Source organism: Rattus norvegicus, chromosome 20, assembly GCF_021556685.1.
Source record: "Rattus norvegicus strain SHRSP/BbbUtx chromosome 20, alternate assembly SHRSP_T2T, whole genome shotgun sequence".
Taxonomy (NCBI): domain Eukaryota; kingdom Metazoa; phylum Chordata; class Mammalia; order Rodentia; family Muridae; genus Rattus; species Rattus norvegicus.
Genome location: NC_141553.1, coordinates 37,610,692 through 37,754,870, shown reverse-complemented (window position 1 = coordinate 37,754,870; position 144,179 = coordinate 37,610,692). Strand labels below are relative to the sequence as shown.

General features: G+C 38.6%; 1 long non-coding RNA gene across 1 annotated transcript; it reads right to left on the bottom strand.

Annotated features, from left to right (window-relative positions):
* Positions 1–77,260: 77,260 nt before the first annotated feature.
* On the bottom strand, positions 77,261–139,970 carry LOC147998661 (uncharacterized). The gene is made up of 4 exons (XR_015645230.1): positions 139,820–139,970; positions 84,823–84,938; positions 84,554–84,650; positions 77,261–81,928 (listed from the first exon to the last, which is right to left on the bottom strand). It is a non-coding gene; the product is annotated as an uncharacterized LOC147998661 (long non-coding RNA).
* Positions 139,971–144,179: the final 4,209 nt, after the last annotated feature.

Below are 144,179 nucleotides of genomic sequence, written 5' to 3'. Positions count from 1 at the left end.
CTTGCTGACAGGCGCCTGATATAGCTGTCTCCAGAGAGATTCTGCCAGAGCCTGACACATATAGAGGTGGATGTTCGAGCCAACATTGGACTGAGAACATAGGAGTTAGGGAAAAGACTGAAGGAGCTTGCAACTCCATAGGAAGAACAACAATATCAACCAATCCCCCACCCCCAGAGCTCCCAGGGATTAAACCACCAACCAAAGTGCACACATAGAGGGACTCATGGCTCCAGCTGCATTTGTAGCAGAGAATGGCCTTATCTGGCTTCAATGGGAAGAGAGGCCCTTGGTCCTGTGAAGGCTCAATGCCCCAGTGTAGCGGAATGCCAGGGCAGTGAGGTGGGAGTGGGTGGGTGGGTGGGAGAGCATCCTTATAGAAGTAGGGGGAGGGAGAACAGGATAGGGAGTTTGTGGAGGGAAACCGGGAAGGGGGATAACATTTGAAATGTAAATAAATAAAATGTCTAATTAAGAAAAAAGAAGCATGCTAGTTTATTCACATAGCAGTACAAAACAGAGGGTTCTCTAATATAACTGAAATTAAATAATTAAAAGATGCTCTTGAATCAGGGAAAGAACTGGAAAGCTTGAAGGGGCTCGAGACCCCATATGAACAACAATGTCAAGCAACCAGAGCTTCCAGGGACTAAGCCACTACCTAAAGACTATACATGGACTGACCCTGGACTCTGACCTCATAGGTAGCATTGAATATCCTAGTAAGATCACCAGTGTAAGGGGAAGCCCTGGGTCCTGCTAAGACTGAATCCCCAGTGAACGTGATTGTTGGGGGGAGGGTGGCAATGGGGGGAAGATGGGGAGGGGAACACCCATAAAGAAGGGGAGGGGGAGGGGCTAGGGGGATGTTGCTCCGTATACCAGGAAAGGGAATAACACTTGAAATGTAAATAAGAAATACTCAAGTTAATAAAAAAAAAAACAAAAAAACCCCAAACAAAACAAAACAAAACAAAACAAAAAAAAGCTGCTCTTGAACAGCATTTGCTATTAGTATCTTGAGAACATCAAATGCTTATTATCCTTTTGCTGATTTTTTTTAAAAATAACCTTTTCTTCCTACTTTGTATTCTAGATACTTTTTTTTAAGTCTGTGGTTTGATTGGTTAACTGGTATTCTTCTACACAGGCCTTCCCATATGGAATTATACATTTCTTGACTTTATTTGGCAAGAATCTTTCTAGGCTATCTATACAGTCATCTATTTATAATAAATATTCTAAATTTATAATAAATATTCTAGGCATTCTTCTTTATATAATGTTGAAAGACAGAGATAAATTAATGTGTATTTTGTTCATGTTAGAGATTTTTTTCCCTGACAAAGAAGAGAAAATACATAGAATTAGAGGGTTATAACAGACTGTTTAAGAACAATAGTTTAGGACAAAGACTGCTTCAAGCTAATGACTACCAGGCTGGAAGAATGTCCACTGAGAGTGTTTGACAGCATGAGAGATAGTGCTAAGTGAGTGGCATATTATAACCACATACACAAAGCTGCAATGTGAAGGCAGGCATTATCACAGTGGGTATGACTGCCATAGCTGAAATGATTAGAAGGGATTATGGGCAGTCTAGAGAAATAAAATTAAATGAAAGGACTATAAACATTAGAGTTTAATCCTGTGGTTCTGAGAATAAGCCAAAATAGGAATTAGGCAAGATTGGGAAACTATTGTGGGAAAGAGCGATTTTTCTACAATGTGCTTTGCTTCATATAACCTAGAAAAATCATTTGCTCCCTTCAAATGGAGAAGGTGTACCTTCTAAATACAGGACTACTATAAATAACATGCATTTATAAATTAATAGTTGACATCCATTAGCTTTGGAAATGTTCTGTTACAGGCTATATTTCTGTAACAGAAATATTGCTATAGTTCAGATTTTTAAAAGGGGCAGAGAAGAGGAAGATCCTCCATGCCTAATTTTAAGGTTGTCAATTTTGAAAAGGAATCTGTTAGGCTGAATTGAACAGCATACATCTGTAATCCCATGATTTGGGAAGCGAAAGCAGGAGGATCCTGGATTTGAGAACAGTTTCAACTGTCTAGGAAGACTGGCTCTCTCAGAACAAACAAAAAGCTGTTAATCATTAAATGAGTGTAAAAGCAAGTTTTTAAAAAATGTTTATTTTGATTTTATGTGGATGAGTGTTTTGCTTACATATATATATATATGTGTGTGTGTGTGTGTGTGTGTGTGTGTGTGTGTGTGTATCACACACATGCTTGGTGCCCATAGAAGCCAGAAGAGGGTGTGAGGGTGTTCGGTTGCCTGGACTTGGAGCTACAGACGGTTGTGAAACACCATGTTAGCGCTGCAAGCCAAACCCTGGTCCTCTGCAAGAATAACTGCTCTAGACTGAAGAGCTACAGAGAGAAACCCTATCTCAAAAACAACAAAGCAAAGCAAAACAAAACAAAACAAAATTGTTGTTGTTATTGGTGGTGGTGGTGAGGTGTGTGTGTGTGTGTGTGTGTGTGTGTATGTGTGTGTGTGTGTGTGTGTGTGTGAGAGAGAGAGAGAGAGAGAGAGAGAGAGAGAGAGAGAGAGAACACTGATGTATGTCTATGTTGTGTATAATCACACATGTGTTTTAGTGAGCTTGACATGTATGGAGGTTGTAAGATGATATCAAGTGCTCTACTCTATCACTGCCCCCATTTAGGAATAAATTTAACAAAACATTAAGAATTGTAAACTGGAAACTTCAAAGCATCATTGAAAAAAATCTAAAAGAGTTTTTATTAAATCTATTCAGAGGTCCCTTCTAGGTTCATAGGACAGATTTCATATTATTAAAATGGTAAAATATCCATTATGTCTTATGCCAAATTGAAACCGCTTCCCTTCACAAATTAATGAGCTGTCAGTGCAAGGGAATCAGGATAGCCGTAGCAGAATGTGAAGCCCATCTGGCTGTGACATCTGTTGCTTGACAAGGCTGAATCAGTTGATCTGGCTAGATAGGCTAGTGGCCCACTCCTCACTCACTGTTCCATGTGTATCCTTGAAGCTGCTTGTTCGGTGGAAGATGACTGAACAGCTTTTTCCAAATACTAAGGCATTGTTCCGTGAAGAGCATGTAAGTTTATGCCTTCCTCCACTAGAACTTCCAAACCAGCTTCGAGGTCCAGAATAGCAAAAGCACTTTTGGAAACCTGGACAAGTTGGAATATTCACTTCTAATTTCAGACCTTGCTACATAGACTCGTACACATGTACATATATTCAGGAACACATACATAAATGCAGAATGCACATGCATACACACATATAATAAATACACATACACACATACAAACACTACATACATATACACATACATACAAATGCATACACAGGGATACATAATTACACCCCCCCCACACACACACATTCTCTTCAGTTTTATAAAGTGTAGATTTGAAGTTTGCATTGGGAAAAGGAAAACACATGTGTCTTAGTAAGAATAGATTTTATTCCGAAGTAAAACGAAGTTCTTCAAGTTTGACATTTCATTAATTTTGATAGTTTTTTAAACAAGAAATTAGTTGATTAAAATTGGAAAAATGTCAAAGCACTATTTTGTGGTAATTATCTTATGTCCAATTAAGTTAATAAAGCATGAAAGATTGAAATATAATGATCTCACCATTTAGCTGGAATCTTAAAGGAACTTTTTAAAGAAAATTGGCCACAAACTAGTTTACACTATGATTATACATTGACATCAGAGTGCTTATTATAAATGTTATATCATTATTTTCAGAAGATATCAAAATAAATTAACATCAAAGTAGGAGTGTTATTTCATGAATTAAAAATTTGTCTAATCAATCTTATAAGACATAACAAGCTTAGATAATAAAGGTCTTTATTTCATTGTTAGTAAATCTTACAGATTTTACTGTGCAATTGCAATAACGTGAAACAGTAATTCCAAAACATTCTTGACAATTATTAATCACTCAGTTATCATGAAATTTGATTATCTTAGCCTTTGAAATTAACTGGGTTGATTTTAAGCATAAAATAACAAGTAATTAAAGATCTCTTAATTTCCTCAATGGCGCACCACGTCTGACAAATCTTTGTGTCTGTATATTCTCTAAGACTGATTTCAGCCTTGATTTCACTCATTACATTGCACATCATTGGTTTGATGTGATTACAAATTATCTGAATTACTAAGTACTTAGTGGAGTTTTGGTTACTAACCGGTACACATGAAAGGCTTGGATATTTGCTTTAGACAAAACTTGATTAGTTTGGATAACCCTTTAGATTTTTACCAAAATGTCTGAGGGCCCTCTCCCAGCCCTTCCCTATCTGAATATTTCATTCTTACTCCTTCTTCTGAGAAACTGAGAAGTCCCATGGCTTTGGACTGCTGTTTCCAGCCGAGTATTCTGGACCCTCACCAGTCTGACTGACTCAGTATCAATTAAAGTGTTTGTACAGACTTCAAATTCTAGCTTTAGTTTCACAGAAAACTTTTTGTTTTCTGTATTTAATGAGTAATCCATACTATGTGGAAAGAGAAGAGCAGCTCATGATGATAATTATGGGTGCATATGCTAGAAGCCATGTGTTAAGTGATCATGTAAATAGCTTCAGTATAAAAAAGAATAAGTCAGAATATGCTCAACATATCTGAGTGCTTAGGATGTAGACACACATCTGTTTTCCTCTTGGATGTTTAATTTATTCACTTATTTGTTTATGTGTGCTCAGTGTATTCTGTGTGTGCATGTGTTACAGTGAAGGTCAGAGAACAGTTGTGTGTAGTCTGTTTCCTTTTCACTCTCGCATAGGTTCTAGTGATCAATATTAGGTTGCCAGTCTGCCTCCCAATTGCCTCTACCAGCTGAACCATCTGGTTGGCCCCTATGTTTTCTTCCAGAGCCTATTAGATACACTAGGACTAGATTCTGAAAGAATAAAAAATGCAGCTAAGAAGTCAGAAGTTTAAAAAAGCCCCAAATACCTCAAATTCCAGACCCTGCCCTCTACCTGTACTAGCTGACCATAAAGTTAGATTAAAATCTTAGAGAATAATCTTGAGAAACAGGAAGCTCCTCCCAGGAACTGGTGGACCATAAAGTTTAACAATCTTGAGAAACAGGAAGTTCCTCCTTGTGATTTTTCATTAGTATTCTCGACACTTTCCAATGACACCATCCTTGCCCCCTCGGGTTGTGGTTTCTCCCTTTAAATACCCTTTCTCCCAGCCTTTCGGGGTCGAACTCCACTGCCCCTGCGTGGGATATGAATCTCGACCCCAGTGCACTGGTTCCTATCAATAAACCTCATGTTTATTACAGCAAGGACGGTCTCTAGTGAGTTCTTGGGGGGTCGCATCATCCCGAGACTTGAGTGAGGGTCTCCCCGCTCTGGGGGTCTTTCAATTCTGCCTCACAAGACCTTCTTTCATCTCAGTGCCTAAAAACATCACCCCTGATTTAAAAGCATTTCCCCATTTCTCCCAATATTTTTTTCTTGGTCTACTTACTTATTCTTTTTGTTTTCTATCATATTGAATTTTACCCATGCACTGTATATTTAAAGTCATCTTTTTATGGTAGTTGTTAATACAATATTCCACATTCCTTAAAAGTTTGTCATAAAAAGATGAGCATTGTGAATATGAAATATCCTTATTTTTACATATAGGAATTGTGTATATTAAAAATATCATGGACAGGCAAGCATTTGATTGGTGTTACTTATGTTTCTTTGATGATTAGCCTCTATGAAATTAAGGGCATTTGCAATACTTCCTTAGCCCGCTAACGGAATACCCATTTCTTGTATCTGGACCTTTCTGCCTTATGATCTTCAGTAAGAGGCTTTTCCTCTTATTATATTTCGAGTAGCTCCGCTGTGGGGAATATTCCACAATAACTTATTTCATAGAAGCTGCCCAGCTTGCTCCTCCCCCATCTGCTTTTTCACAATGTCTAAATCCACACTTTCTAGCCTTTACAATGGTAATTACTACCATGCTTAGCTGGAGGAATGTCTCACAGGTACCAAATGATTGAATGTTATTTCCATTAAGTCAATTCTAGTGATGTTGACAAACTGTGGGACTTATGGGGGTCAAAACTGGAATCCTTGCTCCTCACAAGGACCTTTGCATGCCTTCAGATCATTTTTAGATTTTCCTTAAAAAAGAAAAATATCATCCCATTCATACTTTTGTCTATTCAAAGCCATACACTTTCACATAGTTTAGACATGATGTTACTGTAACTACAATGATTATGCACATTACTAAGGTTCTTGGATTTATTATTAATATTACAATTTTGTCATCACTGCAAAAGAAGAAAAGGACACTAATCCCTCAGATTATTAGGAAACCTCGAGATCATTTGGATTCTTTTAGATCATGACCTACAGATGTGACCAACTTTGGGATAACATTATCTTATTCACTAAGTATTTACGTGTGAAAGATTTGAGCTCGTATGTTGGAAAACACATATCTTCTTTTATTAAAACAAGCTGAAGATACCTCGCTACTAGAAAAAGCTACTTGTTTACAAAATAAATGCAATATAATCTAATGCAATTTTCCTTCAAATCTTTCACAAATAATGCATGGGCTTACAGATTATTTGAGATACAGGTTATTAAGCTATTGATCTCAGCTGCTGCCCTTAAGCTGAAAAGCACATATTGCTACCTGCTACTGTGAAAATATAAAAAACATGGCCTTTAGACTTTCCACTCAGTGCTGAACACACACACAAACACACACACACACACACACACACACAGAGAGAGAGAGAGAGAGAGAGAGAGAGAGAGAGAGAGAGAGAGAGAGAGAGAGAGAGAGTTCTCTATTATAACACTGATATTTGGCGATTAGTTGTCAGTACTTTGGAAGTTCTCTTAAATCTAAATGTGAATTGGAACAACAGAACGCATTAAGTTACTGCTTTTAAGTTGAATCACTCCAAGGATTTGGTTCATTTAATTGGTAGAACAGAAACATATCCTCAGAAATCTACAAAGATTTCATTGAAATTCAACAAAGCTTTTCTGTTCCAAGGAGTTTTTATAAATTAGCAGGATAAAACAATACTGTATCCTCTATCTTCATTTGAGTCTATACATAACGAATGTTCAATGGAAATAAAGAAGTTACCTAAGCATCAGAATGGACTATTACATTCAGTAATGCAGAAAAATGCTTCTTGCAACAGTGATTCTTAAAAGGTAGGGGATACTTTATTAAAGCTTCCGAAACACACACACACACACACACACACACACACACACACACACACACACACAACCCCAAAACTTCTGATGGAAGTTTTCTCTGTTTAAAAATTTTTACTCAAGGGCTATAAATATGGAGATGATCTTTACAGGAGGAAGACAGTACTTTAAATTTTAACTTGAATCTTCTTAGGAACATAACCTTGGGCAACTTGCTCTAACTGGGCATCTAGTGGTCCAGAGAAAGGGAAATCAATAAGGTGCTGGTGGTGTAGTTTGGAGATGTGTTGGAGGATGAATATGTTTAATTTATGCTGCGTGAAGTTCTCAAAGAACTAATAAAAGAAAGTAAAGATTTCCTTAGAGAAACTACCAATGACGATGTATAATACTATCAGTGAACGTGGCATGTGTGTAATCTCTGTATAAGAGACTATACAATTATTTAATTTCCAGGGAAATGCCACAACAATCTGCTTTGAAATCGCAGGCGTTACATGAAGTCTGTAAAATTGGAAAGTGAAATGCTCATTCTCAGGTACAAACTTTCTTTAAAAGTGGCCTGCAGTGGGAATAAATAAAGTAGTTCTGGTGTGACTTTTATCCATGAAAATATGGCACTTTCTTATTATGATGTCTTTTCTATGGGAACAACAGTGCAAACTAAACATCGCCTAGGTAACTAGACATGTAAGTTAGTCAGTTTGGGAAAATTAACATGTATGAAATTTCATAATATTTTTGAATAATCTTTTTTACCATAGATTTTATTTTAGCAATGGAGTTCTATAAGAGTGAGGGGGGAAGGCTACTTAATCTTAAGGTATTTATTTAATAAATTCTAAGACCTGTGAAGCATGCATTCACTAGGCTATTAAGAATAATTACCAATAAGAATTTCCAATCGCAATTTATAGGTCTTATTTTAGCTTCTAAACATACTTATTATTACAAAATACCGATCATGCAGCAAGTTTTATGACTCACTTGAATCTAAATTAATAAAATAAGTCAAGGTTTGACATACCTTATTACTGGAAAATAATTTAATATTAATTAAAAGTCAACCTTATTTAAATATTTGGGCATTTAGAATTGACTAATTCCAGTTAGAATAATTTTTTTCTCTCAGAGTTAACCCAATGGACGTGACACCAATACTATGGGCATTGAGACTAACAATAAATAAATAAGATTTCATGGAACTAAACCACTCTTACAGCAAAGGATACTGTCTTTTGAGTAGAGATGTCCTACCCAATTAAAAAAAATCTTTTTAGAAGCTACACATCTAACCAAGAGGTAGTATCTAAAATGTATAATATGAGCCTTCAAAGTCTAGTCTAAATTTATTTAGTCTAAAATGTTATGACTCCACCTCTGACTGCCAGAGACACTGTTTTGCAGTCCTTTGCCCAGTGTGCGCATTAGTCTGGTGTACAATGCCCACGAAAAAGGAAGGAGAAATTGGCATTGGATTGCCAAATGTTGAGAAGCTCGCATTCTTCTTGGTATGAACCAAGAGTCAGGCTTCTTAGTGCAGGTTCTTGTCATACACAGTCATATTCTGTGTGACAAGATGGAGAGGAAGCTGGGACTGATTTCTCAGTGTGTCTTTGTGTGATTGCTGTTAGATTTCGTTGAACTTTGAGCTTAAATATCTTTGTTAAGCGGAGTCTGGTGAGAAAAAAGTCAAATGTTCATAAGAAAAGTCCAAATTCCTCTCTTTTGCTTTTAAATGCAGACAGGGTAAATAAGTTATTTTAAAGGTATCTAACATAACGTATAATATACTGTGCATTCCGAAATGGTTGTGGTAGCCACCTTGGTTAACATTTCTACTTACTGCTATGTGAGAAGGGGTGATATCCATAAAATCTGCTCAGGAAAATTTCAGTACTACAGCATTATTAGCCAAAATTTCCATATCATACCTTAGAGCACTAGACTTAGCTATTACATGCATGTACAAGCCTGCTCTTGGATGTCTTAGTTACTTTATTGGAAAATTTGGCTTCTTTCAGGCAAAAGCATTCCAACAGCCGCAATTATACTTCTTAGAATAACATTAGCTGAGATGCAACCTTGTTTTTAACGTCTGAGAACAGCACTTGTCAAATGGATTGTATGCATTTCTGAATATGCATAGCCAGGAAAGGCATGTGTGTACCTGTATACATTTACAAGTGCATACACACACATTATACACATGCGTGCATGCGTACACACACACACAGACACACACACACACACACACACACAGACACACACAGACACACACACACACACACACACACACACACACACACCTACCTTCTACATACACACACATACACACATGCAGGCATAGGCCCAAGTAGACAGTCCAGATAGAGGAAGGGGATCCAATGAGAGGGAAAAGAGTCATACACAGACCTGTTCCAGACTGCTCCTGGGATCCCGGGTCCTGAGGGCTCCAGGTGGGTTGCTTGGAGCAGAAGTGGTGTTCTCCCTTGTGTTTTCAGGATAGTCCACACTTTTGAGAATTATAATATTATTAAATATTAATTATTATGATATATTAATTTATTATTTAATATTAAACACTAAAATTAACTTTCCAGTAAATAAAAAATAACCTTAGCAATATTTAGAATCTTTTTTTTTTATATTTTTTTTATTAACTTGAGTATTTCTTATATACATTTCGAGTGTTATTCCCTTTCCCGGTATCCGGGCAAACATCACCCTCCCCCCTCCCCTTCCTTATGGGTGTCCCCCTCCTAAACCTCCCCCCATTGCCGCCCTCCCCCCAACAGTCTAGTTCACTGGGGGTTCAGTCTTAGCAGGACCCAGGGCTTCCCCTTCCACTGGTGCTCTTACTAGGATATTCATTGCTACCTACGAGGTCAGAGTCCAGGGTCAGTCCATGTATAGTCTTTAGGTAGTGACTTAGTCCCTGGAAGCTCTGGTTGCTTGGCATTGTTGTACATATGGGGTCTCAAACCCCTTCAAGCTCTTCCAGTTCTTTCTCTGATTCCTTCAACGGGGGTCCTATTATCAGTTCAGTGGTTTGCTGCTGGCATTCGCCTCTGTATTTGCTGTATTCTGGCTGTGTCTCTCAGGAGCGATCTACATCCGGCTCCTGTCGGGCTGCACTTCTTTTCTTCATCCATCTTGTTTAATTGGGTGGCTGTACATGTATGGGCCACATGTGGGGCAGGCTCTGAATGGGTGTTCCTTCAGTCTCTGATTTAATCTTTGCCTCTCTCTTCCCTGCCAAGGGTATTCTTGTTCCCCTTTTAAAGAAGGAGTGAAGCATTCACATTTTGATCATTCGTCTTGAGTTTCATTTGTTCTAGGCATCTAGGGTAATTCAAGCATTTGGGCTAATAGCCACTTATCAATGAGTGCATACCATGTATGTCTTTCTGTGTTTGGGTTAGCTCACTCAGGATGATGTTTTCCAGTTCCAACCATTTGCCTACGAATTTCATAAAGTCGTTGTTTTTGATAGCTGAGTAATATTCCATTGTGTAGATGTACCACATTTTCTGTATCCATTCCTCTGTTGAAGGGCATCTGGGTTCTTTCCAGCTTCTGGCTATTATAAATAAGGCTGCAATGAACATAGTGGAGCACGTGTCTTTTTTATATGTTGGGGCATCTTTTGGGTATATGCCCAAGAGAGGTATAGCTGGATCCTCAGGCAGTTCAATGTCCAATTTTCTGAGGAACCTCCAGACTGATTTCCAGAATGGTTGTACCAGTCTGCAATCCCACCAACAATGGAGGAGTGTTCCTCTTTCTCTGCATCCTCGCCAGCATTTGCTGTCACCTGAGTTTTTGATCTTAGCCATTCTCACTGGTGTGAGGTGAAATCTCAGGGTTGTTTTGATTTGCATTTCCCTTATGACTAAAGATGTTGAACATTTCTTTAGGTGTTTCTCAGCCATTCGGCATTCCTCAGCTGTGAATTGTTTGTTTAGCTCTGAACCCCATTTTTTAATAGGGTTATTTGTCTCCCTGCGGTCTAACTTCTTGAGTTCTTTGTATATTTTGGATATAAGGCCTCTATCTGTTGTAGGATTGGTAAAGATCTTTTCCCAATCTGTTGGTTGACGTTTTGTCCTAACCACAGTGTCCTCTGCCTTACAGAAGCTTTGCAGTTTTATGAGATCCCACTTGTCGATTCTTGATCTTAGAGCATAAGCCATTGGTGTTTTGTTCAGGAAATTTTTTCCAGTGCCCATATGTTCCAGATGCTTCCCTAGTTTTTCTTCTATTAGTTTGAGTGTATCTGGTTTGATGTGGAGGTCCTTGATCCACTTGGACTTAAGCTTTGTACAGGGTGATAAGCATGGATCGATCTGCATTCTTCTACATGTTGACCTCCAGTTGAACCAGCACCATTTGCTGAAAATGCTATCTTTTTTCCATTTGATGGTTTTGGCTCCTTTGTGAAAAATCAAGTGCCCATAGGTGTGTGGGTTCATTTCTGGGTCTTCAATTCTATTCCATTGGTCTATCTGTCTATCTCTGTACCAATACCATGCAGTTTTTATCACTATTGCTCTGTAATATTGCTTGAGTTCAGGGATAGTGATTCCCCCTGAAGTCCTTTTATTGTTGAGGATAGTTTTAGCTATCCTGGGTTTTTTGTTATTCCAGATGAATTTGCAAATTGTTCTGTCTAACTCTTTGAAGAATTGGATTGGTATTTTGATGGGGATTGCATTGTATCTGTAGATCGCTTTTGGTAAAATGGTCATTTTTACTATATTAATCCTGCCAATCCATGAGCATGGGAGATCTTTCCATCTTCTGAGGTCTTCTTCAATTTCTTTCTTCAGTGTCTTGAAGTTCTTATTGTACAAATCTTTTACTTGCTTGTTTAACTCACCCCGAGGTACTTTATATTATTTGGGTCTATTATGAAGGGTGTCATTTCCCTAATTTCTTTCTCGGCTTGTTTCTCTTTTGTGTAGAGGAAGGCTACTGATTTATTTGAGTTAATTTTATACCCAGCTACTTTGCTGAAGTTGTTTATCAGCTTTAGTAGTTCTCTGGTGGAACTTTTGGGATCACTTAAATATACTATCATATCATCTGCAAATAGTGATATTTTGACTTCTTCTTTTCCGATCTGTATCCCCTTGACCTCCTTTTGTTGTCTGATTGCTCTGGCTAGAACTTCAAGAACTGTATTGAATAAGTAGGGAGAGAGTGGGCAGCCTTGTCTAGTCCCTGATTTTAGTGGGATTGCTTCAAGTTTCTCTCCATTTAGTTTAATGTTAGCAACTGGTTTGCTGTATATGGCTTTTACTATGTTTAGGTATGGGCCTTGAATTCCTATTCTTTCCAGGACTTTTATCATGAAGGGGCATTGAATTTTGTCAAATGCTTTCTCAGCATCTAATGAAATGATCATGTGGTTTTGTTCTTTCAGTTGGTTTATATAATGGATCACGTTGATGGTTTTCCGTATATTAAACCATCCCTGCATGCCTGGGATGAAGCCTACTTGATCATGGTGGATGAGTGTTTTGATGTGCTCTTGGATTCGGTTTGCCAGAATTTTATTGAGTATTTTTACGTCGATATTCATAAGGGAAATTGGTCTGAAGTTCTCTTTCTTTGTTGGGTCTTTGTGTGGTTTAGGTGTAAGATTAATTGTGGCTTCATAGAAGGAATTCGGGAGTGATCCATCTGTTTCAATTTTGTGGAATACTTTGGATAATATTGGTATGAGGTCTTCTATGAAGGTCTGATAGAATTCTGCACTAAACCCGTCTGGACCTGGGCACTTTTTGGTTGGGAGACCTTTAATGACTGCTTCTATTTCCTTAGGAGTTATGGGGTTGTTTAACTGGTTTATCTGTTCCTGATTTAACTTCGGTACCTGGTATCTGTCTAGGAAATTGTCCATTTCCTGTAGATTTTCAAGTTTTGTTGAATATAGGCTTTTATAGTAAGATCTGACGATTTTTTGAATTTCCTCTGAATCTGTAGTAATGTCTCCCTTTTCCTTTCTGATTTTGTTAATTTGCACACACTCTCCGTGTCTTCTCATTAGTCTGGCTAAGGGTTTATCTATCTTGTTGATTTTCTCAAAGAACCAACTTTTGGTTCTGTTGATTCTTTCTATGGTCCTTTTTGTTTCTACTTGGTTGATTTCAGCTCTGAGTTTGATTATTTCCTGCCTTCTACTCCTCCTGGGTGTATTTGCTTCTTTTTGTTCTAGAGCTTTTAGGTGTGCTGTCAAGCTGCTGACATATGCTCTTTCCTGTTTCTTTCTGCAGGCACTCAGCGCTATGAGTTTTCCTCTTAGCACAGCTTTCATTGTGTCCCATAAGTTTGGGTATGTTTTACCTTCATTTTCATTAAATTCTAAAAAGTTTTTAATTTCTTTCTTATTTCTTCCTTGACCAGGTTATCATTGAGTAGAGCATTGTTCAATTTCCACGTGTATGTGGGCATTCTTCCCTTATTGTTATTGATGACCAGTTTTAGGCCGTGGTGGTCTGATATCACGCATGGGATTATTTCTATCTTTCTGTACCTGTTGAGGCCCGTTTTTTGACCAATTATATGGTCAATTTTGGAGAAAGTACCATGAGGAGCTGAGAAGAATGTATATCCTTTTGCTTTAGGATAGAATGTTCTATAACTATCCGTTAAGTCTATTTGGCTCATGACTTCTCTTAGTCTGTCTAACATCTCTGTTTAATTTCTGTTTCCATCATCTGTCCATTGATGAGAGTGGGGTGTTGAAATCTCCCACTATTATTGTGTGAGGTGCAATGTGTGTTTTGAGCTTTAGTAAGGTTTCTTTTACGTATGTAGGTGCCCTTTTATTTGGGGCATAGATATTTAGGATTGAGAGTTCATCTTGGTGGATTTTTCCTTTGATGAATATGAAGTGTCCTTCCTTATCTTTTTTGATGACTTTTAGTTGAAAATTGATTTTATTTGATATTAGAATGGCTACTCCAGCTTGCTTCTTCCGACCATTTACTTAGAAAGTTGTTTTCCAGCCTTTCACTCTGAGGTAGTGTCTGTCTTTGTCTCTGAGGTGTGTTTCCTGTAGGCAGCAGAATGCAGGGTCCTCGTTGTGTATCCAGTTTGTTAATCTATGTCTTTTTATTGGGGAGTTGAGGCCATTGATGTTGAGAGATATTAAGGAATAGTGATTATTGCTTCCTGTTATATTCATATTTGGATGTGAGGTTATGTTTGTGTGCTTTTCTTCTCTTTGTTTTGTTGCCAAGACGATTAGTTTCTTGCTTCTTCTAGGGTATAGCTTGCCTCCTTATGTTGGGCTTTACCATTTATTATCCTTTGTAGTGCTGGATTTGTGGAAAGATATTGTGTAAATTTGGTTTTGTCATGGAATATCTTGGTTTCTCCATCTATGTTAATTGAGAGTTTTGCAGGATACAGTAACCTGGGCTGGCATTTGTGTTCTCTTAGGGTCTGTATGACATCAGTCCAGTATCTTCTGGCCTTCATAGTTTCTGGCGAAAAGTCTGGTGTGATTCTGATAGGTCTGCCTTTATATGTTACTTGACCTTTTTCCCTTACTGCTTTTAATATTCTTTCTTTATTTTGTGCGTTTGGTGTTTTGACTATCATGTGACGGGAGGTGTTTCTTTTCTGGTCCAATCTATTTGGAGTTCTGTAGGCTTCTTGTATGTCTATGGGTATCTCTTTTTTTAGGTTAGGGAAGTTTTCTTCTATGATTTTGTTGAAGATATTTACTGGTCCTTTGAGCTGGGAGTCTTCACTGTCTTCTATACCTATTATCCTTAGGTTTGATCTCCTCATTGAGTCCTGGATTTCCTGTATGTTTTGGACCAGTAGCTTTTTCCGCTTTACATTATCTTTGACAGTTGAGTCAATGATTTCTATGGAATCTTCTGCTCCTGAGATTCTCTCTTCCATCTCTTGTATTGTGTTGGTGAAGCTCGTATCTACAGCTCCTTGTCTCTTCTTTTGGTTTTCTATATCCAGGGTTGTTTCCATGTGTTCTTTCTTGATTGCTTCTATTTCCATTTTTAATTCCTTCAATTGTTTGATTGTGTTTTCCTGGAATTCTTTCAGGGATTTTTGTGTCTCCTCTCTATGGGCTTCTACTTGTTTATTTATGTTTTCCTTGAATTCTTTCAGGCATTTTTGCGATTCCTTTCTGTAGGCTTCTACTTGTTTATTAATGTTTTCCTGTGTTTCTCTAAGGGAGTTCTTCACGTCTTTGTTGAAGTCCTCCAGCATCATGATCAAATATGATTTTGAAAGTAGATCTTGCTTTTCTGGTGTGTTTGGATATTCCATGTTTGTTTTGATGGGAGCATTGGGCTCCGATGGTGCCCTGTAGTCTTGGTTTCTGTTGCTTGGGTTCTTGCGCTTGCCTCTTGCCATCAGATTATCTCTAGTGTTACTGTGTTCTGCTATTTCTGACAGTGGCTAGACTGTCCTATAAGCCTGTGTGTCAGGAGTGCTGTAGACCTGTTTTCCTGTTTTCTTTCAGCCAGTTATGGGGACAGAGTGTTCTGCTTTCGGGCGTGTATTTTTTCCTCTCTACAGGTCTTCAGCTGTTCCTGTGGGCCTGTGTCTTGAGTTCACCAGGCAGGTCACTTGCAGCAGAAAGTTGGTCTTACCTGTGGTCCCGAGGCTCAAGTTTGCTCGCGGGGTGCTGCTTATGAGCTCTCTGCGGAGGCAGCAACCAGGAAGATCTGCGCCGCCATTTCCGGGAGCTTCAGTGCACCAGGGTTCCAGATGGCGTTTGGTGTTTTCCTCTGGCGTCCGAGATGTGTGCAGAGTGCAGTCTCTTCTAGTTTCCCAGGCGTGTCTGCCTCTCTGAAGGTTTAGCTCTCCCTCCCACGGGATTTGGGTGCAGAGAACTGTTTATCTGGTCTGTTTCCTTCAGGTTCCGGCGGTGTCTCAGGTGCAGGGGTCCTGCCGCTCCTGGGCCCTCCCCCACGGGAACTCAGAGGCCTTATACAGTTTCCTCTTGGGCCAGGGATGTGGGCAGGGGTGGGCAGTGTTGGTGGTCTCTTCCGCTCTGTAGCCTCAGGAGTGCCCACCTGACCAGGCGGTGAGGTCTCTCTCCCACGGGGTCTGGGAGAATATTTAGAATCTTTAAGACAAAAGTGAAGGCACACCACTCTCCCAAAATATATGTTAGCATTTTGAGCATTTACCTATTTTGGGCACATTTCGGTTTCTTAGAAAATCTGCTAAAAATGATAAGAGTTTGATCATTAAGTTTTGACTTTTCCTGTAAAACACAAAGTAATATCCATAGGAAAGGTTAGCTCAGTTAACAGGTCTTGCAGGCTGTCACTGACTCTGTGTGTGGACTAAACACTAGATTGCATTTTTTCTACATGAATTCAGGATGCTTGAAGAAAATCACATGGGGATTATGTCGAGATTCTGTCTTTTTTTTACTAGTTTCAGTCAGAGATTAGTATGTTTTATTTCCCAGGAAGGAGGAATAGGCCTCTCCTTTTTCTTGCCTGTAGCAGATATTAAAAGGCATTTGTGGGTACCTTTTCAGTCGTTTTGGGTTGATTGCTAAGCACATTCTGGTCCAGTTCCATTTTATATTCAAGAAATTCCTGTCCAGTGGCTCACATAACCAATGCATCATAAAACCATCAAGTCTTATTTTCTTCCTCTCTTTTGATTTAAACCAGTTCCCGGCACTTCAAATCATAACCCCATCCCTGTCCCATTATTCCTGGGAAAGAGCTTTGATTTTTTTTCCCCTGAGGCCGAGGGCAAACTAATGATTATGTTGTTCGTATTAGAATTTAGAGATTTTATTTTTATCAAAGGATTTCTACCACTTGGTAAAGATTGGATACATACACAGGCATATACTCTCTCACACACATAGACACACACACAAACTCACAGAGACAACAGTCACACACATACACGTTTGTTTCTTTGATTTGATTTTCATAAGCTATCTGAAGAACTGTCACAACTGTGATTTTCAGAGATGGGCCTTCATGTGTAGATGGCTGATTAGACCTAGATTTGAAATTTCAAAGTGTTTTAAAAACATTTGGAGTCCCTGGATGACCTCAATATGGGCTGCATGTGTTCATGGTTTAGTTTCATAGACACTTGGCGTGTTAGAGAAATTTGATCTCTTTGAATGCTTATTCTCAAATCATTTAAGGAGTACACACACATTTTAGCTTTCTTTAAGGACTCACATTTTCAGAACTCTTAATGTGTTCTAGGACACATAAAGAACACAGACATGTGAAAATGAATTATTTATGGTGGAACCCAAGTATGAAAACTTTTGGAGATATAAATTAAAATTTTTCTTTTGTTCATTAAGTGGTGTTAGGTTTCTTTATATTTCAAAAATAAAATAAAGTACATAGTTTAACATATTTTTAAAGAAGCAAAAGAATGTTCATGAATACAAATGCTTTGAAAATATATTTTTTCTTATAAAATATTTAAAATAATCCTTAGTCTCATTCTCCAAATCTGAACGAGTAGTCAGAAAACCCTTGAGTTTTCACTTGTAGAAAGGACTAGTGACTAATCAATTTACTGTGTAATGTGTGAATGACCATTAAAAACATCTATAGAATAGACACTGACAAAAGTTTGCCTATCTAGCTGATCTTAAATTGTTATTCTTTTGATCTTTTGTCATTTATCTGCATCAGTTTCAAATGAGAGAATAAAGTTTGTGAATTTCTTTTGTGACTACATATAATATATGGCTATATATTATATGTGTCATATGTATATATATGCATGTATGTATGATAATATATGTGTATGTGCATTTATATATCGCAGCGTTTCTAGTTTTGTAGAATTTTTGTATTTAGAAGAGAGGTGTCATTATTTTGAAATTTAATTTCTCTTATTTTTTTCCCACAAGGATAAGCTTTTTATTGTAAGTGAATCTGGGAATTCCTAAGAACAATTAAAAATAAAAATTCAAAAAATTCACTTTTTGTGAATAATAAAAAACAACTTGAAAGTGTCACTGAAGCTTATATCATTTAAACTTTGCTATCAATTATAAAATGCTGAACCTTGTCCACCATCAATGGGGAAAATACCCAAGGAACTGCAAGAATATACTCATCAATTTTACTGAAATAGATCTGAACATTATGGTGAATATACAAACAAAAGTAAACATGTAGATAAAAACATAAATTTAGACTTAATACTCTTTAATTACCTCAACTTTGAAATTATTCTTTTTTTTTAAACAATATCACAAACGCATTTTAGGTGTCTTAAGCAATCATTTCCTGGAGAGAACAACAACGTCATCTAATATGTCTACACTTACCTCAACATTAGGCAGAAAGAGAACTAATTTTCCTTTTTTGTCTTCCTAGTATATTTTCAAACTTTGTTGAAAAATTAGGCAAAATTCTTTGGATTCATACAGAAGGAAAACACTAACTTTTCTTATCATGTTTGATTAAAGTCTTATTTTCATAGTAAGTTAAAATAGTTAGGTAGTAGATTTTGTGGTACTAATTTCCTCAGAGAAACACGTTTCTGTAAAATATTTTCATTTCTACAAGCACAAAAGGGCTAACAATGAATGTAGTTTTAAATTTCATATTTATCTATTTGAATGCTTTTCGTGAGAAAATGATTAAGCTAAGAAATTACAAATGAGCTCACATTCAAAAACCCTTTTTCAAGTATGCTGCTCCCCCCCCCCCCCCCGAGAAACAACCTGTAGTCTGTATTACCCCAAACACCCTCTCTCTAGCTCTACTGCCTGGCCCTGTCCTAGACTCACACCATTGATAAGAAGTGGAGAAAGGAAGGGATTGTTGTCGTCTCAATAAAAATTTATCACAACTAAGGGGAAATGAATCTATACATTGCTGCAATGCTTGTACCACTCAGCTACATATATTTTTTTCTCAGGTACTTTTAAACAGTTATAGAAAGTGATCACTCAAATTCTAATGAAAATTATTACCTAGTAAATCGATTATTATAAACCTTTCAAAGTTACATTTTTAGGGTCCACATATATAGTTACTCCTTGCAAATTATTAGTGTCTATTAATAAGAGGAAATAAGTGTGTTTGTGTGCGTGTCCACATTTGTATATTTGCAGCAATGTTATTAAAATAACCTGTCACATATCACATGACTTTTGAAAATAGCTTTATTCATTAACTTCTTGCTTCCCATTAACCATCCAACATATTATTTTGAGGTATTTATAATTTTTAAAAACATGGGGAAATTTTTCTTTACATTTCCCTCATGTTTGTGGAAAGAAACTTCTATACTATCCTATAGATTATCTATTTGAAATGATCTTGTTTTAATGCATGTTTATTTAAATTCTGAATTCTGCTTAAAATTGCTAGAGGGTTCATGAATTGAATTTAAAGAAATTTGACAAAATAGAGTTTTGATAGCATTATGCAGAATGTAATTTATTCTACTAAATAGAATTCTGATGGTAATAAAAGACTTTCCTGATGATTCTTCCTTTTTTTTCCTTTTTTAAATTGGATACTTTTTATTTACATTTCAAATGTTATTCCCTTTTCTGGTTTCCTGGCTGTAAGACCCCTATCTCCTCCCCCTCCCCTTCTTCTATAAGGGTATTCCCCCTCCTCAATCACCCCCTCCCCTGCCTCTCCCCACCTGACATTCTGCTACAATGGGGGATCTAGTCTTGGCAGGACCAAGGGCTTTTCCTCCCATTGGTGCCCAACAAGGCCATCCTCTGCTACATATGCAGCTGAAGCGAAAGGTTGGTCCATGTAGTGTATTTGGGTAGTGGTTTAGTCCCTGGAAGGTCTGGTGAGTGACTGGTATTGTTCTCATGGTTTGCAATCCCCTTCAGCTGCTACAATCCTTTCTCTAATTCCTCCAACAGGACCCCTTTCTTAGTTCTATGCTTTGCTGCTAGCATTCACCTCTGTATTTGTAACACACTGGCTGAGCCTCTTAGGAGACAGCTATATCAGGCTCTTGTTAGCATGCACTTCTTGGCTTCATCAATATTGTCTAGTTTTGGTATATGAATTTCATGAAGTCATTGTTTTTGATAGCTAAGTAGTACTCCATTGTGTAGATGTACCACATTTTCTGTATCCATTCCTCTGTTGAAGGGCATCTGGGTTCTTTCAAGCTTTTGACTATTATAAATAAGGCTGCTATGAACATAGTGGAGCATGTGTCCTTGTTAAATGTTGTAGCATCTTTGGGTATATGCCCAGGAGTGGTATAGCTGGGTCCTCAAGTGGTGCAATGTCCAATTTTCTGAGGAACCTCGAGACTGATTTCCAGAGTGGTTTTACCAGTTTTTCCTGGTTTTCTCTTGAGGTAAGCTGAGGGGAAAGAGTGTCAACAGGGATAAGACTTGGTCTTGCAAGATACTTAGGGTTGTTGTTTAATAGTAAAACGTTTATCTATCTTAAATCTAAGATATCTTTGCTGCTGTACCCAATCTGTCTGAGTTCCTCTGACTCCAAACACTGTTTAGCACCTCATAGTAGAATTACCTAAATTAGGCTTTCTTCTGTTTTCACAGGAATTGTGCAACTCTAATTTTCTTCCTGCTAGTTGAAGTCACAGGAAGAAAAATGGACACTGAAAAATGATTTTAATCTTTAGTTCTAAGTTCACTCTAAAAAGTTTTCTATGGACGTTCTCTAAGAAAGTTCTTTAAAACTCCTCTCGCAAAGGTTCTTTCTTGAGTTCTGTTTTAAAAGTTCTCTCTTTGTCCTCAGCACTTATACATCTTTAAGAATATATGATCACATGGTAAAACGTTCACCAAAAGTTTACACATAAATAAAAAAGAAGTTTACAACCGAGAATGTTTGCATGCATATTCACTAAATATTCATTATCTGTCACAAACTAATCAGGAAAGTTAAAAACTGTAATTTTTGTGGCTAAGATATTAATGACTGTTGTATAGATAAATCTGACCAATACTTTATATCCTGTCCTGGCATCTATGGTAAACCTTTGCTTTCCTTTTTATGACCTTTGTTTAATTGTTGTACAACTTTTTGGAATGTGCTGTAAATTATAGCTGCCTGCTTACTATCTCAGAAGCAGTTAACTAGTGACTTTGAAGACTGGAATAGTTCTCATCACAGTTTTGACATAGGAAATGACTTGTTAGCAGTCCTATTATTAGAATCTTAATAATTACTAATATAATTTTAGGATTTCATATATGATAATCATTAAGAATTAAGAAATCATCTATTTGTCTATATAGCTTCACTACAAGACAATATAGCTTTCTTGTTCTGCAGAGATCTGCTCAAAAGTGTATTCTAACACCTAGTAATTGTCATGTATTTAATAATGACAGGAAAAGCATATTAATAGAAGGAATATTTCCTCAAACATAATCTCCTTGGTCTTGCCTAAAAAAAGCAAATCTGTCATTAACTTTACAGTCCATGGTGGAATCATCTCAGGAAGATCACCTGGATAGTTTTTAGCTTCTCCTAGATGATCCTTGACACAATTCATCTTGCATTAAGTGACAATTTGATCTTTTTCATCCATTTTTAAATTAAAGTCTATATTTTTCTACCATATTTTATGAAAATACAGCAAACATTACCATACACATAATAAGTTAAAGCCCAAATGTGTTTTTTGTACTAATTTAGTGAACCAAATACTCAAAACCAAGTTTCAACTTTGCCTTTCTTTTTGCAGGGCAATGTTTAAATTATATGTATTCATAGAAAACTCAGCAGAGTACTTTTAGCCCAATTTGGCTCTTACCTTTCCTATCCTGGCAATGCAGTTACATGTTTTGTTCACAGGACTTTATCTCCCTAGTGAGGGTGGATCTTCTCATGTCTTACATTGTAGTTCGTATTGATATCTACCACCTGCTTAGCCATCTGTGTTAAGCTGTGTGGAGATAATATTAGTGTGTTTCATAGCTCGTTTCATGGACTCGTTTTCATAGCTTATCCTTCCTCTTGATGTAGCACGTGACTCCAATCTTACAATCTCAGAAGGCAGGAAGACTACAAATTTGATGGCATCTGTCAGAGCCTCCTGGGTCCCCTGCAGTGTTTCACCCCACCTTGTCAGACCCTTCTGGGTGTCTTGCAGGGTTTGACTCCTGCTGAGCCCTGCTGATGCATGTGGAAGCCTTTTGTTCCTAACAAAGGAGCAGTGTGGCCCGGTAGCTACACACCTGGGCATTCCTGTCTTTTGTCTTCCCAGTCTTTTGTTTTTGAGATTTAGGCTGGTCTTCCTGGATTTCTCCCTAGCAAATTCAAGGCATGTAGTCGGTCTTTTGTTCCCGAAATCTTGAGCCGTGGTTTTCCACTGTGCTTCTCAGATTTTTTCCGCCTGATCAACTTGGGGTATGAAAGACCCACCCCATGAGTCTTAACTCAGAGTTGCAACAGGCTTGAACGAGCCCAGGCACGCCCAGATACCTAGGGCCGAGTCACCGTTAAAACTAACAGACCATAAAAGGAAAGGAATACAGAACAGACTAGGAGTACCGGATCTGGCAGGAAGGGATAAGTCCCTAGCCCCCCCCCCCCCCCCCCCCGACATTCAGGACGTCCCAGCCCGCACGTACTCTTACCATGTTACAACCTCATTCGAATATGATTCAAACCTGCCAATGTGTGTAGCTATACCTTATTACCTCATCTTGTGAAATAACCAATCATATGTGAACATGTCTATATGCCTCGTTTAAATCCACCAATCCCCGTAACTATGCATCTGCTTCTGTACGCCCGCTTCTGCTTCCCCAAACCCTATAAAAGCCCCGTGCTGGAGCTGCTGGGCGCGCAAGTCCTCCGAAGAGACTGTGTGCCCGCAGGTACCTGTGTTTTCCAATAAACCCTCTTGCTGATTGCATCCGAGTGGCCTCGGCTTGGTCATTGGGCGCTTGGGGGTCTCCTCCTGAGGGAAAGGTCCTCTCCGGAGGTCTTTTCAGGGTATATATTCAATGAATAAAGCTACAGGAGCTCCTTTCCTTTTCTTTCTTAACATGAATAACCTGTGTGTGTGTGTGTGTGTGTGTGTGTGTGTGTGTGTGTGTGTGTGTTTTACGTCCGATTCTCGGTGCCAGGTGTGGGCATCCACAGGCATCTATGCCATGGGCAATCATCACCAGTAAGCCTTTTTGTTCTTCCCTGAGGTGAAAGACCCCCAGAGTGGGGAGACCCTCACTCAAGTCTCGGGATGATGCGACCCCCCCCAAGAACTCACACAAGACCATCCTTGCTGTAATCACATGAGGTTTATCAATAGGAACCAGTGCACTGGGGTCGAGACTCATATCCCATGCAGGGGCAGTGGAGTTTGACCCCGAGAGGCTGGGAGAAAGGGTATTTAAAGGGAGAAACCACAACCCGAAGGGGCAGGGATGGCGTCATTGGAAAGTGTGAAGAATACCAGTGAAAAATCACAAGGAGAAATTCCCTGTTTCTCAAGATTGTTTAACTTTATGGTCTGCTAGCTCCTGGGAGAAGCTGCTTCCTGCTTCTCAAGATTGTTCTCTAAGATTCTAATCTAACTTCATGGTCAGCTAGTTCCTGGGAGAAAGCTATTGAACCGGCCGATGTTATTACCTATTCTGTAGCCCTAGGAGGGGCTTCCTGAAACATACAATTCTGGGGCCTAACCTGTTTCTTTCTTCTGCTCTAAACTTTGTGTCTAGGGGGGCAACTTTAAAACTTTTACCTTTCAGAGGTAGTCATAATGCTGAAGGATAGATTGTTTCTCAGTAGGTTGTCTCTTTTACCGTCATTTTATTTTTTATGGCACAAGTCAAGATCCTCAACTTCTCATGCTCTGTCTCTGGACTGTATTTGTAGGCATGCTGGATAGATGTTGGATGGCCCAAGATCCTGTGAACTTGTCAGTTAGAAGAGGTACTTTTACCAGGTACAGAGCATAAAAATAACCTTCTGCCCCTTGAGACAGATGTAGCAGGGTGGCTTGATGAAGAAGGTAGGTCTCCTTTGAGCTATATAGCTTATCTAATATCGGAGATCTTAGCTTTTTTCTCAAATGGAAGCCTTAAACCTTATTGGCCTCTTCTTAACAGGTGCAGAGACAATGTTCTTCTTTGGACTTATCTTTTGAAATCTTGCTCAGTTAGAGGGAAAGGGAAGAAATGGAAAATTTTATACTTCTCATAAAATTTCTTCAAATTCCTTAAATAACTGTTAGATTTCTCTATTGACTTTGTAATATTTAATTAATTTACTCATATACATTTTTCTTTTTCTTGCTTAAATGGAATCTATCATCACCAAACTAAAAATTCAAAAATATGCCCCTTTGAAACAATAGCTTTTATTCTTCATTTACAAATGTGTACTTAAACTTTCTCTTTGTTAAACAAATAATTTTGAGTGTTTTATGTGAGACAAGTAATACATTAGACACATGGGGAATTCTTATATATCAGTTTATAAAGCATGTAAATGAAACATATAAATAACTCATTTGCACATCCAAAACTTTGAACACAGAAATCTAAAGAAATAACACAATTAAATAGTAAAATACTAGATTTTCTGATTTCAGATTATCTTAGTTAAGGATTCATTGCTGTAAAGAGACACCGTGACCAAGACAATTCTTATAAGAGACAACGTTTAATAAGGGGTGGCTTGCAGGCTCACAGGTTCAGTCCATTACCGTCAAGGCATGGCAGCATCTAGGCAGGGATGGCACTGGATGAGCTGAAAGTTCATCTTTTTCTGAAGGCAAACAGGAGAAGACTGACTCCTCAGGCAGCTCGCAAGAGTATCTCAAAGACCACCCAAGTGACACCGTTTCTCTAATATGACCACACCTACTCAAACAAGGCCATGCCTACTAATAGTGCCACTCCCTGGGCCAAGCATATTCAAACAATACACAGAACAATTTCTGGAAATTATCAGATAAAACGACGGCTACTATGTAAAAGCTGACGTATTACCTATTTATCAGAATAATTAATATAAGAATGCATTTTATTTACAATGCTGTTATTGAGTGCTATATTTACGTGTGAAAACCACAGGCCACCTTATAAAAAGTACATCTGTATAATAAGATTTTATTTAGAAAATTAGATTATATAATTAAACACCAGTTAGAAGCTCATACTGTGATTTTCTTAATTATCTTTTAATTAGTACCAAATGGTACTATTTAACGAAAAGTCACTGTTTATTAAAACTGAATTGATTAAAGTAATTAACTTACTTACTAAATTAAGCTTTACTATATCTATTTGGGAAATCTTATCTTAATACATTTTGCTAATGGTGACTACGAATCATTGCAATTAGAATTTTTGTGTGATATTGTTTATATGTTATTATTTGTATTCAGGTTTATAAAAACACATTTTCAGAGCTATGCACCACTGCACTCACCTTATAAGAGAAATTAATTATCTAAGGAGAATTACTTTATCAGTAAAAGAAAGAGTCAGGGCTTACATTCAGGACTTCCCCACTCTGCCATCTGTGCTGTTAATGATCATAAGATTTCACTTCTCACTTGGGAAATTATCTCACAATTGCTTATTGAGCTCTTACCACATTCCTAGACATTTAAGACACTGGTTCTATGGGAGCAAAGAAACCATACAAAGCCTCACACCCTGTCAGAGATTGCAAGTGAGAAAGTACACAGTGTGGTGGTACAGATTATGATGTCAAAGAGAAAACAGGGATGAAAGGAGCAGGGTAAGGGGGTTTCAGTTTTATGAAAGGTACTCGGAGAAACAATTTTGAGAAGGTAACATATTGAGTTGAAACTGCAAGGGGCCAAAGATTATTTGTTATGGCTAGCGAGTGAATGAGCATTGTAGGAAACAGAAGGAAAGTACCAAGATCCTGAGGTGGAACGGCTTACCCCCTCTCTTTCTCTTTGTCTTTGTCTGTGTGTGTGTGTGTGTGTGTGTGTGTGTGTGTGTGTGTGTGTGTGTGTAGTCCAGGCACCCATGTTGTGAGCTGTTTAATGTGTATGTTGATAATCAAACTCCAGACCTCTTCAAGAGCAATACACATTCTTAGCCAAATGAGCCACCTCTGGTTTTATGAAAGTCATTTTTTATGTTGATGGAATAACGTCGAAGAATTAGGAAAAAATGATGTTGTGGGAGATAATGCTTCAGTGTTGGAGAGAACAGGTAAGATTGGAGTTTTAATGCTGGGCTTGCTGGGAGCAATGGATGAAGAGAGGAGCAGTTTTTGTTTTAACCCAAGATCAAAAATAGTAGGTAGAAAAGGGGTGTGTGTGTGTGTGTGTCTGTGTCTGTGTATGTGTGATATCTGAATGTTTGTGGATGTTTTCTCTGATGTTCTCCCTCACAGAAAGTGAATGATTTATGTATCACTATATGAAACTATAAATATTTAAAGTAGGCGGGAAACCACAGATATTTCGTCTTGTTCAATTAATGCTTGGAATATGACATAATGAGGCAACAGCCTTTTAGGGGTTGCAGTAGGCTGACATCTTTGTTAATTAGCTTCATTGCTGATGTACAAGGAAAATATTTTTCTACTTTTATTTCTGAGAAATAAAGAAAAATTTGATCACAATTAGCTGCCTGTTTGAAAATAAGTTATTCTACCTTATGTACTATTATTTGAGTGTGAGTCAAAACATCATGAGCTAGATCGGTAGGGGTGCTCTTTGACAACACCAGAGACTTCTTCAGCGACACGGTTGAGGGAAAAAAATGTGAAACACATACTTAGGCTTTCAAATAACACATTTCAAGCATCTGATAACATTTCTTGTTGAATTATTTTAATATCTTCCATTGCCTTAGAGAATACTTACAAAATATATTGAAAAATAAACAAGAAAAGAAAGGAAGAAAGAAGCTTCCTCATTTCTCTCTCCATTTTGCTAAAAGACAACAGCTTTTGTTCTTCTCTGTTGCAGTCACTGAAAGCAGTGCAGGGTGAGATTTATTCAAGAGAAACAGTCTCAAATGCCTCTAAAATGGAGATGGTTTAGAAAGTTGTACATTTATGCTGCATTTAGAGTGTTCTGTGAATATAAAAGGATGTTTGGGGTTAGGTTTAAAAACAGTGGGATTTAGTGTAATAGATTTGGCAAAGGACTCCAAGCAGTTCATACAGCTGACACACTGATGTGGGCCCAGCTGACTAATACAGACCATGTGTTTGCTCTGGCAGAGGATTTGGAAAAATAATTTGGGGAAAGGATTCTGCTATTCAATGGATTTCACTTTTGTTGCCTTTTTTGTGGGATCGTTGAAAATTTTCTAATCAAACTTGCAAAGGTAGAGCTCATAAAGCTCTTCCAAGTGACTGGGACCATTTTTGAACCTTTCATAGGGGAAAAAAAAGAACATGGGAGAGTACACTTTTACTTAGTTCAAGGGTTTTTTTTAATACTCACTTCTTAGAAATAGATTTATGACTAGTCATGCCCTAGGTGACAGCACATCTATAATTCTTCCTGTTTAAAAACAATATAACATCCCCCTTATCAATAATTATAATTCAATCATAAAATAGAAATTTAGATAAACTTCAATGTCAATAACAGAACCAGCATTTCAATAATGTTTAAGTGTGCCACCTTAGGCCACTGCGTTTGAATGTTTAGTCACACTTTTATTTTGTTTATTCAGATATAAGATTAAAGCTTGCATCTTGTCTGTAAACAAATTTCTTGAGCATTGCCGCACAGTTTCAAAAGGCATCTTTGACCTATTAAAGTCTCAGAAGTATAAGTGTTTACTAAATTTGGACACATCTATGACAGGATGGAGTCAGGTCTGGAAAAAGCTCTGATTCCATTTTATGGGCTTGAAAATTGCTTCAAAGTCTATGCTGACCACGATGACATGGACTCCTAAACTGAGTCTAGGAGCCAGGCACACTGTTTTCTTCTCTGGATTATCTTGACTTTGTATTTAAAACAGTTTTATGAGTGTGTGTGTGTGTGTGTGTGTGTGTGTGTGTATGCACGCACCTGTGTGTGTACACAAGTCTGTTATTTGAGCTGCATAGAGGTCAAAGGAGTTGGGTCTTACCTTCTGCCTTGCTGTGGTAGGGTCTCCTGTTTCTGTCACTGTAAAGTATTCTTCAGGCTGACTGGCTCATAACTCTACAACCAGTTCTCCTATCTTCATCCCCTCTCCATCTTTCTGGATGAGTACTGGAATTATAGACCCATACCACTGTATCCAGTTTCTTACATAGGTTTTCAGGCTTCTGTGTCTAGCACTTTTCTGCACTGAGCCCTCTCTCAGCTGACTGAATCCTGCTGCTAAGTCATGGCATTCAGTAGACTTTACTTTCTTCAAAGTAGTAAGGCCAATTCTTAAAGCTATAGGCACTTCAGTACAGCATTTAGCAAAGCATTGCACAGCGGGGGCTTTTTAGCATTCCTGGGATTAAACTGCATGTGAGATCTCAGCTGAAGTTTGAGCCTGCTTCTTGGGATGCTGTTTGGTTTGGGATCTTAGCTTTATGCACTCCAAATTAGCACATATTTTAGCCCTTGTTCCAATCCCCACAAGGTAGGGGGGGGGGAATTGGGGGGGATCAGGACAGAAGGGTTTGGGAAAAAACCAACTTTGCTAAGAAACTAATTCTCCAGGGCTCCTAATGTTAAAGGGACAGCATATATCTTTTATTCAGGAATCTGAAATAACTTTTTTAAAAAAGTGAGTTTTTTGCCAGATGTTGAAGCACCAATATATTCTAGAAAATTTTAATCTCATTCCCAGTTTTCTACTAGCCTTCTCAGATAAGAGACACATGCAATGTTTTGTATTTCCAATAAGCTTTAATCAGCACTAGAACTGAGCAGATATCTATCTTTTATGCTCTTAGAATCTACTTTTCTATTGATAACCCTGAGTTATTACTTAACTATGTTATCTTAGCAGCTCTTAATTCTAGTTGGCCAGCCCTCAGGGTCATGTTCTCTTGACTCCTAACTGGCATAATATAGATCATAGGTATGACACTATATCTTGATAATCACAAAATTATTTAAAGATGACTCCACATCTATCTTTTGATGGTGCTGGATATCTTTTGAGGCACTGTAAGACACAGTTACATTTCTTTAAGAATGGGTATGTTTGGGGCTGGAGGGATGGCTCAGTGCTTTTGCAGCAGATCTGAGTTCAGTACCCAGCATCCACATGGTGGATCACAGCCAGTTGTAATTCTAGTTCCATGGGGTTTGCTGGCTTCTTTGAGTCTCTGAGGGTGGTGCACCTTTATATATGGAAGTAAAACATTCATAAAGATAAGAACTTAAAACAAGAATATGCTTCTAGCTAGCTAATAGCCAAGGTTGTTAAAGCTATGTGATATGGATTATGCTAGGTATATGAGGTGCTTTTCATCCCCAGGACTTTTAACCTGGATATGGATATTCAAATAATTAATTCATCATATGCCCTTAATTGATGTCAAAAGAGATGGGAAATTATTACTTATTCTCATGCATTATAATATAAGTGAATTTTTGTAACCTAGTGAACAAGAACAAGAGTTGCAAATTTCTTAATTTTTTTTATTTGTTACTCGTCTTTTGGAACATTGTTGTGCCTTAACAATTCCTAAAATGGTAAGAATTAGGAATTGACGGTATCTTAATAGACAAGTAGGGTATTGAGCCCAAGTTGAAGATGTGATGCTGTTTTTCACAGTGAGTGGGATTGTTCAGGATTGGAGTGAAGGTTAAGTCCCAATGTCAGCTCTCAGAGGTGTAGAGAGAACATTCCAGTTTAGGAAATTACCGTTGACAGACAACAGGAGAGGTGCTTGTCCAATCCACAAAGCTTTCTGAGGCTGATTGTATTATCTCCATTTTACTAATAAAAACCAGAAGACTGGAGTCTGAAGCCCAAAAAGATAAAGCTAGCATGTATAAAGGTTGGAGTTCACATCAGGACAGTCTTCTTTTAAAAAGATTTGTGTTCTTTGTTCTAGAGCTTTTTCATAGTGGTGGACGAGGAGATGTTTTTTTTTTTATTAACTTGAGTATTTCTTATATACATTTCGAGTGTTATTCCCTTTCCCGGTTTCCGGGCAAACATCCCCCTCCCCCCTCCCCTTCCTTATGGGTGTTCCCCTCCCAAACCTCCCCCCATTGCCACCCTCCCCCCATAGTCTAGTTCACTGGGGTTCAGTCTTAGCAGGACCCAGGGCTTCCCCTTCCACTGGTGCTCTTACTAGGATATTCATTGCTACCTACGAGGTCAGAGTCCAGGGTCAGTCCATGTATAGTCTTTGGGTAGTGGCTTAGTCCCTGGAAGCTCTGGTTGCTTGGCATTGTTGTACATATGGAGTCTCGAGCCCCTTCAAGCTCTTCCAGTTCTTTCTCTGATTCCTTCAATGGGGGTCCTATTCTCAGTTCAGTGGTTTGCTGCTGGCATTCGCCTCTGTATTTGCTGTATTCTGGCTGTGTCTCTCAGGAGCGATCTACATCCGGCTCCTGTTGGTCTGCACTTCTTTGCTTCATCCATCTTGTCTAATTGGGTGGCTGTATATGTATGGGCCACATGTGGGGCAGGCTCTGAATGGGTGTTCCTTCAGTCTCTGTTTTAATCTTTGCCTCTCCCTTCCCTGCCAAGGGTATTCTTTTTCGAGGAGATGTTTTTATGTTTATTATCCTTCTTTCCTTCCTTCCTTCCTTCCTTTCTTTCTTTCTTTCTTTCTTTCTTTCTTTCTTTCTTTCTTTCTTTCTTTCTTTCTTTCTTTCCACATATGCTTTGTTTTCTCAGGAGATATTCATTATTTAACTTATGACTATCACTTGCCTTTCCTATTTTGTAGGAACTGGATCACACTGGCCAGACTTGAGCATATGAGACCTCAAAGGCCCACCTTCACTGTGACACCTTTCCTCTAACAAGGCTCCATCTCCTCCAGTAAAAACAGAACTCCTAATAGTGCCGTTTACCACGGGCCAAACATATTCAAACCACCACACACCCTATAATTTTTCTTGAGTTTACCAAATATTTCCTTACTCGATTCATGCATTCATTGCAGCTTTCCCAGGTGGTTCTGATTAGAGAACTCTATTTGCAATCAGCGTGACTATCTGCTTTAGTAGGTTGACCCATTTGTTTGGAAAAACACACAGTTAATAAAGTGGATAAAATTCAAAGAGAAGGAAGGAGGGAGAGAGTGGTTAGGATAGAAGGAGAAAGGAGAGAAGGAAGGGGAGGAAGGAAGGGGCAAAGAAAGGAAGGAAGAAAGGATGAAAGGAAGGAAGGGATGAGGGAGCAAGGTAGACAAAGGTAGATTTGGGAAATGTGATCAATTGTCCATGTAAGAAGAGAATGTAGAAACTGAGACTACAAATTCACAGAGTCATTTTTCATTCTATAATTTTGAGTCTTTCTCCAAGTTTCTACTCCTCTGAGAGTGTATTTTCTTCCATCTGCAATGTCCACTCATTTTTGCTCTGGAAAATGTTCATTTCAGTTTGACAATGCAATTTAATTTCTTTCTATTCCTCATCTAACCAGTGTAGAATTGGATATTTTCTGTTGAAACCTTTAGTCCACTATTTTCTTACACATTTATCACAGAAGCTAATGGACGTGAGGATTTGTTTTAGCCTTGTATCTAAGTGTGAATTTAGTAATCTTATAATGTTACTCTGAATTCGTTTGACCTCAGGATGGAGAAAACAAAAGACCTTACATTAACACAAACAAATGGTTGAGAAAATTCTTAAACTCTCCTCCATGTTTCCTCTCCACCACAGAAGCTATTTCCACTGCAATCTCAGCTCAGGTTTCCAAAGACCTCCACCTGACCATCAGATTGGCCAGCTCATGATTCTTAATATGTTTACCTGATATCTTCTACATCTTTAGTATATGATAAACATTGCAATAAGCAACTAAATTTCCGAAGATTATTAGCAACATTACATGAATTATGAAGTCTGATGCACCCTGGAAAAAACTAGTCCTTTGCAGTATGTGGCCTTTTACTGGGAAAGAATGGTTATGCTGGATTGTATTTAAGCACAACATCCTGCTTCTGATGAAACCTATCAACACCCAATTGTTTTCAATTGAAGAATTAGTATAGTTTCAAAAGTTCCCTTTTGGCAATAAAATTTTGATTCAGCAATGAAGCTAGATTTATTGACTTAGAGGTCATTTTCCCCCGTTTCATGCCAAGTATAGAGTGTGTAGGGCAGTAAATGCTTTTCAAAAATCATTATTTTTTCCATTCCCACATCCATTGGGGGCTGTAGATTTATCACTGGTAAAAAAGATACAGTGATAATTTCCTTAACAACTGTTTTATCTTCTCATTCATTCACCGAGCTTCCCATATGCATACTCAGAGTAATTAAATACCAAAAAAAAAAATCCCCACAAATATTAATGGTAACTCTAAAGCAGTAGTTCTTAACCTTCCTAATGCTGGTGACACCCAACCGTAACAATGGCTTTTGTGGCTACTTCATAGTTGTAATTTTGCTATTGCTATGACTCATAATGTAAACATATGTGTTTTCTGATGGGCTTAGGTGACCCCTGTGAAAGGGTCATTTCGCTTCCATATGGATCACAGCTTACAGGCTAAGAACCACTGCTCTAGAGTTTCCATGTGAGGCTAAAGGCTTGCTTGTCTGTGCTTATTAATCATATTTTCAGATAATTGCTGGGTCTTCAGATTATATAAATCAAAGATAAATGTGAAACAGAGATCCTTACTGTGATTTAATCCTTGATGTTTGTCTTTGACATAGAATTCAGGTCATAGTTTTGTAGATGGTAATGCCAACTCTGCAAATTCAAGACTTGATTTCTTAGCTCTTGTCTGTCATTCATACTTGGCCTGTACCTTGAAAATTGTTAAGGGATCTTCAAGTAACAGATACTTTCAAGGTGGATGAATAGAAACTTATAGAAAGAAGTTTTAATCCAGCAACATGGCTACTCCAGCAAGGGATAACATCCAAAGATCTTCTAGGTCCATGTGATCAAGCTGTAATACAGACACCTCCTGGATTGCAATATTATCTGGCTGGAATATAGACATGCACTTCGTATAGACCTTTAATCCCAAACAATGAAAGTAAGGATAGTTTATAGAAGTAAGCAGCCATATGTGAAAGTGACATCTAATGGAAAGAGTCAGAAAATTAGAACAGATTGCCAGAATTTCTTTGTGCCAAGCAGAGCAAATCAGTGAGAAGCCAAGAGAAGCCAGATTGAATCAGTTAACTTGGAGAGGAGTGTGAGTCAGAGCATCTAAGTTGAGTCAGCCACCCAGAGTTCAGAAAGACTGGAAAAGGTGAGCATATTCAGCAGTAAGCCTCTGACATGACAACTACATCTAGTGAATAAAGGTTACTTTTATATCTGGCAGTACTCAGCTTGGAAGGTTTGTACGGAGCCCAGAAGCTTCCAGACCTAGGCCTAGGGATAACTAGAACAAAGAAGGAAATACACTGGGCTCAGCCTACGCTGTGTATTCGAACAGCTTAGATACAGTTCTCCTCTCATTAGTTCATCTCAGGAAATAAAAGTTACATTTATAGAAACTCTCACAATGTTTTCCTAGTCTGGTATTTCTGTATTATCATTAGCTTCTAATCAGTCATTGGCAGATGCTTTAGGAAATGCTTTTTCTGTTTTCGTTTGTTTTGTTTTGTTTTCCAAAATGAGGGCTGCGTGATAGCTGTTGATTCAGCATAGAAATACCTTCACAAATGTAGCTTGCCGATATCACTCTTTGTATATACTCTATGGCATTTATGATCCCTTCCAAAGTTCTTAGAATAATTTTTCTTTTGTGGAATATTAAAGCATAGACTTAATTAAGTTAGTCTATGGTCCTTGAAGCCATAATGAAAGTATTATATTTTAAATAGTCTCAGCACGCTATCACTCAGCACTGAGAGAGGGAAAATGTGAATTTGAGAATTTTTTCCTTTTCGTTAATTCCCTAGATTCTTTTTTCAAAATCCACTTGGCTACCCTTAAATGAACATCATATAATGAACTGAGGGTTTTTATTTGAGTCTATTTACTCTTTTCAGAATCAAAATTAATGAAAATTTCATTCTGGCCAATGAAAGAAATTTTAATTACTTGTCTAGTAGTTGAGTTTAAGTACAGACACTTGCCTCTGGATTGACAAAACAAATGTGAATTCATTGCCAGCTGCTGCAGCCAAGTGAATGAGGAAATCCTTCGTTTTTCAAAATACCAAGCATATTGGGAGACTGAATTCTTCCCTTAAAGTGAATTTTCACTTGAATACTCCAAAGTTACTTTCTACAATTGAAATCAGTACATGCATGGTGGTGTCTTCCTGAAAACTGTTCAATGAAGTCTCCTTGTCTATCAACCACTGTGTGGCTTTGTATCTTACTATTACAGCTTGGTTTCTATTTCATTTACCTGTCACCCGAGCTACCATTCTCTGTGCTTACTATTCCCATACAGTTTTGAATTCCTAGATGTCAGGAATGATACAGAACATTCTACTCTTAAGCACTGGATCTGAAATTGGCAGCCAGCAGGCCCCAGTCATCCTCCTGTCTCCACGCTCAAGAAATTCTAGTCCTACACCCTTGCCTGTCTCTTTCTGTGGGTACTGAAAGTTTCAACCGAAGTCCAAAGCCTCCTTATGCAGCAGCAAATACTCTTACCTGTTAAGCCATCTTCCCAGTCTCTACTTTCCCTTCTTGACAAGCTGAATAATCTTTAAGTGTAACAATATTTAAGTTACCTTGTCTGATGACTTAATAGACTCCATACTAAATTGTTAGATCCTACATCGTACAGTCTCATTACTAAAGTATTTGTTTTTAGGATAGAATCCTGTCTTTGCTACGTTTTAGATTTTTCTTTATTGTTCTTTCCTAGCAATATTGGGAGCTAAGAGTGCTCAAGGAATGTACACGAATTGTCCTACTCCAGTAGACCAAACACAAAACTAAGGTTAGCTATTAAAAGAGTGGAAATTGGATTTAGAAATCTGAAATTACAGGATTATCTTCATGGCTGAGCTCTTTCTGGGAACTCAGGGAAGGAGTGACTCTTTTTCATGTTATTTCCACTTTTTAAGGGCCTATTAGCATCATTGACACTCCTTGGCCTTGTAGTCACATCATTCTGACCCCTGCTTCCATTTTCTCATGGCTTTCTCCCATGTGGTTTGCCTCTAACTCCATCATTTTTCTCTTCTGAGGATTTATTTATAGGACTGTACTTATAGACGCCCCCCTTATCATGCAGATTAGGTTCCCCTTCTCAAGACCCTTAAATAAAACACATTGGTTTGACATATGAATGTAAAAGTTACAGGTTCTAGGCATTAGAACATGAAGTATGGTTGACAACTATTATCGGTGAAATAGTGACATATATATTAATATATTTTAAAATAAAATTTAGCCATGTGAATATTAAACATTTAAAATATTGAATTATATATGCTAAAGAGATTATAAGATTTTATCTTATACTTCTTCCTTAATAAGATAGTGGTTTTTGAATTACAATTTCATCTTTTACTATTTTTAATTCTTTTGAGAATTACATGCATTAGTTCTATATTTATATTATTTTTATCCCATTCTCTTCCCCAACTCTATTGTAGAACTAGAGTTTCATAAAGGTTGCTCATTGTCAGAGTCCGGATGTGCAGGGCCGGACGTGCCTGAGGGAGAGCCAGAGATAGGACTTGCCAAACCAGCTATCAGCCCCAAGGACACTGACCATCCTTCCTTCCCCAAGGACACCCTCCCCTTCCTTCACCCCCCTGAGTGAGATGAGCCACCCTACCTGCCTGCCGAGCTGCTAGATAACACATACTCCTTGCTGATGTCATTTCGCACCGAAAGTAACCGTGCACCTTTTGAATTGACCAATCATGTGTAACTGCGCGAATGCCCCTTACCTCCCCTGTATAAACCCCCGAGTTTGGAAGCTCGGGGTCGATTCCTCTGTCTCCTGTGTGAGATACGCGTCGACCCGGGATCCCGCTAAGACCTGGGATCTTGTTAATAAAGCTACCTCTTGCTGTTACATCAAGAATGGCTACTCGTGATTTCTGGGGGCACCCCACCCCGCGATCAGAGTGAGAGACGTGGCTCCCCGTTTAGGGGTACGCTCTTTCACTATCTTAGTGAGCATTCTATTGCTGCAAGGATACATCATGAACAAGACAACTCTTATGAAGTAAAGCAGTTAATTAGGGGTTTGCTTAGAGTTTCAAAGGTTTAGTCCATTATCATCATGACAGGGAACATGGTATTGGAATTGAAAGCAGTATCCTGATCTACAAGTAGGAAAACACACACACACACACACACACACAAATACACACACACACACACACACACAAACACACACACACAGAGACAGAGAGAAAGAGAGAAAGAGAGACAGAGACAGAGACAGAGAGACAGAGAAAGAGACAGAGAGACAGAGAAAGAGACAGAGAGTCTGGGCTTGACATGGACATTTGAAACCCCAAAGACCACTCCCAGTAATATCCTTCCTTCAACAAAGGTATACCTCCTATTCTTCTAATACTTTCAAATAGTGTCACACCCTGGTGGCTAAGCATCCAGATATATGAGCCTATGGGAAGCCATTTCTTTTTTATACAGATAATTTATTTATCTTTATCTTTATTTATTTATTTTTTGTGCATTGGTGTTTTTGCCTGTGTAAGGGTGTTGTGTCTGTGTAAGGGTGTCATATTGTTGAGTTATAGACAGTTGTGAACTGCCATGTGGTTGCTAGGATTTGAACTGTGGTCCTGTGGAAGGGTAGTCAGTGCTCTTAACTGCTGAGCCATCTCTCCAGCTATGGTTGGTCATTCTTATTCAGTCTACCATATTTCTCTCCCTGGATCCCTTAGGTTTATAACCATATCATAATGCCATAATTTAGTGTCTGACTTCAAAGTTTCCCATAGTCTGTTATAGTTTTAGCTCTGTTTAAAAGTCCAATGTTGAATGTCTCCTTTGAGACTCATGACAATCTCTTAACCCATGTTAAAATCAATGTTAAAAAGCAGATCACATACTTCCAGCACGCATTGGCACAAGATTTTCCTTGCCATTCCAAAAGAAAAGAAAGAGAGCACAGTGAAGAAATACTGGTCCAAAGCAAGAATCAAATCCAACAGGCCAAATTTCAAATTCTGTGCTACCACATCTGATGTCAAAGTGCTTTTCAGATCTCCAACTCCGTATAGCTTTGTTGACTGCAAGTTTTCTCTCTTGGGCTGCCTCAACATCCTGTTAGCAATTTTCCTTAACAGGTATCCTACAACTCTGTTATCCAACTTCTTGGAGTTTCCAACAAAAGCAAGACATCACCTTTACAGATTCACACAATGGCCTCTCTGGGCCTCTATGAGGGTGACTCCTGACACACAACTGGCTTCAGTGGCTTCCTCAGCTATGGAAATTGAGTCTATAATATTTTTCTCTATTCTTGATTCTAAATCCAGAACCATGTGGCCATTGCCAAAGTTACCAAGTTCTGTTGTATAATGGGGCCTGAGCTTGACCTCCTCCATCAATTACATTTGCTGCAGTTTTCTGTTGGTAGTTTCTTTCACTGCTTAAACTTTCTTTTAATTTCTCTTCATACATTGAAAGTTCAGCTGAGTGAGTTCTTCCCCTGAGGTCCTCACTCTCTTTATTCTGTTAGCATTAGGTTTTTCTTTAAAAACATTTTGTCTCTCGAACACTAGACATTAAATTTTCTGGTGTTCCTTAGCTGTACATTTCAAGTTTTTCCTTGTTCACCTTTATCATTTTGATTATCGATCTGCATAAGTCTCCACTAATAACCACACAACATAGTCATTACAAGGATGCCTTGAGATACCCCCATTAATGCCTTTAATCCAAAATTCTTCAATTTAGCCTGGAGCAAATTTTTAGGGCAAGGGCAAAATAAAGCCACTCTGTTTTTAAAATTTTTATTTGTTGCCAGAATATCATAAGGATGATCTCTAGACCACTTGCATTTACTATTATTATTTCTTTCTGAGACTTCATGAGCTGGGCCCACACACTTGATATTACACTGAGCACCACTGCCTTCTATGGTTCCACTAAGATGGGTCATTAAGGTCTACTTTGATCTTCCAACAGTTTTTCTAAACCAAAGGCCCAAAGTCTTCCATATCATTCCAATAAACATGGTCTGTTACAACAATTCTCACTCCTTGGTACAAGTTCTATGTTAATCACTCTTCTATTTGCTATGAAGAGACACCATGATCAAGACAATTCTTAAAATCATTTAATTGGGGACTTATAGTTTCATAGGTTTTGTCTATTATCATCATGGTAGGGCACATGGCACTGTAGCTATAGCTGAGAGCTATTTGCTGCTCCTGAAGCAGAGAGAGAGAGAGAGAGAGAGAGAGAGAGAGAGAGAGAGAGAGAGAAAAGAGAGAGAGAGAAACTGGTTTGGCCTTTTTGAAACCCCAAAGGCCACCCCCAGTGACATACTTCCTGTAAGAAGGCCATACTTGCTAATCCTTCTAATCCTTTCAAATAGTGACACTCTCTGGTGACTAAGCATTCACATGTATGAGCCTATGTGGCTATTCTCATTCAAACTGCCACACATTCCTTTAGTGTCTGGCCCTACTCCATCTTAAATTCATGACATCTTTTTTAATTGTTGTTTCTTATACATGTGATGTGAATACAAACAACTTACTTAGACTTTTTAGTTATGTGTCTGTATAGAAACAGACAGGATGATTGATGGAACCAAATCAAAGACCCAGAAATAAACCCACACACTTACAGACATTTGATATTTGACAATGACCTCAAAACTACAGAGTGGAAAAAAGAAAACTTCTCCGTCAAATAGTGCTGTTCTAACTGGATTCCTGCATGTACAAGAATTCAAATAGATCCGTATTTATCAGCGTGTACAAAACTCAAGTCCAAGTGGATCTAAGACCTCAACAGGTCTTAGACCAGATATAATAAATCTAATAAAAGTAAAAGTAGGCAATAGCCTTGAGTACATTGGTACAGGAGAAATATTCTTTTAACAGAACACCATTAGCTCAGGCACTAAGATCCACAATAAGTGGGACCCCATGGAACAGAAAAACCCATGTAAGGCAAAGGATACACTGTCAATAGGACAAAACAGCAGCCTATAGAATGGGAAAAGATCTTCATTAACTCTACATCCTACAGAGGGCTAACATCAAAGATAAAGAACTCAAGAAGTTAGACATCAACAATTCAAAATCCCAATTAAAAATGGGATAGAAAGCTAAACATAATTCTTATCAGAGGAATATCTAAGAGCCAAGAAACACTTGAAGAAATGTTCAATGTCCTTAGTCATCAGGATGCTTAAATCCCATTCATATTTCTTAAACTATGGTTTTCTAATTTTCAAAATTAAACTGGGCAATTGGTGGTTGATTTATTTTAAATACCTGAATGCTTAGGAGGGGCCTCTTACTTCTCTCTAAGTCTTTTGACTCTACGTTCATATAACACGGAGCCATGCACACAAATTACTTGCGACTCTTTTTCAGATACAAAATAGACCTAAACCAAACTTCAGTCAGAGAAACTAAGTGTTTCATGGCTTAATGGTTATTAATATCTTTAGCTTTCTGCATGAGAAGTTTGGTTAACGTTCTCTGTTCCCCTGGAAGCTGTTAAATATGGTAGAGAAATGGTATTTTCAGCAATATTAGTTATGATTAGTAAAAAAGTTTATTGGCCAAAGACATGGCTCAGTGGGTAACGGTACTGCTGTCATGTCTAAGGGTAATGAATTCGGACCTTGAACATATAGAACAGAAAGAAGGAACCAATTTATAAACACATTCTTTGACTTCTGTATGGACATTGTAACACCTATGCACACAGGCACATATTCCCACACTAAAAAAATGAAACATGATTTAAAAAATAATTCAGGACAAGAGAGATTGCTTGATGTGTAAATATTGTTGCTGTTCATGCAGAGGACAGGTGTTTGGCTTCCAGTACCCATATTAGGTGACTTTAGGGCAGTGATTCTCAATGATCCTGATGCTGTGATCCTTTATGAGACTTTAGGAGATCTGAGGAGTTCACTGTGGGGTCTTCAGCCCCAAATAACCAGAAGGCTGCCAAAGATTCACAGGAAAAGATCTGGCTCAGAGATTATGCTCTCTCAAGCTCTGAGATAGTTGCTGGGTGAAGAGATGCCCACTAGATGTAATGGTTTTGTGAAACAGGAGTCTCATGACAGTACAGTAGGGATGCATGTTCAGAAGTGAGGACTGGATGCTCACAATGGCCCACAAAGGCATTTGTTGATTGAATTAGGATGGCAATGGAGCTGAGATAGGGAAACAAACTGTAAAGAAATCTGCCAGCATTAGGTGATGCAAATAGAAGTCTGGGAAAGAATGGTGGGAAGGCATTGAAAAACCTCAAAGATGCAGGACAGGGCATAGCTAACTCTGATGTGGCTTTGGTTAAGGGTCTTCCCAGCAACTGATCTGTTTTTAGCAGTGGCAGATGAACAGGGAATTAAGGGCTGGAGAGATGGCTTAGTGGTTAAGAGTACTGGCTGCTCTTCCAGATCAACTGGTTTCCCAACACTCACATGCCAACTCACAACTGCCTGTGTCTAACAACTCCAGTTACAGAGGATGTGGCATTATTACAGAGACATACATGCAGGCAAACATGAATGCGTTAATAATAATAATAATAATACAATAACAAAATAACCTTTTATGATTAAATAATGATTTAATATCAATTATTAAATTAATATTTAATTTAATAAGTTATTAAAATGGTCTTCCATAATTCATGCTCTGTAGTTGAACAAGATCAGCTTGCTGGACATGCTGAAAATCATGTAGCTTCTTTGTCTATAATGCTGTGTGCCTAAGCAGCCCCAGACAGGTGACTGGGATTCCAGGAAAGGTGCAGTTTTAATCTGTACTAGGGGGCCCAAGAAACTGAGTCCTCTTGTCACTGCAAGACAGAAGATGAATACACCATGAATGGTTGAGAAGGCAGGCAGCCCTGCCCAAAGCATCAACTTCTTCTTTGGACCTTAATAGCTCAATTGCCTTGCACATGTTAGGGGAAGGTCTTCCTCCCTCAGTTAATCCTTCCAGAAAATATTCTCACAGACCTACCCAGAAGTGTGTTTTTCTCTTTATTTTTGATATAATTAGATTAAAAACAAATACCTCATTGAAGCTGAAGGTAGGCAATAAATTGTCACCTCAAAGTCTATTGCTTTTAATTTGTTTAGAGCTAGAATTGAATGAAAAATTTGGCAAAGTAAAATCCTATTAAAATTCGACTTCTTTACGTCTGAATTTTCTAGTCATTTCTTAACCTAGATTTAAAGTTGACTAGATGATTTGTTTCCAGAGCAATTTTTTTTAGAATATAAAAAACCGAGTTTCCTACTCTTTTTTAAAACATTTTTTTCTTGGATTTTAAATTTACACTCCAAATGTTAGCCACTTTCCTCGTGTCCCATCCATAACCCCCATCCCATCCTCCCTCCCCCTTCTTCTATGCTAGTGTTCCCCCACCCAACCACCCACCCCTTCCTGACTTCCCACCATGATATTCCCCTACACTGGGGGATCCAGCTTTGACATGACCAAGGGCTTCTCCTCCCATTGGTACTTAACAAGATCATCCTCTGCTGCAAATGCAGCTGAAGCCATGGGTTTGTCCATGTGTACTCTTTGGATGGTGGTTTAGTCCCTGGGAGCTCTGGTTGGTTGGCATTGTTGTTCTTATGAGGCTGCAAACCCTTTCACCTCCTTCGATCCTTTCTCTAACTCCTCCAATGGGGACCCCATTCTCGGTTGAATGGTTGGCTGTGAACTTTCACCTCTGTATTTTTCATGCTTTGACAGAGCCTCTCAGAAGACAGCTATATCAGGTTCCTCTCAGCCTGCACCTCTTGGCATCATCAATATTGTCTGGGTTTGGTGGGATATGAATACGGGTTGTATCCTTAGGTGGGGCAGTCTCTGAATGGCCATTCCTTCAATTTCTGCTTCAAACTTTGTCTCCATTTCTCCTCCTATGAATATTTTTGTTCCCCCTTCTAAGAAAGACTGAAGCATCCACACTTTGAGCTTCACATGGTCTGTGTATTATATCTTGGGTAATTTGAGATTTGAGGTTATATATATATTTATCAGGGAGTTTGTGTTTTTTATGATTGGATTATCTCACTCAGAATTATATTTTCTAGTCCCATCTATTTGCCTATGAATTTCATGAAGTCATTGTTTTTAATAGCTGAGTACTACTCCATTTTGTAAATGTACCATGTTTTCTGTATCCATCCCTCTGTTGAAGGACATCTGGTTTCTTTCCAGCATTGGGCTATTAGAAATAAGGCTGCTATGAATATAGTGGAGCATGCGTCCTTGTTATATGTTGGAGCATCATTTGGGTATATGCCCAGGAATGGTATAGCTGGGTCCTCATGTCCAATTTTCTGAGGAACTACCAGATTGATTTCCAGAGTCATCGTACCAGCTTGCAATCCTACCAACAATGGAGGATTGTTCCTCTTTCTCCACCTAATCGCCAGGATCTCTTGTCACTTGAGTTTTTTATCTTAGTCATTCTTACTGGTATGAGGTGGAATCTCAGGTTTGGGTTGATTTGCATGTCCCAGATGACTAAGGATGTCGAACATTTCTATAGGTACTTACCAGCCATTCTTCAGCTGAGTCAGCAAGACCAGCTAACACCAGAGATAAACAGATGGTTGAGAGGCAAGCTCAGGAACCTAAACAACAGAAACCAAGACTACTTGACATCAGAACCCAGTTCTCCCACCAAAGAAAATACTGGATATCCCCAAATACTGGAAAAGCAAGATTTGGATTTAAATCACACCTATTGAAATGATAGAAGACTTTAAGGACATAAATAACTCCCTTAAAGAAATACAGGACCTTACATGTAAACAAGTAGAAGCCCTTAAAGAGGAAACAAAAAAAATCCCTTAAAGAATTACAAGGGAATACAACCAAACAGGTGAAAGAATTGAACAAAACCATGCACGATCTAAAAATGGAAATAGGAATAATAAAAAAAACCACAAAGGGAAACAACTCTGGAGAATAATAGGAGATAAAAATCCTAGAAAAGAGATCAGGAGTCATAGACACAATCATAACCAACAGAATACAAGAGGTAGAAAAAGAGAATGTCATGGGCAGAAGATACCATAGAAAACATTGCCACAAACATCAAAGAAAATGGAAAATGCAAAAGCTCCTAACCTCCCAAATCCAGGACAGAGTGAGAAGATCAAACCTAAGAATAATAGATAAAGAAAAGAGTGAAGACTTCCAAAGTAAAGGGCCAGTAAAAATCTTCAACAAAATTATAGAAGAAAACGTTCCCAACCTAAAGAAAGAGATGCCCATGAACATACAAGAAGCCTACAAAATTTCAAATAAATTGAACCAGAAAAAAATTTGTCTTGTCACATAATAGTCAAAACACTAAATGCACAAAACAAAGAATATTAAAAGCAATAAGGGAAAAAGGTCAAGTAACATATAAAGACAGACCTATCAGAATTGCACCAGACTCCTCACCTGAGAGTATGAAAGCCAGAAGATCCTGGGAAGATGCCATACAAACCCCAAGAGAACACAAATGCCAGCCTAGGCTACTATATCCAGCAAAACTCATTTAACATAGATGGAGAAACCAATATATTCCATGACAAAACCAAATTTACACAATATCTTTCCACACATCTAGCCCTACAAAGGATAATAGATGAAAAACTCCAACACAAGTTAGGAAACTACACCCTAGAAAAATCAGGAAAGTAATTTTCTTGTAACAAACCCCAAATAGGAGAGCAACAGAAACATAATTCCATATATAACAAAAAAATTAGAGGAAAAAAATAATCACTATTCTTTAATGTCTCCTAATATCAATGGACTCAATTCCCTAATAAAAAGACATAGACTAACAGATTGGATACATAAACAGGATCCAGCATTTTGCTGCATGCAGGACACACACCTCAGTGACAATGACAGACACTACCTCAAAGTAAAAGACTGGAAAAAGTTTTCCAAGCAAATAATCCCAAGAAACAAACTAGAGTAGCCACTCTAATGTTAAGTAAAGTCAACTTTCAATCAAAAGTTATCAAAAAAGATAAGGAAGGACACTTCATATTCATCAAAGGAAAAATTCACAAAGATGAACTCTCCATCTTGAATATCTAAAAGGGCACCTACATTCTTAAAAGAAACCTTACTGAAGCTCAAAGCACACATTGCACCTCACACAATAATAGTGGGAGACTTCAACACCCTACTGTCAGCAATGGACAGATCATGGAAACAGACACTAAACAGAGACATAGAGAAAGTAACAGAAGTTATGAACCAAATGGATTTAACAGATAGCTATAGAACATTTTTTCCTAAAACAAAAGAATACACATACTTCTCAGCACCCCATGATACCTTCTCCAAACTTGACCATATAGTCAGTCACAAAACAGGCCTCAAGAGATACAGGAAGACTGAAATTATCCCAGGCATCCTATGAGATCACCACGAACTAAGTCTTGGCTTCAATAACAACAAAAACAACAGAAAGTCCAGAAGCCCATGGAAGTTGAACAACACTGTACTCTATGATATCTTGGTCAAGGAAGAAATAAAGAAAGAAATTAAAGATTTACCCAAACTTATGCAACTCAGTGAAAGCAGTGCTAAGAGGAAAACTGAGAACTCTGAGTGCCTCCAAAAAGAAACTCGAGAGAGCAGACATTAGCTGCTTTGCAGGTCACCTAAAAGCTCTAGAACAAAAAGAAGCAAATGTACCCAGGAGGAGTAGACAGCCAGAAATAATCAAACTCAGGGATGAAATCAGTCAAGTAGAAACAAACAAACAAACAAAAACTATACCAAGAATCAACAAAACCAGGAGCTGGTTCTTTGAGATATTCAACAAGATTGATAAATTGTCAACAGAGTAACCAGAGAGCACAGTGAGAGTATCCAAATCAACAAAATCAGCAATTAAAAGAGAGACATAGCAACAGAAACTGAGTAAATACATAAAAACCCATCAGATCTTACTACAAAAGCCTATATTTGAAAAACTAGAAAATCTAGATGAAATGGAAAAATTTTTACATACCAGGTACTGAAGTTAAATCAGGATCAGATAAACTGTCCAAATAATCCCATAACTCCTAAAGAAATAGAAGCAGTCAGTAAAACTCTCACAGACCAAAAAAATCCAGAAGGGTTTATGCAGAATTCTATCAGACCTTCATGGAAAATCTAATACCAACACTGTCCAATCTATTACACAGAATAGAAACAGAAGGAACACTACCCAATTCCTTCTATGAAGCCAAAATTCTGCTTATACTTAGAGTGAACAAAAACCCAACAAAAAAGAGAACTTCAGACCAATTTCCCTTATGAATATCGAATCAAAAATACTCAATAAAATTCTTGCAAGCTGAATCCAAGAACACATTAAAATGATCATCCATCATGATTAAGTAGGTTTCATCCCAGGGATGCATGAATGGTTTAATATCCTTCAATATAATCTTCTGTGTAAACAAACTCAAAGAAAAAACCCACATCATCATCTCATTAGATGCTGAGAAAGCATTTGACAAAATTGAATACCCCTTAATGTTAAAAGTTTTGGAAAGATCAGGAATTTCAAGTCCATACCTAAACATAATAAAAGCAATATACAGCAAACCAGCAGCCAACATCAATCTAAAAGGAGAGAAATTTATAACAATCCCACTAAAATCAGGGACTAGACAAGGCTGCCCACTCTCTCTCTACTTATTCAATAGAGTACTAGAAGTCCTAGCCAGAGCAATCAGACAACAAAAGGAAGTCAAAGGAATACAAATTGGAAAGGAAGCAGTCAAAATATCACTATTCACAGATGATATGATAGTATACTTAAGTGACCCCAAAAGTACCACCTGAGAACTACTAAGCCTGAAAAACAACTTCAGCAAAGTGGCTGGATATAAAATTATCTCAAACAAACCAGTAGCCTTCCTCTACTCCAAGGATAAACAATCTGAGAAAGTAATTAGGGAAATAACACCCTTTACAATAGTCCCAAATAATATAAAATATATTACATATTATATATTATATATAATTATATTATTTATATACATTATACACATAACTATATATTATACATGTATATACTATATAAAATATAGCGTGTGACTCTAACCAAGCAAATGTATGGCAAGAACTTCAAGTCTCTGAAGAAAGAAATTGAAGAAGATCTCAGAAAATGGAAAGATCTTGATGCTCATGGGTTGGCAGGATTAATATTGTACAAATGGCCATCTTGCCAAAAGCAATCTATAGATTCAATGCAGTCCCCATCAAAATTCCAACTCAGTTCTTCATAGAGTTAGAAAGAGTAATTTGCAAATTCATTTGTAATAACAAAAAACCCAGGATAATGAAAACTATCCTCAACAAAAAAAGAACTTCTGGGGGAATCACCATCCTTAATCTCAAGGGATGTTGCAGAGCAATAGTGATAAGAAAATGTATTGTTACAGAGACAGGCATGTAGATCAATGGAATAGAATTGAAGACCTAGAAATGAACTCACACACCTATAGTCACTTGATCATTGGCAAAGGAGCTATGACCTTCTAGTTAGCTAAAGATAGCATTTTCAACAAATGATGCTGGTTCAACTGGGAGTCACCATGTAGAAAAATGCAAATTGATCCGTTCTTATTGACCTATACAAAGCTCAAGTCCAAGTGGCTTAAGTCCACATAAAATCAGGTACACTAAAACTAATATAAGAAAAAGTGGGGAAGAGCTTTGAACACACAGCCACTGGGGGAATTTTCCTGAACAGAACAACAATGACTCATGCTCTAAGATCAAGAATTGACAAATGGAACCTCATAAAATTTCAAAGTTTCTGTAAGGCAAAGGACACTGTCATTAGGACAAAATGGCAACCAATAGGTTGATAAAAGATCTTTACCAATCATACATCTGATAGAGAGTAATGTCCAATATATACAAAGAACTCAAGAAGTTAGACTCAAATAAGTTAGAGAATCAAATAACACTATTAAAAATGTGGTACAGAGCTAAACAAAAAATTCTCAGCTGAGTTTCCTACTCTTGATGACATTAATACAGGAGACAATTTCCTGAGCAGACACCAATAGCTCATTCTTTGAAATCAATCACTGATAAATGGAACTTCATGAAACTGCAAAGCTTCTGTATGACTAAGGACACTGTCAATAGGGCAAAACTTCAGCCTACATATTGACAGAGGATCTTTATCAACCCTATATCTGACAGAGGGCTGGTATCCAAAATTTATAAATAAATCAAGACATTAGACACCAACAACCCGTATAACCTGATTAAAAAATGGGGTACAAAACTCAACAGAGGGATCTCAAATGGCCAAGAAGCACTTAAAGAAATACTCAAAGTCCATAGTCACCAGGGAAATGCAAATCATTATATCTCTGAGGTTGCGTCTGATACCCATCAAAATGGTTAAGATCAAAAAACTCAAGAGGTAGAACATGCTAGGGATGCTGTTGCTGCTAGGAGTACAAACTTGCACAACCACTTTGGAAAACAATTTGGTTTTTTTTTCCTGAGAAAATTGGGAATGATTTTACCTCAAGACCTAGGTATACCACTCCTGGGCATATACTCAAAAGATGTTCCAATATCCCTCAAAGACACTTGCTCAACTATGTCTATAGCAGCTGTTTTCATAATAGTCAGAAACTTGGAACAACCTAGATGTTCTTCAACTGAAGAATGGATAAAGAAAATATGGTACATCTACACAAAGGAATACTATTCAGCTATTAAAAACAAAGACATCATATATTTTGCAAGCAAATGGAAGAACTTGAGAATATCTTCCTGACTGAAGTGACCTGGTCTCCAAAGGAATGCATAGTATGTACTCACTTTTGATATTAGACATAAAATGCAGGATACCCATGATACGCTTCACAGACTCAAGGAAGCTAAACAATGAAGAAGGAATAAGTGAGAATGGGTGAATCTCACTAAGAAGAGGGGAATAAAATACTCATAAGAGACAGATTGAGAAAGGAACCTGGGAGATGGGGAGGGGATTTGGTGTATGCTCAGGATCAGGTGTGGAGAGGGACAAGAGAGATGCTCAGATAGTCATGAGAATGAATGGGAAATTTGAAGCTGACAGGAGTGCAGAGGTTGGGGGGGGCATCTCCAGGATGAGACTGAGACCTGGGATAAGGGAGGTTTTCAAGAACCAATGGGGATGTCCTTAGCTGTGACTCACAACATTGGAGATATGAAACTTGAAGAGCCACCTTCTGTAGCTAAGCAGAAACCCCAGTGGAGTGATAGGGATACCAACCGACCATCAAAACTTTTGGTCCAGAATGTTTTCTGCCTACAAGAAATGCAGGGACAGAGAATGGAGCAGAAACTGAGGGAATGGCCAACTAATGACCAGTACAACTTGAGACCTATCCCATGGGCAGTCACAAATCTTGGGAGACTATTAATGACATTCTTTTAGCCTAGCATGGCTGTCTTCTGAGAGACTCTACCCGGAAGCTGTCTCATTCAGATGTAGACACCCACAGCCAAATGTAGCTCAGGGACTCTTATAGAAAAACAGGAGGAAAGAATGTGGCCTCTAAGGGGATGGGGACTCCACAGGAAGATCTACAGAATCAACTATCCTAGACCCTTGTGGATTTCAGAGTCTGAACCACCAACTAAAGATCATACATTGTCTGGACCTAGGCCTCCCACACATATGTAGCAGATTTATAGCTTAGTTTTCATGTAGGTCCCAAATATCTGGAGTGGGGACGATTCCAAAAGCTGTTACCAGTCTGTGGGATATGTTCTTCTATCTGGGCTGTCTTGTCTGGCGTCAGTGAAAGAGAATGTGCATAGACTCACAAAGACTTGATGTGCCGGAGTTGGGGGATACTGAGGGGCCTCCTATCTGCTCAGAGGAAAAAGGGAGAGGGGATGAGGGAAGGATTATGGGAGAGGGTGAATGGGAGGGGGACAATGAGCAAGATGTAAAGTGAATAAGTAAAATAAATAAATAAATAAATAAATAAATAAATAAATAAATGAAAAAGAAAAACAGAAAAAAACCCACAAAGATATAATTTGGAACATTAAAAAACCAACAAACGAAATGCCTAATTTCTTTTCTACCAAACTGTTTAATTTATTAACAGTTTAATTATTCTATATTGAGAGTAAACTTTATTAAATGTCTGGCTAAAATTAATATTTTGAGGATAATAGACTAAAAATCAATCACTTGCTCAAAGTAAATTCTGTATTGTGAGTAGAAATATGTCAAACACTCATTTTACAGATTAAGAACTATTGACCTTATGTCATCTACATAGTGCTGAGACTGGAACCCAGATTTTTGCACAGGTAAGAAAATGAGTCTCCCTCTGAGTCAACCCAGGCTCTTTCTTTAAAAACTTTGTTTTTGATTGGGCAGGCAATATGCTTTAGTGTAAAATGCTGGCTGTGCAGGCGTGAGGGCCTGAGTTCAGATCCTTAGCAGTCACATAAAAAATCTGGGTGACGTGGTGCAACACAGCCAGAATACCAGCTTGAATGCTCACAAGAAGTGAGGAGGAGCAGGAAGATCTCAGAGGCTCGCTGGACATGTAGACCAGAAGAAACACCCGGCCTCAGGTTCTGTGAGAAACTATGTTTTTTCAAAAAAAAAATACATCAGAAAGCAACATTTGTGGATCTCCGATATCACATGGGCATGTGTACCCTATCCTCACACCCAACACAAATGCATCAATCATATGTGCACCAAAGGAAAACAAAAAAAATATATTTTGAGACAGAGCCAGACTTGCTCTCCTTCTCTCTCTGCTTCCTGAGGAGCTGTGACTCTAGGTGTATACCACTTTCCTGGGCTTATTTGTTGGTGTTTTATTATTTATTTTTCTTTTATTGGATATATTTTTATTTACATTTCAAATGTTATTCCCTTTCCTGGTTTCCTGTTCATAAAACCCCTCCCCACTTCCCTTTCCCAAAAGGGTGTTCCTCACATCCACCTCCCCCTTAACACTCCCAATATTCCCCTGCCCTGGGGGTCCAATCTTGGCAGGAACAAGGGCTTCCCCTTCCACTGGTGCCCCAACAAGGCTATTCACTGCTTCATATGCAGTTGGAGCCCTGGGTCAGACCATGTATAGTCTTTGGGTAGTGGTTTAGTCCCTGGAAGCTCTGGTTAGATGGCATTGTTGTTCTTATGGGGTTGCAAGCCCCTTCAGCTCTTTCAATTCTTCCTCTAACTTCCCCAAAGGGGGTCCTGTTCTCAGTTCAGTGGTTTGCTGCTAGCACTGACTTCTGTATTTGACATGCTCTGGATGTGTCTCTCAGGAGAGATCTATATCCGGTCCCTTTCAGCATGCACTTCTTAGCTTCATCAATCTTAGCTTGCCTTGAAAATTTTGCTTCTTTTAAAACTATTTTCAACCAACAAATCATGTGTGTGCTTCCAGCTGCTCGATTTGAGCATTGTAACTCAAATGTGCAAGCACGTATCTCTCCTCAACATATTTATATTCCCATTGTTGGAAAAAGAGTGATCACTTCCAGGTCCACGATTTCCAAAACTTCGAGATTCAGTGGTTGAGAACATTTTGTTTAGAACTAAGCACCTTTCCGAGTTGGAGAGAAATTCTCTCCCCTGTATATCATTAGAAACATTTGGAGAGAGAATATCTTGTGTTTGCATGTATGTATGTATCACCTGTCAATCAAAATGACTATGGTCAATGGCTTAGGCAGGAAATACAGGTGGGACATCCTGGGAAGAGAATGGATTTGGGGAGAGGGAGACAATAGACTCTCCAGGAAAATGTTAAAAGATGGGCTCATGGTATCTGAGCTCAGGTAACCAGCCACGTGACAGAATGTAGGTTAAAATTAATGTATTATCTTAGTTATGTTCTAGTCAGAGAGAGCCTACCTGTATGGCCAAAGGTATTTATAAATATATTTTGAGTCTCAGTCTTATTTCTGGGAGCATGGGACTGGGAGGAAGAACTGGGACATAACTTCTGCAAATATTTATCTTGCTCTACCAGGAAATCTAGTAGCCTCACCAGGTTGGAGCTCACATAGGAAATCCTCACTTTCCTTTGTGCTCTCTGATAAAGTCTCTCCAGTCCCACTCTCAGCCCTGAAGCAGCCTGACCTCTCATTCTGCCTCCGTTCCCTGGGAGCTCTGTGGAACCTTGTAGTGCACTCAGATCACCTGCTTCTTTTTATTTTTATTTTTTGGATATTATATGTATTTACAATTCAAATGTTATCCCCTTTCCCCCTCTCCAATGCTCCCCTCCCACTACCCCTTCTTCTATGAAGATGCTCCCACTCCCACCCACCCACTCCTGCCTCAATGCCCTGGCATTCCCCTACACTGGGAAAATGAGTCTTCACAGGGCCAAGGGGTTTTCCTCCTACTTGTGCTAGATAATGCCATCCTCTGCTACATATGTGGCTAGAGCCATGGATTCCTCCATGTGTACTCATTGGTTGGTGGGTCGGTACCTTGAAGCACGTGGGGGGGGGTCTAGTTGGTTGATATTGTTGTTCTTCCTATGGGGTTGCAAACCCCTTCAGCTCCTTCAGTCTTTTCTCTAACTCCTCTACTGGGATCCCTTTGTTCAGTCAATGGTTAGCTGCAATCATCTTCATGTGTATCAGGAGGGCTCTGACAGAGCGTCTCAGAAGACACCCATATCTGGCTCCTGTCAGCAAGTACTTCTTGGCATCAGTTTTAGTGACTGGGTTTGGGGGCTGCATATGGGATGGAACCCTAGGTGGTGCAGTCTCTGAATGACCTCTTCTTTAGTCCCTGCTCCACTCTTTGTCCCTGTATTTCCTCCTGTGAGCATTTTGTTCTCCCTTCTAAGAAGGAATGAAGCATCCACATTTTGGTTTTCCTTCTTCTTGGGTTTCATATGATCTGTGAATTTTTTCTTAGGTATTCCAAGCTTTTGGGCTAATATCCACTTAACAGTGAGTGTATGCCATATGTGTTCTTTTGTGACTAGGTTAAATCACTCAGGATGATATTTTCTAGTTCCATCCATTTGCCTATAAATTTTATGAAGTCTTTGTTTTTAATAGTTGAATAGTACTCCATTGTGTAAATGTAGCACATTTTCTGTATCCATTCCTCTCTTAAAGGGCATCTGGGTTGTTTCCAGTTTCTGGCTATTATAAATAAGGCTGCTATGAACATAGAGGAACATGTGTCCTTGTTATATGTTGGAGCATCTTTTGGTTGTATGTCCAGGAGTAGTAAAGCTGGGGAAAAGACAGCATTTTCAGCAAATGGTGCTGGTTCAACTGGAGGTCAGCGTGTAGAAGAATGCAAATTGACCCATTCTTAACTTCTTGAGCAAAGCTCAAGTCCAAGTAGATCAAAGATCTCCACATAAAACCAGATACACTGAAACTAATAGAAGAGAAAATAGGGAAGAGCTTTGAACACATAGGCACAGGGGGAAATTTCCTGACCAGAACATCAATGGCTTACGCTCTAAGATCAAGAATTCACAAATAGCACTTCATAAAATTGCAAAGCTCCTGTAAGGCAAAGGACACTGTCAATAGGACAAAACAACACACAACATATTGGGAAAAGATCTTTATCAATCCTACATCTGATAGAGGACTAACATCTAATGTATACAAAGAACTCAGGACACCAGAGAATCAAATAATCCTAATTAAAAATGGGGTACAGAGCTAAACAATGAATTCTCAAATGAGGAATACCAAATGACTGAGAAATACATAAAGAAATGTTCAACATCCTTAGACATCAGGGAAAAGCAAATCAAAACAACCCTAAGATTCCACCTCACACCAGTTAGAATGGCTAAGATCAAAATCTCAGGTAACAACAGATGCTGGTGAGGATGTGGAGAAATAGGAACACTCCTCTGTTGTTGGTGGGATTGCGAGCTGCTACAACCATTCTAGAAATCAGTCTGGTGGTTCCTCAGATTACCAGCTTCATGTGGACTATTTCACCTTCCCCCACAGCCATTACTTAGAAATACTTTCTACCTGGGATTCCCAGTAACTATACCGGATTGGTTCTCAGGTAGGTAATTTACATACTCCTTCTTATCCCTCAATATAATCTCTTGAGTTTCATCCTCAGACCTGTAGTATACTGCATTTAGGGACTTCTCATCCTTTTCTATCTTTATTCTCAGGGGACTCAATTCCCCTTCTAGCCCAACTACATTCCTCTGTGTCAGATATAGATAACTTGAAACACAATCTGACACAGGCAGTGGCCACACCAGCTGGAACTCAAGTAGGTGATTCATACTATCCTTCATGTTCTTCATTACCATCTCCAATCTCACCCTCAGCCAGTAAAAACCTGCTTATGTTATGATATTGGCATAAAAACAGACATGTTGAATAATGGAATATAATTGAAGAACTAGACATAATTCTACATACTGATGGACATCTGCTCTTTGATAAAGAAGCAAGAAGTACACACTGGAACAAAATATAGCATCTTCAACAAGTTTTGCTTATTTAACTGGATACTTGCATGCTGCCATGCTCTTCACCATGGTGATAATGGACTACATCTCTAAAACTGTAAGCCAGCCACAACTAAGTTTTTTTCCTTTATAAGAGTTGCCTTGGTCATGGTTTCTCTCCACAGAAATAAAACCCTAAAACAATAAGCATGCATATAAACATATACATACACATACACAGCCAAAGACTTTAGGTATATATGACTGGGGTCAAGGCTCACAAGAAAGGAGAAATAGAATATATAGTTATGGAGTGACACAGCATAGACTGGGAAGGAAGGATTAAAGAAGAGGGTAAGGGGAGGTGGTATAAGAAAGGAAATACACAGAGGGATAGATTACACTTTAAACCATTTGAAGTTCATGTATTATCCCACTACAGTAGAAGCTCCTCTAAATATGTATATATAAGAATGCTAATAGTAGTCGCCAAATAAATGGAGAGACAAAGCCCCAACTATACATTTCTCACCATCAGATGAAAACTTTAGTGCCAGAAATTGGTTATATCAATTGAGTTGTTGGCCAAAGGGGCCTCCATCAAAATTCCCCTAAAACACTACTGGTTGCTCTCCACAAACTGATGGAAAGGGATTGTTGCTGAAGACAATACTTATATAATTCATTGAACATGGAGAAGTCAAGTTGCTGCCTAACTAGAGCCTTTCCTACTTATTAACTAATGCTCATTGTACTGTAAGATATTCTGGAACATGCCATAGGGGAAAGGTAAGCACCGAGCCAGCTAGAAACCCTTTGATTTATAATGGTGTTTTGGGAGGAACTAACCACTATCTGACTGAATGTAACACTCAAACGTAAGATGCAACTCATGCCTGATGCTGGCGTCCTAAGACTAGATAACCTGGAGGAAAACTAAATAATAATATTCTGCTTAAGTCTTTCTCAACAATTATCAAAGAAACATCTGTCTTCAGTAGATGAGATCTAAGACAGTCATACTTGAACAGAATGCAAAAAGTAAGAGATGCTGGAACACTCAATACTAAATGGAATGTGTCTGGCAAATCCTTCCTCTCAGAGCTCAGGAAACTATGGCAAAGAGGAGGCAGAAATATTGTGAGAAGAGGCAATAGATGACACCAAGGCAACAGTGTCTTCTAGATACAACAGAACTGATGCACAATGAACTCATAGAGACCAACAGCGTGCCCAGGGCCTGCACTGGTCCAAGCCAGATGGAGTCTCAATGCTGAGTGTAGTAAACGGCCAGGAGTTAAAATCAATAACTCTCATTGACAACTGCCTGTAAATGTCTTTAAAAAAATGGAAGGTCACTTATTAGATACATAAACCACACTTAAATGCAGGCCTCATGCTGAACAGTAGATGTCCAACACAAAATGTCAATGATATTTTTGGAGAATCTTTGTCTTATATTTTTGGACATTTAAAAAATTCTTACTAGTCTTTTGATTATATATTATTATTTTTGAATTTGTATTTCTATGGGTTTTGTTTTTGTATGTGTATATGTATCTTTCTATGTATATGTAAAAATTATTTTTTGTGTCATAAGTTTCTTTGTTTAGAAAATTTAATACCATTCTTGTCACCATCAATTTGTAATTGTACATTGAAATCAGCAACACAGCAATGTTCTCAATAGGCCAATGACTTTTATATCTTCTATCTGGTACATTAACTTTCTCACCTTAACTATATTATGAATGAATAATAGATACCAAATTCTATGAGTACTTTTTAGCCTCTCAAGATTTTCAAGAAATAGTTTTGAAAGCAATGATCCCATTTTACTGTATATATACTATTAGTGACTATATATACTACCTTTAAATGGCCCTATATAAATGATTAAAGCTTTCTTTTCTTCAGTGCTTAGGATTTTATAAAGAGAAGGAAAAAACTGTGGTAATCAGTCTTGTGAAGTCGTAGAGTAATAATTTTGCTAGGCTGCCATCATGGTGCTGAGTACTCTGAGAATCTAATACAGGAGTTTGCCATAAATTCAAGGCCAGCCTGGATTAGAGCATGTGACTGAGGCTTGCCTATGCTACTTAGTGAGAACCTGTCACAAAACAAACAAAAAGAAATTATTTTCAGTATCTGGCAAGTTTTGAAAAAAATTTAAGATTTGCATTAGTGATCTATAGCATTGTGTATTTTAAGCAGTATCTTTAATATCCTAAAATCTTAGTAATAAACAGTGAATAATTTTAAAGTTCTTTCCCATTCTTTATTATTAGTGTATTTAATTGAAATAACTTCAGAATTTTTTCCTTAGGCCAAAAAAGTGATAGCTAAGAAGCAAAGCAGATTTTTATCACCTTCACACTTTTTATAAATGTTTCCTATGTGAGAAATATTATTAAACATGATGAAATAACTTTTTTAAATAAAAATTGTTCCCTTCATTGCACTGGTCAATTCCATGAAACTAAGGTGAAAATTGTCCTTTACATAATGCAGATGTGAAGATAAGCTATCATTAGTCCCTCTCCCTTAGCACAGAGAAAAGTTTATTGTACTCTAAGATTTGAATTAAAGAATGAGAATATTGCTGCCCAATAGCTTACTCGTGCATTTATTCTAGAAAGTTATTAGAGCTAAAAATATCTGTCCCAACCTTTTAATTAGTGATATTATCTGCATTAAACTAGCTCTTACCATGGAAATGCCTACAATGCAATCTGATGAATGAGGTCATTATTTTCTATTTCTAAAAATGGACATTATTACACCTTTATACGAAACAATTTCAGATCTTGCCTAGGACCAAATCTCAGATAAATCATCACAGTAAATATTGAGGAACAATGATGTCTGTCCAACAGCTTTTCTGAAACCCTACATTGTTGAGTTAGACAGTGAGGAGGCATTTAACCAAATTGATGCCTTGGTTGTAAACTGGTTTCAGTTTTATTTAATCAAATTGTTTAATAATATTTTATTTTCAAACTGAAAGGGAACAGTTTCTCTGTGACATCTAGAAACTTATAACCCAATATTCCTTTTTTTCTATTCTCTTTTCTTTGGATGTGTATCTAATTAGTTCTGCTATAGAGGTGACCTGGCATTTAGCTTCCAATGCCTGAGTTAAGATTGCCGTGGTTTCAGCAAGAATACAGCAAATACATAGGCGAATGCCAGCAGCAAACCACTGAACTGAGAACGGGACCCCCGTTGAAGGAATCAGAGAAAGGACTGAAAGAGCTTGAAGGGGTTCAAGACCCCATATGAACAACAATGCCAACCAACCAGAGCTTCCAGGGACTAAGCCACTACCCAAAGACTATACATGGACTGACCCTGGGCTCCAACCTCATAGGTAGCAATGAATATCCTAGTAAGAGCACCAGTGGAAGGGGAAGCCCTTGGTCCTACCAAGACTGAACCCTGAGTGAACGTAATTCTTGGGGGGAGGGCGGTAGTGGGGGGAGGATGGGAAGGGGAACACCCATATAAAGAGGGAGGGGGAGGGGTTAAGGGGATGTTTGCCCGGAAACCTGGAAAAGGAATAACATTCGAAATGTAAATAAGAAATACTCAAGTTAATAAAAAAAAAAGAAAAAAATTAAAAAAAAAAGATTGCCGTGGTTCAGCTCTCATAGAATGCCAAAACATTTTATTATTTTGTTTATTTTTGACATTTCACCTGCATTATCATCTAACTCTTTAAAAGATAGCCTATCTATCTTTGCTCTTTATCTCCCATTGTCTTAGTATTCTGTTGCTGTGAAAAGACACTATGACCATGGCAACTCTCATAAAAAGAGTTGGGGCTGGCTTAGAGTTTTAGAGATTTGATCTATTACTGTCATGGTAGAAGCATGAAGGCATACAGGCAGACATGGTGCTGGAGAAGGAGCTTAAAGCTCTACATCCAGATCTGTTGGCAGCAGTGAGAGAGCAAAGGATAAGGTGTCTAGCTTGAGCATTTGAAACTCCAAAGCCCACCCCCAGTGACACATTTCATCCACCAAGACCACACCTCCTGATATTGCCACTTCCTGGTGACCAAGAATTCAAGTCTATGAACCTATGGGGGTCCATTCTTATTCTAATCACCATACCCATTTTTGACCAGTCTTTCTCTCCCCATATGCTCACTGAAACTGCCTTTGTCTTCTACCAACTATCGCATCGCAAGAAAATAAGAGATTGAACATTGATCCTTTAATGGCATAACTATATTAAACTCTCCATTCACCAAGGCTCAGAGATACTGTACAAGAGAAGGCAGAGAATATAAGATCTGGAGAATATTGAGAAGCTCTGTGTTTTCTGGTCACAACGTTGAGTATTGAAATCAGAATTCTCAGCAGCTGTGGTACTAGCACACATCAGTCCTGCCAAAATCCCCATGTAAATGGGGCAGACGATCCTCAAGCTTGACCCTTTCCTGTGGACCTATTGGCAGCGAACAGTTGGATGAAGGAAAATCATCCTTTTATAGGATATGGTCACTGGAAGGTTTTCCATTCGCCAGTGTTTGTCTGAATATCCACGCACATGGGGCAGTATTAATTAGATTTAATGGGGAAAAAGACCTGAAGTTGGTGTAAGAGTATGAAAGTGAATGTGGCGGAGTGGGATGTGGAAAGTTTGGGTGTACATGATTACATTTCATTATATACATGCATGAAATTCTCAGAAACAAAGAAAAATTGTTTTTAAAGAGACAAACAGTAAATGTACTATTTAGCTGGTTCCAGTCTATGCAAGAAATGTATTAACTACGTCTAAATCCACTGTGTCTAGCATTGCTCTTGGCTCGCAATCTGAATTTGGAGACATTGATAGCTAAACTTCACAAGCTCAGCCCCAAAAGAAAACTTTGTCATTAGTCTCCTGATTGGAAAGCAAATCAGCCACTGGCAAGGAATAATAACTTAACTTCATGAGTTCTCAGTCAGTGGAATGAAGTTTATCTTTCCACGTACATTTAGTTCACAAATTAGTTTTCTGCTTATGTTTATCAATCTATTCTAAATTTCTGTCCCAAGCATAATCAGCTTGACCAGAGTCTTACATGTCATTTTTCCTAAATCCCTTCATCAAAGTCCTGGGCTCATTTCTGCCTTGTATTTTACTTGCAACTGGCTGATTAATAGACACTTGACCCCAAGTACCTGATATTTAATTATATTGCATATCAATGTATATGCAAGCACATGAGTCTGGACACACCCATATATACTGGGTCCAACTGAGTCACAGGTTTTTGGACTCATTGTTAATATTAGAGTCTGATTCATGCTTTGCCTGAGGTTAGACTGATGTTTAGGGCAGTTCTTTGTGACATTTTTATATAACAGTCATAGTTGTTTTCCAACTAAATATGTAAGGGTGTCTGCAGGCCAGTCAGTTTGAACAGTTTGATATGGAGTATGCCAGTGGTAGAGGCCAGTTTTGTTTCTTAACAGGAAAATAAAATGGTAGTTTCTTTGGCTTACTGATGGTCATGTTATCTACCGTCATCTTTTGTAAGTTTAGAGATTGCCTTGGGGCTTATGAGCTGTGTGGTGCAATCTATTACATCTACCATCTCTGCAGGTCCATCTACTATGATTTCCCCCAGAAATTAGTAGGCATGAGCACCATGGTGCTGGTACAGTTCTGGGAGTGATGGAATACTGGCTGTATCTCTGATTCAGGACATGTGTGGCTTTTGGTAATGTCTAAGACTGGCGCAATGAAGTATTAGGCCCTGTCAGAGTCTTTTAATTATCCCACCAAATTTGTCAAGTGGAAAGAATGCAGAATTTGGAGTGAACTGAATCTGGATTCTGATAATGATGATCTGTGCTTTATCATGTCATACCTAAAATTAACACGCTGTCTAGCTTCTCATTTACGTGTTTTCAAGTGTGGGAAATATCAACTACATTATGCTTTTCCTGGACCTGTGAGGTGAGGACTGAAATGGAGTATCTAGTTCTCAAAGCTGTGTTCTCTGTTTTGTCTCACATGGATCTGAGGGAAAACTATTCTCAATCTACATAAACTCTCTCCTTTTTCCTGTATGATTAGTTTTGCATGCATTAATGAGTATAAATAAGCCTTTAACATCTCTGGTTATCACTAGACAGTTTCAGAAACAGGACTTGCATATATCAATTTGGAGAATTTTCCTGAATGGAGTATCTTGCTTTCCAGAAAATGTGTGACACTTTGTGCATTTACCCTTGAAATAGGAAGAACTCCTCTAACAGCTAGCTTCCTTTCTCTCTCCTCTTTGCACTTTACAAGACTTTCAAGCAGGTTTTGCATGTAACTCTTGCAGCCTAAAACTGTTGAAACAGTTCTTGCCAAGACATCTCCACTCTACAATTAGTCTCTCAGCACTAAAAATTTTTTTCACCTCTACACAGAAAAATGACTAGGGACACAGATCTGAGTAATCTACCCTCTTAAGAAATAGCTGCGGATGCTTTCAAAGAAAAACATTGTTCAGTGTTCAGGAAGCTGCACGGTCTTAAGCGGTGCTATTTTTAGAGGTATGTGCAAGTCTTACCGCATTATTCATTCTGCGCTGAGGCCCACCATGTCTTTGATGAAGTCCACATTGTAAAGTGCTGTTATTGTCTGCTTGATTTAACATGAACATCTCTAGAACTCTGTTCAGCAGTTGCCATCCCTGCCTCTCAGTCTTTTCCTGTGAGCACTCTGCGAACAATGCTGTCTACCTTAAATCGTCAATCATTCTTTATCTATTCAAGCAGCTTTGGGAATCCACTTTCATTATTTGTCTGACATGGGAAAGTAAGTATATATTTTTGATTTATTCTAAAGCAAATGCATAATTTTTACATATTAATTATTCTACCATATACATCTATTTGTAAAGAAAAATAAGGGTCTGGTTCAATCATTTTTATCTTACTTGGTTCTATGTTGTTGCTATTTTGTTTTATTTTTAAAATGACACCTCTCTCACTCTCGTGTGTGTGTGTGTGCGTGTGTGTGCGTGTGTGTACGTGAACATGCATGTGTACAGTGTTACACATGTGAAAGTTGGAGGACAACTAGCAGAAACCGTTTTTTTCTCATTCTAACATGTGTGTCCTAGAGATTCAGCTTGGGAACAACTGCTTTAACTTGAAAGTCATCTTTTCATCGCCTCTACTCTGTTTCTCAGAATTGCTCTTTATTCATAGTTTTGTTTATTGAGATAGAATCTCATATAACCCAGGCTAGCATGACATTGAACTCACTGTGTAGCTGATGATGAGCTTGGGTTTCTGATCCTCCTCTAACCTCCTCGCAAGTGCTGGATTTGCTGGTGTGGACCATTACTCCTGGCCTGCTTTCTATAGTTCTTTTAAAGTGACCTAAATAATGTTTATTTAATTCATCTTTTTCATTCACTTTTGTACAAATTGTCTTCTTTGCTCCAAAAGGACTAGCTTTATTTATAAAGTTGGACATGCTATAATTGCATATTAAATAAATAATCAATCAAGAAGTTGGGACAGAGAGTAAGAACCACATTTTTGCCTGGAAGATTTCAACCCCACAAAGCCAAAAGAGCCTTCTGGATAATTTATGGTTTTACATGACCATGAGAACATCAAAACAATATTTTCCTTCTTATTTCAAGAATAGATTTGACTCTGAAATATAAGCTGTGCAACAACATTCAGAGAAGCCTCAATCAAAGCCATGGCAAAGTATAGAAAATCTTTCCTAAGACTCTTTCTTATATTCTTCTTCAGGGTAGTTTCTGTTGTTTGCATGGGTGTCTAAAAATGTCTGTGTGACGAAGATTTGGTTCTGTAGGAACCAATGAGATATTTGGAACTTTAAGAAGTGAAGCCATGGGGGGTTATTGGGGTCATAGCATCAAAGGAAATGGTTAAATTCCAATATCACTGTTTCCTAGCTCATGACTAATTTGTTTGCTTCATAACACTCCTACGATGATACCATGTCTAACCCCCTAACAGCAGGCTCCTTGATCTTCGAACTGTGCTTCAAAATACCTCCCTCCTTTTATCTTTATAAGTTATAACTTCACTAATTAATTTTGACAGCTTTTCTCATAGTCACACAAAAATGTGTCATAGAACATGCAGTGATATTACACCAAGCAAGCTGGTTGAATGTACATTTGGTGCTCATTTATACAAGAGCTATATCCAAATTGGAAACTAATGTAAAAATTTCCGACTAGGATGTGATATGTTTCTATGATGAATACCATGTAAACACTAGAAATCTATCTGCACAGACTCTTTTTATTAATCTTTATTAACTTGAGTATTTCTTATTTACATTTCGAGTGTTATTCCCCTTCCCGGTTTCTGGGCCAACATCCTCCTAACTCCTCCTCTTCCCCTTCTCAATGGGTGTTCCCCTCCCCATCCTTCCCCCATTACCGCCCTCCCCGCAACAATCACGTTCACGGGGGGTTCAGTCTTGGCAGGACCCAGGGCTTCCCCTTCCACTGGTGCTCTTACTAGGATATTCATTGCTACCTATGAGGTCAGAGTCCAGGGTCAGTCCATGTATAGTCTTTAGGTAGTGGCTTAGTCCCTGGAAGCTCTGGTTGGTTGGCATTGTTGTTCATATGGGGTCTTGAGCCCCTTCAAGCTCTTACAGTTCTTTCTATGATTCCTTCAACGGGGGTCCCATTCTCAGTTCAGTGGTTTGCTGCTGGCATTCGCCTATGTATTTGCAGTATTCTGGCTCTGCACAGACTCTTAACATGGTAGATGTGAGCCACAAAATGATCCTAGTGAACGAATGAGTGAAAGAACTCTGGGTATGCTGCTTATATCCCACTAGAAAGAAAAAACCATAACAGTGAGGGTCTCTGGAAAGAGGACTAGAGATTGACTCCATGTCCAACATATAATCACAAACGTCCACTTATGTTGCTTAAGCACTGTTTATAATGACCGTGGCAAATGTGGTGGTTAAAGAGCTTCTGGTTTAGCAGGGACTCTGAGGTGATACAGCTGTAGCATAGCTTTCCTGACCCATTTCCAACACTGCTCTCTTCCTCTCTCTTCTCTTCATACAAGACTGCTCCTGCCAAACCACGTCTCTGCTGCTAGATGAATAGATAACAACACGGCTTTTTATTATCTCTGCCTCCTCCAGAAACCTTCCCTTCACTTCTAATAGTTAAATTTCCTTTAGAGACAGGCTCCATCAGCTTACCAACCTAACATCTTCTTCCAAAGTTTTCCTTTCCCCTCTAAATTCCTAAGTTCTCAGTGGCTCCTTGGGGGTGCCCATCAAGTCATAAGAAATATTTATATAAATGATTTCCCTGTTCCTTCCAGTGTTCTTTAAATTTTTTTTTCAGAGCTGGGGACTGAACCCAGGGCCTTGTGCTTGCTAGGCAAGCGCTCTACCACTGAGCTAAATCCCCAACCCCCAGTGTTCTTTTATATCGGTCTTTTCATGCTCACTTGATGCTCTTCATGGTACTCAGTGCAGATATTACAGGTTATAAGTTCAAAAATTTGCTATTGTTGTAATAATTTACCTATGCACAATAGCAACCCTTTTCTTTGTCTTAAAATTAGGCAGCTCCATATGAAGCTAGCTGGATTTGTAGTCATAAGAGGAATCAGTCATGCAAACTTTGTCACTCAGACCTGGCATTTCATCCCGGATACTGGCTGGAAATTCAATTGGGCTGGAATATCAAAGTACCATGAGCTTCTGACAGCATGGTGGCTGAACTACAAGAGAAAATATGTTCAAAACCAGAGGCCCTATGCTGCCAAGATCCTTGTCTGAGAAATAAAGTTGGGGAATAAAACTACCAGTCTCATTAGATTTGGATGACTACCCTTTCATTTTTTCCACATTAAATGGGTCAGGGTCACCAGGAGCCAAACCAGAGCTTTGGAAAAGAAAAGCAATAACAACTTCTTATGGTGAGTAATCAAGGCTTCAGCTGTGCGGAATAACCACAGTAGGTTCATTTATTTAACCGCTATTAGGAGGCCCTTATTGTGAGGTATTGGCATTACAGCAGTGAGGAAAAACATCAAATTCACGTTCATCATGAAGTTTTAATTGACTAGGAAAATAATGAAAAAGAATCTATGTCATATGTTATCAAATGATGGAGGCCATGAATCAGGTGACTGCTCAGTGGTCCATTCTGTTTCTGAAGAACATGGACAGTGAAACATATGGCTGAGAATGGGGCACAGGAGTAAAGATCTTACACACACAAAGAAGTGAGTTATGTAGACATATTCATATGCTTCAGACCACTGAAAAACTTTGAATGCATATAGTATATTGTAAAAATGTCTCTGAGATAATTTTTGGCTTGAGGAAGCATTCTCTCACCTAATTTGATTAACTCAAATGCACACACTCTTGTTTATTATAGAAGTAGAATTTGCATTATACAAAAATCACTGGAATATAAAAATGGTTTCTTTTGTTTTTAATTGTCAAGAAGAACTTTAATCCTAGTCAGATTTAGTGGTATGAGCTACTGTTTTACAAGTTCCTTCTGATCATGTTGAACAATTTTTCCCATTAAGTAATTAATTTATTCACTTTATTTATCTCAATCATAACTTCTCCCTCTCTTCTCAGTACCACCTCACAAAACCCTTCTCTCCAATCCCTTTTTCTGAGAAGGCAGAGTAGGGCTGGGTATCACCCCACCCTTGCATATCAAATCACTGCAGGACTAGGCACATTCTATCCACTGAGGCAAGACAAGGCAGCCCAGTAAGGGGAATGGGATCCACGGACGGGCAACAGATTCAGGGACCGTCCTTGCTCCAGTTGTTGGGGGACTCACTTGAAGACCAACCTGCACATCTGCTATATATGTGCGGGGGTTGGGGGGGTAGGTCGAACTCATGCTTACTCTTGTTGGTGGTTCAGTTTTGAGAGTCCCCTTAGGTCCAAGTTAGTTGACTCTGTTGGTCTTATAGAGCCCTCTTCCCTTCTGGTCGGTCAATTCTTCCCTTAGCTCTTCTGTAAGATTCCCCCAAGCTTCATCTAATATTTGGCTGTGGGTCTCTGCATCTGTTTCCATCAGCTGGCAGGCGGAGTTATCAGAGGACAGTTACGCCAGGCTTGTGCTTGCGAGCACAACAGAGTATCACTAATAGTGTCAGAAATTGGTTCTTGCCCATGGGATAAGTCTCAAGTTGGGCCAGTGATTAATTGGTTGGCTATTCCTTCAGGCTCTGCTCTGTTTTTGTCCCTGGACATCTTGTAGGCAGGACACATTTTTAGTTGAAGGTTTTGTGGGTAGATTGGTGTTCTTATCTGTTCACGGAGAGTCCTGTCTGGCTACAGGAGGTAGCCACTTCAGGCTCCATATCCCTGACTGTTAGGGGTCTCAGCTAGAGTCACCACATAGACCCGCTGCCCCCGCCCCCAGTCCCAGGTGCAGTTCTCTTGCACATCCTACCAATGTTTCCGCTGCCCATCACAGATTACCATTCTCTCTTCCCTGTCCTCCCTATAACTGATTCCTACCACCTCATTCCCCTCTCCATGCCCTTTTCCACCCAGTTCCCTCACTCCATTGATGTCGTATGTCTATTTTATTTCCCCATCTGAGTAAAATTCAATAATCCTCCCTTGCATCCGCTTTGTTATTTGGAGTTTGTGCTGCTGTGGATTGTAGCATGGTTTTCTTTTACTTGGTGGCTAATATCCACTTATAAGTGAGTAGATATCATGCATGTCATTTTAAGTCTGGGGGATATTTTATAATTCTGTACATTTGCCTACAAATTTCATGATGTCCTTATTTTTAGTAGCTGAGAAGTATTTCATTGTGTAAATGAACAATTTTCTTTATCCATTCTTCAATTGAAGGATATCGGGGTTGTTTCCAGTTCCTGACTATTATGAATAAAGCTGCTGTGATCATAGTTGAGCAAGTGTCCTTGTGGTATGGTAGATTATCTTTTGAGTATATGCTCAGGAGAGGTTATAGCTGGGTCTTTAGGTAGACTTATTCCCAATTTTCTGAAAAACCAACCAATTGACCTCCAGTATGCTTATACAACTTTTGTACTCCCACCAACAATGGTGGAGTGTTTACTTTGCTCTATATCTTTGCTTGCACTTGCTTTCACTTAAGTTGGTGCTCCTAGCCATTCTTATGGGTGTAAGGTGGATTCTCAAAGTCAGTTTGATTTGCATGTCCCTGATAATTAAGGTTGTTGAACATCTTTAAAAATTGTTTCTTGGCCATTAGTGACACCTCTGTTGAGAATTATCTGTTTAGCTCAGTACCCCATTTTTAAATTAGGTTATTTGGTTTATTTTTATTTTTATTACATTTAAAATTTCCTATTTATTTTCACACTCCAGACTTTATTCCCCTCCCAGCCTTCCCCCCCCACCATCTCTACAAGGATGTCCCCATCCCTCACATCACCAGACCTCTAAATTTCCTGGGGCCTCCAGTCTCTTGAGGGTTAGGTGCATCTTCTCTGACTGAACCCAGACACAAGAGTCCTCTGCTGTATATGTGTTGGGGGCCTCCTCTCAGCTGGAGTATGCTGCCTGGTTGGTGATCCAGTGTCTGAGAGATTTTGGGAGTCCAGATAAATTGAGACTGCTGGTGCTCCTATAGGGTTGTCTTCCTCCCCAGCTTCCTCCTGTTTTTCCCTATTTCAACAGAGAGGTCAGCAGCTTCTGTTCATTGTCTGGGTGTACATGTCTGCATCTGACTCTTTCAGCTGCTTGTTCAGTCTTTTGGAGGACAGTCATGATAGGTCCCCCCTTTTTTGATAGATCCCTTTTTGTGAGTACCCCATAGCCTCAATAATGGTGTTCAGTCATGGGGCCTCACCTTGAGCTGGATCGTATTTTGGGCCTGTCACTGGACCTTCTGTTTTCTCAGGCATTTCTTCCAGACAGAAAGAACTATGAGTCAGTTTTGACTGTGGGATAGCAACCCCATCCCTCACCTGATGCCCTCTCTGCTGGAGGTGGGCTCAACAAATTTCCTCTCAACACTGCATTTCATGTTCCTCCTTTGGGTCCTGAGAGTAACTTCCCAAGTCTCTGGTACATTCTGAAGGGTCCTCTCAACCTTACTTCTGAGGTCACCCATTTCCATTCTTTCTGCTGCCTCTCAGGGTTTCAGTTCCTTTCCCCCACCCAATACTAGATCATGTTCCCCTCTTCCCCTACCCCTATCCCCTTTCCCTCCTCTCTCCCTCCCTCCCTCCCCTCTTGTGATTGCTTTCTTCTCCATCCCAAGGGTCCTCACTTGGGTCCTTCAGCTTGTTGATCTTTTTGAGTTCTGAGGACTATACCTTGGGTATTCTGTAGTTTGGTTTTTTGGCTAATATCCACTTATTAGTGAGAACATACAATACATGTTCTTTTGGGTCTGAGTTACCTCACTCAGGATGATATTTTCTAGTTCCATCCATTTCCCTGAAAAACTCAGGATGTCCTTGATTTTTTTTTTTATTAACGAGTATTTCTTATATACATTTCGAGTGTTATTCCCTTTCCCGGTTTCCGGGCAAACATCCCCCTCCCCCCTCCCCTTCCTTATGGGTGTTCCCCTCCCCATCCTCCCCCCATTCCCGCCCTCCCCCCAACAATCACGTTCACTGGGGGTTCAGTCTTAGCAGGACCCAGGGCTTCCCCTTCCACTGGTGCTCTTACTAGGATATTCACTGCTACCTATGAGGTCAGAGTCCACGGTCAGTCCATGTATAGTCTTTAGGTACGGGCTTAGTCCCTGGAAGCTCTGGTTGCTTGGCATTGTTGTACATATGGGGTCTCGAGCCCCTTCAAGCTCTTCCAGTTCTTTCTCTGATTTCTTCAACGGGGGTCCTATTATCAGTTCAGTGGTTTGCTGCTGGCATTCGCCTCTGTATTTGCTGTATTCTGGCTGTGTCTCTCAGGAGCGATCTACATCCGGCTCCTGTCGGCCTGCACTTCTTTGCTTCATCCATCTTGTCTAATTGGATGGCTGTATATGTATGGGCCACATGTGGGGCAGGCTCTGAATGGGTATTCCTTCTGTGTCTGTTTTACTCTTTGCCTCTCTATTCCCTGCCAAGGGTATTCTTGTTCCCCTTTTAAAGAAGGAGTGAAGCATTCACATTTTGATCATCCGTCTTGAGTTTCATTTGTTCTAGGCATCTAGGGTAATTCAAGCATTTGGGCTAATAGCCACTTATCAGTGAGTCCTTGATCTTAATAACTGAGTAATATTCCATTGTGTAAATGAACCACATTTTCTGTATCCATTCTTCTGTCATGGGACATCTGGGTTGTTTACAGCTTCTGGTTGTCACAAATAAGGCCGCTATGAACATAGTGGAAGATGTGCCCTATGGCACGGTGGGACGTCTTTTGGGTATATTCCCAAGAGTGGTATTTCTGGGTTGTTAGGTAGGTCTATTTCCAATTTTCTGAGAAACCTTCATACTGACTTCCAGAGTGGTTGTAGTAGTGTGCAATCCCACCAGCAATGGAGGAATATTCTTCTTTCTCCACATCTTCACCAACATGTGTTGTCACCTGAAGTTTTGATCTTAGCCATTCTCACTGGTGTAAGGTGGAATCTCAGGGGTGTTTTGATTTGCATTTCTCTGATAAGTAAGAACTTTGAACATTTCTTTAGGTGCTTCTGAGCCATTTGAGAGTCCTCTGTTGTGAATTCTTGGTTTATTTCTATACCCTATTTTTTGATTGGGTTGTTTGGGTTTTTTGGAGGTTAGATTCTTGAGTTCTTTATATATTTTGGATATCAGTCCTGTTTTGTATGTGTGGTTAGTGAAGTTTTTTCCCAATCTGTAGGTTGGCGATTTGTGTACTTTGCTTTAAAGAAACTTTTTAGTTTCATAAGGTCCCATTTATTAATTGTTGATCTTAGTGCTTGAGCTATGGGTATTCTCTTAAAGAATATCAAGGGTATTTTCCACTTTCTTTTCTGTTGGGTTTAATGAATCTGGTTTTACCTTAAAGTCGTTGAGCTACTTGGACTTGAGTTTTGTGCAGGGTGATAAATATGGATCTGTTTGCATTCTTCAACATACAGGCATCCAGTTTGAACAGCACCATTTGTTGAATGGTTTTGGCTTCTTTGTCACAATCAAATGTCCATAGGTATGTAGGTTTATTCCTGGGTCTTTGATTTAATTCCAGAAAACTCTGTTTCTATACCAATACCATGTAACTTTTATTACTATTGCTCTGTAGTAGAGCTTGAAGTCAGGAATGGTGATACCTATAAAAGTTCTGTTATTGTATAGGATTGTTTTAGCTATCCTAGGTTTTCTATTTTTCCACATGAAGTTGAGAATTGTTTCTTCAATATCTGTAAAGGATTGTGTTGGAATTTTGATGGGAATTGCATTGACTCTGTAAACTGCTTTACTAGGGTGTCTATTTTTACTATGTTAATCCTATCAATCCATGAGCATATGAGATCTTTCCATCTTCTGGCATCTTCAATTTCTTTCTTCAGGGAGTTGAAGTTGTTGTCATACAGAATTCCATTTGCTTGATTAGGGTTACACCAAGATACTTTATAATATTTATAATTAAAACACTCATCCTATTTATCATTATATAAGGGAAGGCTACTTATTTCTTTGAGTAATTTTGTATCCAGCTGGGTTGCTAAAGATGTTTATCAGCTGTAGCAGTTTCCTGGTAGAACTTTTGGGGCCACTTATGTATACTATAATACCATTTGCAAATAGCACTACATTGACTTCTTCCCTTCCAATTAGGATCCCCTTGATCCCCTTTAGTTTTCTTATTGCTCTAGGTAGGACTTCAAGTACTATATTAAAGAGATAGGGATAGAATGCATTGCCTTCTCTTGTCTCTGATTTTAATAGACTTGCTTTAAGTTCCTCTCCATTAATTTGATGTTGGCTATTGGCTTGCTATATATTTCTTGTTTTCTCTGTCTATGGTCATTCAAAGTTGTGCTGAGGCCAGTAGTCTGGGCTGGCAAATGTGATTTCTTAGAAACCGTAACACATATACCCAGGTCCTTCTGGCCTTTAAAGTCTCTGTTGAGAAGTTTGGTGTAATTCTTTTTTTTTTTTTTTTTTTTTTGGTTCTTTTTTTTTTTCGGAGCTGGGGACCGAACCCAGGGCCTTGCGCTTCCTAGGTAAGCGCTCTACCACTGAGCTAAATCCCCAGCCCCTGGTGTAATTCTATTAGGTCTGCTTTATATGTTACTTGTCCTCTGTCTTTTGAAACTTTTAAATATTCTTTCTTTGTTCTGTGGATTTATTGTTTTGATTACTTTGTGGTAGGAGAATTTTTTTAGGTGTTCTGTAACCATCTTGTATGTTTATAGGCATCCCTTTCTTTAAATTAGGGAACTTTTATGGTTTTGTTGAAAATACTTTTGGGGCATTTGGCTAGGAAGTCTTCTTTTATTACTACTATTCTTAGGATTGGTTTTTTTCATACTGTCCCAGTTTTCCTGGATGTGTTAGAAACATTTTAGTTTTAGCATTTTCTTTGAATGATATATCAATTTCTTCTATCTTCCTTTCTATGCCTAAGGTTCTCTCTTCCATCTCTTGTATTCTATTAGTGATTCTTGTATCTGTGTTTCCTGTTCTCTTTCCCAGGTTTTCCACCTCCAGGATTGTCTTAGTTTATGTTTTCTTTATTGCATCTATTTCTATTTTCAGGCCCTGAATAGTTTTATTTACTTCTTTAACCTGTTTGATTGTATTTTCCTGTATTTCTTTAGGGGTTCATTTCATTTCCACTTTAAGGGCCTCTATTTGTTTTGTAAATTAAGTTTAAGGTTATCTTCTCACAATTTAGATCTGTTAGGATATCCAGGGCTTGCTGTAGTAGAATAGCAGAACACAATGTAGTAGAATGGGTTCTAGGAATGCCATATTGCCCTGGGTTTTGTTGATTGTTTTTTTTTTTTTTTTTTTTGAGCTGGGGACCGAACCCAGGGCTTTGCGCTTCCTAGGTAAGCGCTCTACCACTGAGCTAAATCCCAAGCCCCTTTGTTGATTGTTTTATGTTGGCCCTTAGCCATCATTTATGTTGGCCCTTAGCCATCTGTTTGTTCCTAATGTTGTCTGGCCTGGTAGTCCTTGATAGGTGCAAGCCTCTGGGGCTTCAAGTAGAGCTGATAGTCTCTGAGAACTGTAGGTCTCTGGGATTGCAAATAGAGTTGAATTTCCCTGGTGTCAGCAGACTTCCATGGATGTGAGCAGAAATGGTGGTACCTGATGACTTCAGGCTTCTGGTTGACTGGGGTAGGGGTAGGACTCTAAGGATGCAGGCAGAATTGGTGGTTTCTGATGGTTTGGGGCCTCTGGGATTGCAAGTAGAGGTGCGGATCATAAGACAGAGCACAGAGGGGACAGAGCAGACCTCAAGACTTTGTGCCAGGGAACCCAGAGGGCAGAGGATTGGGTTGTTAGTCTTGGGCAGCAGCAGGCTTCTAAGGATGCAGGTGGAACTGTGGCCCAGGAAATGGTGTGAAGAGCTCGCCACTGCTGAGACTGCCCAGAGGGGCCAGCTGGCAGGGAATTGGGGTAAGGTTCTCACCTGGTGGTTCCTGATGGCTAAAGGCCTCTGGGGTTGTGGTTAGAGTTGTGGATTGGAAAATGGAACTCAGAGAGGACAGGGCAAACCTCATGGCTTCTGGGCTTTCCTGGGGATCCAGCAGGTATGGGCTTGGTGCTAGCAGATCTCACTCATTTGTTTTGGATGACAACTGGCCTGCAGAGATCTAGAATCGGTTTCTAAAATGAAGTAAGTTCAGTGTGAACAAGTGCTAGCTTAAGCAACAAACTGGTAGGGCCACTTTTAATATTTATCCTTACATTTATTTTTTTGAAAATGATGAGCTATAAAAAACATAAAGATCGGGCTGGGGATTTAGCTCAGTGGTAGAGCGCTTGCCTAGGAAGCGCAAGGCCCTGGGTTCGGTCCCCAGCTCCGAAAAAAAGAACCAAAAAAACCATAAAGATCTACATGTGCATAAGGTAACATATGATGCATATTATAATGTCCAAGTCCGGTCAAGTTTGTCCATATCCCTTTTGTCACTTATTTATGATGAAGTCATACAAGATCCCTCCTTATGGCCTTTTGTAATGTACAGTGCAGAGTTGTTACCTGTAATCAGTGGAGGGTGGAAACAGACTGAGCTATCTACTCTGAATTATACCTGCTGCCCATGGAGCCCATCACCTATATTGTTCTGGAGAAAGTTGTAAACCATGCTTACTCCTCACCAGAGGGTGCTGTTGCCATCTAAAATGAAACATGTGGCGACTCCCAAGCTGTTTAGACATTTGCTTTTGAATACACATTTGTTATAACACAGCCCTTCCCATTTTCCCCTTGCCTCCTCCTGCTCCTCCTCCAATTCCTCCTCCTCCTCCAATTCCTCCTCCTCCTCCTCCAACTCCTCCTCTTCCTCTTCCCCCTCCTTCTCCTCTTCTTCCTTCTCCTCTTCTTCCTCCTCTTCCTTCTCCTTCTCCTCCTCTTCCTCTTCTTCCTTCTCCTCTTCCTCTTCCCCCCTCCTCTTCTTCCTCCTCCTCTTTTTCCTCCTCCTCCAATTCCTCCTCTTCCTCCAATTCCTCCTTTTCCACTTCCTTCTCCTCCTCTTCATCCTCTTCCTCCAATTCCTCCTCCTCTTCTTCTTCCTCCTCCTCCTCTTCCTCGTCCTTCTCTGCTATTTTTCCAGAAACTCTACCAAAGTACTCCATATTGCCTTCATGATATTTTATGACAACTAACACTAAAGTCAGTTGAAATCACTTGTTTTGTAAATATTAATAGTGGCTATGAATTATGAACATGTAGGTGATGCACAAGATGCTATGGACAAGGATATACTAAAAAGCTTGACACACTGACATACACATCCTACCTTAAATTTTCTTTTAATTTTTATTCAATTTGGTTATTATAAAATATCCTATGTATGAAAGAATAACTATATAATTTTATATGTAATACACAAATGTGGGACAGAATGTCTTTTGCCTGTGACATTTAATTTTTATATTCTAGTGGGAGGAGTAAATAAACTAAATTATGATGGAATGTGAATCAAGGCTGTGATAGGTGATATTCACTGCTAATTTGACTGGATTTGGAATGAACTCATAAATTGTGTCATACTTCTGAGTGTGTCTGTGAGGGGCTTTCAGAGAGGGTTAAGAGAGAAGGATAACCTATCTCTGTGGAAAAAATATATATACATATATATACATATATATACACATACATATATATGCATATATATTTCATGACTTGTGTGGAATATAGGGCTAATCCACAGAGTTAGGTATATATGAAACTCTATTACTGTTTCATTTGTGGCCCTTAAATTTGGATCCCTACACCTCAATCATGGCTCTACCACTTATTCAAAGAACCTTCGACAAGTTACTCATTATACGAAGTTTCCACATGTTTAAAGTAGTAAAGTCATATCATCTTTCATGAGCCAATCAATTTTCATATCTGTGATAAAACACTTGAGAGAAATAGCTTAAAAAGATGACAGGTTTATTTAGCTCTGTTGATTTGGAGTTTGTTTAAAAGCAATACACCATTGTGGGCAACATTGGGGACAATAAATATGCTTATGTTATGGCATCCTGGAAGCAAAGAAGAGAGGAGAAGGGAGTCAGAATCTGGCATTCCCATTAAAGCACACCTCTAATAACAATAATGTAACTCTCTTCTAATAGTATCAGCTTTCTAAGCCCTTTTCTACCTTACAGTGTTGGTGGCTGGAAACCAAACCTTTAGTGCATTTGAATTCTAAAGCCCAATATGCAGTCATAGATTTACTGGTTATTGGTTACTGAAAAAACTCAATCTAGTTATTATACCATGTCCTACAAATGAATGAAGAACTGTATAATTTTTAAGTATACACAGATATTCAAGAGCATATATTTTATCTGTAAGATTTAGCTTTTATCCCTTCTAGTTTGACTTATGCCCGGAGCAGACCTTAGGCACCAGTCCAGCACTCATTACCACAATACCAAAAGGATGCCCGTTACCCAGGTGCTCTAGCATGTCCAGGAACACAGGATAGGAGGGCACAACATCTGCCCCAAAACCCAGAGTAACTGGGTTTCCCGAGATCCAGGGACACAGGAACCCCTGCCTAGGGCGCAGACCTTGAGCGCTGGTTCCACACCCATCCCCACAATACCCAGAGAAAGCCCATCCCCAGGTGATCTAAGACACCCAGGACCACAGGACCACAGGATCACAGGATCACAGGTGCATTAAAAAGACCCAGGATCACAGGAACAAAGGATCGCAGGAGTATAGGATCATAGAGGAAGCTCGACTTCCAGGGGATCGGACACACCCAGGAGCACTGAAGCTCTGACACACTCAAGGTCACAGTTGAGGCCACAACACCTTTCCCAACATCCAGCATAACTGAGACCCACATAGAAACCAGGGAAACACAAACCTCTGCCCACCCAGAGGCGCAGGTTCCTTCCAGCTTGTATCTGTGCCCCAAGCAAACTCTGGACTCTGTCCTCCCTCCACCCACTCCTGAAACACCCAGAGAAAGCTTGACACCCAGGAGCTCTGACACACTCAGGATCACAGGATCCCAGAATTATAGGATCACACAGATACCTGTACTCTGAGGAGTTCTGACAGAACCAGGATCACAAGAAGGACAGGGTCCAGTCAGAAACTGTGAGGGCAGGCATTATAGATAACCTGATTGCAAGAGGCAAGGGCAAGAACATAAGCAACAGAAAAAAAGGCTACTTGGCATCATCAGAACCCACTTCTCCCACTACAGCAAGTCCTAGATACCCATCACACCTGAAAAGCAAGATTCAGAGTTAAAATCATATCTCATGATGATGATAGAGGACTTTAAGGACATGAATAACTCCCTTAAAGAAATACAGGAGAACACAAAAGCCAGGAAAAGGAATTGAACAATACCATCCAGGATCTAAAAATGGAAATAGAAACAATAAAGAAATAACAAAAAGAAACAACTCTGGAGATATAAAACCTAGGAAAGAGATCAGGAATCATAGATGCAAACATCACCAACAGAATACAAGAAATAGAAGAGAGACTCTCAGGTGCAAAAGATACCACTGAACATATTAACATAATGAAAATGCAAAATGCAAAAAGCTCCTAATCTAAAACATCCAGTACACAATAAGAAGACCAAACCTAAGAATAAAAGGCATAGAAGAGAGCAAAGATTCCCAAATTAAAGGGCAAGTTAATGTCTTCAATAAAATTATGGAAGAAAACTTCCCTAACCTAAAGAAAGAGATGCTTATGAACCTACAAGAAGCATATAGAACTCCAAACAGAGTGGACCAGAAAAGAAATTCCTCCCGTAACATAATAGTCAAAACACCAAATGCACAAAACAAAGAAAGAATATTAAAAGCAGTAAGGGAAAACGGTTAAGTAACATATAAAGGCAGACCTATTAGAATTACACCAGGTTTTTCAACAGAGACCAAGAAAGCTAGAAGATCCTGAACAAATGTCATTCAGACCCTAGGAGAACACAAATGTCAGCCCATTCTACTATACCCAGCAAAACTCTCATTTAGCGTAGATGGAGAAACCAAAATATTCCATAACAAAACCAAATTTACACAATATCTTTCCACAAATCCAGTTCTACAAAGGATAATAGATGGAAATCTCCAATACAAGGAGAGAAACTACACCCTAGGAAAAGCAAGAAAGTAATCTTCTTGCAACAAACCCCAAAAACATATTCACAGAAACTAATTCTACCCCTAACAACAAAAATAATAGGAAACAACAAACACTACTCCTTCATATCTTTTAATATCAGTGGACACAATCCACCAATAAAAAGACATAGTTTAATAGACTGGATACGTAAACAGGACCCAGCATTTTGCTGCTTACAGGAAATGTGCATTAGTGACAAAGACAAACACTATCTCAGGGTAAAAGGCTGGAAAAAAATTTCCAAACAACTGGTAAAACCATTCTGGAAATCAGTCTGGAGGTTCCTCAGAAAATTGGACATTGAACTGCCTGAGGATCCAGCTATACCTCTCTTGGGCATATACCCAAAAGATGCCTCAACATATAAAAGAGACACGTGCTCCACTATGTTCATCGCAGCCTTATTTATAATAGCCAGAAAATGGAAAGAACCCAGATGCCCTTCAACAGAGGAATGGATACAGAAAATGTGGTACATCTACACAATGGAATATTACTCAGCTATCAAAAACAACGAGTTTATGAAATTCGTAGGCAAATGGTTGGAACTGGAAAATATCATCCTGAGTGAGCTAACCCAATCACAGAAAGACATACATGGTATGCACTCATTGATAAGTGGCTATTAGCCCAAATGCTTGAATTACCCTAGATCCCTAGAACAAACGAAACTCAAGACGGATGATCAAAATGTGAATGCTTCACTCCTTCTTTAAATGAGGAAAAAGAATACCCTTGGCAGGGAAGGGAGAGGCAAAGATTAAAACAGAGACTGAAGGAACACCCATTCAGAGCCTGCCCCACATGTGGCCCATACATATACAGCCACCCAATTAGACAAGATGGATGAAGCAAAGAAGTGCAGACCGACAGGAGCCGGATGTAGATCGCTCCTGAGAGACACAGCCAGAATACAGCAAATATAGAGGCGAATGCCAGCAGCAAACCACTGAACTGAGAATAGGTCCCCTATTGAAGGAATCAGAGAAAGAACTGGAAGAGCTTGAAGGGGCTCGAGACCCCAAAAGTACAACAATGCCAAGCAACCAGAGCTTCCAGGGACTAAGCCACTACCTAAAGACTATACATGGACTGACCCTGGACTCTGACCCCATAGGTAGCAATGAATATCCTAGTAAGAGCACCAGTGGAAGGGGAAGCCCTGGGTCCTGCTAAGACTGAACCCCCAGTGAACTAGTCTATGGGGGGAGGGTGGCAATGGGGGGAGGGTTGGGAGGGGAACACCCATAAGGAAGGGGAGGGGGGAGGGGGATGTTTGCCCGGAAACCGGGAAAGGGAATAACACTCGAAATGTATATAAGAAATACTCAAGTTAATAAAAAAAAAAAATTTCCAAACAAATGGTTCCAAGAAACAGGCCATTCTGATATCAGTCAGAATGACTCAGGTTACAACAGATGCTGGTGAGGATGTGAAGGGGGAACACTCCTCGGTTGTTAGGGGGATTGCAAACTGATACAACCACTGTTGAAATCAGTCTGGAGGTTCCTCAGAAAATTGGACATTGCAATACCTGAGGACCCAGTTATACCACTCCTGAGCATATACCCAAACGCTGCTCGAACATACAACAAAGACACAAGTTCCATTATGCTCATAGAAGACTTTTTTTTTATAATAGCCAGAAGCTGGTAAGAACCCAGAACCCTTCAACAGAGAAATGGATACAGAAAATGTGATACATCTACACAGTGGAGTACTACTCAGCTATCAAAAACAATGACTTCATGAAATTCATAGGCAAATGGATTGAACTAGAAGATATCTTCCTGAATGAGGTAACCCAGTCACAAAGGAACACATATGGTATGCACTCACTGATAAGTGGATATTAGCCCAAAAGTTTGGAATACCCAAGATACAATGCACAGGCCACATGAAGCTCAAGAATTTGGAAGACCAAAGAGTAGATGCTTCAGTTGTTCTTAGAAGGGAGAACAAATTATTCACAAGAGGAAATATGGAGACAAAGTGTGGTGCAGAGACTGAGGGAAAGGATATCCAGAGATGACATGGAGGTACCAATGGCCCAACCACAAATGTAGCAGAGGATGGCCTTATCAGGCATCAGCGAGAGGAGAGGCCCCTGGCCTTGTGAAGGCTTAATACCGCCCCCCCCCCCATGTAGGGGAATGCCAGGGTGGGCAGATGGAAGAGAGTCAGTGGAGGCAGGTGGAGGGGGGATTCCAGAGGGGAAATTGGGAAAGTGGATTAACATTGAAAATGCAATTAATGAAAATATCCAATGAAAAAAATGGGCTTTTATATTCAAATGTAAGGACTAAACTATCTCTCAGTAGTGTGTAAATCATAATGGAATTTGAACCAATTCTTTGAGAGGTGATCTTTACTATGAAGTTGACTGGATTTAGAAGGAGCATACTAGTGTATTTGAGTTTGTTTATATGGTGGATTACGTAGAAGGATTTCCATATATTGAACCATCCCTGTGTCCCTGGGATGAAGCCTACTTAATAATGATGGATGATTGTTTTGATGTGTTTTTGGATTCGGTTTTCGAGAAATTTATTGAATACTTTTGCTTCGATATTCATAAGGGAAATTGGTCTGAAGTTCTCTTTCTTTGTTTGATCTTTGTGTGGTTTAGGTATGAGTAATTGTGACTTCACTGAAGGAATTTGGTAGTGCTCTGTCTGTTTCTATTTTGTGGGATAGTTTGGATAGTATTAGTATGAGGTCTTCTATGGACGTTTGATAGAATTCTGTACTAAACCCATCTGTTCCTGGGCTCTTTTTGGTTGGGAGACTTTTAGTAACTGCTCTGTTTCTTTAGGTGATGTGTGGTTGTTTAGATGGTTTATGTGATCCTGATTTAACTTTGGTACCTGGTATTTTTCTAGAAAATTGTCCATTTCCTCCAGATTTTTCAGTTTTGTTGAATATAGGCTTTTGTAATAGGATCTGAAGATTTTTTGAATTTTCTCAGATTTTGTCGTTATGTCCCCCTTTTCATTTCTGATTTTGTTAGTCTGGCTAAGGGTTTATTTATCTTGTTGATTTTCTCAAAGAACCAGCTCTTGGTTTTGTTGATTTTTTTGTATAGACCTTTTTGTTTCTACTTGGTTGATTTTATCCCTGAGTTTGATTATTTCCTGCCTTCTACTCCTCTTGTGTGTATTTGCTTCTTTTGGTTCTAGAGCTTTTAGGTGTTTTGTCCAGCTGCTGATGTATGCTCTCTCCTGTTTCTTTTTGCAGGCACTCAGAGCTATGAGTTTCCTAGTAGCACAGCTTTCATTGTGTCCCATAAGTTTGGGTATTTTGTACCTTCATTTTCATTAAATTCTAAGAAGTCTTTAATTTTTTTCTTCCTTGACCAAGTTATCATTGAGTAGAGTGTTGTTCAACTTCTATGTATATGTGGGCGTTCTTTCGTTATTGTGGTTATTGAAGACCAGCCTTAGTCTGAGGTGATCTGACAGGATGCATGGAATTACTTCTATCTTCCTGTAGCTGTTGAGGTCTTTTTTTGTGACTGATTATATGGACAATTTTTGAGAAGGTACCATGAGGTGCTGAGAAGAAGGTATATCCTTTTGTTTTAGGATGGAATGTTCTGTAAATATCTGTTAAGTCCATTTGGTTCATATCTTCTGTTCATTTCTCTATGTCTCTGTTTAATTTCTGTTCCCATGATCTGTCCATTGATGAGAGTGGGGTGTTGAAATCTCCTACTATTAGTGTCGATTTTGTTCAATATTAGAATGCCTATTCCATCTTGCTTCTTCAGAATATTTGCTTGGAAAGTAGTTTTCCAGCCTTTTACTCTGAGATATTGTCTGTCTTTGTCTCTGAAGTGTGTTTCCTGTATCTAGCAATATGCTGGGTCATTTTTCATATCCAGTCTGCTAGCCTATGTTTTTTTTAATTGGGGAATTGTGTTCATTGATGTTGAGAGATATTAAGGAATAGTGATTGTTGCTACCTGTTATTTTCATATTTAGAGTTGGGATTTTGTTTGTGTGACTCTCTTTTCATGGTTTTGTTGCAAGGAGATTATTTTCTTGCTTTTTCTAGGGTGTAGTTTTCCTCCTTGTGTTGGGCTTTTCCATCTATTATCCTTTGTAAGGCTGGATTTGTAGAAAGATATTGTATAAATTTGCTTTTTTCGTGGAATTTCTTGGTCTCTCCATCTATGTTAATTGAGAGTTTTGCTGGATATAGTAGTCTGGGCTGGCATTTGTGTTCTCTTAGGGTCTGTATGACATCTGTCCAGGATCTTCTGGCTTTCATTGTCTCTGGTGAGAAGTCTGGAGTAATTCTGATAGGTCTGCCTTTATAGATTCCTTGACCTTTTCCCCTTACTGCTTTTAATATTCTTTGTTTTGGTGTTTTGACTATTATGTGATGGGAGGAATTTCTTTTCTGGTCCACTCTATTTGGAGTTCTGTATGCTCCTTGTATGTTCATAGGCGTCTCTTTCTTTAGGTTAGGGAAGTTTTCTTCTATAATTTTGTTGAAGATATTTACTGGCCCTTTAAATTGGGAGTCTTCACTCTGTTCTATACCTATTATCCCTAGGTTTGATCTTCTCATTGGGTCCTGGTTTTCCTGTATATTTTGGGCTAGGAGCTTTTGCATTTTACATTTTCTTTGAGGGTTGTGCCTGGGATTCTCTCTTCTATCTCTTGTATTCTGTTGGTGATGCTTGTATCTTTGACTCGTCTCTTCCTTAGGTTTTCTATCTCCAGAGTTGTCTCCCTTTGTGATTTCTTTATTGTTTCTATTTCCATTTTTAAGTCCTGAATGGTTTTACTCGATTCTTTCTCCTTTTGTGTTTTCCTGTAATTCTTTAATGGATTTTTGTGTTTCTCTTTAAGTGTTTCTACTTGTTTACTTGTATTGCACTGTACTTCCTTAAGGGAGTTATTTTTGACCTTCTTAGAGTCCTCCATCATCATGATAAGATGTGATTTTAAATTTAAATCTTGCTTTTCTGGTGTGTTTGGATATCCAGTATTTGCTTTGGTGGGAGAGTAGTTTCCTCTGATTTTTCGGGGGTGTTCAGAATTCTGAGGATCCAGCTCTCCCCAGACCCCATGGGATTTTGGAGCAGGTAGCTCTCAAGTTATTTCTTATACATAAGCCATTTGTACCATCTAAATGGATTCAACACTAGCAGGAAAAGTAGCATACCCAATCCCATGTACTTGCATAGTTTTTCTTCTTTTCCTTATATGCTTTTATACATGTTTTCATGCAAAACCATTTAGTCACACCTTAAATATTCCTCATCCTTAATCTGTTTCCATGCAGAAGAAAGAAAGTCTTCCCCAGACCTTCTCCCAAAAGCAATTGTCACTGTGAACTCATCGACAAAGCATGTCTCTCTGTGTTCCCTAAAGAAGAATCCAGAATGCCATGGTGGTTCAGAGGTATAATTGCTTGGATAGAGAGGGATTGTGGGTAAGGAGGGGTGATGGACCTCAAATCTGCCAACACTGTGGTCCTGGGAGATAGTGGGGAAGTAGAAGTCTATTTGAGGTGATTTGAAAGTTACAGATACTACTTCCCAAATGGTCAGAGTTACACAATTTTGATCTTTTTTTTCCTGAGGGATCCTTTCCTTTTCCTGATTGGCAATGGGCAGAAGCTTAGCGATGATTCCTTCCAATTGTCACAGTTTAGATTAGAAATGACACCAACCTGGGTATTTTTGTGTGTTGAATAATTTCTTGTTTCATTTCTAGAACCGTTTCTTGCTAGTCTAAGTGCCATACACGAAGAAATAAATATGGAGGGAGAAGTAATTTTGAATTCTAATATAGGTGTGTTACCCCAGAAAGGCTGTTATTAATGATAATTACAGTGTGGCTTTTGAATACAGAATGGAACGGTTAGCCTTCTTCATAGCTAGAAAGTGTATAGAATCTAACAGCCAGAGATTCAAATCCATCAAGACCCCATGCTGTAAATATATGGGCCATGTGGGCTTGAACGCCTTTGTGGGAAGGTGGAAAGTATTCTGGTCAGTAGGTTTGGGCTTCTTGGCAACTCCTCTTCACATTCTCCAGGTCTCTTTTGTGTTGGCCTTTGCTACTCACCAGACACAGTGTTGCTCTTCACACCTCATTTATTGCATTTCAATCATGAATTGTTATTCTAGCCATGGAGAAGGAGCCGAGAAAGTTGATTAAATTTAAAGATTGATGAACGTTGAAAGTTCTCTGACTGCTTTGCAGGGTTCAGTTTTAATAACTAACACAAGTATGCCTCAGACGATGTTGCTAGATGATTCAAGACTAAGGAAAATATAACAGAGACTTCCAGTTAAAGAGGAAAAAGAAAACATTACTTATGCTCTAGGATTGTTTAGGAATAACCGAGACTTTCTTTTTTAATGAATCCATCCCAATAATGTTGTTTGGATTTGGACAAGCTCTCTTAATTTTTCTTCCAATACCTAATGTACACATTTAAAATAATAGTAACATTATATATTGGGTGATGGTACTCATTGACTAACAGCTGGGCTACCTTTGAGAATCAACAGTCAGTAAAGGAATTTTCTGGTGAAGATGTGAGCCTGTGTGAGCTCCTGCAATGGCCAGCATTGTGAACACCTGCAATGACCAGCATTGTAATACACTGGATTAGGAGCCTGTCTTGAACTGAAAGCTTTCAAAAGAATAAGACAAATCAAGTCTCTGGGAAAACATACTCTATGCTAAGGTTTGTTTTTTTTTTTACATCCCACAATGTGACTGATATTATTTCTGTTATTTTGTAGGTAAAGAAATTTTAAAAAAGCTTCACTATATATTATAGCTGTGAAACAGGTAATTTTGTTTTATAGTATATAATTATATATTTTGAAAAAACACACCTATGGCCTAAGATCCCTTCTAGGAGGTTACAGCTTAATTTATAAAATTTTACATGCAGGTGAAAAAATATTTAGAGCTGAGTGTGTATATTTTTCTCTTATTACAGTCATGTTCTTAGGCTTAGAGAAGGTTAACACTTTAGGTTGTAACAGTATCTATTGAAGGACAGAAAGGGATGGAAATTTTCAATTTTCTGTCCTAGATGCTTGCTTAACCAAACCATTCTAAGTGTCCAGATTATAAATTTATAATCCTAAATCTGTGTGTCATGTGCAAATACAATCCCCATTCAGCTTACTTTGCATTGGCTTTGAGGTAAAGCATTAGAAAACACAGGCCTTGGTTCCCTGAGTCTCTTGAGCACATGCGTGAAAATCATTTTCAGTCATTTAACAAAAAAATATGGGAGAGGATTTTCTAAGAGAAAAAAAATTGATTTCTGTTGAATTAAATCCTTTCTCATTACCTGTATCATTTTAAATTTTAAATATTGCTTCTGCATTTAACTTTCTTTATGGAAGCTAGTGAAGAAGCATTAGATATGAAAATGAGATCAGAGGAATGTGAGGAAGACAAAACATTTAGTACATTATGAATTTATTCTCTACGAGATATTTTAGATTAAATCATTTAGAAGTTGTTATGTATATATTTCCATAAGGAACTAGGCATGTCTTTTCCTAATACTATTTTCTTTTTTCCCTTTGGATATTTTTTATTTACACTTCAAATGTTATTCCCTTTCCTGGTTTCCCGGACCTAAGCCCCCTATCCAATCTCCCTTCCCTTATTCTATAAGGGTGTTCCCATCCCCAACCACCCCCCCCACCTTCATGTCTCTTCCCAAAATTCCCCTTCCCAAAAGGAAGGACCAAGGGCTTCTCCTTCCTTTTGTGCTCAACAAGTCCATCCTGTGCTACATATGCACATATGGAAAGATGTTGTATAAATTTGGTTTTGTCATGGAATATCTTGGTTTCTCTATATATGGTAATTGAGGGTTTTACTGGATAAAATAGCCTGGACTAGCATGTGTTCTCTTACGGTTTGTATGATATCTGCTCAAGATTTTATATCTTGGGCATTTGAGTAGTTTGTTCCTAGATTCTGATGTTGTTTGAAGATGGGAATTTATGGAGTGATGTTTTTCTGGGGAAGTAAGAATATCACAGGCAGAGACTTTGAGGTTTCTAAAACCATACTTCATTCAGAGTTTGCTCTTTTTGATTCATACAAATTGATCAAGATACTATCTCTTGCCTTCCAGTTCCAGGCATCAAGCTCGTCTTTTTAAATGCATCCCTGTGGTGAAGATGGTTCTTTTTATTTCTGAGAATGTAATTTTGTTGCAAATAAACTTTTTTCTTTTATAAGTTGCTTTGCTCTTGGTGTCTTTTCCCAATAATCGAAAGTAATTAATACAAATGTATTGTGTTAGCTTGTTATAGAAAAATTTAATTCCAATTAGAGGTTTCTACTCTGCCTTGATCATTCAGTTTCTGGATAAAAGATCCGAAACATTTATTATTTATAATATGCCTTAAATAGCACAAGAGATATCTACCCTCTATGCTGTTAGATTCTACTTTCCTATTGATAACCCTGAGTTATTATTGTGTTTCACTTGAACTGTTCTAAACTTGAATTGTCCAAGTCTCAGGGTCATGTTTTCCTGACTCATCTAAGTCATGGTGTTTTCCCACCATTTTTTGTTCTCTCCCTCATGGATCTCCTCCAACCCTAAACCTGAGAAACCTAAACCTTTCCTATGTCTCTTCTTTCTATCTTTTAGTGGTCTGCATCTTCATTCAACCATAAGAAAGTCACTTGGGTCTACATGCGGACTTTCTTGTCTCTGGGGCAGCTAGGTCAAGGGGAATCAGTATTAGCATTAACTTATGAGCACCATTATGTCAACCCACTACATTAGCAGACTCTAGAAGTCAAAAACTTTTCACACATCTTATTATGCTGCTATCATATGCCTTTTCAAATATTGTTTCATTTCTTTTGTTGATGTTTTATTAAAGCAGTTCATACCTTTGCGTGTGAGTGACACTCATCTGCAGTTTTCTTGTGTGTCTTCATCTGGCTCTGGTTTCAGCATCACTGGCAAGACTTTCTAGTGCTTATCTGTCTGAGGGCAGATTTGTAGAATTTATTTTTCAAATTATTATAGAATTTGTTAATGAAAGTCACTTTGTAGTAATAGAGCCCCAAGTGTGTTGGTGGATGATATAAGTATCTTTCACATATTTTCTAGATTAGTTTCATGTGAAGACAACAAGCCAAAATGAAGTTAGACACACCTTCAGTCCCACAGGATGACATTACGCTGTGGTACAGAAAACAGGCAATATGCACTTCTCCGTGGAGAATCTCAGCTCTCTTCAAACAGGCTTCCAGAGAAGCCTTCATCTGTGTCCTAATGGAGTAAGCAGATTGAAACTGAGAAGATGGAAAAGGAACTATGTTACTGCAGCAATTTCACACAAGATAAGACTGGCAACTGAGGACTCTGCCCTTCAGCAGCCATAGCTCCCTCTGTGCTAGGATGAATCCAGCATCACAGGAACAGATAGGGTAAAGGAAACCAAGCTTTGCCTAACGGTATTAGTATAGGTGGTACGGAGATGCTCAGGGTCACATGGGGTTGATAGAAACATTATCCTTCTTAAAAATTCATGTGGTGGGCCCTGACTTTTCTTCGTGGGATGATTTTTATTTCTGTTTTATCTATTAGTTTATTTCAAAGCAGGCTCTCTAGCTCGCACATTGTGTAATTGAGAAAGACCTTGAGCTGTGATCCTCCTGCACCCGCCCCTTGAGTGCTCAGGTTACAGTTATACCCCGTCATGCCTCCTTTTTGTCATTCTGGGGATCAAATCCAGGGTTGTTCATGCTGGCAAGTACTCTGCTAATGAAACCATATCCCTAGCTCCTGGAAACATTTTGACTTCCAAGTTTAACTTCTTTTCTTATTGAAGGCTTAGTTAGATTTTTTTCTATCTTATTTTGTCATGAAAAAAATTCAATGCTGAGTTCTTTCTTTCTAGAAAGTTCTAAGATTTCTAACTTCCTGGCAGAAGACTAATTTATAGTCTTTTTTATTTCTGTAAGAGTATCACTAGTGCCTCTCATTTCTAATGCTGACAATACTCATTTTTTAAATAACCTGTCAAAAACCTGGCCTTTCATTTCATTCACATTTCTTATACTTTTGGTTCCTTGATTCAGTGATTTTTCTAGTCATTTTAACTTCTTCTGTACTGACTTTTTCAGATTTCTTTTTGCTGCTTTTCTCTGGTTTTCTTCTGAGGAAGCATCTTACTTTGTAATATTTGGGGGGGGCATTGCTACCTTCTTTAAATTTTGCTATTCTATGTGCTCATTGATTACTGAACTTGCATTGTATCCTTGAATGTTATTCTATTGGAGAATGGAAGCTCATTTCCAGACTAGCTAAAAGCATATGGAAATACATAATACAGTTTGATTAGGTGAGTTAAATGTTTACCATTGGCAGGGCTCGTGATACTCCCTGCATGATTTTCAGTTCATATCAAGTTTCCCAGCCAAAGTTAAGAGAACGGAATGTTTTGAAGAGCCAAGAACAGAGACATGCAAGGTCTCTGCAAGCTTTCGGAAGGAATGATTAACAACTTGATGAGAAGTTTCTCTCACTACACATGATTGGGACAGAGAAACTGGCACTTTAATACAGCTGTCCTAAAAAGACACTTTTCTTCTCCATTTCTCTAACTGTCTCCATAGCCAAACAGCAAAAAGTGTTCCTAAGATAACAAATAGTCACGCAGGATTGGATCATAATTAATACAGAATTCTGAAACTTCTGTCTGTGTTACCAGACTGCCACCATCATACACACACACACACACACACACACACACACACACACACACACACACCCCACATCACACAGACACACACAGACACACACAAAGATACACACACACACTACCACACATACACAGACACACAGACCACACCACACACACAGACACACACAGGCAAACAACCCACACCACACATACACACACACACACACACACACCACATACCACACATACACACATAGACACACATACAGGCACACCCCACACCACACATACACATACAGACTCACACACACACACCACATACCACACAGACACACAGACACACACATACCACACATACACACACATACACACACACCACGTACAAACACACTGACGCACACACAGAAGATACACATGCACAGTTGCATTAGTTTCTTTGATATTTAAAAATTTTGCATAAATAAACCTTTAAGTACAACATAATATTTTTGTGACAGGTATTGACCCGAAAGTGTCTCAGGTCAAGTCGTTGATGGTTTGGCTCTTATTTCTGTGTAGGAATGTTGTCCATGGTACTGCCTTCAACTAATACAGTAATTTTGCAAGACTTGGCAAGGATGGGGAAGAGAAATCAGGAAAAATAATAGGTTTCAGGTGGATGAACATTTTAATTACACTATGAAAATAAGATAATGATTTTTTTTACACACTGATCTCTTTCAGTAGAGTTTGTTGCAGCCAATCATAAATGTCTTTCTTGTATAGCTCATGACCTGTAGGGTTTGAATTGCTGAGTCGAAACAGGGAATGGTGCCCACATCAGGAATAAAAGCAGAAAATTTAGTAGCATCTCTAGATAGCTTCACTGGGTCAGGATTATCCTAAATGCCAACACCTCTCTTTTCTGACCCCTGATGCTTATTCTTCAGTATGAATACTTTCCCACAGAAACTCATATGCCTGCTATGTCCCATCCTTAGGTTCTTACGTTTGATTTTACATATTATTATTATTATTTTCAAAATATGGAACATTTAACGAATTTGCATCCTCCTTGTATAAGGCCTGAATTAACCTTTTTGTATCATTCTAATTTTGGAGTATGAGTTTGCAAAAGTGAGCATTAGTTCTTGAAAATTTTAAAGGGAAAGTAATCATTTAATAGCACAGTGGTGCGAGTTGTGAAACATGTTAGATATACATATCAAGTGAAGAATGACTTCACCTTTGATAAAGTAAAAAGTATATATACACGCACACGAAACCTTGGAATTCTAAATAACAAGATATGAATATGTATACTTCTAACAATTATTAATAAATCTTTTGCCTTTGTGCATTTTTTTTGTTCTTTTTTTTCGGAGCTGGGGACCGAACCCAGGGCCTTGCGCTTCCTAGGCAAGCGCTCTACCACTGAGCTAAATCCCCAGCCCCGCCTTTGTGCATTTTTAAAACAGAGTTATTTCTGAAACAAAAAAAAATGAACAAACTCCACCATGATGTTGAATTCTTATAGCCAACTCTATACATTTGATACCTCACAATGTGGAAGAACATGCTTTGGATATGAAAGCAATGTCCATCTCTTAAGTCGAATTAAAACAAGTAAAGGGTAAAAAGCTTGGTGACACATTTCTGATCAATACAACAACAACATCAATGACAACAAAAAGGAACATTCTAGGGGAATGACCAAGGATTGTAGAAAGGCTTGTAATAAGTGGAGCAAATGAACAAATGGTATTTTAATTATATTCAGAAAGAGATAGCTTTCAGTGGGAAAAACTTACTAGGTATGAGGAGGCTATACCAAGGGTATATGGCATACTGAACTCGAGCAAAATACCTTCTTTTCAAAGGGTTTAGAAGCTGGGATGTCCTGGAGGCCATTGAACTGCTATCAGTTTTGATACACAATTTCTGCATCCTGATCAAGATGGTGTCATATATTTACTGAGTTATCATCATGCTGTGTGGGGCGGCTTCGTATAAGTCCCCTCAGTTTGAGTCAACCAGTTCATTCTTCGTCTGTTTTTGTACACATAGTCATTTTATATACTATATAGGAATTATACAAACGGTTTGTGTTTTTAATATCGACTAATTGAGTTTCCTTAAAAATACTTTTAAAGAAGGATTATGGCTCAGGGGGATTATGACTTGTGGCAGAATTTCCCCTAATTAATTGGTAATAATGATGACAAGAAGTCAATCACTGGAGGAGGTGGGCCTTCCAGGTCTGAGAGAGAGAGAGAGAAAGCAGGAGAAGGGAACACACCTTTTGGGATGGAGAGGCAGGAACAAACCAGATAAGATATAGGCCAGGGACTGTTAGCCCAGGTAGCAGAACCCACCAGGATCTGTCTGCCACCAGAAGATTTCTTACATAGAATAGTTGATAAATTTAGGTAGGATAAGAGATTCTGCACTCAACAATTGTATCTATTGATTCTAAACTAAGATTGTCTGGTGTTTCCCATTCCACAGAGACCCAGGTTGGCCAGAGGGAAAGAACTTTGGAGGTGAAATTTGACCAGGCTTTGGGATGGGAAGATTGGGCATGGACTAAGCTCCAGGGGAAAGGTAGTGAGTGGAGTGTGGGATGGCGAGAACACACACATAGCTACCTGTAGGGACCTAGAAAGCTCTCTTGGAGTTCTGGAGAGGTAGAGCCAGCGTTGGTGGGAGAGGCCTTTGCAAGGGGAAATATGTAGTCTCGATCTTGGGTTATCTACTGGGCTGGTAACAGACTGAGACTACTGGCCGGTGCCTAGCTGGTGATAGCATGGATTGTTTTTTTAAATATTATATACAACAATGACAAGGGGTTATGTGCCAAGCAAAGACTTGTGAGTAGCTGGGAATTTGAGGTGTGGTTCAAGTTGAATGAATTGTAGAAATTCATGTGTATTTTTCCCAGCATTCTGGTATTCTCCTGTGTAAAAAATAAAGGAACATCTACTTTGTTGTTGTTGTTGTTGATGATGATGATGATGATGATGATGATGATGATGATGATGATAATAATACTTTACAACTATTATTGTGGAGGGGGGGATGGGTGCAAAGCAGCAGATACGTGGAAGTAAAAGTACAACTTTGTGGAGTATATTTCTGTTTTTTTTCCCCTTCACATGGGTTCTGGAGAACGAATTTAGGTCAGAAGAATGGTTCAGTAAGTCCCTTTAATTACTGAGCCTTCTCGTTGTCCTGAGACTTCTCCTTCAACTTCCTGCAGTCCTATGTGCATATTAGAAGCAATAATACATTCCTACTGTTGTAAAAATATAAAAAATAAAAAATGCTGTCTTTTATCCCACTCTAGATCTAGATGTGGGATAAAATGCCCCCAAAATATCTGCTAGACATCTTAAGTCTCAGTCAGCAAAGCCTCTCATCCTCTCTGCTCCATCCCATATCACACCGCCAAAGCCCTCTCTCTGAGCCTAGCAGCAATCTCTCTACCTATCTAGTTCCCAAAGCAGGTTTCCATGCCAGAAACAAACATCCAACTCCATGGTGGACCAGACCAGCTGCCCCACACTCTCTTACACTTAAATCCACACATGAAACAATACACAACACAAGAACCTTTGATCCAATTGATAAGATATAATTGCCCACCTAAACATACAAAGTTCTGTACACATCCATCCCTTAAAAACATTTATAACAACCTGTAGAGGAACAGCGTGGACTCAACGTCAGCTGCCATATTGTCCCCCTGTACTCTCTCTCCTCTCCTCTTCTATTCCCATCTCCTCCTCTTCCTTCAAACTTTTCTCCCGCCCATCCTTCCTTCTTGTCCAATGACAGGCCTCCTTCTATCTTGTACCTGCCTCACCTGTGACATCATCCCACATCCTACCAAGGCTGTGATGAATGCTACTGATTTGACGTTCATTCAAATTAAGACTTAAGTGTATTTAACAAGTTTTCTAGGTTTGAGACTGGGGAGCAGTTTTCTTGTTGCTAACTGTTGTGCTTGCTCCACACTGAAAAATAGTGTCCTAGATGGAAGGGGGGGGGGGGAGCAGAAATCATCTACAAACAGAAAAGGAGACATGAATTGTAATTATTTCTACTCTTTAGTCATAAAGCCATGACTGTACTTTGGTATGTTTGGGAAATTGTACAAGAAATACTTAACTGTTCTGTGAAGACAATTTTGAGGAGGGAAAACGCTTGAAAATGTAAGATTAGAGTCATTATTTGACTCTCAGCTCTGCTTTCCCGAAGTGCTTTACTGGACTCAGAACAGTTACTGCCCTTCTGATGTCCCCCTACCCCCTGTGAGGCCATTAATTTAAGCTGGCCAACAGCTTTCTGTCTTTTAGAATAGACTTGTTTAGTTCAACAGTGGCACAGCCCAAGAAACTGTGAAACAGACAAACATTTCCAAGTGTTCAGTTTGTCACCACCTTTGTCATTAATTCTGCCCAATTTGGAGAAAATAAAATCTCACTGCTGATAGCAATAGTGGTTTATTAAAAGGTAATTAACATAGGAAACAACAAAAAAGATAGCAAAATATAACTCTAGATGCTAAAATCTTAAAATAACTACTGTAAATATTTTTGATATTTTTCTCTACCTCTTTGTGAATAGACAGACATTGCCTTACTAAAGTTCATCAACATAGCAATAGTTTTATTAAATCAGATCATATAATAAATGTATATCGTAGAGTATTAATTGAAGTGACTAGGGTGTACTGTGTTTTCTTACACAAAGCACTACTTTTTTTTTTACTTTTCCTTCATTAAATCAATCAAAAGCATTGCCAATCTGGGTCAGCATTCTAGCTCCATTGCTCAGAAACAGAAGTGAGCTCCAGACCATGTATAATAAGTCAGTAACTGTGATATTATTATACCTGGCCAGACTAAGTTGAAAAGGAAACTATTTAGTTGGTTTATAAATAAATACTTATGTAAATGAAGTTAGATGATAGCACTTAACCCAAAATATTTTTATACAGGTGAATGTGTTATTACTAGCATTTGGTTGGGTAGCTCGTGAAGACAAGGAGTGAGAGAGTCAACTTTCATCTTGTTTTTCTTTCTGAATAATTCTGTGATACATAGGAAATGTGGGTTAACTTCAGTAACAGACCTAGGTAGGGGAGGCTGCATGTCTTTATCGCATATGTTTCTGAAAACTCAAAACACAAGCCTGTTCTTAATCAAACTGACAAACTTGAAGAGTTTTTTGTTTTGTTTTATTTTATCTTTTTCTTATTTGCTTTTAGTGCAGAGTGACAAACATTATTCCAGAACATGTTAGCAACATAATTTTTCCAGGGATATAAATTCAGGGTGGGTTTGAAGTGTCTGGCTAGTTTTTTGGTCTTTCCTGATTTTTGTAAAGTTTCCTTTATTAAAATTTCTATATTTTTGACTCGTTGTGAAATCACTAAAAATGTCACAAATTATAATAAATTCCTGCAGAATCGCTTTGCAGTCTGAGCTTAGTTTGTCAAGCTCATATGTGAAGTAATAAAACTCCTGAGTAGTGTATTTCTGGCATGTAATGAATAACTTGAATACTTATACATAGAGTTCACTGAGTTGCTGCCTTCAACACACATTTTTATATAGGGAAATTTTCGTGTGCAGAAAGCATATTACCATAACACCTGATAAATGATCATTAGAAAGCATGTTTTTTACATGTGGTGTGTTTCTGGGAAAACATTCTGTGAGAGACAGCTGCCTCACTGGCTGCATGAAGAGACAGTCAAACAAGATATTACGGACTCATTGGTGTAAGTTTAGTTTTTTCAAAACCTACTTTAATAAGGGTTCTTAAATGATTCAACCTCCCTTCTTGCCCACTGACCAAAAATAGGAGAGAAGAAGGGTTAATAGGAAATGTGGGATGTGACCATGCTTAGAAGTAGTTCTTTGGGGTGATTCCAACAGTAGGGGCAGTCCAGTATAATCGCAAGCAGAAAGCATGCATCAATAACAGTGGGTGAATTGGTACAAGTCCGAAAAAGCAGCAAGAGACAGTCAGACCAGCAAAGTAGTGCAAAATGAACGAAGGCAAGAGCAGCAGCATAGAAGACCAGCAAAGTATAGCAAGGCAAACCAATACAAGAGCATCCTCTCATCATCTGTGGAATGATATTCTTTCCGAACATTTCTCATGTGTCTGCCTCAGCAAAACACCCTTTCATAAGACAGCTTTGAAACAAAATACCGCAGGACACAACCGAGTCTCCAAAGAAACCAGCAGCTTCCACTTAACAGTGGCATGATGCAAAGGTAAAGCATTGAGCTAGAGTACCTGGGTCAAGTTTTTCCTATTGACCCATTGGAAAATTGGAGGCTGTGACCTTGTAAAGTAACTTCGAGGAGGCTTACATTTCTGGTAGTGGTACTTCACAAGTCTTCTACCCTCAAATTTTGACCTGATTCAGTGTGATACATTACAAAGAATAGAAGCTTATTTCCTGCTAAATGATGAGGGCCAGATCTTCATCATCTCTGCTAGCTTAGTGGTTAGGTTTCTTTTGACAGCATCCCCAGATAAAGGTTTCCCTGATCTCTTTTCTTTTTTTTGGGGGGGGGGTTCTTTTTTCGGAGCTGGGGACCGAACCCAGGGCCTTGCGCTTCCTAGGTAAGCGCTCTACCACTGAGCTAAATCCCCAGCCCCTTCCCTGATCTCTTTTGGAAAGAACTGCACTTAATCCTTTGTACAAAATTCTACTGCTTCAAGTCTTGTGTCTGTCTTCGAATTCATCCATCCTTCGGGATTATTCATCTATCATAGGTAAATTTACATGGATGAGGGAAGTTTTTGGAAATAGAAGGCATCGTGGATTTTTACAGCTTTTCTAGTGATCTTAAATCATTCTATCTCTGTCATGAAAGTTTTCACATCTATTTTTTTTACCTCTATTTCCCTGCGTTAATGATAAAACAGTTTGATAATTAAGATTTCAGTAGTTGTTTCCGGGAAATTAGCTAAATTTTGCACAGCGGATTTATGCAGGTGAGTTCTGGCACAGGATGGGTCAGGGACTGTGATTGGGCAGTGAGAAAAGGGGCGGAGACAGAGTTTTGGTATAGGGAGAGAGGGGAGAAAGAGAGAAGAACCAAGATGGAGACAGAGAAGGATGACCCAGATCCTTGTGGCCTTAAATGGACTCTGGTAGTTATGAATATTTCTTAAGAGATGGATTTTTATAGGTCAATTTATCTTACTTATATGGGCAGTTTATATCTATCAATTGGCTCTGAGTTTATTGTGCAGACATTTTGTGGAGTTTGAATTTACGGATGCAAATCTGATTACTAAATACAAACATCTGGAGTTTTGATTTTACTGAGTTGCTGGGACCAGAGAGATCACAACTGGCAGAGAGAGAGCTGAGAGAGGGCTTAGGAACTCGGTCCAGTGTGTGGCAGTGCTGCGAGCAAATAAAGTACATTTAAGTCACTGGAGGAGCTGCCCTGAGGGTGCTTCTCATAGGGGGCTATTGTACTGGCTGGTTTTGTGTGTCAACTTGACACAAGGTTGGAAAGGGGTCTCAGTTGAGGCAACGCCTCCATGAGACCCAGCTGTAAGGCATTTTGTCAACTACTTATCAAGGAGGGAGCACCCAGCCTATTGTGGGTGGTGCCGTCCCCTTGCTGGTCTTTGGTTTTATAAGAAAGCAAGCTGAGCAAGCCAGGGGAGACAAGCCAGTAAGAAACATCCCGCCATGGCCTCTGCATCTGCTCCTGCTTCCTGATCTGCTTGAATTCCAGTCCTGACTTCCTTTGATGATGAATAGCAATGTGGAAGTGTAAGCTGAATAAACCCTTTCCTCCCTAACTTTTTGATCATGATGTTTATGCAGGAATAGAAACCCTAAGACAGCTATTATCTAGATTTGTATTTCAAAATGTGACATCTTCCTTCCACACCAACTTTGGTATACAATGTCATCCACTCCAATGTCCTCACTAGAATCTCAAACAATGGGGTTGGGGGGGTCACTGAGCTTTGGACATTCAGACTCAAACAGAGTTAAATAAACTTCTTTATAAAGAGATTTGGGTAAAGGCAATAAATGAAGGACTGCCACAGAAAAGTGGTGGCAAAAAAGTGGGGCCATTTCTATAACTATACCTGGAAATGTAAGGATAACTTTTCAGTTGTGTGACAGACAGCTCAAATGAACTGGATGAAGCAAGTTAGAAAAACTTTAGCCATTTGTAAAAGAAGTAGTATGAGCAATTCTTTGGATCCCAAAAATGAGAAGATGAGGGAATTGGTACAAGATAAAAAAATAAAACAAAATAGTGATAACTTGGCTGTATTGTGTCTATGACTCAGAACTTTATGAAGACTGAAACTAAGAATGATGGATAATTGACCTGGCAGAAGGTATTTCAAAACAACATAGTATTTGGTCACTACCATAGGTTTTATTGTCATGTTTCCTGGTTTATAGTGACTTCTGGGAACCAAAGATCGAGAACAAAGATTTAGAAAACTTGAAAGCATGGTGATAAAAGGATTAGGATAAGAGGGTGTAGCCAAATATCTGGCCTTTCACGTTATAGATGGAGAAGAAGACAATGAGAAATCGGCCTTGATGGAAGAAATATCCTAATGAAGCTATGGGAATGTAGTCATTGTGGGACTCTAGTAGAGATCCACAACACACCTTGGAGAGCTGCCAACTAGCCAGCAGTCTCAGAGTGTAGCCTTATAGGCTGTGACTCAGAAAGTTAAAAGATACTCAACCAGTTCAGGGTCTAGCCTGATTAACGACATGATTGCTCAAATACACTTACTGGTTACCTTGTCTATAAAGTTTGTCTTCTCTTTTAGTTTTTTAAATTTAAGTAATTATTTTATCCTTTCCTTCCTTCCTTCATTTATTTATTGATCTACATCTCAAGGACTGCCCCCCATCCGCCCTCACAGAGTTCCTCCTTCCACACTCCCTCCCCTTCTCTGAGAGAGTAGGACCTCCCTGGCTATCACTCCTCCCTTGTCTCTGCAGCGTTAAGCAAAACATCTCCCACTGAGGCTAGACAAAGTAGTCCTGTTGGGGAACAGATTCCATAGTCAGGCTTTAGGGACAGCCCCCACTCCAGTTGTTGGGGGATCCAATTGTCTGCTACATATGTGCCAGTAGCTCAGTCCAGTTCTTTGATTGGTAGACCAGTCTCTGAGAGCTCCCAGGGGTCCAGATTAGTTGACTCTGTTGGTCTTCCTGTGGGTTTCCGATCCTCTTCAGGGCCTTCAATTCTTTCCCAAACTTCTTTCTAAGGCCCCATGACCTGTGTTTAGTGATTGGCTATTGGTGTCTGCATCTGTTTCAGTCAGCTGCAGAATGGCTCAGCATTAAAGACTAGGCTCACAACCAAAGATATAAAGTTTGTCTTTTAAAAGTAGCTTTAAAATTAACTAATGTTTTAACAAAAAGAAAAAAGAAGATTGCAGTATTTCAAATGAATTTTCTTTACTTCTCAAGTTTCTAAAGATCTCTCTAAGATAAAATTTTAAAACAGCACCAATTTATATGATTCTTTTTACTTTGTCAAATAGCCCAAAGCCTGCTTTTTTATAGCAGAAATTGTAGTGTTGCTTATTGTAGTGTGAAACTTTTCCTGATGAGATGCAATCCAAACATCTATTCACCCAAGGTAAGGAGCAAACAACTATACAAAATAATGAATATACTACAGTCCAACTTGGCAAACAGATGAATTGACTGGGGATATTTATAAGGATATAGGTGAGGGACTATTTAAATGAGCAGGAAAACTCAAGGGCATCTGCATCACCAAAAACATGACAGCTTAATTGATGAGAACCAAATGCTCTCTGTATGACACAAATGCTCTCTGCATGATGGGCAGGCTGCTCACCCAGTCAGAGCTCTTCTGGGTAATTCTCAGAAGTTGTTTACTGAAGGTACAACCTTGAAGAGGGGCCCTCTTAATCTTGTTGGGTTCAGGAACTTTTTGGGATTTGGAAGTTGTTGACTTCCCAAATCATGTGAGACTCCCCTCTCCTTTTGGATGTGTGTGTGTGTGTGTGTGTGTGTGTGTGTGTGTGTGTGTGTGTGTGTGTGTGATATTTCAATTTAATACTCCCCAAATCCAAGGAGCCTGCTTCTACATGGGATATTGTATGTAACCCAGAGAAAACTGCTGCTTGATATTTAGTTCTAATTTGTCTGGGTTTAGTTGAGCTCCGTGTATCTACACTGTCCTCTGGGTCTTTGTTTCTACTATGGTCTTTTCTCATCTTTTGAGTGACTAACAGTTTTACTTTTCTGAGAGAGCTAATCAGTGCTACATTTTTAGTGTTTCTTAAGAGTTCCAATCTATTGTTTCTTTCCTCACTACAGAAAGTGTTCATGTTCATAACTTTATGTCTTCTGCATCACATCATTGTTGAATGTACCTCATCTTGTGTACTGGTTTCTATGGAAGATCATCTTTTCCTTCTACCTCTCTCATATTTTATAATTGGAATTAAATTCAATCTCTTTTACTAATATGTACTTCATACCTGATGTCTTCCTGTTTCTCTGACTTTGGGATTTCTTTTTTATATTTTATTTTGATATTTATCTTATTTTAAGCTCTTATATTATCAAAATTGTGCTCTTGTTAGGTTCTTTTATAGCAATACATCTTTGGGAGGGATTGATCTTTTATTGGGATTGATTTTTTCTGAAATAAACACTTTGTTTGGCTTTTAGATGCCATGATCTTCCTTGACTTACTTATTTCCATTTTTATACTTTTCTGTTTGTGGAGCGCTGTGTGTGTGTGTGTGTGTGTGTGTGTGTGTGTGTGTGTGTGTGTTTAACTTAGACCAAATAAAAGAAGCTTTGAACAGTCCTTTTATGGGACAAGATTCATAGAATGGTGATATAGTTTCGTTATACTACTTTACCTGGACTGTTTTTCTGTCTGTGTGTTGAATATACAGCCAGGATATTGGGGTTACTGGAGTTCTAGCCACTTATTTTCAGATTACTCTGATAATCAGCAAGACTCATGAAACATGAAATATCAGGACATGAATGAATTAAGGCTCTGCTAATGGCACAACCTCTGGTTTTGTGACCTATAACTCTTGTTTGTATCTGATTGATCATGTTCTCATGGAGATAGGCATGATTTCCTGCAATCATGATGAAGCAAGTGTAATGATGAACTAAGACAATTTAATCCAGCTGTACTTGCCAAGAGCCCAACATTAATATCTTATAATACTCAAGGACTACATTACTACATTTTCTGGCTCCTTACTTCTCTACCAAACTTATGGCACTGGTGAGAAATTCCGGAATATTATTTCTCTCTTCCTGCATCATAGCATTGGAGGAGTGAGTTAAAGGTCTCTCTTTTTTTATTATTATTAACTTGAGTATTTCTTATTTACATTTCGAGTGTTTTTCCCTTTCCAGGTTTCCGGGCAAACATCCCTCTCCCTCCTCCCCTTCCTTATGGGTGTTCCCCTCCCCATCCTCCCCCTATTGCCGCCCTCCCCCCAACAATCTAGTTCACTGGGGGGTCAGTCTTGGCAGGACCCAGGGCTTCCCCTTCCACTGGTGCTCTTACTAGGCTATTCATTGCTACCTATGAGGTCAGAGTCCAGGGTCAGTCCATGTATAGTCTTTAGGTAGTGGCTTAGTCCCTGGAAGCTCTGGTTGTTTGGCATTGTTGTTCATAAGGGGTCTCGAGCCCCTTCGAGCTCTTCCAGTTCTTTCTCTGATTCTAAAGGTCTCTTTTTGCTAGCCAGTATCATGTCTCTTGTCAGTTTGTAAACAGACTTTCTTCTTTCCTGCCTCTCTCTCCAATCATTAATTTCTAAATGCCATAATAAAAGCAAATCACACATTCACAGAGAGTGGCTCAGAAGATAAAGAGACTAAGATGTTTGAAAGTCTCCCAACCTGCATTTGAGGCTCCCACTTCCACATAAAGTCATCAAGAAAGTACCAATTCTAAAATGTTGTCCTCTGACCTTCACATGTACACTGTGTCATGAACAAATACATTTATCATGCTTATGCATGCACATGAATAAAAGTAATAATAATAATAATAATGATGATAATAATAGTAGTAGTAGTAGTAATGACCCAGAATCTATGATCTAGTAAATTTTGAAGAAAAACAGTTTTAGATGGAAATGTTTTTTATTCCATTGCAGCATTGGAGGAATGAATAGTCTTTAGCTCCTCAGTTAGTGTCTAACTAGTTGATTCTGGTTTAGGCTGGTGAGCCCCATTTTCACTTTTGAAGTTTTATCGCACACACTCAGATCATAGACGGATATTGAGCTACAAGTTAAATGTCTAGTGTTTTGTTTATCTATAGTACTGATGTTACACAGAGCTTAAAGGAAACCATACATCGAAAGAAGTCAGTTTCAAGGTTGCATGTAGGTTTGGATCCCATTTGTTTTATGTTTGAGGAACTGGATTTTATGACATAATAATAAAGTTCTCCCATGGCTTTGAGGAGCAGCATATGGGAGTGTATGATTCCTGTCTGTTGAGAATAATACACATTATGAAAAAACAACACCATCTATGGCTATTTTAATGATTAACATACCACATTAAAGTGGGTGCACATGCCTTCTGCTTACTTCTGCTTGCTACTGGAGAATATCTGCTTCTAGAACACGAGAACATGAGTCCCACATTTGTTCCCTCTTATCTGCCTCCTGATACATTGTTAGCTGCTAACACTCTCTCCCCGCTCTACTTGTGGGACTTCTCTCTCACAATTGCCTATTCCTGTTTTCTAGTGTAACTGGTAGCCCTTCCCCCAGCTCATCACAGTTCTAAGAAACCCCATTTCTGTCTTCTCTCCCACTATGTTGAAGAACTCATTTCTTCTTTCTGTTCTCACATTTACCATTTTTCCCCTTTCACCAGCACTTTCACACAGGAGCTGAGTTCTTTCCACTTAAGATTAAAAAACAAACAAACATATTAAAAGTTGCTATTTGCCAAGTCAACCAATCTCATGTCCTGTATGGTTATGCATATTGAGTTCCTATACTTAGTATCCTTTTTTTCCATAAAATCTTTACAAATGTGAGCAAATAAAAATGCTCCTCCTTTAAACTCTGATCAAGACAAGATGTGTCTAAATATTTAACGTCAAAAATTGCAGTGAAACCACAATTTCCTTTTCTGAATCTTTTCTCTTTCTCTCTAGTAATGACAGTTGGGCAGTACAGTCATTGTCCAAGTGTCCTTGCTAACCTTATTTCCTCAAGTGGGTTATACAACAGGATGAATGATTAAGCAGTAGAAATTGGGTTATAAGAACCAAATTCTTATGCATAGAAGGGTTTACACAGTTGTATTAACTTCTGTTCATCTCTTTGAAGTAAACAAAGGATCACTATAAATTTAAACGTTTTTCAAAAATAGCAGAGTGAATTTCTTCCTATGGACAAGGGCCTTTTGTTATGCAGAAGATATCTGCATTAAGGATATTATAGGGTACATTGCATTTGCAACTTTACATGTATATATTTAGATTAGGACATTATTATTGGTGATCCAAGTTATAACCAGTTTCTGGCATTCTTTGTATAAAACTCAAGAAAGCTGGCTTCTCTTCTTGACATAAAGAAAGACATGGGAATGTAACTGTTAACCTTCTAGTATCATTGCAAATGACACACATAATAATTACAGAGATAGATGAATAGGTCAATTTAGGATGCTCCTTTATCCATGTTCTAGTTTCTACTATTTTTCTTTCTGTTTGAGCAGTAATATAGTATGTGTCATTGATCAGAAGGACCATGTCTCTGTTGGGAAGTGTGCTGTATTCATCAGCTAGTATGTTCTTTTATAGACTTAGAAATAGCAGATGTCTTTTATGTAACAATAAAGTAAAGCAGAACGTAAAGGAGTTATTTAACAAATGGGAGGAGATATGATGGCTAGCTTCCCAGAAGCACATAAAGAGAAGGCATCACTTGTCATGCAGGGAAGAGCAAGTTCAAGGTTAGAGCCAGGAATAGCAACATGTCAGAGACTTTGAGCGCCTACAGAGTTAATCTCATAAGTAAAGTAGATCTGTCCTGTAAGGCCAAGATACTAACTGAAAAGTCATGGGATCTGGTATATGTGATATATGTGATACATATGATATATTATGGGAGATCTGGACTGATGTCTTCAAAACCTTGAAAATGCACAGTTCTCCTATAACCTTCTTACTTATTATAAAGAGTCTCCCTATTATAAGGTGGTTTCCCCTCATAGTTTGAGAATAAAACAGAGGCCTCTCCCACTCAAGGCAGCAAGCTTGCACCTTAAAATCTGCATACCTCAAACTACAGTTTCTACAATATTACAGCCACAGATAGACAAGAACTGCCAATGGGCAGTTGGCTCACACTTCCCATTCTCTGGAGGACCTTCCCTATTTGTACTGCAAGAGTTGAAAGACCATACATAGGATTGGTTTTGGATACTTCACTGAGGTCACTGGGAAACACAGGGATGTGGGAGAACTTATTTATTTGGAATGCATTTCCAGAAAGACAGAAAGAAGACTATAAATTCTCTTCAAACACAATGATTCTGCAAGTTTCAGGAAAGGAGCAGACTACTTAAATAGTGTGAGTTGTTTAGCTGCTAGGGACAATTAGCTAACGTTTTGGATTGTGTGAGTCAGAGGGTCTCTGTTATCTCTGTTATAGCTATTCAATTCTCAGTGGTCATGGAAAGGCAATCATAAATAATACACAAAGGAGAATGAATCTATATTTCAGTAATGATAGATTTGCAGACATATGAAACAATTTAAATTTGGTCCATGGGTTATTGTGTGATAACTTTTGCCCTATGATAAAATGAAATGGATTCATCAAAATTTGCATATCATACCAAAAAAATGCACAAAGGATTTGGATAAGGGCTCACAGTAGAGTCTGCAAATTATGTAAGCCTAGAAGTCTCACTGGAGAAACATATTCTCTGTATTCTTTAGGAGTGTTAGGACATATTACAGAAGTGGGAGCTAGGGAATAACATTTTTGAGTCAGAGGCCAGGAATGTATATTCATAGGCTACCCTCAGGGTCACACAAGTTTCCATGCATAGGAATTTGTAATCCAATCACAGTGTTTCATGAGGGGAAGAGTGGCAGTGTTTAACACCACTGGTAATGACATAAAGTTCATGAATGGTGGTTTATCTTAAATTTCTGTGTAAACTGACAATTTGGCTTCCTCACCATCCTCATGGAGCCTAAGGGAAGGATAAGTGACAGTAACAGAGTCAGCACATTAGCTCTATAGTTCGCTTTTTGATGAAAAGTGCTTTTAATGTTATTTGAGCAGAACTTGCATCAGAACAAATCTTAGGTTAAGTGTTCTTCTGGGCAACAAGTGTTTGTGAGAAACCTTAGAGGTTCCCCAGTATAAGATAATAATCCAGTTATGATATTATCAGTGGAGTAGATTAATAAATCAGATGCATTACTGTGGTTATTCATATAGCAAATTATTTCCAAAACAGTCCTTTCCAATCATAATCAGATAATAATCATAATCAGAAAATAAATCAGAAAGAATCCCATAAGGCAGATTGCAGAAGAGTTTTACACTTTTACTCAATATATAGCAAGTCTCTTCCTCTTAGTCAATCATGCCAAGCCTACTTAAAATTTTCCACCCCAATTACCAGTTTCTTCAGTCTATTTTTAATTTCTTGGCAACTAAACTTTTGTTGCCTATCAGCACTGTAACTTTCTGTGTGAAAATATAAGTTCTTTGGGCTTATTCAGTCATATATATGAATAAGTAATAATTTGTTGGCACTCGTACAAAGAATAAAATGCCACAGATTAGAGACCAAGCAAAAAAGTCAAAAGACTTCAATTTTGTAAAATAAAATTAAGATTGTACAAGGAAAATAGATGTAACTCAAATAGCTACTGCAGAAGAATTATAATACAGTGAACTAGTTGTAGTCGAGGTGGAAACAAAAGTCAAATAAGGGGCAAAGAACACCCAGAAATTAGTAGAAGATAGGGTTTAGTGACTACACTTAACAGGACAAAAGACCAAAACTGTTTTTATTATAATCCAGGTCTAAGGCCCATGTAGGTGGTGGGAACTAGAATCCAAGTGTGCTTGTCCAGTAGAGGCTGAAGCCAAAGAGGAAATGCATCCTTTATCAAAAGAGCTTACCAAAGCAAAGAACGGGGAGAGAAATACTAGGGTTTTACCCTTCTACCCTCTAGTACCCTGCCTTTTATTGGTAAGTAGCCAGTTGACATGGAGCCAGAGAAACACCACCTGGAGAGGTCAATCTCCTATTCAGGAAGGATCTCAAGCCAGCAATGTTTTTATCCATAAGAGGTCATGACATTAAGCCAAGTCCTTGTGGGAAGGGAGGGGTTTCCGCAATGGAAACACATTCTCTCTATCAGCTCTTTTGGAATTAGATTCACCTTGACATAAGGAGTGAGCAACTGAGAAGACAATGAATTGAATAGTCAGCAGCAGCAGCAGCAGCAGCAGCAGCAGCAGCAGCAGCAGCAGCAGCAGCAGCAGCAATGTCGACAACAACAACCTCAACAACAAAAGAGTCAGGGATGCTTTCGATATCCTGAACTGAATGTCAAATGCAATATGCTATGGGAGAGGTGCACAGAAGAATACGAAGAGCATCCTTTCATTTACATCTAATTTTGGGAGAAGTTAAACAGTAGTGATGGAAAGCAAATTAGTGATCCCTATAGGACATAAGGCAAATGAATTTTAAGCCTGAAGACTTTCTAATTCTCCAATTTTCTGCCATTAGCTATTCTAACGAACTCGAGGGATGAATTGTTATCATATGGAGACTTAACTTATAATGCATTACCAAGTTATGTCAGAGAATTCAGAGCCCCATTTCTCTAATGACAGAGAAATGTCTTTTAACAATAGACAGTCATCTGAATGGTTGAGCATATTTTCTGTATCTCACTAAGCTCTCCTCATGGGAAATCGGTCTGTGATCCACAGTACCTGCCTGGGTAGTGTGGATTTTAGGTGCTCCAATGATTGCTTTTCCATACCATCTCAGTAACAGTAAACCTGGGGGAAAATGACTTTGTAGTCTATGTGAGGGCTTGTTTGGGGGTGGGTGGGAATTATTTCCAGAAACGTGAAACTATAAACTGCATCACCTCCCTAGAGGAAAAACTTGAAACACTCTTGCCTATAATAGCAAAGTTGGATGCGTAAGTTACGGAAAATGACAAACACATTGAAAACCTGGAAGAAACTTCTCAGGAGGTTAAAACAAATATCATAGGGTACAGTGCAGGAGAGAGTACTAACTTAACTCGGTATCACTGTGCAAACATTGGGTGTTCCCAGTCAAAAGTTTAACGTCCTAGACAGCTTGTGTTCAGAGGAAATGAATTTTGACCAAATTGACAGAGAAGTACATAGCAATTTCATATTATATGTCAATGACTTTCAAAAAGCCATAACATTGATTGGATGTAGGATTAATGATACCCTCCAAGTCATGGATTGTTGGGAGAGATTTGAATTCCTTTTGGATGGAAGAGGTCTTCTGGATAGAAAGAAAATTCTGGTCTCCTGGAGCAAGGCCTAGAGATGTAGAAGGTCAGTTCCTAGAAGGGATACATTTGCTTCCTGTTTAATTGTAATTACCACAGGTGGATCAACTTATCTCTTTTGGCATGTTGAAGGAACATAAAGACTGCTGGAAAGGAGGCCTGTTGGATGCACGGTCTCCATTTTGAAATAAATGCCAAAAGTCTCTGCTTGTTGCTCCTTGTCGAATGGAGCACTTGCAAGGAAATGAACATTTTCATGTTTGCGATTGGTTCATTTTGAAGGAGTCTCAGGCTCTTAATACTTTACCTCAGCTATAATAGGTAGAATTAGTAGTTTGTTTAGTTAATTGTCAGCTGCTAAAATCCCTCACTACATGTTTTAATAAATACAAGGGATGGACTTTATGCACTGATTAATAATAGTCAATAAAACACTATACAAGATTTCCTAGCATTAGGTGCATTCTTTCTGGTGTAATTGTAAAGTTTTAAGGCTGTCCTTTAGAAGAGTAGGAACTTTATCAGTGAAGTGTACAGAACTTTAGGATATAGGAAGGTAAATGTTGTTTCTGAAGCTAGTAGCAGAAACTTGGGAAGCATAGAATGCTATTATATTGGAGTGTGTATGTGTGTGTGTGTGTGTGTGTGTGTGTGTGTGTGTATTAGACTCTAACTTATTCTAATAAAATAATGGAGTTTAACAGTAATCCACAACTCATAATAGGCCTTATTGACTGGGGAAAATATTAATGTTTGGTTCTTATCTAGGAGGTTTTCTTTTTATTGGCTCATGATTTGAACTTTGCTATATTTCTGCCACTATCTTCTATATGCTTCTGTTTTCTTTGACCATATAGTGGTTGCATATGGGGCTATCTGACTAAAAGATAGAATGAATCTCGAGAGATAATAGGCAGAAACTTATTCTTCAAAGCTGAGCAAAAGTAAGGACCCTGCTTTAATCCCTAGAGGCTCCTCAGATGTTGACTGGCTTATACATCTGGACACTATCTTTCAGATCACATTGAGTGAGCTCAGTTTCCCATTCCTATGGGTGGATTCCATGAATGGAGCACATACCAGAAACTGGGGTTATCTGTGATGAGAGATGTGCTCTTTTGAGGCCTTAGCTGCTGATTGATGACTGGTTGACCGTATCTAAAATGAAGGAAATTAAAGCTTGGGACTATGGTGTGAAAACTCTTCACAGCAAGCTGAAATAACATCTGGCTATACTTTAGAAGTTGCTGGCAAGAGTTTGCGGTCCCCTGGAACTCAGTCAGGCTGTATTAGGAGGAGGATTGGACTGCGGCTGTGAGAATAGTGCATAGAATTCTCAGCTCTCACAAGTGGATGCCAAACATTCTTTGTATAGAGAAAATGATCGAATGCTAAGGATTAAAAAAAACAAACAACAAACTTTCCAAATATAACAAATAGGCATGAAGACCAGGAAGTAACAGGAAATTTTATAGGACTTGTGAACTTGGTCTCCATACATTTTAATATTTCATGAACTAAAAGCTGTCAGACTCTGAATTCACCTACTGTAGTGGAGTTTACCTTCCAATCATTGCTTGCAAAAAATGAGTGGTGTATGTGGACTCGTATTGAGAACTGTTCCTAACTTAAGTAAAGCTTAGCTAGCATGGTAAACATGCCGGCAAATGTCTATCAAAATTGCAGCACACTAGCTCTGTAGTTCCCTTTTTGAAAAATGCTTTTACTGTTATTTGAGCAGAACTTGCATCAGAACAAATCTTTGGTTAAGTGTTCTTCTGGGCCACACGTGTTATGAGAACCCTTAGAGACACTCCAGGAACACAAGTTCAGAAGAATGAAATTTTGAAATACTTTTCAAAATTTATTATTTATTTTTATATTTATATTTATATTTCCTCTAATAAGAAACCCATTTTCATATGTTCTCATCAATGCTGTTTTATTTCTATCTATCTTAAGTATGAGCTTTAGAATACTAGTCTACTGCTGTGTTTCCTAAAGTTATTTTTATTAAAATTGAATCTTTTTAAATGTTACCTTAAAAATTTTAGAATAAAGCACTTTGCAAAGGAAAAAACAGAGTTGGCATTTATTTCAATTTTAACTTGTAGATCGAATTGCTTTTACTCTATTGGATATTTGCATGCAAAGCTCATGCAAAAAAAAAAAGGACCTTCAATTAGTGTGATGTTTTCTAGTCATATCTATATATATGTATATAGAGTTATGTATGTATCACAACAGTTTTAATATACATTAAGTATTTTATAAAATTCTGATACTTAAGTATGTGTATTTATATGTATTATATGTTCATATATATATATATATATGCATTATATGCATGTGGTTTATTGATGGCCTGAACCATGTGAAACTGCAGAGAACTGCTTTTGCACTTTGTCTTTATTATGCTGTCTGAATGTGCCCATCCTTCCTGATGTGCAAACAGATTGAACTTGATTTGATATCTTATTCCTTTAAGGTCACTCTCAAGACTGAAAAGCCTATTTGCATCAAAGCGTCAATGTTACCTTTTTAATGCTCACTTCTTTCTTATTTTCTGTCTTGTTTCTTTCCCTTTTGTAAAAGTTTATTTTGGCTGACTTTGTCGTAGGAATGTAAGCTGGAAAGAAGTGCCACATCTCTGTAGCTTTTTTCCTTTTTTACCTACGTTGTCCTTTTCCTATACTGAGCAATGGACAGGGAAGAGCTTCCATACATATTCATCAAGAAAGGTCTGTGGGGAACCTGATAGAGCTGTCTCTGAGAGGCTGGGCCAGAGCCTGACTTATACAGTGGCAGATGCTCACAGCCAACCATTGGGCTGAAAACAGTGTCCCCAATGAAAGAACAATAGCAACCAACCAGACACCCCCCACCCCCAGCTCCCAGGAACTAAACCACCAACCAAAGAGTACACATGGAGCAACTCATGGCTCCAGGATATATGTAGCAGAGGAAGGCCTTGTTAGGCATCCATGAGAGGAGAGGCCCTTGGTGCTGTGAAAGCTTGATGCCCCAGTGTAGGGGAATGCCAGAGCAGGGAGGCAGGAGGGAGTGGGTGGGTGAGGAGGATCCTTATAGAAGCAGGGGCAGGGCAGATGGGGTAGAGGGTTTCAGGAGGAAACACCAGGAAAGGGGATAACATTTGAAGTATAAACAAAGAAAATATCCAATAAAAGAAAAGAAAAAGAAAAAATACAAGGAAAGGAAAATAAATAGGGGCTCTTCCAGAAGCCCTGAGTTCAACTCCCAACAACCAGATGGTGGCTCACAACCATCTGTAACGGAATCCCCATGCCCTGTTCTGAAAACAGGTACAGTGTAATCACATACCTAAAGTAAATAAATCTTGAAGAGAGAGAGAGAGAGAGAGAGAGAGAGAGAGAGAGAGAGAGAGAGAGAGAGAGAGAGAGGCAGAGAGAGAGACGGAGGGAGGGAGGGAAGGAGGAAGGAAGGAAGGAAGGAAGGTCCTTGGGATTCACTACTTCCCATCTTTACAAGATCTAGAAAGCAGAGCAGACTGAAAACCCATTTAGATCTGCAAGAGTCGAGGATACAGAGCAGAGTGAAGACCATAGACTGGAAGGACAGATTGGTGAATACTGAGAGTCAAAGCTGACTTCCTAGTTGAACCTGCCTTAAAACCACACTGGCGTTAGAAAACGAAAATATCAGGTCCCTTTCAGCATGCACTTTTTAGCTTCATCAATCAAAAGAAATATATCTAATAAAAAAATAAAATTTTAACAACAAAAAAAAGAAAGGAAATTGAAATATGCTCTAGGAGTTCCTGAAGACTCGGCATGTAAGTGAGTAGAAGAGTTGGACATTCCAGGTACACAATTATTTACAGATTTGTTAGTTCCAAATTCAGGACTGTGACCAGGTGATGACAGTAATGTTGGGGAAAATCCCTTTGCTTTTAGCATGGGAAGGGGAAAATTGCCTTCCTTTCTAAAATGTGTGTGTGTGTGTGTGTGTGTGTGTATGTCTCTGTGTGTGTGTATGTGTGTCCTGTGCCCGTGTATGCATATATATGCATGCTAATATTGGAACACATGAACTAAAGGCACAATTGATTATCTTCCTTGACCAATCTCTGTAGGAATGTTTTTGTGTGTTCAAATGCTGATTTCTCTGCCCTCACATCTTGTTTCAATGCAGACATGGCTTTGTTTGTTTTTTTCTTAGAAGCTCTTTCTCAAGTTTTTTTATCAACATTGCTCCTGATTCATTCTCTGCCTTATCAATAAAAGCCACCAAGCCAATACATAACTTAGAGGGAGAATAGGTAAGACTTTGGATTCTAGGAGGTGTGGAGACAGATAGAGGAGAGGAGGGAGTCACAAGGGAAGGAGAAAACATTAAGAGAAGAGAACAGCAACAAGAAAGGGTGAAAATTCCAAGTAAGATAGGAATATAGTCTGGGAGGCAGCCTGACCTGCGTGGAGGTTTAGAACGGAGTAACAGTTGTAAACAGTAACAATTTATTAAAATCTTAGTCTCTCTGTGTGGTTTTTGGAGAAGTAGCTGGTTCAGAAATACAGCAGCCAGGTTAATTTGCTCCTTATACTTATATTAAAAATAATTCATTTTGCAAATCTCCAGATTATCTTCTGGGATATCATCTCTCACTAAACCCATTGCTTGCTCACTGATTGGTTAGACTAAGCTATCCTCAAAGTTGTGAGGATCACCTCTCTACAATTCTCAGTGCTGGAGTCACAGATGTGCAACTTTTACATGGTGTTCGTTATGAACTCAGATCTTCATGCTTGCAACCTGAGCTTTTTATCCAATGAACTATCTCCCTAGCTTCAAATTACTTTTCTTAAACACACTAGTTAACTCTTCTTAAAATGTCTGTCCCTAGTAAGAACTATCCATAGTTCTAGAGGAAAAACCCAACTACTTAGTCTTATAGGTTGGCAAAAAGAATTCCCCAACCTCACACAATTTCAGACTTCTACTTTGGAGACTGAAGTACTCAAATCTAGGTCACCTAATCATATCTTATCTCAGAACAGAAGACTGAAAAAATACTTGTGCAATTTACAGTGAGAGGTAGGAGGCAAGCTACATGACTGAGACCATAAGACACTCCTTCTTTACCTGTATCTTACTGCCACACTTCAAAGGGCCTAATTACACTTATTTATTCCAAATAAGTACACTTATTTGGAAAAAATATTATAAATCTATTAAAAGGAAAATTAAAAGCTTCCCAATTTGAAAAAGCGGCAAGAGCAGAATGGGTCACAACAGGACTAATGAATGAACATACTGAGAATTAAAAAAAGGAAACAATGTTCAGTGTGCTAAAGGGTTTCATGGATAGATAATAATGTGAAAATGTGGGCAATGTGAAAAGAATGAAAAGTTGTAAAGAATAATATAAAATACCAGAAACCAGAAAGCAATATAATGAAATGGCAGAGTTTCTTTTCCTTTTAAAACAATTAATTAATTCATCTATTTGTTTATATTGTCCTTCCAGGTCCCTCCTTCACTGAGTCCTTCCCCCCTCTTCTCTCTACTTCTCCTCTGAGAGTGTAGGGCTCCACCCTGGGTATTCCCCCCACCCTGGTCCATCAAGTCTCTGCCAGATTATGTGCATCCTGTCCTGCTGAGACCAGACAGGGCAGCCATGAAGACTAAGCTGCCTATCTGCTACATATGTGCAGGGCGAGCGGGGAGGACTGTTCTAGCCCTTGTATGTTCTGTTTGGGACCCAGGATTGTTGACTCTGTTGGTCTTCCTGTGAGGTTTCCATCTACCTTTGGGTCTTTAATTCTTTTTCCAACTCTTCCATAAGTGTCTCTGATCTCCGTCAAATGTTTGGTGGGTATCTGCTTCTGTTTCCGAATACTACTGGGTAAAGCCTCTCAGAGGAAAGTTATACTAGGCTCCTGACTACAAGCATAATGGAGTATTGTTAATAATGTCAGATATTGGTGTTTGCCCGTGGGATGGGTTTTGTGGTGTGCTCGTTATTGGTTGGTCTTTCTTCTATCTCTGGTCCATCCCTGCACTTCTTTTAGATAGGAAAGTTTTGGGTTAAAAGTTTAGTGGGATTTCCCCACTAAGGAAAAGGTGTCCCTATCCTTCCACTGGGGGTCCTGCATGTCTACAGGATGGGCCCCCTTTAGGTTCTGTGACCCTACTGTTAGGCATCTCTGCTATGTCACCCACACTGCTTGCTGAGAGCCTCCTCTATTCCAGGTCTCTGGGACTCCTTAAAGATTCTCGGTCTTCCAACCCCCAAACAGCTGTAGGTTTCCATTCAATCTTCTGGCCTACTTGGGCCTCTCTCCTGTCATCTCATGTACCTGATCCTGCCTTCCTAGCCTCCTGCCCCTAGTTACATCCCTCCCTCTGCCTTTATTTTCCCCTTCTAAGTATGATTCAAGCATTCTTGCTTGGGTCTTTTTTCTTGTTAAATTCTTTGGGTCTATGGGGTGTATCATGGATATTCTGAATGAGTACATACCATGCATGTCCTTTTGGGTCTGGATTGCCTCACTCAGGGTGATATTTTCTACTTCCATCCATTTGCCTGCAAAGTTCTTGATGTCCTTGTTTTTAATATATGCATAGTATTCATTGTATAAATGAACCACATTTTCTGTATCCATTCTTTGGTTGAGGGAACATCTGAATTGTTTCCAGATTCTGCTGTTACCAATAAAGCTGCTAAGAACATAGTGGAGGCTGTGTCCTTGTGGTATGATGGAACATATTTTAGGTATATGCCCAGGAGTGGTATAGTTGGGTCTATAGGTAGAACTATTTCCATTTTTCTGAGAAGTTGACTGATTTCCAGAATGGTTGAATAGGTTCATAGTCCCATCAGCAATGGAGGAGTGTTCCCCTTTCTCCACGTTCTCGTCAGCATGTGTAGTCCCTTGAGTTTTTTATCTTAGCCAATCTGTTTGTGTAAGTTTGAATCTCAGGATGGTATGGTTTTGCATTTTACTGATGACTAAGGATGTTGATCATTTCTTTACATCCTTCTTGATCATTTAAGATTTTTCTGTTGTGAATTTTCTATTTAATTCTGTGCCCTGATTTTTAATTGTGTTCTTTGATATGTTGGACTTTAACTTCTTGAGTTCTTTATATATTTTGGATATCAGCCCTCTGTTGGATGTAAGGTTAGGGAAGATCTTTTACAAATTTGTAGGCTGCCATTTTGTCCTCAGAACACCAGTTTCATTCCGATCTCTCTCTGTCTGTGCTTCAGAGATTGGGGTCTCTAGTGACTGTGGCAGTACAGTAGATTCAGCACCAATCGAAGGTCTCATTAGTTTCGAGCATGATACACTTTTATTTTTCACTAAGATTCGAGTCATCAATTTCAAAGACAGGGATAAAAAACTATCTCGTTCATTTAGATACTCATGCAGTCCAGCCCTGTCAACTTCAGCTCTTCAGTTGGCATACATATGACAACATAAGTATGTTGTGAATGACATTCACTTTCTAGGTCACACTGTTGATGAGAAAAGTGATAGTGAATGTTTGAAGATTATCCAGTGATATGAAATGACTTTTCTTAAAATCACTCTTAACTTTTCCTTTCCTGGTCTAAATTATCCCATACACCTTATGATACTAGCCGTTAATCTCACTGTCCATGGGACTCCTCCTGTTTGCATAGCTTTCAATACTCAGATGCAACCCATTCCAAATTCTCTTTAAATTATCACTTGCTACTAATACCAGCTTCTTCTTAAACGTAGATGTCTCTTCTTTCTCATCATCCTGGCTTAACATCTCATAACACATACATTAGCCAGACTAATTTTATTTAAACAGAACTCTGAAAAGAGTGTTCATGTCCTTTAGAAAGCTGCTGAATTTTATTATGGACTGGACAGACAAACTCATCACAGCAGATTAATGAGTTTAAACACTATCCAAACTTAGACAGCGTTCTTCACAAGCTTCATTTCTGGCACACCAGTATCCTCCTGTCTTTCATGTAACACATATCTGCTAGTCTTAGCAAATATTTCTCCTCTAAGTCCGCACCCTACTCCTCAACCCAGAGAGAGTTTTAAATACCAGCCTCTACTCTCGTGGATTTCTGAAAAGACTGTGGCAAAACTTATTCCCAATAGAAACATTATTTTCTTAACATTCTGCTTTGTTCTCTTCAGGCTTGCGATGCAGAGAAACTTCTCAACAGAGAAGAAAACAAATGCTAGCAGACCCATATAGAATCAAATCAGCAGGGAAAGAATTTGCTTTGTTTCACAATCTCCCCATGGTGGTAAGACAACACTGTGACCAGAGGATGGAAATGCCAATTCAGTGTTTATCCAGCCTGGAATGTTAGTAGTGGTGCAATCAACCTTCCTACATTCCTGCCATGGAAAATCACATTATTTAGCATAAAAAATTAAATACATCTTATTATTGAATTAACATTTACTGGATTTTTTGACTGTTATCACAAACACTTTGTTTTCCTACAACAGTCTACAGCTCCTTCTTAGAAATAAAGATCCTGAATTCTATTCTCCATTGTAAATTTACCCAACTATCAGCCTCCTTCCTCCTAACTCTATGTCTATTCTCAGAGCACGCTAATAATGCAGACTTATTAAAAAGGTAAGGGAGGAAATTATTGGCTTTACTTCCTAAATGAGATTTAGAATTAGTTCCTTAGTATAAATTTTTAAAGGAGTTTTTAAAATACTCTTTTAAAATATCCTTTAAACAAACTTTTGACAATGGCTGATTAATATTTTTATTTTGAAGAAACAAATTGATAGTCAACTTTCTGCATAGAAAGCTTCCTTCTCTCATTCCATTTGTTGACGGCTTTTTACAAACATAAAATTAGTTTAAAAAACATATTATACTTTGGCAAAAATTGAAGTCTTATCACACCTGTAGTTGATTAGACAGATACTCTTTGTATGTTACAGTTTTTTTTTCATTTCTTCATCTAATCAATGGAATTTTCCAATCTTGGGCCCCATGGCTTAGCCTGAATCCTCTGAATATTTGTCAGTCTCTCTTTTACCTCAGTCATACTCTAGTCAAGTTCTCTTTGTCTCCCATGCTGACTCAGTGACTGCTGCCTGGACTTTCTGTCTGCTCTGCAGCCTCTTTCAAGATATTTATGATGGATAGTTCTATCTTCCTCAATATTTCCAATTCTCCTTCTGGCAAATGGTAAAGCGGTACTACCTGTCCCTTTCTGAAAATTGAGATGTGATGTGTGTGGTATCCTGGTCGATGCCTATCGTGAGCCTATGCAGACCTAACATCCAGTAAAGGCCACTTGTGTAGGCTTTGTTGGCTAGATACCTTGAATGATGGCAAAATAAACTAGAACTCTTTCCCCAAACTCAAATTCAACTTATATTTATTTAAAATATGTATACTTTAAGTCACGAGAATGGAAAAGCTACTTTTTTACTACAAAGAAATAGGCTTTCTTTTGTTGTTTTGCTCATAAAATACTGTTCCTGAAATCACCTACAAAATGTGTAAGTCTGATTATGTTGCTACTGTGCTCAAAGTTATTTTGTGGTATCTGGAGACAGGTAAAACAAAAAATTAAAATCCCAAGTGTTACTTACTTTTCTGTTGCTATTATAAAATGTTATAATCAAGGCAATTTAAAGGAGATACATTTTTGGTGGGAGGAGAGACAATGAGGGCTAAGGGTTTTCATGATGGAAAGGCATGGCAGAAAGCCACAGGAATGGTCTGGGAGTTAACAACATAACCACTATCACAAAGCAGAGAGTGACCTGGAAATAGGGAAGGTGATAAGTTCTCAAAGGCTTCCCTCCTCCTGCCCCCGCCACCTGTAACACATTTCCTCCCGCAAGGCCACACATCCTATGTTTCCCTAAACATTGCCAACAACCAAATGTCCAAATTCCAAAGCCTGTAGGGCACATTTCTCATTCATATAACCATGGTTTTGTATCTAAGGTCTTTTATGAATGAGTCACTATTGAAGACAATACACAAGCTTAACAACATGGCATTTGTTTTTAAATATGAAAATACACTAATTTTATGTAGGTTGTAATATCTACCACTACCTTCTCTGTACTACATAGTCTATACTTTGAAATCATACCAGTATCTAGACTATTGGAATATTTATCATAGTATGAAGTTTCTGTTGATTGACAATCTCTCATTCAGTCAACTACCATTGTTGAGATGGAATAATTGGCATATATACATTTAGTGTTGCCTTAACCAGTGAGGAGATCAGCATTCATTATGACATGACTTATGGGGAGGTATATGTGTCTGGTGTGCGGGAGAGTCACAGAATGCTTGATAGAGAATCCTGTATGGCTTCCTGATTACACAACTAATAATATCAGACGAAAACTCTCACATTCTGAGTATAGAATACCTCCTTCACAGTAAGTGACCATCCCTGTAATATACCATTGGGGAGCTCAAATTAAATCACATATTTGGAGTGCATAGTAGGAAGATGGAGAACCTGTGTCACATGCTCCTTCCCTGAAATTTACATGTATGAAAACAAGCTTTAAGATTGCACATTATACATGTTTCCACACTGTTCTAGGTTTGGACCTTCTAAGGTTTGGTATGCTTCCGTTGAGCTCTGCCCTATCTCAGCCTGGCTATACCCATTTTATTCCATGCCTGTCAGCTATTCCATATTGTTGCCTGTAATAGGCTTGTTAGTCACTGACACAGAAAAATAACTTGATTCAGAGCAGGGTCATGATGAACACATACTCCATTAGGTTCTGTATGTTCTATGTGAGGCTTGCTAATATTAAGACATTGCAAAAAGCTTTATATAGGACTCATCAAGTTAAAGGTCAATCTGAACTGTTAGGTCTAAAATGGCTTGAGTCAGAGATGACCACTGGGCAACACTTCCTGCACCTGCATATGAGCTCACTGTGGTTTTTAACCTTTATAAGCTTGCCCTGAGAAATGTTTGTTGTCACAGCTCAGAAAATTACGAGCTACATCCCTGATCTGATCAGATTTAGGATGTTCATTCATTAAACCATCCCTGTCTCACTGAGATCAGTGTTTGTGTGGTTTGTGGAGTGACGCATGACCCCCAATACTTTAAGATAATTAAAATGTTTCTTCTTGTGGTGGTGAGGATCATTTTCTTTCTTTCCTTTCTAGCCTTGACCCCACCTTTGTGATTGAAGAGGCACAGGCTGAGAAAACAAGAGGTCTTAAATCCTTCTTTATGTATTACAGCATCTTTAGGGTCTGATTTGCAAAAGTATCATTGAAAAGATTCATGTGTAGAAGTCTGCCTATATTGTCTGTCCCTGGGAAGCATCATAGTCAAACCATCCAGTTTGACTACCAACGGAAAGCCTTACAAAGTAAGGTTACAATGGTGTAAAGCAGGAATTCTCAACCTTCCTAATGCTGGAATCCTGTAATACAGTTTTTCCTGTGCTGATTCCCAGCCGTGAAACTATTTCTTTGTTACTTTGTAATTATAATTTTTCTACTGCTATGTAAGCATCGTACATGCAGGATAGCTAATAAAAGACCTCAGAGGGGTTGCAACACACAGGTTGAGGACTGCTGGTGTGGAGGTTTTGACTTGCAAGAGTGGTTTCTCATGTCACTTCCTCATAGCAACTTGCAATCTGTAGTTATTTTAGAAAAATAATAATGCACATTTTTCTTGATGTTCTCAAGTTACTTTGTCAGTTGTCCTCTTTTATCACTAGATATTTTAATAGAAAGAAATTGTAACACATTCATATCATGTAACCATTAGGATGTAGGGTCTATGCTTGGAGAATTAGTATTAATTTTTAAAGAAAACCCAATCTTTTCATGCTTTGTCACAAACCCTCAAATAACATACAAACCAAATAAAGTAAATTTAAATTGAATTAAAACAAAATTGCAAGCTAAGTTGTCATTGGTTTGTGGAAGGTTTATAAACGTGTTCATTTTCTTTTATCTTTTTTAACTTGGGTATTTCTTTTTTACATTTCAAATGTTATTCCCTTTCCTGGTTTCCAGGCCAACATCCCCCTAACCTTTCCCCCTCCCCTTCTATATGGGTGTTCTCCTCCCCATCCTCCCCCCATGACCGCCCTCCCCGAACAATCACATTCCTTGGGCATTCAGTCTTGGCAGGACCAAGGGCTTCCCCTTCCACTGGTGCTCTTACTAGGCTATTCATTGCTACCTATGAGGTTGGAGCCCAGGGTCAGTCCATGTATAGTCTTTGGGTAGTGGTTGAACCAGATGTAGATCTCTCCTGAGAGACACAGCCAGAATACAGCAAATACATAGGCGAATGCCATCATTAAACCACTGAACTGAGAACGGGACCCCTGCTGAAGGAATTAGAGAAAGAACATATTCATTTTCTATGATAGGTAAAGAAAGCCATTTTTAATAATACAGTAGGAACTAATAATAATATGTGTTTAACCTATTTATATCAACAGCAAATCTATTTCCTTATTGCTCTTGCCCAATCCCCTATATCTCTATAGTTCTCTTATCTGTTCAGTGCCTATTCCTATGATCATCTCAAAGAAGTGACACTATGTAAATGGAGATAAATTACATGTTTTTCCTATTTGAAGTCTTCCAAGGACCTACTTAAGACCTTGTCAGGAAGTTTCTGAGTATCATGAGCCCTGCCCTCATAGAGGCTTCAGTTTCTTTTGCTCTCTTCTCCTTCTCAATACTTTCTGCCCCCAAAACATTAGCTTTTCTGCCATCTCTGAGATACTGTACTCTTATTTATACCAGGATTTTTATATTTTAAATTTATCTTCATGGACATGAAAACCTCTTCAAATATTGTCAGGTTCTTATGTTTCATTCCCTGTCTCCAAAACGCATATTTTTTATTAATTTTCTAAATTAAATACTCCATCTTTGATGCTCAATTCCCTTACCTGGCAATTTTGTTCTCAGTTGTGATACATAAAATTGTAGCATTTTTTTAACTAAGAAAATCAGTGCCTTTGTTTCCAATATAGTACATATTTCACAAGGACAGAGATATTGTAATGTTTATCTTTTATGTTCAAATTTTAAATAATAACCTAGAGTACAATGGGCTTCAAAATATTTGTTTATAAATAAATAAATAAATATTTAATATTATAACAATCTATAATAATTTATCTCTTGATACAATTAACCATTTTAATAAATTTATTATTACTTTTCCTGAAACACATAAATCTTGATGATGCTCTATTTAATTTGATGTTAAATAATTTAAAATATGTTTATTGATATTTATAGATAAGAGTAACCTATAGATCTCCATGTTATAATTCAAAACTGTAAAAAATAAGCGGTCTTTCTATCATTTTCTAAGCCTCATATTTCCCATAAAAAGATAATTTCTTGAGAATCTGAAAGAACACATCTGTATTCTTACTGTGCACAGGATAAATCTTTAGATTTAGATGTTTATATCTTTTCAATATATATTTGATTTCTCTTTTAAAAAAATCATTTTGCCCCCAATCCATCTGGTTAGAAGTTTCAAGTCTAACATGATAGTATTTCTTATAATTTAGATAAAATTTTTATTTTCTGAAGCTTTACTCCCTTTGTTTCCAGGTATGTGAATCTGCTTATAATTGCTGTGCTTAGCAAGCTACAAGTCACTTCTCTCAAGAAAATCCCAATATCTCTGAAATTATTACCACTTTTCCTCAGGTTCCAGTCCATCATATATTACTGCATAGAAAAATACTGTATAAATAAAGCAATTACTGAGAAGAAAAAAAGCAAGGTTAAAAACATTATAAATGTTTATGTGTGGGCTGGAAGGGTCTTATGGGCAATTCTTATGTGCTAGTTCTGTGGAAGTAGCAATATTCCTTAATTTAATGGTTAAATGGATGTTTTACTTAGTGATATTCTATTAAAGTGTGCAATTTAGTCAACCACTTTTGTGCTGTATTTCACAATAAAATGGCTTCATGAACTCAAAATTCTGTTTCTGTTTTGCCCATTTTACTGGCAAAAACTTCACCACAGATCTGACTGCTTCTTAAAGATAGACATTTGAGCACTCTCTTGTAGCAATTTGGAATTACAGAAAATTTTAAGCAAGAAAGTAACAATAAAATTTAAGAAGATCAAATTTCAAAGTAGAAAAACCGCTTATGAAGAGATTTCAATTGTTCCCTGGAGATGTTGCCTGTGGCTAAAATGAGGTTACAGGGATGAGATTTAGTGCCCTGCCTGACTGAACATAGTACAGACCAAAATATATGAGGCTGGTTAAGAGGCAGGACAATGATTCCTGGGAGACTGTAAATAAATGGAGGAAGGCCTAGGACTCCCCAATTCATTTCCATTGCTACTGTAAAATGGTGAAGAAATCGGGCAGAGCCCAGTAGACCCCTAGGTTGATGAGGTAGAGGTGCTCATTGGCCATGTGAAGTTATGGTGAGAATCATATTAGACTAAGGGTTGCTCTAACTCTATAGAAAGTTTTTTAAAAGAAATTAAAATGTCTGCTTCTAATTAACTTAATTCCAGGAAACAGTTAAGAAAGAATACTGTAGTAATACAAAAATATGTAGCACCGCACAAGGTAAATACATAATGTTTGGAGTCTGATAATTCATTGTATGTTCAGAGATTCTGAAAGACACAATGTTGGGTAGAAAGTTAACCAGTTAAGACCCATCCAAACTGACCAGGAACCAGAGGATGGAGAGCCCAGAGACCTAGCAAAAAGTCAATAAAATGATTCCTAATGATATTCTGCTATACTCATAGATTGGTGTCTAGTCCAATCATCCTAGAGGGACATCCTCTGTCAGCTGATGGGAGCAGACAGAGATACCTTTAGGCAAACATTAGACAGGGAGAGAGCCCAAATTGGAGATCTCCATTGGGTTCCCCCCTTGGATCTTGAAGAATTTCCTGAAGAGGGGGAGGAAAAATTGTAAGGGCTACAGTGGTCATGGGCACCATGAGAACGTGGTCCAAAGAATCAACAAAACAGGACTCATAGGAGGTCACAAAGGCTGAAGAAGTAATCATGGAGCCAGGATGGATCTGAGTTAGGTCTGCACGGATGTTGTTAGCTTGGTGTCCTTGTTGGGGTCCTAACACTGGGAGTGAAGGCGGGTGTCTCTTACTCCTTTGCCTGCCTTTGGAACCCTTTTTTTTTCTAATGGGTTATGTATGATATAGGTTGATGTCAATATGCAGGTGAAGGCAGACAAGGTAAAATGAGGCCTATCATTGGATAAGAAGGAAGGGAGGAGGGAACAAAGGTTTTAGAAGGATCAAGGAAAAGAGAACAGAGCGCAAGGAGGAGGAGGAGGGGTGGGGAGAACATGACAATAGATGTTAAGATTCTTCTCTGTGTATAGATACAGGTTGCTATGAGTATCTTGAAAGGATGGATGTGTGCAGGATTTTGCATTGTCTAGATGGGCAAACTATATCATCAATTGGATCAGAGGTTTTTGTGTGGTGTTTTCTTTCATGTGACAACTTAATCAAGTTCAAGAGAGTGTGTGGTGGTGAGATGTACTGGACCTGCCTCGGAATTGGGATGTGTACGCCAGGTGTGGTGTGTCAAGGAAACTGACCACCTAGGTAGGAGGAAGCCAAGGAGAGAAAGTGTTGAGTGCAGGGTGGGGTGGGGTGGGGTAGGGTGGGGTAGGGTGGGGTGGGGTGGGGTAGGTGAGAATGTGTGGAGTATTATGTGGGGGAACTGGTCTGGAACTGGTCACGACTGACACTGCCTTTTTTTATTTTTACCGTAACATGATATGAAGGTATGTGCTTAGTCTTACTGTCAGGCCACTTTTGGTTGGTATCCCTGGGTTGCCTGTACTTTTTTGAAGGAATACTGGAGAAGAGTGAATTGAGGGAAAGAGGAGGTGTAAAGGAGGAGTGAGTGGAGTGGAGCGAGGGGAAACTGGTGGGAGTGTGTTGTATGAGAGAAGAAAAAAATTAAAAATAAAAGATCCATCTAGGAAGAAATGAACCTATATATCATTTAGTGGGAATCATCTTCTATGAAAGTGAACATTAGATTCTCTAAAAACAAAACCCCGAACAAGCATCCACCCTGCTACATCATTCATGGATACATACCCAGATGAGTCAGTCATCATAGGACATACACTATTTACTGCAGCGCTATCTGTAATTGACAATGTGGATGGACCAGCCTAGGTATTTATTAATGGATGAGTGGGTAAAGAAAGCATAGTACATGCATACATAATGGAGTACTGTTGAGTCTAAAAGAGGAATTAAATCATGTTATCTACAGGGGGAAAAATAAAACACAGAATAGGAGGTCACAGGTGAAATAGCCCAGAATCAGAAACATAAATATCCTATTTTCTTCTCTTGACTATCTAGACTTTTACAAAACAATACAGATGAAGAGGTAGTGCTGTTTGGGAAGAGGGGAGGGACTGGGATGAGATGGGAAGGGCTGCAGAGAGGAGATTAAGGGAATGAATATCATCAATGTATACTGCACACAGGCATGGACCTGTCAGAGTGAAATCCAATCTTTTTCACAGTTGTAAAACAATTTAACGAAAGTAAAAGAAATCCGTGCCATAGTGCTATAAACAAATATTAGGCTGAGTAGATAAGGCATTTAAATCTGTAACCTTCCTATAGGGAAATGATGCTAAATCAAGCAGATGTTTTATAAAGGTCCACATCAGAGTTTTAGAAATGAAAATGCCTGAGAAGATAAACACACTGAATATTGGTTTAAATATTGCAGTCAAAAAAATAAAGAAAAGTTTGAATTGGAAGAGATAACAATATAAAATGTGTTGACAGAATATTTTTAAAAAGCCCCAAAAGAGTATCGGTGGCTTGCTCCTCAGGGTCAAGACATTCAAGATACACATGACTGGGTTTTGTAAAGAAGTGGAAAAACCGAATGAAACCAAAACAACAACAAATCCTCCGAGTACAAAGAAACAATGGTGGGAAATTTTTAATCTTTTAAAAATGTACTTATTTTAGCGGTGTGTGTGTGTGTGTGTGTGCATGCATGTGTGTGTGTGTGAGCATGTTTGCATGTGTGTATGCATGTGTGTGTGCATGAGTGTGTGTGTATGCGTGAGTGTGTGTGTGTGCGTGTGTGGGTGTCTGTGTGTGTGCATGCATGTGTGTGCGTGAGTGTGTGTGTGTGTGCGTGAGTGTGTGTCTGAGTGTGTGCATGCATGTGTGTGTGTGTGAGCATGATTGCATGTGTGCATGCATGTGTGTGTGCGTGAGTGTGTGTGTGTGCGTGTGTGGGTGTCTGTGTGTGCATGTGTGTGCCTATGTGTTCTTGTGTGTGTACATCGCTCTGTGTGTATATGTGCAGATGAGTCTCTGTGCTCTGAGAGGTGTGGGATTCCCTAGCACTGAACTCACAGGAGGTTGTGAGGTACCTGATATGTGTTCTGGGAACTGAACCCTGGTCTTTTGTAAGCACAGTATAAGGTCTTAATTGATGAGTCATTGCTCTAGTGCTGAAAAGTACAATTTCCGATGTGGTAAGTAAGCATTTATGAAAACAGAATTACAAGTTTCTCTTTTATTTACCCTAACTAGTTCAGTTAAAGCAGGTCAGCAAAAATATTTCCAGGAGGGGGCAAACACTGTCTTGGAAACAGAAAGATTTGAGTCTCTTACAGAGCAGCAAAAGGGCTTTGTGTTTATACGAACATTTTAATATCAGCTCAGAATGTAGTAAAATTATCAGAGAAATTATTAAACTAGAATTGGGAGATTAGGCTTTTATGTGGTGTGTGTGTGTGTGTGTGTGTGTGTGTCTAAATTATGTATGTGTGTTCTCTCTTCTTGTTGCTTTTTAGTATTCCAGGGTGCTTTTCCAAATAATAGTTGTTTACAAAAATTTGCATATTACTTTTTCTGTGCCTTGAAAATTAGCATCCCTTACTGGCTAGAAGATATTCTAGGTTTCCAAGATCCTCTGTGGTATTCATCAGGGTGATTCAAGCTTAGTACGCTGAGTACATTTTTTGCTAGTACAAATGTGTTGCTAAGCAGATGTGGTACATCTAATTATGTAATACCACTTATCCGTTTCCCTAGGAAACACCCCAAATTTCACAATATTCAAGAGTCCCAAATTCAGCAAGGGCATGCTTTGTGCTTCTTCCTTGATACTGGGCAACGGGAGTGTCCATGATGAATGGAGGATTTATTGCTACTGATATTACAGCATTGAACTGAAATAAAATTCTCATGAAGTACCTAATGGTACTAATCAGTCTTTTTTATAAAGGGAGTGGATTGTGGCTTCCCTCAGCTTTAGGGTGTGAAGGGAGCTCACATTTCAGAACTTGCAACGACTAGAATGGGCATCTCATATGTGATGCTTAAACTGCCACTTTTTATTGACTGTGCCATAAATTCAGGTCCTTCAAATTTTGACAAGCTTAGTAGAAGTTGCATCTCAGGCTGGGCAGGCAGTCGTTCAGCCTTGACTCTAGAAATGACATCTTCAAGTGGAGTTACTTCACTGTTGGGAAGATACAGGTTAGCCCCCAACTGAACCCTGGCTTTTTACAAACTACTAATGATGGAGTTACATTTTTTTATTTATAGTCTTTATATTGATTCTTTCTATGGTGACAGCTTCCTATACAGCCACCTGGAAAAACAGATTATTTTGTTACCACTGTTGATGATAACTTGCTATTTTTTGATTTCCATCATTTCTTGTGATAAGAGGATATGCATGACTTTCTTAGAAGACACCCTGGTTTCTTTGATTTTAACTATTCACTTTGTGCTTTGTGTTACTTGAGCCATGTTTACGACATCATTGTTAAATTATTTTAATATTTTGCATTTTAATCTACTGCAATACATTTAATGGACATAAATTTTATCAATGTTAAAAGTTAATTTTGCACATCTATGAACTATACATGTTTGTACTGATTCATTCCCATGGTCACTGCCTTCTTGCACTCATCAGTTGAACAGTCATTAGGCTGATTAACATGCATATACAAGTGTGTGTGTGTGTGTGTGTGTGTCTGTGTGTGTGTGTGTGTCTGTGTGTGTGTTTGTGTGTGCGCGCGCATTGGTATGTGTTTTAAAAAGTGGGATGGACAAGAAGTTGTCTTGATAATACCAGTTACTATTTCATCAGTTCCAAAGTTAGATAATGTTAAATAGGTTTGATTTTTCAAAAGTATCAGATCCTGGATATCTTCAGGATCAAAGAGACAAGCTATGCAGAACCATTTGTTTTTAAAGAGACAACTTGAAGTCAGTTTATGCTCATTCGTGTTCTTGACATTATAAAAGAAAGTCTGTAGGAAATTTGTTAACTTCAAAGCTAAAGCTAACACTCTGGCAGAATTCTAGCTGCTATTCTCTTCCTGCTTATACATTTAAGAGATATGTATAAAAGTAAATCCCTCGAGACCCGGTGAGAGAGAGACCCAACCGCCTGGTCAGGTGGGCACTCCTGAGGCTGCAGAGCGGAAGAGACCACCAACACTGCTCACCCCTGCCCACATCCCTGGCCCAAGAGGAAACTGTATAAGGCCTCTGGGCTCCCGTGGGGGAGGGCCCAGGAGCGGCAGGACTTCTGCGCCTGAGACACCGCCGGAACCTGAAAGAAACAGACCAGATAAACAGTTCTCTGCACCCAAATCCCGTGGGAGGGAGAGCTAAACCTTCAGAGAGGCAGACAAGCCTGGGAAACCAGAAGAGACTGCTCCCTGCACACACATCTCGGACGCCAGAGGAAAAGCCAAAGACCATCTGGAACCCTGGTGCACTGAAGCTCCCGGAAGGGGCGGCACAGGTCTTCCTGGTTGCTGCCGCTGCAGAGAGCCCCTGGGCAGCACCCCACGAGCGAACCTGAGCCTCGGGACCACAGGTAAGACCAAATTTTCTGCCGCAAGAAAGCTGCCTGGTGAACTCAAGACACAGGCCCACAGGAACAGCTGAAGACCTGTAGAGAGGAAAAACTACACGCCGGAAAGCAGAACACACTGTCCCCATAACTGACTGAAAGAGAGGAAAACAGGTCTACAGCACTCCTGACACACAGGCTTATAGGTCAGTCTAGCCACTGTCAGAAATAGCAGAACAAAGTAACACTAGAGATAATCTGATGGCGAGAGGCAAGCGCAGGAACCCAAGCAACAGAAACCAAGACTGCATGCCATCATCGGAGCCCAATTCTCCCGCCAAAACAAACATGGAATATCCAAACACACCAGAAAAGCAAGATCTAGTTTCAAAATCATATTTCATCATGATGCTGGAGGACTTCAAGAAAGACATGAACACACTTAGGGAAACACAGGAAATCATTAATAAACAAGTAGAGGCCTACAGAGAGGAATGGCAAAAATCCCTGAAAGAATTCCAGGAAAACACAATCAAACAGTTGAAGGAATTAAAAATGGAAATAGAAGCAATCAAGAAAGAACACATGGAAACAACCCTGGATATAGAAAACCAAAAGAAGAGACAAGGAGCTGTAGATACAAGCTTCACCAACAGAATACAAGAGATGGAAGAGAGAATCTCAGGAGCAGAAGATTCCATAGAAATCATTGACTCAACTGTCAAAGATAATGTAAAGCGGAAAAAGCTACTGGTCCAAAACATACAGGAAATCCAGGACTCAATGAGAAGATCAAACCTAAGGATAATAGGTATAGAAGAGAGTGAAGACTCCCAGCTCAAAGGACCAGTAAATATCTTCAACAAAATCATAGAAGAAAACTTCCCTAACCTAAAAAAAGAGATACCCATAGGCATACAAGAAGCCTACAGAACTCCAAATAGATTGGACCAGAAAAGAAACACCTCCCGTCACATAATTGTCAAAACACCAAACGCACAAAATAAAGAAAGAATATTAAAAGCAGTAAGGGAAAAAGGTCAAGTAACATATAAAGGGAGACCTATCAGAATCACACCAGACTTCTCGCCAGAAACTATGAAGGCCAGAAGATCCTGGACTGATGTCATACAGACCCTAAGAGAACACAAATGCCAGCCCAGGTTACTGTATCCAGCAAAACTCTCAATTAACATTGATGGAGAAACCAAGATATTCCATGACAAAACCAAATTTACACAATATCTTTCTACAAATCCAGCACTACAAAGGATAATAAATGGTAAAGCCCAACATAAGGAGGCAAGCTATACCCTAGAAGAAGCAAGAAACTAATCGTCTTGGCAACAAAACAAAGAGAATGAAAGCACACAAACATAACCTCACATCCAAATATGAATATAAAGGGAAACAATAATCACTATTCCTTAATATCTCTCAATATCAATGGCCTCAACTCCCCAATAAAAAGACATAGATTAACAAACTGGATACGCAACGAGGACCCTGCATTCTGCTGCCTACAGGAAACACACCTCAGAGACAAAGACAGACACTACCTCAGAGTGAAAGGCTGGAAAACAACTTTCCAAGCAAATGGTCAGAAGAAGCAAGCTGGAGTAGCCATTCTAATATCAAATAAAATCAATTTCCAACTAAAAGTCATCAAAAAAGATAAGGAAGGACACTTCATATTCATCAAAGGAAAAATCCACCAAGATGAACTCTCAATCCTAAATATCTATGCCCCAAATACAAGGGCACCTACATACGTAAAAGAAACCTTACTAAAGCTCAAAACACACATGGCACCTCACACAATAATAGTGGGAGATTTCAACACCCCACTCTCATCAATGGACAGATCATGGAAACAGAAATTAAACAGTGATGTCGACAGACTAAGAGAAGTCATGAGCCAAATGGACTTAACGGATATTTATAGAACATTCTATCCTAAAGCAAAAGGATATACCTTCTTCTCAGCTCCTCATGGTACTTTCTCCAAAATTGACCATATAATTGGTCAAAAAACGGGCCTCAACAGGTACAGAAAGATAGAAATAATCCCATGCGTGCTATCGGACCACCACGGCCTAAAACTGGTCTTCAATAACAATAAGGGAAGAATGCCCACATATACGTGGAAATTGAACAATGCTCTACTCAATGATAACCTGGTCAAGGAAGAAATAAAGAAAGAAATTAAAAACTTTTTAGAATTTAATGAAAATGAAGATACAACATACTCAAACTTATGGGACACAATGAAAGCTGTGCTAAGAGGAAAACTCATAGCGCTGAGTGCCTGCAGAAAGAAACAGGAAAGAGCATATGTCAGCAGCTTGACAGCACACCTAAAAGCTCTAGAACAAAAAGAAGCAAATACACCCAGGAGGAGTAGAAGGCAGGAAATAATCAAACTCAGAGCTGAAATCAACCAAGTAGAAACAAAAAGGACCATAGAAAGAATCAACAGGACCAAAAGTTGGTTCTTTGAGAAAATCAACAAGATAGATAAACCCTTAGCCAGACTAACGAGAGGACACAGAGAGTGCGTCCAAATTAACAAAATCAGAAATGAAAAGGGAGACATAACTACAGATTCAGAGGAAATTCAAAAAATCATCAGATCTTACTATAAAAACCTATATTCAACAAAATTTGAAAATCTTCAGGAAATGGACAATTTCCTAGACAGATACCAGGTATCAAAGTTAAATCAGGAACAGATAAACCAGTTAAACAACCCCATAACTCCTAAGGAAATAGAAGCAGTCATTAAAGGTCTCCCAACCAAAAAGAGCCCAGGTCCAGATGGGTTTAGTGCAGAATTCTGTCAAACCTTCATAGAAGACCTCATACCAATATTATCCAAACTATTCCACAAAATTGAAACAGATGGAGCCCTACCGAATTCCTTCTACGAATCTACAATTACTCTTATACCTAAACCACACAAAGACACAACAAAGAAAGAGAACTTCAGACCAATTTCCCTTATGAATATCGACGCAAAAATACTCAATAAAATTCTGGCAAACCGAATTCAAGAGCACATCAAAACAATCATCCACCATGATCAAGTAGGCTTCATCCCAGGCATGCAGGGATGGTTTAATATACGGAAAACCATCAACGTGATCCATTATATAAACAAACTGAAAGAACAGAACCACATGATCATTTCATTAGATGCTGAGAAAGCATTTGACAAAATTCAACACCCCTTCATGATAAAAGTCCTGGAAAGAATAAGAATTCAAGGCCCATACCTAAACATAGTAAAAGCCATATACAGCAAACCAGTTGCTAACATTAAACTAAATGGAGAGAAACTTGAAGCAATCCCACTAAAATCAGGGACTAGACAAGGCTGCCCACTCTCTCCCTACTTATTCAATATAGTTCTTGAAGTTCTAGCCAGAGCAATCAGACAACAAAAGGAGATCAAAGGGATACAGATCGGAAAAGAAGAGGTCAAAATATCACTATTTGCAGATGACATGATAGTATATTTAAGTGATCCCAAAAGTTCCACCAGAGAACTACTAAAGCTGATAAACAACTTCAGCAAAGTGGCTGGGTATAAAATTAACTCAAATAAATCAGTTGCCTTCCTCTATACAAAAGAGAAACAAGCCGAGAAAGAAATTAGGGAAACGACACCCTTCATAATAGACCCAAATAATATAAAGTACCTCGGTGTGACTTTAACCAAGCAAGTAAAAGATCTGTACAATAAGAACTTCAAGACACTGAAGAAAGAAATTGAAGAAGACCTCAGAAGATGGAAAGATCTCCCATGCTCATGGATTGGCAGGATTAATATAGTAAAAATGGCCATTTTACCAAAAGCAATCTACAGATTCAATGCAATCCCCATCAAAATACCAATCCAATTCTTCAAAGAGTTAGACAGAACAATTTGCAAATTCATCTGGAATAACAAAAAACCCAGGATAGCTAAAGCTATCCTCAACAATAAAAGGACTTCAGGGGGAATCACTATCCCTGAACTCAAGCAGTATTACAGAGCAATAGTGATAAAAACTGCATGGTATTGGTACAGAGACAGACAGATAGACCAATGGAATAGAATTGAAGACCCAGAAATGAACCCACACACCTATGGTCACTTGATTTTTGACAAAGGAGCCAAAACCATCCAATGGAAAAAAGATAGCATTTTCAGCAAATGGTGCTGGTTCAACTGGAGGGCAACATGTAGAAGAATGCAGATCGATCTATGCTTATCACCCTGTACAAAGCTTAAGTCGAAGTGGATCAAGGACCTCCACATCAAACCAGACACACTCAAACTAATAGAAGAAAAACTAGGGAAGCATCTGGAACACATGGGCACTGGAAAAAATTTCCTGAACAAAACACCAATGGCTTATGCTCTAAGATCAAGAATTGACAAATGGGATCTCATAAAACTGCAAAGCTTCTGTAAGGCAAAGGACACTGTGGTTAGGACAAAACGGCAACCAACAGATTGGGAAAAGATCTTTACCAACCCTACAACAGATAGAGGCCTTATATCCAAAATATACAAAGAACTCAAGAAGTTAGACCGCAGGGAAACAAATAACCCTATTAAAAAATGGGGTTCAGAGCTAAACAAAGAATTCACAGCTGAGGAATGCCGAATGGCTGAGAAACACCTAAAGAAATGTTCAACATCTTTAGTCATAAGGGAAATGCAAATCAAAACAACCCTGAGATTTCACCTCACACCAGTGCGATTGGCTAAGATCAAAAACTCAGGTGACAGCAGATGCTGGCGAGGTTGTGGAGAAAGAGGAACACTCCTCCATTGTTGGTGGGATTGCAGACTGGTAAAACCATTCTGGAAATCAGTCTGGAGGTTCCTCAGAAAATTGGACATTGAACTGCCTGAGGATCCAGCTATACCTCTCTTGGGCATATACCCAAAAGATGCCTCAACATATAAACGAGACACGTGCTCCACTATGTTCATCGCAGCCTTATTTATAATAGCCAGAAAATGGAAAGAACCCAGATGCCCTTCAACAGAGGAATGGATACAGAAAATGTGGTACATCTACACAATGGAATACTACTCAGCTATCAAAAACAACGAGTTTATGAAATTCGTAGGCAAATGGTTGGAACTGGAAAATATCATCCTGAGTGAACTAACCCAATCACAGAAAGACATACATGGTACGCACTCATTGATAAGTGGCTATTAGCCCAAATGCTTGAATTACCCTAGATCCCTAGAACAAACGAAACTCAAGACGGATGATCAAAATGTGAATGCTTCACTCCTTCTTTAAATGAGGAAAAAGAATACCCTTAGCAGGGAAGGGAGAGGCAAAGATTAAAACAGAGACTGAAGGAACACCCATTCAGAGCCTGTCCCACATTTGGCCCATACATATACAGCCACCCAATTGGACTAGATGGATGAAGCAAAGAAGTGCAGACCAACAGGAGCCGGATGTAGATCGCTCCTGAGAGACACAGCCAGAATACAGCAAATACAGAGGCGAATGCCAGCAGCAAACCACTGAACTGAGAATAGGTCCCCTATTGAAGGAATCAGAGAAAGAACTGGAAGAGCTTGAAGGGGCTCGAGACCCCAAAAGTACAACAATGCCAAGCAACCAGAGCTTCCAGGGACTAAGCCACTACCTAAAGACTATACATGGACTGACCCTGGACTCTGACCCCATAGGTAGCAATGAATATCCTAGTAAGAGCACCAGTGGAAGGGGAAGCCCTGGGTCCTGCTAAGACTGAACCCCCAGTGAACTAGTCTATGGGGGGAGGGCGGCAATGGTGGGAGGGTTGGGAGGGGAACACCCATAAGGAAGGGGAGGGGGGAGGGGGATGTTTGCCCGGAAACCGGGAAAGGGAATAACACTCGAAATGTATATAAGAAATACTCAAGTTAATAAAAAAAAAAAAAAAAAAAAAGTAAATCCCTCAACAATACAAGGCGATTTATTTGGGATTTACTGTTTGAAACAGTATTTATTGATTTGTGTATAAGACATATTAACTAAATGATGTGCTCACCCTTCTCGTTCATCCTGGCGTTCTTTATAGGCTTGATCTTCACAAGCAAATAACCGATCATGGATTTGTTAAATTCTTCCAGAGTAGGATTTTGGTTTTGTTTCAAGAATTCCATCTCCAATAAGAATACTGAGGTCTTTTTCCTAGGCCAGTCATCCTACTCTTCAGACTAACACATATCCAATAGATAAGAATATAAGAAAGCTTGTCCCATTCCTCTCTTAAAGTGTTTCAGCTTACTCTCCTTTATCTGTCAGAGAAGATATTAATTTTGATATAAATCATAATGCAGAGAATGTATTCAATAGTCACATTTTAAAAAGATGTTTTAAAATTTTAAGAGTGTAGAAATGTAAAACTTATTACCTCTTAAAGTTTGTTTTTGAATCACAGCATTTCATATGGAACTAAATAATTTTCGAACTTTGTTTTCTTTATCCAATTTTAGGTTAATGTTACTGATGCACTTTTTTTCTTTTAAGTCACATTTTTCTATATGCAGATTCAAAGCCGTGGCTATAAGAATTTAAATGCTAAGTGGAAACTCGGATTGAAACATTCCATTATAACAAAACCACAAACTATGACATAGAGAAATTTGACTTTCCATGTAATTTTCTGTAGAAGGATATAATCTTTTCTAATTTACTTATTCCTGAATCATCTCCTTTATTAGAAGTTGCCCATTTGGCAGTAATAAAGCATGCAGTATAAAATAGTACCTGCATTTGAGTAAGCAGTGGGGTTAGTCTCATGATGTGAGGCTGGGGACTGGCTATCAGGCAGTTTGGGTCTTTGACTCATCTACAGTTCCCCACTATTGACCTCAGCAGGCATGAGGAAACGTGGTGGGTGTTGAAGGACACGCAGATTGAGAAAGGAAAAAATACCAGAATCAAGGACAATAGGTGACAATCATTTAGATTCATCATGATGTGATTTATTATGGCAGGAAATTCTGAACACTTTAGACTTTTCCTTTCTTTGTAAAATTCATGAAGAGGGAATGGGATGAAATCCACCACAGGAATGTAAAGCACAATGTAGCAAAATAGTAAGGTATTTGATTCTCTACATGCAAATGCAAACAAAGGCAATATTTTTTAGTGTCCAAATGTTATTCCCTTCTTTCCATTATTTCCCTTTGGGAGGTGTTTTGTTTTGTTTTTGTCTTTTTTGAAGACAAGACATGAATTCTCTGCTTTGGATTTCTTTGTATGTATTAGCCCTACACTTACATTTCCAATAGTTTCTGAGACTTATAAACTGATAACTCTCTTTGGGGACCAGAAATCATTTCTTGCCTTGCAGCTAGCTCTTCTAGTACCATGAAAACTAGCCAGCAGGAAAGGAACTTCTAACACAGTTCTTGCTCGACTTCTTTGTATACTACAAGATTATGTATGTCTTTAGCAACAAGATCTTACCATTAGTATAAAAACAAATTAGAGAGAATTTTAACCATCCGTTCTTTTTAAAGTACTTGGAACTAAAGTCCATGTGACAGAAGTAGTGGTACCAGTATAGAGAAACAATGCCAAGGTAGTGAAGACATAGTCACGCTTAATCCTGGGACTTGTGTTTTGTGTTGACCACTGAAAATGATTTTCTCAGAAGTAAAGTTTCCCCAGAAAACTAAGTGAGAGAAAAACTGCCTCACTACTTACTAGAAAGTAGCTATATTCCTATTATCTTGCTATTTACACATTTCATAATAAATGCTGAATTTCCCCATGTACGTTTCCTTTGCTACTATAGCATGAAGCATTGTCTATTTACTTCCATTTATCTTATGACTATGTAGCATCTCATTGGGACAGGAAAAAACAAAGAAGTAAAGACTTCTAATTCTTGAAAGTTATGATTTAGCAATCAGACTACTGCCTACCTGTAGTATGATAGTGTCCATAGCAAGCGTGATGATAATGTCCACAGTAATCAGTAAGAAGTGGGGAAATGCTCTCATTTAAGAAAAAATAGAATATGGACTTTAGGACTAGATTTAATCATATATATATTCAATTATTTATTTCATCATTATTAAATTAATGACTCAGAGACTCAAAACGTTGCCTTCAACTGAAACCACTTCAACTGTTTGCAAAAGGATGTGGAAAAACTTATAAATACATGGGCCACAATAACAAAAATATGCATTCCATGGGTAATTTACTGGGTTACTATGGACAGCCAATTTAATAATGTCAGCCTCTATAAGCTACAATGTTGTGACTATCAATCAACATAGAATAACCAATGAATCTGCAAGTGTTCTTCCTCACCTGTTCGCAGGTAAAAAGAGAACGTGTATGAACTGTGGACTTTGCTGAATAGGGTTATGGCTACTTAACTTGTATCAGTACTGTGAAGAGGGAATGGTAAGAACTTGAGGAACATATTCTAGGGATATGGTGTTGCCTACAGTCTCAACTTGCTTTACAGGGTTGGTTTTCAACTACAGGTCTGCTCGTGCCTGAAGAAAGCTTTCACTTTGTTATCTGTCTGGATAAATACAATACTTTCCATTGTGTAACAAATCATTCAAATGCCTGGATCAGGAAGCAGAAAGGACTAGTTATAATAAAGTAATAGATAAAGAAAGAGAGAAAGAAGAAAGGAAAGAAGAAAGAAAGAAAGAAAGAAAGAAAGAAAGAAAGAAAGAAAGAAAGAAAGAAAGAAGGAGAAAGAAATTCTGACTCTGTGGTTTGAGAGGATGCCTGGTGCCTTTATAGAAGACAAGTGTGGGAACCTTGTTTCTACATCTTTGATCTTGAGCTGATGAGATCCAGCTCTCTGGAACTCTGTCTGGTACAGATCAAGGGTTCTGGTTGATCTGATGCTCATGTAGGGGAAGACTGCACTAACTTACAGTGAGGTATTTACGGTGTTGCATAACCAGGAATTTATATTTGTTCTTAACCCTGCTTTACAAGATTCACTTATTTGATTCATTCAACCATAGTGATTCTTCAAGTCAGTGTTGTCTCTTGAACTGGATAATTGTATGATGTCTTTCTACTAGCAACCAGAGGTTCAATTCAATTAGCTAAACATCTAGGAAAATGAGTTCAGAACTTAACTGTGATTGTAAGTTAAGGAATAGTGTGTGTGTGTGTGTGTGTGTGTGTGTGTGTGTGTGTGTGTGTGTGTATGTATGTGTTTTGCTGGATCTAACCAAAAGCTTTGTATAATGAAAGACAGCATCCTACTACAGAGCTACATCTTAAGTTTTGCAATAACCATTAATGGTTATTCTTAGTTTTCGAACTCAAAACATACCAGGATAATCAGATTAAAAACTTAAAAATTTCAAACTTTTTATATTAACATAGCCTAATTTTATTTGCTTCATATTTACAAGTTAGATACCTTTGAATATCAATGCCAGAGGAAGAAGCCGAGAGATTCTCTGATTCCATGCCTTAGTCAGGCTGTGGTGTTAAGAGTGTCTGTATCAGATTCTTGGCTTCCTTCCTTCTAAGATCTGTGAAACTAAGAATCTATGGTTCATTGCAGTGTCAGTTAGGGTTTGGATATGGGATGTAAAGTAATAAATAAGGATTAAAATGTCAAAAATCTTTGAACCAAATTACTCCCTTTGGTGTCTGTCATTTTCTGCCAGGAGAGCACAGGGGCCAGGAAACTAGTCTCTCAGTGGGAAATACAGGAAGAAACCACTTGAATCACAGCTTAGACATTCAGCCCAAACAAAGCAGCTTTCAAGAGCTTACATCTAACCACAGCTTGGAGAATCAACATAAAAAAGTGAACAAATCGTGTTTATCAAATGTCTCCTTAAAATTACTTTGGCATCTTGCTTTGTGACTACATATTTCCACAGCTGTTAAAGATGATAACGATGGTAAAATCAAAATGCCCAGAACTGGGGGAGGGAGTGGGAGACCTGCTGTATTTGGGTAATTAAATTTTATTAGAAAAATAATACAAAGAAATTTTGTGGGTAATGACGGTAATTCAAGCTGACAGAGAACATTCATACTCTCGTAGGAAATATGTAGTGGTCTAATATTGTGACTATAGATTCCCTGAGACATTGCCATGGGAAGATAGAGCGTTCATTTTAAAGGACTTGTATTAGAAGGGATGAAACGTATTCTTTTATCTTTTTTATGTTTTCTTCTTATGTAGATATCTTTTGAACATTTATTAGCCATGATTTAATAACTATCAATTCATGATATTGAAAGTTTGTATTTGGTACTTCTCTGTAGACAATGATTCCTCACTGATCTAGAATAGAAACATTTTGGTTTAATTGAAATGAAATTTTGAACACAGGCCCTGATTCTTGGGCTAGTGTTTTTCAAAATTTCAACAAACAGTACTGGAATGAATGAATAAATAAAGGAGATTATCTCTTGAGCCTATTTTCTTACATAGAAATGAAAGATTAAACAGCCTTCTAATTACGTTTCTAAGAAGGGAACTTAGATTCAGCCTTGCTGTAGCCCTTGCCTGAATGTAAAGGGGCTACAGTAGGTATAAAGTGTTAATGTCCTTACTCATATCCTATTTTATTATTTTGATTCATTTTAGATGGAAATCTTCCTAAACTGCTATAAATACTATCCCATTTTTAGATTGCTAGAACTGACTAGTGTAAATCACACAGTGAAAACTTGTATTTCTTGTCTTCCTGTGTTTGCTGAGCAGTAGTGTCAGTAATTCCCTCTTTATTTACAGGGAGATAAAACACTAATAGAAAAAATGATCTTGAACAGTCACGTGTGATTGTGATGGCACAGAGACAACAAGGTTTAAATTCAAGCACTTAGCCTCCAGAATTCCTTTATTTAACCCTAATGCAGTAAGTACCACTGGGGATACAAACTGAACAGGAAGAAAGTGAACAATGCCTAGTAATCATCAGTGTCCTGACTTCTCGAGAAACTGTAACCACCTCCCACATGTTCCCACTGCCAGGACCCACCATCCCTTACCTTACATGGTGGACCCTATCTTTCAAACCATGAGCCAAAAGAAATCATGTAAAAGTTAGCTCCTGTCTGACATTTCTTCAAAACAATGATAGTGACCAACCTCACCAATTCATTAAATGCCAGAGCCGAGCAACAGACCCAAAAGATACAGTTATGAAGGTCAAAAGCATGAAGCACTGGGATATGGAGGCGATTTAAATGAAATGTTTGTTCTGTTTATTAAAACAATCACATTCCTTTCACAATTTTAAAACGACACTTTGTTTTCCATAGTTGGAAGAATAAGGAAGGAAGTTGTTAAAGTAACAAGAAGCAAAGTAGCACTGAAATGAAAATAAGCATTATTATAGGAAAATAAGAATTCCTAATCTCTTTCCTAGATTTTCTACCTCCATGGTTGTCTCCCTTTGTGATTTCTTTATGGTTTCTATTTCCAGTTTTAGATCCTGAATGAACTTGTTCACTTCACTCAGGTGACAACAGATGCTGGCGAGGGTGTAGAGAAAGAGAAACATTCCTCCATTTTTGGTGGGATTGCAAGCTGGTACAACTGCTCTAGAAATCAGTCTGGCAGTCCCTCAGAAAATTTGAAATTTTAGTTATACCACCCCTGGTATGCTCCAAAATATAACAAGAACACATGCTCCACTATGTTCACAGCAGCTTTATTTATAATAGCTAGAAGCTGGAAAAAAAAAGATGTCCTTCAACAGCGAAATGGATATAGACAATGTGGTACTTCATGAAATTCTTAGGCAAATGGATGGAATTAGAAAATATCATTCTCAGTGAGGTAACCAAGTCACAAAAGAGCATACATGGTATGCACTCACTGATAAGTGATTATTAGACCAAAAGCTCGAAATACCCACGATACAATTCACAGACCACATGAAGCTCAAGAAGAAGGAAGACCAAAGTGTGGTTGCTTCAGTCCTTCTTAGGAATCTCTGGTCATACAAGTGAGCAGTACCTCGGATGGGCTGGACTGTTGCTATAAAAATCATATTCAGCAACATTATTTAATTCCTTCTATATATTTTATATTGGTTATGTCTTTCTTATGTCACAATCATTGGAAAGCTGAACTCTATTCTTCCAACAGATTTTTCTTGAGAATGCCTATGCTGGGATAAGATTAGTATGTGAACGCCTAAAATTCAAAGGCTGCTTGAAGTAAGACAAGTTTTGAGAGGTACTAGACTACTTTAATGTTGGTGCCACAGGAAAAGCAAAGCACATTCTAAGCTTTCTATTATAACAAGTTAGTACAAGCAAGACCATATTGTAAACAGTTGGCTTCCCAAGAATGGATACAGAAAATGCTGTACATTTGCACAGTGGAGTACTACTCAGCTATTAAAAACAATGACTTCATGAAATCTGCAGGCAAATGGAAATATCTTCCAGAGTGAGGTAACCCAGTCACAAAAGAACACACATGGTATGAACATACTCACTGATAAGTGGATATTAGGCAAACAGCTCAGAACACCCATGATACAATTCTCAAACCATATGAAGCTCAGAATACACAAGATCCAGTTCCTTCTGACTATATGTTATCTATATGAAAACAATATTAAACTTGAGTCCACTGGTAATCATTTTCTTCAGTGACTAATGAGAATGATGGTATGAAAACTAACTTTGGAGATATATATATATATATATATATATATATATATTCATTCCTGTGTTTTCCTGTGTATGTGTGTGCATGTGCACATATGTGTGTGTTTATTGTATATTTGTTTATATGTTAATTATTATGTGGTTTGAGATCTACCTTTAAGATACTATACTATTTGTAAGTCTAACTCGAGAAACATATGAATATCTTAGCACCAGGCATGTGCTATAACTCCAATCTATACCACTCTTAGCCATCATCCAGAGTCTAAATGCCAGGCTGGACTGGGCATTTTCCTGCTAGGGTGAAGAAGATCTGCCGAGAAATCATCAATTGAGTGGAATTGTACAGAATGTTGTTTTCAGTCAAGGAAAGCTGGTATACAGAAGGAATGTGAACCGTGATTATAACTGATACTGCTGAAATGTTGGCCATGACAGTGCATGGCTGCTGCTCCAACATTTTAGAGCTAGAAGCAAGACTAGGAGTTCAAAGTCATTCTCAGGTACACAGTGGATTCAGGTTCAGCTCAGAATACATGAGGCCTTGAATAAAAACAATAGTAATAGACCCTTGAGAAAGATAGCTTCCTGGGGCTTTGTGGGAAGTAGAAGAGGATGATGAGGGGAGGAAGGATGGATGAGAAATGGTAAAAGGCATGAATGTGATCAAATCATTGTCTGTATGTATGAAACTGCCATCATGAAACCCATTGTTACACATAATTGACATGTACTAATATTATCTTTAAGAAACTATTGGAAAAATATGAAAAATGTCAGCTATGTCTGTATCAGAATTCCTCTGAGATCAGAGGTAGTATTCCTTTAAAGGTATTATGGAAACATAATACAATGTAACTGAGATTCATATTACTGCTCTGAACTTAGTTTTGCAAATCATGTTTTTCTGTATATGTTAATGGCCCACTATTTTTGATGGTTTTATCGTTGTTCTCATCAAAGTATGTGACACTATGTATTCTTTAAAAAAGATTTTTTCCTGGTATATTTGGCTTTATATAAATAACAGAAAAAGTTATAGTTTGATATCTAATTTGTGCCGTGGTTCTCATTTTTACACATTTACCAATTACCTAATGTAATCACATTTTTAGTGCTCATTACACAAGAACGCCGTGATGATGAACAACTTGTGGGGATTCTAGATGTCATAGAGAAGAATTTCTCTATTACAGAGACAGGCCAGAATGAGAATAATTGTTTTCAAGAAAGATGGTTGAGAAAAGAGAAATTTCACACACAGACAAAATTAGAGAAACTTTTTCATCTCTTCCTGTCCTTTGTTCTTCATCGTCCTTCCTTTCTTCTTCTCTCTCCTGTCCTACTTCATTCTCCTTCCTCTTCTCCTCCTTGTTTTCTTCCCAAGGTACATATACTAGAGATGGCATAGTTTACCACAGGCCTCTATCATCTAATGTAGACTCTCATGTGTCAAAATCTTATGTGAGTATTCACTGCCCAGTCTTAAAGTGGCCTGGCATTTTATCTATATTAGCGCCTCTTTTGCAAGTATTAAAGAATTTTATATCAACATGCTTCCTAAGTAGGATTTTAAGTTCATTCGTCTATTACTAAAAGAAAAACCAAACAAAATAACAGATTTATAGAGTATATACATTAAACATTTGATGGGTATGTTAACAGAAAAATAAAAGAAAATATTTACTTTTGTCTATATTTGGGGATTAAGACCTGTTTTACCTATTTTAATCATTTATAGTACTTATATCTTAAATTTTACTTTTTGTGTATGTGCATGTGTCTGTGTATGTGGGTGGCCAACATACACCATGTACATGTGTGAGTCAGATGGTAGTTTTCAGAAGTTCAGTCTCCTCTTCTACTGTTGGGTTCTGAGTATCAAACTCAGGTCAAAAGGCTTGGGGGTAAGCACCTTTAAGCCACTGAACCATTTCACCTGATCCATTGGTATTACTTAAAACCTAATCTTTTACTAGTCCAATATTGCTCTTAAAATAAAATGCTTAACAATTTTTGTACACTAAGTCACTTATGTGTTATTTAAATATGTGGTCATTCATGATAAAAAATTTAGTTCAAGACCTCAACATGATTTTGATGGTCTTTGTTACTATAAGTCAGGGTTCTCTAGAGATATACATATATACATGTATATATATATATACATACATATATACATATATATATATGAGATTTATTAGAATTACTGACTGTGTTCTATCTAATCCAAAAATGACTGCCTATGACCAGAAAGTCTAAACATCCAGGACTTGTTCAGTCCACGATGCTGGATGTCTCAGCTGGTCTTCAGTATATCCTGGAATGCTGGATGTCTCAGCTGGTCTTCAGTATATTCTGGAATCCTGAAGAAGTAGGCTTTAATGCCAATGAAGTAATGGACTTGCCAATGAGTGTGAAAGCAAGCAGGCAAGAGCAAGTGCTTCCTTCCTTCATGTCGGTATATAGGTTTCCAGCAGAAAGTGCGACCCAGATTAGTGATGGGTCTTCCCACCTCAAAAGATCTAGATTAAAGATATTTCATTTCAAATGATTTAATTAAGCTAAAAACCATCCATCACAGGTATGCTCAGCCATTCGGGGGTTTTAGTTAATTCCCAATGTTGTCAAGTCGACAACAAAAATAGCCAAGAGAGATACATATCAAGAAATATTTCATAACTTTTAAGAAAAGATTTAACTTTATTCTTCTACCATGTGTTATATGCATATGAGTGTAGGCATTCGCAGAGGCCAGAAGATGTCTTGCAGCTAGAGCTCAGGGGGTTGTAAGCCACACAGCCTGGATGCTGGGAAGTAAACTGAGACACTGAGCAAGTGCTCTTCCCTGCCGAGGCTCCTCTCCCCACTTAAGTACTTTTGAAACATGAGCAGAACAGGGCTGAGAACCAGATCACACAGCAAACAGCATGTAAATGTGGGAGGTCCAACACTTCCGATCTCAAAATAATTTATTTTCTTACTAAGCATTGTTAACACCTATGTTTTTGTTGGGAGCATTGCTAGTCAGAACATATATAGAAGAGACATACAGGTTTAAAGGTCATTTTCTGACAGGAAGAATTTCTTTAGAACAGGTAGAATCACTTCTGTTAGTTGAAAATCTTTCTTGCCTTAGGGCAATGATTCTTAATCTTCTAGAACTGTCAGTCTTTAATACATTTCCTCATGGGGTGGTTAACCACAACCATAAAGTCATTTGCATTCCTACTTCACAATTGTAATTCTGCTACTGTTGTTAATCATAATGTAGATATCTGATAAGCGACATATCTGGTACGCGACCTCTGTGAAAGCGTCATTGGACTGCCAGTGGGATTGTGACTTACAGTTGAGAAGCAATGCTGTAGATCCTTTCATGCAGCTCCTTCTGGGACAAGCACAGAGTTATTAACAATCACTGTGTGCAATCAAAACTCTAGGTAAAAACAGGTGCTGTCTTAGACATTTTCCATCTTGACTTAGAAAAGAAACAAATCGACATATTTAAATTTTGGGTTTTATATTTAAGTGCTCTTAGAAAACCCACGTGGCATCACTTTTCCCATTTCACCTTCCTCATCTGTAAGGAGCAGACAAATAGAGATATTGGTCCCCAAGGTATTGCCAAGAGGAGTATTATTTTCTCTATTGGGTGGTAGTGCTTGTATTTTTTTTTCTAGCTATCAGGAGCTTCTGTTCATTTTTGTTTTAGTAACTCTACTTTTAGACAAGTTTTCTGGCATGAAGTATTAATATAATCATTTATGGAGAAGAGATGACAGTTAAATATTGTTAGTATGTTGAGAGGCTAGTGTTTAAATGCTGTATGTAACTTCGCGGTTAGCTTAATATTGGCATGTCGTGGTTTGGTGTTCACACTTTATCGCTTCCCTAAAGTGGATGGAAATTATATTCTCGTATTTGTATCTCCAAAACATACCACCTCACAGCAAAAGACACGCTGCTGACATCTCGATGACAGGAAGAATGGTCTGTGTGAGTGATAACAGGCACAGCCCTATTCCCGGACCTCGAAATTTATCTTCTGGGGTGCCAGCTCACCTACCTTCTATAGCCTTGCTGGGCGAATTTTAAAATGACTGTTCTGTCAACCTTTTCATGTGATGAGGACATCCAGACTGCCACAGGTGCCAAATACAGAAAATGTCATTTGCAATAGTTTCAAAGTCATTTCTGCTCTGACTCAGCTGTGGCCAATGACACACACAGAGACACGTGAGAACCTTGACGCTTGTCCTGGGAAGATACACACGTTCTAAAGAAAGAAAACTATTTGGAAACTTCTGAATGTGACAGCTTTCCTTGTTCACACTCAGCAAACACATTAGTTGGATTCTTTTGATTATCAATTAGTAACTTGTTTCCTGGTAGTGCAGGCATTGATGCTGTTTTTAGCATTAAAAAGTCTTGTGAGCAAAAGTAGAGTTTAGTATGTTATAGGTGTTATGATTACTGGGCTGTGGGCAATATCCTTGCAACTCTTATAATTAATAAACTTTTAGACCGTTATTTTCCTGATAGGTTTCATGAAAAGGTCTACTGAAAAATAATAAAATAAAGGATTGGATCATGCTATTTTCCTAGACAAATCACATTTCACATTTTGCATAATTTAATTCTTGGACTGGAGAGCTCATAGGGTACAGAAGGCCATAGCCTTCTGACACTTTGATCTAAGTGGTAGCAATCTAAAATCCTAACTTTGATTTTTTTCTTTCCTCAAGAGGCTATGTTGATTTCTGATAAAGGAGAAACCAAGGAGACTATTGTGGGTGATATTAAAATCAACATAGTAACGATATAAACCAGTCAGCTAGACAATATAAGATTGTGCTAATTTGAGTTAAAAAAATCTATTTTTGAAAGGTAAGACAGAAATTATTTCATACTGTAGACTGTGCAACAAACTTTTTTTTTAATAACTTGAGTATTTCATATTTACATTTCGAATGTTATTCCCTTTCCCGGTTTCCGGGCAAACATCCCCCTCCCCCCTCCCCTTCTTTATGGGTGTTCCCCTCCCCATCCTCCCCCCATTACCACCCTACCCCCAACAATCATGATCACTGGGGGTTCAGTCTTAGCAGGACCCAGGGCTTCCCCTTCCACTGGTGCTCTTACTAGGCTATTCATTGCTACCTATGAGGTCAGAGTCCAGGGTCAGTCCATGTATAGTCTTTAGGTAGTGGCTTAGTCCCTGGAAGCTCTGGTTGCTTGGCATTGTGCAACAAGCTTTTATTTCTTTTACTCTGATTCTGAAACGGGAAAGTGGAGATAAAGAATTCTATCAGCTAATGTGACCTCCTTTTCTTGCTTATTTATTTCAGCATAATACACTATATAGAGGCTCTGTGGTTATTATTAGCTCCCATAACAAAACATCAAGAGTTCAGATTGCTGCTCTGATAATTCACCCTCACCATGAGCAGGTTACTCTCCTCGTGACTCAGTTTCCTCGACAATAGAATGGAATTAACACAAGTACCTATTGTACTGTGATTAATCCCTTTAAATTTTTAAGATGGAGCTCAATAAATACTGTCTCTTATAATAATGAATCCTGTAATTAAAAATGGGAGAAAATAAATTGGGGTACAGATGCCTGACTTTGAGAGATATTCTCAGTCTAGAGTCCAGGAATATATTTTGAGGTGTCTGTCTGTGTTAAGCAGAGCTCATGGGAATTGCCAGAGACACGGAAGCATTTCACATGGTGAGGAGAAGAGCCAAAAACCTCCAGCAAGCGCTAAAGATAGACCATCGCCTGCACAGAATTTGTCTCATACACGTTTACAAGTCAGGCATAACGTGACACACTCAGGAAGCCTTTTAGAGGGTAAGTAGAGGGTACGTGAGCAACAGTATTAATTGGCTGTTCATGGGGCTATTGCCTGCATCAAATCTTTGGTGTCTGAAACCAGATCGCACTGACTCCAGTCACCAGGGAACTGGTTCCATCTTTTTCTTGTCCTCCCCAGTGAGGGCAAGAAAAAGCTGCGTTAAGTTCAAGTAGTACCACATTTTCATTTGAGGAGGGTGAGAGAGATATTTCTAGTGTTCCACTGTGGAATGAAATGCATAATAAGAGAGCAACTCATGGCCAAGACACAAGAAAGGACGGCAAAAAAAAAATGTAATTTTCAGGGCTGGGGATCACTACTATTCTGAACTCTTTAATGAAAGAATGGAAGACTAAGGACAAGTAGACAGCTAATCAAAATTGACAGCTTTTGTGGTACCTGGAGCTTGGGGACCTGAACGAAAAAGTCTTTGGCAATTGTTTTACAGTGCTGTGAGGGACAGCAGTGGTCAAGCAAACACTCTTAAGGACTCTTGCTTTTCTCCTCGTATCAAATATGTCTATCCTGACAACTCCACAACTCCAACTCATTGCATTCCTCTTGGTTAGGTCAAAGCAATTGAACATAACTGGAAAAGAAACACACATTGGGACTAACGGGTTTCAATGTAAATTCACAGTCCTTTTTCAAGCAGGGATGCTGCACTGTCCTACTCTCCTGAGACGGTGCCCCAAAGGGTTCACTTACCTCTGTGCCTACCCCACCCCCATTCTGGTCCTTTTTGCTAGTCTGCTGGCTGGTTTTTGTTTCATTCTGTTCTCCATATATTGTTTTATTTATTTATTTTTTTACTACACAAAGAAGCATGAAGCACTGTGTCAGTACACCCACTTTCCCCAAACAAGCTAGACCCGTGTCTGTGTGAGTCTCTCATTTTCCCATCTCTGCTTTCCCTGCTTGCTCCATCCCTGTTGTCGCTCTCACAGTCCTGCCCGTCTCTCTCACATTAGCCTAGTGTTCCTTTCTGTTGGGTTTCCCAGCCCTGAATTATAATCTTAAAGTTCTGCTCACCCCTCCCAACCACTATCCACTGAACATTACTCTACTCCCCTCTATATCAAGACCTCTTGAAGGAGTTAATGTTCTTTGTATTTCATTCCAGAAAGTCTGTTTCCCTGGTCTCTAAAACTGCTCTTACTGACATGACATAGTTCAATGATGTCTGCTCCCCTAGCTACACCGTGTATGTCTCCTCAACCTTTCCTTGCTTTCTTGCACCTCATGACCTCATCACCTCAACTTCCTCTGCCACCACACCTTCCTTTCTTACAACTTACAATTTGAACGTACACCCTTCATTCAGTCTTGGGCATGGGTCCTTGTCTCACTTAGCCTCCAGGAAATACCATCATTTTATACTCCGATAAATTCCACTTTTATAGCTCCTTCTCCTGTACTAATACGCCACTCCCTCCCCAAAATTTGGTCTTTATATCTAATGGTAGAGTTGTCATGCACATTTGGAACATCAGGATTTCAGTGCCCTTGGGTATTTTCATTAATGTATCTTTTCTTGTTCACACACATCTGTTTGTCCATTCTCATAGATACATTCATTCATCCAGTTAGAACAAGCCAGACCTTTCAAGGCAGGCTTCTTTTTTTTCCTCTCATGACTCATATCAGCTCCACCAATGGCCATAGTCAAGGGTCCTTTCCTTCTCCATCACTCGGTAGAACTGATAGAGGATTAGTGATATTGCTTTGTAGATGTTTGATGGACTATATCAGAGCAAGAATTTGAACCTGAACTTTCCACTATGGAAGATTTCAGATTTGCCTTTTACATATTGTAATTTGAGGCAGGAGGTATTCAAGAAATTTG